This window comes from Rutilus rutilus (assembly GCF_951802725.1).
Source record: "Rutilus rutilus genome assembly, chromosome: 3".
Lineage (NCBI taxonomy): Eukaryota > Metazoa > Chordata > Actinopteri > Cypriniformes > Leuciscidae > Rutilus > Rutilus rutilus.
This window is the reverse complement of record NC_140211.1, coordinates 29,690,111-29,834,289: the sequence shown is the minus strand read 5'-3', so window position 1 is coordinate 29,834,289 and position 144,179 is coordinate 29,690,111. Positions and strand designations below refer to the sequence as shown.

At 38.2% G+C, this 144,179-nt stretch overlaps 8 protein-coding genes across 9 annotated transcripts in view; 5 read left to right on the top strand and 3 right to left on the bottom strand.

Moving 5' to 3' along the window:
* The window catches only part of neto2a (neuropilin (NRP) and tolloid (TLL)-like 2a), a 17,724-nt gene extending 210 nt beyond the window's left edge, over window positions 1-17,514 (top strand). The window contains exons 1-9 of the mRNA XM_084406121.1: window positions 1-168; window positions 5,718-5,774; window positions 6,158-6,292; window positions 7,684-7,932; window positions 9,075-9,122; window positions 9,384-9,511; window positions 10,153-10,381; window positions 13,575-13,688; window positions 14,679-17,514. The exon at window positions 1-168 is cut by the window's left edge and continues 210 nt beyond it. Coding sequence (XP_084262247.1) covers window positions 159-168; window positions 5,718-5,774; window positions 6,158-6,292; window positions 7,684-7,932; window positions 9,075-9,122; window positions 9,384-9,511; window positions 10,153-10,381; window positions 13,575-13,688; window positions 14,679-15,376 — 1,668 coding nt within the window. The 5' untranslated portion in view covers window positions 1-158 and the 3' untranslated portion in view covers window positions 15,377-17,514. The remainder of the gene's footprint in view (window positions 169-5,717; window positions 5,775-6,157; window positions 6,293-7,683; window positions 7,933-9,074; window positions 9,123-9,383; window positions 9,512-10,152; window positions 10,382-13,574; window positions 13,689-14,678) is intronic.
* A 6,628-nt stretch (window positions 17,515-24,142) lies between these two features.
* On the top strand, window positions 24,143-34,332 carry dnaja2a (DnaJ heat shock protein family (Hsp40) member A2a). Its single transcript, XM_084403674.1, has 9 exons — window positions 24,143-24,353; window positions 25,236-25,295; window positions 26,879-27,105; window positions 29,258-29,338; window positions 29,607-29,740; window positions 30,521-30,717; window positions 31,815-31,959; window positions 32,034-32,161; window positions 33,281-34,332. Exons 1-9 carry the CDS (start codon window positions 24,276-24,278, stop codon window positions 33,467-33,469), a joined length of 1,239 nt encoding a protein of 412 aa, XP_084259800.1. The 5' UTR covers window positions 24,143-24,275; the 3' UTR covers window positions 33,470-34,332.
* An 11,709-nt stretch (window positions 34,333-46,041) lies between these two features.
* On the bottom strand, window positions 46,042-59,275 carry gpt2 (glutamic pyruvate transaminase (alanine aminotransferase) 2). The gene is made up of 11 exons (XM_084404911.1): window positions 58,614-59,275; window positions 56,952-57,041; window positions 53,519-53,627; window positions 53,133-53,263; window positions 52,795-53,038; window positions 52,075-52,154; window positions 51,280-51,416; window positions 50,092-50,266; window positions 49,737-49,892; window positions 49,234-49,346; window positions 46,042-47,589 (listed from the first exon to the last, which is right to left on the bottom strand). Exons 1-11 carry the CDS (start codon window positions 58,920-58,922, stop codon window positions 47,490-47,492), a joined length of 1,644 nt encoding a protein of 547 aa, XP_084261037.1. The 5' UTR covers window positions 58,923-59,275; the 3' UTR covers window positions 46,042-47,489.
* A 2,802-nt stretch (window positions 59,276-62,077) lies between these two features.
* On the top strand, window positions 62,078-69,177 carry cUnh16orf87 (chromosome Un C16orf87 homolog). The gene is made up of 4 exons (XM_084406133.1): window positions 62,078-62,548; window positions 63,339-63,432; window positions 66,423-66,602; window positions 68,417-69,177. Exons 1-4 carry the CDS (start codon window positions 62,483-62,485, stop codon window positions 68,533-68,535), a joined length of 459 nt encoding a protein of 152 aa, XP_084262259.1. The 5' UTR covers window positions 62,078-62,482; the 3' UTR covers window positions 68,536-69,177.
* Window positions 69,178-81,157: 11,980 nt separating this feature from the next.
* Window positions 81,158-103,099, top strand: mylk3 (myosin light chain kinase 3). Of its 2 annotated transcripts, none has more exons than XM_084404862.1 (13): window positions 81,158-81,498; window positions 86,522-86,615; window positions 86,732-87,071; window positions 88,157-88,632; window positions 90,625-90,730; window positions 92,739-92,832; window positions 94,266-94,375; window positions 94,989-95,130; window positions 95,525-95,595; window positions 97,581-97,709; window positions 99,267-99,419; window positions 101,431-101,566; window positions 101,679-102,909. In XM_084404862.1, exons 1-13 carry the CDS (start codon window positions 81,418-81,420, stop codon window positions 101,754-101,756), a joined length of 2,010 nt encoding a protein of 669 aa, XP_084260988.1. In that variant the 5' UTR covers window positions 81,158-81,417; the 3' UTR covers window positions 101,757-102,909. The 2 variants fall into 2 exon arrangements, with proteins under 2 accessions (XP_084260988.1, XP_084260987.1); XM_084404861.1 differs by lacking the exon at window positions 81,158-81,498 and adding an exon at window positions 83,957-84,758 and having other exon boundaries at window positions 101,679-103,099.
* Window positions 102,627-107,598, bottom strand: orc6 (origin recognition complex, subunit 6). The gene is made up of 7 exons (XM_084404863.1): window positions 107,410-107,598; window positions 107,176-107,302; window positions 106,315-106,478; window positions 106,144-106,233; window positions 103,892-104,001; window positions 103,502-103,588; window positions 102,627-103,228 (listed from the first exon to the last, which is right to left on the bottom strand). Exons 1-7 carry the CDS (start codon window positions 107,472-107,474, stop codon window positions 103,098-103,100), a joined length of 774 nt encoding a protein of 257 aa, XP_084260989.1. The 5' UTR covers window positions 107,475-107,598; the 3' UTR covers window positions 102,627-103,097.
* Window positions 107,599-107,916: 318 nt separating this feature from the next.
* vps35 (VPS35 retromer complex component) lies at window positions 107,917-139,236 on the top strand. The gene is made up of 17 exons (XM_084404859.1): window positions 107,917-108,030; window positions 110,178-110,276; window positions 110,479-110,575; window positions 110,759-110,882; window positions 117,498-117,680; window positions 117,943-118,156; window positions 119,114-119,197; window positions 119,349-119,458; window positions 119,650-119,746; window positions 119,845-119,993; window positions 123,282-123,489; window positions 126,614-126,769; window positions 127,134-127,256; window positions 130,870-131,049; window positions 131,280-131,519; window positions 135,388-135,531; window positions 138,225-139,236. The coding sequence occupies exons 1-17, from the start codon at window positions 108,028-108,030 to the stop codon at window positions 138,402-138,404; spliced, it is 2,391 nt and encodes a 796-aa protein (XP_084260985.1). The 5' UTR covers window positions 107,917-108,027; the 3' UTR covers window positions 138,405-139,236.
* An 804-nt stretch (window positions 139,237-140,040) lies between these two features.
* Window positions 140,041-143,224, bottom strand: hrh3 (histamine receptor H3). The gene is made up of 3 exons (XM_084404860.1): window positions 142,772-143,224; window positions 142,516-142,682; window positions 140,041-141,235 (listed from the first exon to the last, which is right to left on the bottom strand). The coding sequence occupies exons 1-3, from the start codon at window positions 143,145-143,147 to the stop codon at window positions 140,321-140,323; spliced, it is 1,458 nt and encodes a 485-aa protein (XP_084260986.1). The 5' UTR covers window positions 143,148-143,224; the 3' UTR covers window positions 140,041-140,320.
* Window positions 143,225-144,179: the final 955 nt, after the last annotated feature.

The window sequence follows — 144,179 nt, the reverse complement described above, 5'->3', positions numbered from 1 at the left end:
TTCTTCGTAAGGAATAAGGTGGTGTCTTTACGTCGTGAGGAATGGGATTAACGAGATCGAAGAAAAGTTGGGGTTTGCAGGTCTAGTAAAATGGAGAGATAAAGCTCGCCTACAGAGCTCACGAAGGCAGACGCAGCGGTAATTCACAGCGAGTGGAAATGCACAGAGGTGAGTTTCAACAAACATTTATTTATTTATACCGTGTCTGACAACACAGCGCGATTTGGTCCTATACGGTTATTGCTACTGCAACAAATGCAGCTCAACATTTACAATACAGAGCCGCGTCTAACAAGTTTTTCAGGGATAACCATAAATCGCGTCGCCACCTACAGGTGTGCTTTTGTTTATTGGCAATATCTGTCCAAGAAAATCTGGCTAATCAATTCCTCTATGCGTTATTTGCTTCGTATTCATTTAACCATTTGTCAATTGTATGACAACTGAATTATTATTATTTATTTATTTATTTGTCATTGTTAGCCAGAAAAAAATTCATTTGCACGTTAAAAACTGTATATTTCCACAACAGAAGGCGAGTTCCATTAGATTACTGCAGCGTCTCGTGCGAGTTCGCCGCGTGCAGCGCGTGGCATTTGCAGAAGCGGCGCGAGAGTGCTGAAGTGACAGCTCCCGCGTGCCACAGCTGGAGCACGAGCTGCTGCTCACACTCATGACCCTCTCCACCGATGAGCGTGTCTGCGAGATTCAGCTAAATCTATATGGGGGAAAGTACTGAGATCCAACTCCCTATTTGCTAATTAAGTCAGACCACTGAAAAAAAAAACCGGGGTAATGCTTTGTTCATGCATTGTTCGTTCATGTACATTACAAATCAATATGTTAATATCGCAATAGCCTATACAAATCACTATCATTTATTTAGTAGTAGGCTATAAATAGTTAGTAGTAGGCTACAAGAACTCTTCAGAATAGCAAACTGTTACAAAATATAATTATTTTGGCAACATATTGTTCACTACTATTAGCATTTTCCAATCACAAGGCAATATGAACACTCACTGTCATAAAATGTGACCACGTCTTATTCACGAAGATGAAAAACAAGTGTTCAAAATACACCAATTATGTTTTATATCAATATGCAAAATGATGGCCAAATTTCACACTAACCTAAATTAATTTTCCCTCAACTGCTCTATTGAATTACAACCAAATAATTGTTGATTCTGCATGTGTTCTGTATACTGTTTTTGCTTTGGCCTATAGCGAGATGCGTCTGTGACAATTAATGCAACTGTTTATTTTATTATTATACTTTTTATTTTATTTTTTTTAAGTGTGGCCTTGGAGTAGGCTAAATCAAAATTACAAACTGAAGGAATAAAGTCAGCATTTGTAAAGAAATGGAAGAGAAATACAGTACTTGGCATAAATATGAGGGCATTTCTAGTCCTCCTGAGTGATATGCGGCGGGTAAATCTTTGACACCTGTCTTTAATTAACTTTGGAATTTAAATGACATTAATAGTTCATATGCTTAGTGGAAAATAGCTGAATCTGTTTGATCAGTGACAGCTAGAATGGAGTTATAATCGAGTGAGAATAAAGTTTTTCCCCCTTCGTGGAGAGATCTGTTTTGGTGTTTTTATGGACACACTGCTCAAATAGGATACAGGCCTCTTAACATTTTACCGCTTCGTCCCATGGGGCTCATCCCAGATGTGTGCTCATTTGAAACCAGACAGCACGCAAGACAATTCATGCAGAAAATCGGATCCTACGTGAGATGTGGAGCCACTATTGCCTTCCTCGTTTTGAGGACAAAACTCGGTTTAATTCAGCTCTAAAACTTTCATTATGCATGTTCTATCTTCACGTTGTGTGCTGTGTAAAAAGATCCCTGGTTGATCTCATAATGTACATCACATAACTTAAGTTCATCTTTCACGTGTGACTCTGAAATCTCTTAATATTTTCTTTTCTCCACTCACTGAAACATATGATTCTGAGCGGCGTGTTTTATCAGACGGAGATTGGCGTGTTTGACTTTTCTTAGCCAAATGTGCATTTTAATTTTTAGTTAGCAAATTAATCTGCGCTGATATCAGCTTTTTATTTTTCTTCATCCAAACACTTATATACATTTAAGCATATAACAAATATAATTGTATATAGGCTAGTATAATCACATTATAAATAATAACAGTGTTCCCTCCTATGATGATTCTGATGAATAATGCCGGTGTGCTGTTGCTATGGTTCCTTCCTTGTCAGGTCAAAATAGGCAGCCTGACTTTTGTAGTCACAGAAATGTTTGAAAACCCAGTTGAAACGATATTTGCATTAAAAAATGTGCTTTAAGCCCCCAATGGGGATCCCCTAATCCCTTATTTATTTACATATATATTCACAAATATTCACTGCCCGTCAAAAAAAATAATGTAGCTTGGCATTGCCAATACAAAAACAGTACTATAAGGTTATCCGGACCACATGTGATGACCTACCCCAACCCCGCCCCTAAACCTACCCGTCACTGGGGTTACGACCAACCAAGAGCGGTTGTGGTCAGGTGTGGTCCGGATAACCGTATAGTACCCAAAAACTGATGCACCTCTTGATGGAAATAACATTACAACATGTATTTCCATCAAGAGTTGCATCATTTTTTGGTCAAGATCTTGTAATGGCAATGCAAGAGTCAAGCACTCTGTAAAGTCTACTCCAGCACATTCTAAAGACATTCAATGAATTTAAGGCCTGAACTCAGAGGTGCCAATTCATGTGTGAAAAGAAGTATTCATGCTCCCTCCCAACCATTCTTTCACAGTTTGAGCCTGATAAATCTTGACATTGTCATCCTGGAATATGGCCATGATGTATTGGCTACATGGTTGTTTAAGAAATGAAAAGCTACACACTCCATCAATTAGGGTTAGAAGAACTGTTGCCAAAGATATAACATGCTAACATCATAATCACTGCAATAACGATCCAATCGTGATAAACATTTGCCTTTTAAATCCAACCAGCAACTTTTTATTCAGTAAAGTAGTAAAGTTTTCGTTCATTTCGAAGAATGTCGTATTTATCGTCGAGACGCATTTCAGAAAAGTAACCATTATAAAATGTTCTGTTTTTCCTTGTGAGGCCTAAATTACTGTAGTTTCTTCAATAGTTGTCAAAAATATCGATTTTCATATCGATACTAAAATATCTGAAACGTTCCAATACTCATTTCCCGCAGTATCAATATTCGATACACCAGTAGCTGCTGCGCTTTCACACTCTCTCTTCTCTCCGAGAGGGAGTTGACACACACCTGCCTCCACTCACTCACTCATCTCATTCGCTCCGGTTGAATAGTTTTGGTGTTACAGGGCATGAATAGCGGCATATTTTTACTCATTCCCGCAAGTGTCACGCTCGCACACAAAGTGCGCGCACATAAAGCCGCCTCTCAAACAGCTCACGACTATCAAATTGAGTTCTTTTTCACGGATTATTGCGCTCAGATACACACAAAATTATATCAAAGTGCCCATCTTGCCGAGTATTCTCGTAAGCACAGTCGGTTATGTCTTAAGTGAACGTAAACAGTTAAGAAAGAAAACGCATGTGAATCTGTATATTAGATCCTTGTGTTCACTCTTAAAGGGACAGCAGCCTAAAAAACTGCTCCCTTCTGTCATTAATGTTAATCAAACAACAAAAGACAGAGAAAATGACTTACTGCTCTGAATATCTTTTGTAGCTTTAATTGTAAGAATTAATCTGTATTAATTTTTTGCAATGAAGACTATACATTATTTTACATTTGATTATTCCATTTCTGTAGTTTTACCTAAATACTACTGTTAGACCCACCTGAAAAACCTGTTTATTTCATTTGTATCTTTGTTCTTTTGTATTTATTTTTGCTACTAGCCTACATGTAATTTATTTATTTGTCTTTTTTATAAATTCAGTTTGAATTAAGCTTCCTTGTGCTGTGTGTGAGCTATTGAAACAAAATAGTATAAACACAAATGCATTAAGTGAGCAAACATTTAGGTGACATAATTGTAATGGTTGGCTAACTGATCAATGTTTATATGTGAATAAAAGCCTAAAGTAAAATGTTCATTATATAAAGTGATTGTGTCTATTCAGAAAACTTGGATTAATCCACATGATTCTTATGGATTACTGTTACAATGTGTTGTGTACTTTTTTTAAGCATGAGAAATGGTTGGACAAAAACAATTATGAGATATCTATATGGCAGTTTTTCCCCATGGTATCGAATATCCAGATTTCTCAAGGTATCGTATCAAAGTTAGAAATTCCAGTATCGTGACAACACTACTTTTCAATGTAGGTTACTTTTCTGAAATGAGACGTATGCAGCCGGCAGATGCCACCTCCACTGGGAACAGTGTACCTGGTTATCATAGCCGCAAATTCCTTGTAGAGCAGTCGGTGTCGGGCAGTGCATTGACATAAGAAGGCCTCTGTCATTGGCTTTATTACTTAAACATCACACATCACATATATATCACACAAAAATATTTTTGGATTCAAATGTCTTGACGATCATCTAACGATACTGGGGCGCCAAAAGACAATTCTGATAATGCAACGTCTTTAAACCTCTCAAACAGACTGATCCCCTTAAGATGAATAACAGACAGTTATGGACAAAGACTTTCACAGACTTTGATGACGCATTTCCACAGTCATTATTAACATATAATGCTTTTTTTTTTTTTTTATATCATACATTTTTAGATTGCTGTAAATTTGTCATCTTCTTTCTGACTGCCATAATCAAATTTGCTATATTCTCCCATTCACTAGTATAGAAGTTTACCCATATATGACGACTTTCGCTCATGAGAAGAACCCTGGACATGTGAAAAGGGTCCATTTGATTTAATTTGCACACTTGCTGTTAAATGTGTAGCGGGATGAAAGCTGAGGCACGCCGCTCTTGACATAATGTGCTTGTGGCTGTCTTCAGCTGAATCTTTTCATACTGAATGAATGGCAAATGACTGGTCTGATGGGTTTTCCTACATGCTCAGTACGAATTCAGTGACCAACAACTATAAACACACACTTGTGACGGCTCATTGCTTTATTTTGCTGTCTAGATAATTAATTCTCACACAATCCAGAAGGAAATAAATTAATATTGCATCGTAATTAAATCAACAACAATGTAGCTGTGCATGATACTTTTCTCACTTTATTACAAATTTGCACCATCTGGCCTCATGTCGGAGATGGGCGTCAAGCGCAAGATGTTTTATGACATGACAAGGATCTTGAACGACTGATCAGTTTGCTAGATTTATTCCTGTCCTGATGCGAGGCTTGGAGAGTAATAGAGGAGTTTGGGGTGATCAATGTGCTCATGATCTGTGTGCCCACATCGCCCCTGGCCTTTGCCTCCGCAGTCCGCACAATGAATCAGTGCTGGCTTTGGACAGACGGTTTCAGACAGAGAGAGACAAGACTGGATCAGTCAGAAAAGATTTATAGATAATGCGCTGCTGTAGTTTTTAAGGTTCTCACCAACATCACATTTGTCTGAATCCGAGTTCACTTCAGGAGTCGAATTGCCGTTTTTGCAGTACTGATACAGTATTTCCCAGTGTTGTATACGGTTGATCTGAGCACAGTGTCAGATGAAGGACATAATTGTGGCTAAATGTGATGTCACATGCCCTACTTTTGTCTGCTAACATTTGACATGCTCTTGTTTCCAGCCTGGGTTCTCCTCATTGTAATAGAAGAGGGATTTGCCCTGGCGCAGAAAATTAAAGGTATTACTCACACATTATCACACTCATATCTGAATTGTCAACTGTGACAGTCCTATCTATTCTGTACACATATTTTGCACTGGGCTTGCAGAGGGTTCCTGTGCAGCTTATTTTGCTTTCAATTTCTCAGCAGTTTGTGGGTAAACTGGACCGTAAATGTAGAATGTTTAAACTTTACAAATGCAAAAGAAATGCTTCCCTTCAGTAAGCCCAGGGTTCTTTGTAAGCTTAAAATAAAAATGTCAAATCAGTATCTAATTATATGGTCAATGACTATTACTGTTAATGACAGTGAACTGTTACCATCTCTTCACTCTGATTCAGTTATTGCCAATCTTCGCTGTATTTTAGTTCCTTTTCCTTTTCCATATCTTTTCTCACAGAGAATGCGGGCGAATCTCTATCAAACGCTGAGCAGTGCGGCCAGTGGACCCGGAATATCAATGGAGGGCTGTTTACATCTCCTAACTATCCTAACTCCTATCCACCCAACAAGGAGTGTATATACATCCTAGAAGGTAACCTCCCTAAAAGCAAATGAAAGAAGTTTCTCCGGCTATTCTTCAGCTGTTAGATGTCAGACTGACAGGAGCTGTTAATGACAATGTGATTGATGTCTCCCTCAAGTTAACGATGTTTACTAATATAGGAGTGTTATATTTTGCCTCTAGGAACTTCTTCTCTTCTCTTTATGGTATATGCAACAGTTAATTATATTCTCTTAACAACATCATATCTGCTAGTGCATCTCAGTGTAACTATACAAGTGTGAATAACACAATTTTGTCCTGGCATAACAGCATTTCAAGCAGTGCAAGAGCGCCCCCTGTCGACGAAGCAAATATATATCTGACAGCATGTATTTATGTCTTTTTTATCTTTTTTATCTTTAAACCATAATTTTAAACGAGCTATTAGGCTATTGTGAGATCAGTGTAATGAGCATTTTATTTATTGAATTATTTTTATTTATTTTGTAGAATAAATTGACTTTTGACCTTTGCTGCTTACTGCCACTTCAGACCAACAAATAAGATAACTTAGCTAGAGTATGAACATTTTAACAAACACTTGAATGGGATGTAGAAAGAAATGTACATGGTTTAGTTTAGGTTTAATTAAGCTTCCACGGTAACCAATGGCCAAAATCATCCTAATTCACCCTAGTAACTTATTTAAGTAATAATCCTATGCATATTTATATGCCTTTACATGCAGAACAGAAAGACGTGGGGTTTTTTTTTCTTGATAAATGACTGTATTTTGTGCAGAGTCTGTGGCTTTAATGCAAGCTGCAGCAAATACAGCTGAACAAACCTAAATCAGCAGTGACATTGGTTATTTGTTTCAGAGACTGATATGATTATGGCTGTTGTGCCTCAAGCAGGTGACCTAAATTCAAATTTAGTTAGTGAATAGTGGTTGTTTCATTGTACTACATGTTTGCGCATTTATTGTACATCACAAATTTGAGATTACTGTGGACATTTCTGTATTCGTCTTAATAAATCAAAAATAATTCAAATGAAATGTGCATTGGAATGTAATGGTCTATCAAGATCTTTCAACAGGGTTATGAAAGAGAGTTTATCTTCAATTGTAGTAGACTGTCTGTTCATAATGTGGACACGGGATATATGTGACATCTGTATTGTTCATTTTGATAAATATTCCCTGTGTGTGTGTGTGTGTGTGTGTGTGTGTGTGTGTGTGTGTGTGTGTGTGTGTGTGTGTGTGTGTGTTTGACTGGCGTATTATTACATTTGAACAATGTAGTATTATTGTATTTCTCATTTTCAGGAATAGGCAATGGGTTCCTCCTGCACAGGTTACAGTGTCACATACTCTACAGTTTATATAACGAAATATAATGATTGCTCTTTCATTCTCGATTCCCTCTCTCCTGCAGCTCTCCCTCGGCAGAGAATTCAGCTGGCCTTTGACAAAACTTACTATATCGAGCCGTCCTTCGAGTGCCGCTTTGACCACATTGAGATAAGGGATGGTCCCTTTGGTTTCTCCCCTATTATTGATCGCTTCTGCGGGCCAAAGAGTCCAGGTCTGGTCACCTCCACGGGCCGCTTCATGTGGGTCAAATTCATCAGTGACGAGGAGCTCGAAGGCTTAGGCTTCCGTGTCAAATACACTTTTATAGCAGGTAACCCTGACGGTCACTGTGATTAAGGCATGTTCCTGGAACAAGCTTCTCTTGTTGATCCTGGAACAACATTCCTGTCAATAAACCCTAAACCTATCCCTACCCCTAAATCTACACCTACCCATCATTTATCCCTGAAATCAGAGGGAAATGATATGTGAATAAGAATGGTATAGAAGCCCCTAACCCTTGTTGTAAGCCTAAACTTGACATAAGTAAACCTGTAAACCTATCCCTCAAATCTGATGTTGATCCAGGAACATGTGAAAATCACGTTCACCAACCCGGACAGTGAAAGCAGGAAGTTTTGTATATTTGAGCTTGATAACCAAATTCATAAATGCATTCTGAATTTAAATAGATAGCCTTGATGCTCTGGACCTTGTAAAGAGTCCTTGCTTGTCTCTTCTTAGGCCTGTTTCACACTGCTTCATTGTTTATCTGTCTGGCGTACTTGATGTTTGTTCTACACGCAGTGATAAACACACAAACAGGACTTTGTATTCAGTAAATGCTGCACTTTGAGATGTAGATTAATTACCTTCAGGTATAAATGTGATCATCCTTCTCATGTAAATTAGATTTCTCAACAATCAAGCTTGTAATGCTTTTCAGTGGCCAACTTCTGATAAGTGTATTTACATTTACACTATTATACACAGTAAAAAGTGGAAACCTGCAATTGTTTCCTTAAGGAGCCATTTCTACCTCATCTAATCCTTTAGTGCAATTTAGGTTGATTCATTGATGTTAATTTTTGCTTGAATAAAATCTATTAATTTAAAAATTATATTTCATGTAGTATGTTTTCAGTGTAGGAAACATTAATGCAAGCTTGCTGTTGTCGCTGTTGTCTGTTATCCTTATACTTTGAATACAAATACTTCAACTTGATTCACTTTTAGGCATTAAAATTCTGGGCAAGATCCTTTTCAGATGCAGCAGATTTAAGAGCTTCAGATGTTCTGTGTGTTTAAGGTCAAATAAGAGAAACACTTAATGCTGCCTATTAGATCAAATGGCAGATCTTTGCACCGCAGCACCTTCGGCTCTCTTAAACTGGATTTTAGTGCACGTTTGGGGCATGGGGGATTTCCAGTGTGTGCAATCTGGGTAATGCGATATCTGCCTTATCATTTCAGACCCAGATTTTCATTTGCACGTTGGTGGATTGTTAAATCCAATTCCAGGTAAGTCCCTCAATATTTTCACCCCCCAGTTCAATTCCATCTGAAGTGCTTTCTATTCTCTGCGGCAGGCTATCTGCGACTGACATCCTCTCTCTGTTGGTCTTATGCTGCCTATCTTGTGTCTCTTGTCAGACTTTCCATTTCTGTTTTCTCCAAAGAAAAACTCTGTTTGCCTCCAATTTGCAGTCAATGCTTCTTTTTGCCTAATTTCTCTCTCCACTGTATTTCTTTGCTTCCAATTCCAACCTTTTCCTGCGGCAGATTGCCAGTTTGAGATCAGTGGTTCAGACGGAGTCATCCGCTCCAGTCAGGTGGACGAAGAGGATAAGATCAAAAATGGAGACGCGTTGGACTGCATCTGGACCATCCGTGCCCTTCCTCAGTCCAAGGTGACCCACTTGGCTCCTCCTTACTTCATCAAATCAGATGACCCTGCTCTTCTGCCACGGGCACCTTAAACCTGACGAGAGGCAGGAGGCCATCAGGCTCCCGACCCTTTTTCTGCTGAGAAAACTTTTCAAGGAGAGCTCAAATTAGCAATGCAGCAGCAGCAAGTATTAGTCCAATGATGCAGAAATGGCTGTAGAGCCGAATCAGCAAGTACTAGGAATAAGACTGAGGGAGAAAAACGGCATTAAGATGGCCCAGGGATTACACGCTTACCTGCGCTAAGCAGACCGGAACACTTAGCGGGCTAAAAAAACATCCCTGAAGAACTTGGCAGAAGAGTGAATGATTACAAAGCATAAAGATAAGTAATTAGAGTTGTGAGGAGAAACTCTTTTTGAGAATCTTTTTATGCCTGTGTCTTTGAGAAAGCATAGCCGGGAGCTTTTTTTGTTATTCTTGGTAAGCAAGCGGTCCCCATAGATCAGGTCAGTTCACTCTGTGTCAGGCTAAAATGCAGCAGTATTTTCCATTCTGCTCGAAATTCCTTTTTTTGCAAATCGCTGTATTCTTTCTTGTCCTGTTTGAGTCAGCATTTTGCAGAATCTAGCTGATGCACTTAAAGGTTGCTTCATCCCTGCAGATATACCTTCGCTTCCTTGAGTACCAGATGGAGCACTCAAACGAGTGCAAGAAGAACTTTGTGGCCGTGTATGATGGCAGCAGCGCCATTGAGAACCTGAAAGCCAAGTTCTGCAGCACGGTGGCCAATGACGTGATGCTGGATACTGGCGTGGGCGTCGTGCGCATGTGGGCCGATGAGAGCAGCAGACTCAGCCGTTTCCGCATGCTCTTCACCTCATTTGTGGATCGTGAGTATTGACGTTCTTGATGTTAACTCTTTCCCCCGCCAAACACGGAATTCTCTGGGGTTTTGAGTTTTTACTGTAATACGTTATAGGAGGCGCTATGACACATCTTCTGAAGAAGTACTGAATCTCCTGATCAAAGCACATGCGAAGAAGTTGCAGAAACAAGCGATATTATATGTAATCATATGCATATGAAAAATAATGCCATCACCAACATTAAACTGCATATAAATCAAAACATGAAGTGTTGAACCCAGGATTGTGCAAGCCTTAGGGGTGTTGATGAACTCGATTTACTCCTTTAATGTTTTGATCATTGTTCTGAATCCGATCCCAATTTTCGAGATTTTCTCCGCTTTTTGCTAAAAATTTTACTTTTTTTATGAAACTTACCCATATTCAAATGTTGATAAATAAAACAGATTTTTTGTTTGTTTGTTTGTTTAAAAGCAGATGGTCTGTTCTTTCTTTTGATAGATTGCATGTTCAGATATTCATACAACTAAATATTCTGGGGGCCATGAAATTTTTGTGAAAATGATCAAAAACGCTGGCAGGGAAAGAGTTAAATTTACTACAGGATGGACGTACAATATTGGTTACTAATACAGAATGACATAGACAAAGTGAGTTTCTAACAATATACAAATCATTAAAACTTAGTGAAGACTATTAATGGCCACTTGTACCATTGTAAAGAGAGAGTTATACATTTTTTGCCAATATTTCCTGTGCAAATCAGTGGCTTTCATGGTGCTAGAAAGTTAGTATGGATGGATTTGACCTGTGGAGAAGTCTGTGCCACGTCAGCTAGCAAAAAAAAAGAAAAAAAAAGTTAAAGCCAGCAGGCTGGGTAGAAACATCATTTATATTTCATTTTGTTATGTGCTTTAGGCAGAGTCTGCCTTTCCAGGATTGCAAGTCTTCTGCTAACCGCAGTATGAAAACAGCAAGAAAAACAAAGAGAGCAGGACAGTTCCCCAGATTATAATGTGCCAAATTTCATTATGATTTTAATGCCATTAACATACTATGAGAAAATGCTGCTGTACATCTCTATTTAACTGCTACACTACTGGGATTTAATCTCGTTAACTGTCAACACTCATAGTCTTCAACGTCTATATCCAGAGACATTCCACCTTTTAATCCAATATGAATTTATCATGCAGAAATGGAAATCAGCTTTTTTCAAGCATGTAAGTTCATCGGAAACATTGCTCGAAATGTCAGAATAAAGATGTTGAGTAATAGACTGAAATTCGCTATGATCCATGGGAACTGACTCTAACCTGTTTTGTCATTTAAAAATTGTCCATTTAAAAGTGTGAAGTTAATTAAAGTAATCTCTGTAGAAAGAAGTAATATCAAAAAGCCAATTACTCGCCCAACCTTTGCGCAGGAAATCAAATAACAGGGCTATAGTGTTGCACATTTCTCATGCTAATGGGTCAGTCATGATGGAAAATTGAAAGTTATCTGCTGCTGCTGAAAAGAAAGAAAACACTAAATGAAGCTTTACTTCATGAATTAGATGGTGGGTATGGGCGATATATCACATTTTTTCAACCTTTGCTTTTCAGGACAGTGACTGCTTAAAGGTTGTATGCAAATGACTGAAAATTACCATGGAGCAAACAGATATTTTTCCTCTAGTCTGTAATACTTTTAATAAATGCCAGAATAATCATAGGAATTAATTGCAGCATTCAATGTCAACTCCATCTGAATATTAATCTTGCTCAGTGCAAAAGCTGTGGCAGTGGCAAATGCAAATGATTTTCATCACAGTGTTTGTAGAACTGTTGAAAGCCTTGCAGCGCTGTGAATAGATTGACACAGCCAAGTTGTTTGGATTAGTTGGTTCATTTAATGCCTTCACTACCATCTTGGCAATGAGCAACACTTTTCCACTGCGCTTTTCAAAATATCCTACAAGCTCTGCACTACCGTAGATTTGTCCTATTACCATCAGAATACACACCAATTAGAGACACGTGCTCGAATTTGAGTTTGTGAGCCAGGCCAGGTGCCACAAATACATTATCAGTTCAAAAGTATGGGGTCAGTAAGATTTATTAATGTTTTTGAAAGAAGTCTCTTATGCTCACCAAGGCTGCATTTATTTGATCAAAAACACAGTAATAATATTGTGAAATATTATTACAATTTAAAATAACTGTTTTCTATTGTAATATATTTTAAAATGTCATTTATTCCTGTGATGGCAAAGCTTCTTTACGTCAGTCTCCTCTCCAGTGTCACATGATCCTTCAGAAATAATTCTATGCTTATTTGATGCTTTCTGGCTTTCCTGTAGCTCAAACAGTAGAGCGTTGGCGCTTGCAACGCCAAGGTCATGGGTTCGCTTCCCAGGGAAAGCCAGAACTGATAAGAATGTAAATGTGTACCTTAAAAAGCTTTGGATAAAGCGTCTGCCAAATGCATGAATGTAAATGTAAACGCTCAAGAAACATTTATTGTTATTATCAATGTTGAAACCAGCTGTGCTGCTTAGTATGTGTTATGTTTTGTGGAAACCGTGAACATTTTGGTACTGATTTTGGTCATTAGTGGCCATTGTTGAAAGGCAAGAGATGTCTTACAATTTTGGAAGCCTTTTAGTGGGAGCCTGGAACTGTTGCCAGTAAATGAAAGTTGCAACCTCTTCAATCCTGTGTCAGAAGCACTTAGTCACATTTTTCCCTCCCCACTCAAGCTGTAGCACTGCAGTTGCAATGAGGACACTAATGTAGTGCTTGGGTTTTTTGGCATAAAATGGAGGCCGAGGGATGAGGCTGTGCAGCTAGAAGAGAGCGACACGATGAGGAGATGAGTGTCAGGGTTTGCAGACACAGCCTGAAAGATTCATCCCCAGAGATCAGCACTCACCTTCAATTACAAGCTTATCTCCCCCTCCTTCTCTTTCCAATCTTTGTTACCCTCCGCTCTGACTAGCATGCTAAGCGTTCGTTCAGTCAAGAGCTTCATGGCAACTTGGCCAGATGGGCTTTGTGATGGCTGTTGGATTTGATTTATAGTGTTGTGCTCAACACCCGCTACACAGCCTGTGGCACAAGCATGAGGCGCACATTTCTGCAGACGGCCGCTGACGCCCTGCTATGAGAATAAAGAGCTGCTGTTTGCCTTGTTTTTAAGAGATTTCATCTTCTTTATCTGTTCTGTTTTTCAGCTCCCTGCTCCAGCAGCACCTTTTTCTGTCACAGCAACATGTGCATCAACAACTCACTGGTATGCAACGGCGTTCAGAACTGCGTCTACCCCTGGGATGAGAACCACTGCAAGGGTGAGCTACTGCACAAACACCAGCTCCTGCTCCCTCAGTCACCTACCGCCTGGAACGGGACCAATCTCCATTTAAAGTGCTGTTCTTCTCGAAACATAACCATTGTATTTTTATAACAATATTTAATGTGTTTTTTTATTATTACAATGTCCTTTGTTGCAACCTCTGTACTATTTTATATTTTTATACTATATATATATTATCCTTCAGAAATCATTATACTGATTTGATGCTCAAGAAACATTATCAGTGTTGAAAACAGTTGTGCCGGCTAATATTTTTGTGTAAACAGTGATGCATTTTTTAGGATTCTTTGATGAATAGAAAGTTCAAAAGAACAGCATTTATTCAAAATATTCTTTTAACAGTTTAAATATCTTTAGTGATAAATGCATCCCTGCTAAATACATGTCTTTTTTTTATCTTACTGACTCCAAACTTTTGAACTGTAGTGTCTTTAACTGCACATTTTCACAAAATTGAAAAGTAATTGATTCATTATACCAGGGGTGCCCAATCCTGCTGATCACTGTCCTGCACAGTTCAACTCCAACCCTAATCAAACACACCTGCCTTTAATTTCCAAGTGATCCTGAAGACCTTAATTGGCTGCTTCAGGTGTGTTTGATTAGGGTTGGAGATGAACTGTGCAGGAGCAGGATTGGGCACCCCTGCATTATACCATTTAAACCGATTCCTTCTGAGTCTTTTTGACCAATCAGTTGTTTGCAAATTGCTGGCTGTATGTTTGTTGTTGTGTACAACTAACAATAGACAATTATATTGTGGCATTTTCTTTGTCCACACATTCACTTTGGGCAGCAAACTTGGGTGAAATGCAATTTCTTCATTTCGAAAAACAATTCTGAATATGAGTCAACTTCTGCTGCTTGTAAATGTGCTATTTAAATAGATGTTGACTTGACTCTTTTATGTCTCTTTATAGTTTAAAGCTTATTTGACTAAAAACTCTTTTTATGTCCACCTCAGAGAGTAAGTCCAAGGGACTCTTTCACCAAATCACCAAGACACATGGCACGGTCATCGGCATCTCCGCTGGTGTGGTTCTGGTCTTGCTCATCATCTCCATCCTGGTGCAAATGAAGCAACCCCGTAAGAAGGTAGTGGCCCGTCGGCCGGCGGTCTTCAACAAAGGCGGCTTCCAAGAAGTCTTCGATCCCCCCAACTATGAGCTGTTCTCCCTCCGCGACAAGGAGCTGTCGACAGACCTGGCCGAGCTGTCGGATGAGCTGGACGGCTACCATAAGCTGCGGCGCTCCTCCACCATGTCCCGATGCATCCACGAGCACCACTGTGGTACGCAGGCCTCCTCGGGCGGCAGCATGAAGCAGAGTCGCACCACGCTCAGCTCAATGGAGCTCTCGTACCACAACGACTTCTCCAAGCCACCTCCCATGAAGACCTTCAATAGCAGCAACACCGGCACCTACAAGAAGAGCTGCTACGGCTACAAACAGACTCACGACTGCACCGAGCAGGTGATCGAGGACCGCGTGATGGAGGAGATCCCCTGTGAAATCTACGTGAGGGGTGGGAGCGTAGGAGGGGCTGCTGGCAGCATCGGAAGCGGCTGCGGGAGCATTACCATCCGTAACCATGGCAACGCTCGTCCCAACGCCACCACCGTGGTGGACCCGGGACAGCGCTCCATATCTATGGACTTCTGAGATGGCGAGGGAGAACGAGACCACCCTGACCGCCACCACCGACTTTGTCCTGCATTGCTGTTTTTAATGCACGGGCTCCAGTGCCGTATACAGACAAGCACGGAGAGAACGGACTGCACACGGACAGACAGATAAGAAGACATGTGGCTGGCTATTTTAATCTATGTAAATTTAAAACGGAAGATAAACAGTATGTAGGTTTTGTGTTGTTGCTTGACATTAACTCACATTTTGCATCATTTGATGCTGTGGATAACTCAAATTATGAACTCAAATGAAGATGACTGTCATTATTATGAACTGAAGTCATCTTGTGGTCAAAACAAATCCCTACTGTATCCTTAAGAGCCGTTCACACCAAGGGCTATAACGATAACGTTTTAATAAGCATCCTAATTCTACGAGAATAGTGAAGTCAACACCACAGCTTTAACGTTGATGACAAAGAGGAACCATATTTTTTGCTAATGAACAATAAAGCATTGACTGCCAATCAAGATCCACTCAAATTTAAAGAGCTCAAGCATGTAAAGCAGCAGATGACATAGCTGCATCACGTGCTTATAATAAACAGAACGTTATCGTCCGTTGGTGTGGATGCTAATAATGTTATCATTATAGGTATTGTTCACACCGTGCCTAAACCAGACAGGATAAGATGGGTTTTCTTCCACTGAAAACAAAAATGGCATGTGGCATCAGAACACATTTGATGTTTAATATGCAGCTGTGTGGACCAATGACGCTGCACTATGGGTGGAGCTACGCAACAAAGCAAGTGACAAAAAGAGAGATCAAGAAAAAAATGTGTGAACTAATCGAATTCTATTGAGAATTTACCGCTTTAAAACGCCATGGAGAAAGTCTAAAACAGCCACATACATTAGAAAGCTTTTTAAGCTACTCATGAGTCATGACCACCTTTACTAGAATTTATCACGTTTTGTTGTTGGCCTATTTATTATGGTAAATTTTGACTTGAAAAATTCACTATAGATTAATATTACAACTGTGGCATGTTGTAGCTATAGTTTCTAAATATGAAGGCGACTGTCTTTCATAACAAATGCTATAGATTAAGAAAAAAGAAAAAAATAGTCAAAATTGGCCTAAGCATGGTAATGAGGAGCCATCACTGGTCTTACCTGTTATTGTAACAAATGCTACGGTTAAACAATCACAAGAACTATGGAACATTTTCATTTGGTCAAGTTAGAATCAATGTGTAAAATGTGTTCTAATGATGACTGATAGCAAGAACCTGGCCTTCAAATATTCCAAGAGATGACAGATGAAATCATTAAGAGTCTGATGGACTGTTAAGGAGGAGGAAATAAACAATTTCAATAGAAGAAAAGAAAATGTTACGTAAAGTTAGTTTGACTTCCAATGGCACTTTTAATTAGAACATTCTGTCAAACTGCTAAGGTTCCTGGTGCTTAAATAATATAAAATACATCATATAGCCTATCCTACAAGTAATTGATAACTAGCCTATTATTTGATGTATCAACCAACTTTGCATGTGTGGATGATACCACAAAAAAAGCCCCAAAAAAATGTTCGAACCAAACCTGCGCCCTTGGTCTTGTCGCTAGTTGCTCTGCATGGTCATAGCTGCTTAGCACAACAACCAATGTTTACATGGAAGACAAATGATTCAGTGTTTGTTTTAGGCACGGTGGATGAGAGGAACAAGAACGACTACTATTACCACAGCATACACAAACACTGACCTGATTTATACATTTTGCCATTGGTTTTTAAGAGTTGCTTTTGAGCTTTTGTTTTAAGCAAATTCCCCGTGTGGACTTATCATTGTGTCTCAGTGGCCATTAAAGACCACAGCACATATGTTATATGTTCTTTAACCTGTAAACATACCATTTTTGGACGGTCGACCTATCCATTACAAGCTTCAGATAAAGTGTGGAAATTGTAAATGATGCTTACACCTTTTGTATAGAATTTTTTTGTTGTTAAATAAGTAAAAATAAGCAGGAATATATTTTCTAACCAATATATGTTGTATATCAAATTATACTGCGCTTCCATTTTAATCATAACATGAATAATTGTAAAGATGTTGATGTGAGAGATGTGCAGTTACATTTTAATAAAATTACACCACCTAACGTATCTTTGATTGATGTATGACGTGCAACAATAACTTTGCAACCACAAAAAAATTATTATCAATCATCCAGCATGCAGATTTCATCTTATTTCCCTTAGAGTCTACATTACTATCCTTCAGTCAGTCCAAGATCACCAGTAATAATATTTTATTATTGTCATCACTGAACGTGTCTAAATACTGAGAACATGCCTTTCATCTTCACTGTCATTTCATTTTCTGTTCACTTATTTTCCTTTAGTCCTCTGCCAGTGTCCATCTCCCTGATCTGTCATGTTGAATTAGACTGCAGGAGCACTCAAGGCCTCGTGCGTCTTGAAAAGGACAGACGCAGTGCAGGTCACAGCCTCCATGAGACCTCGAGGCCACGGCCACCCAAAGTGATTGTCACTGAGGTTGAAGTCAGTATGAATATTGAAAATGAAAAGTGTCCCCATTTGTTTTCGAGTTCTGGGTTTAATTGTGAATTATTCATATCGCGAAATTATCGGTTCACAGTGGTCAACACCCTTCTGGACTGAACTTAACTTATGCACACCAACCATGGCTTGGAGCACAATGACCATTTCATGAGACTTTGTGGTGCTTGGCTTGGAACAACATGAAAGTGAGTAAATAATATTATTTATTTATTCATTCATTCATTTTGGGTGAACTATTCCTTCAATCACTGATTTTCTAAAGTATAGTCCTGAAGACCGATCCACCAATCAGAGACATTGCTTTTACAACGCAAATAGGAATCATGACATAAGCTTCCACTACACATTGCCATAAATGACAAAATCAAGACAGTCTCAATACGCTTTGAAACCGCTCACATTTGGCCATGTACTTCAAGGCCTTGACCTTGGCATTGTTAACAGAGTCTTAGCGCCTATAGGCCTACTACTCTGAATATCTGACAGTAAACTTCAGATATATTTAGGCGATATCACACTGGCTTCGCAATGTCTGTGATCAGCTGTAGGTTGCGCTGTTACACTTGCAGTGAAAATAAACAGCAGGAAAATGTACAGCAAGATGTTGATAGCAACTTTTGAAATGTGATTTAAAAGAATTAGACTGTTAAAGGTGCACATTAAAGTCAGCATGATAGTCTTTTAGTAGATAGTCTTTTCATCGGATTTAATTAGATAGTTCGATCGTAGTTTTCTATTGCAGGTTATCCCGCCTTCACGCCAGTAAACACGTCATTAGAGGAGTAGAGATGTTGCAGCAAGGGGGAGGGAAAGTTATTTTGGACGTGGAACATGAATAAAAAAAGATTAAAACATTTTTTTTTAAAAGACTGAACACTGAAAAATCATTCATAATATTGAACTTTTAAGTGATTTGCCGTCCGAAAATTATTATTATTATTATTATTATTATTATTATTATTATTATTATTATTTATGCTTCATTTCACATTACATCCCAGCCTGAAAAATCCAGCCACGTTTCATTCCATATGAAAAATGTCCGGTCTAATCGTTTATTTGAAGTTCTGTAAAGCTTTTCAACACCAAGGGGGGCAGCTTATGAAGGGTCAAATCTCTTCTCTGAATCACTAGCCTCGATTAACTCCGTAACCATATTGACAGATAACGTTTTTGTATTCCTTTGTCCACCCAAATATACCCAGCAACCTTATTTTATCCACATTATTGATATACAGCAAAGAATATTTAAAAAATGAGAAGCAAGAGGTGTGTGCGTCTTACGTAGGTAGGCTATCTCCATGGGGTTACATAGTTGTCTAGTCTGGTTCTTGTACATCCAGCACTGGTCAATCAAATCTAATTTAAAATTCGGCAGTGGCTCGGCTGGCTCCTAAAGATAGCTTATTATTTGGATGGATTCATATAAGCACACAAACCAAATCACTTCGGTGTTTGTCTGCTACGGTCATTTGCTGCCATCACGTGGTGATTTAGGGTAAATTACATTTCATTCCGAGATTAACTGCGATGTAGGCCTATATAAAATATCAAATAGGTCTATGTCCTGATTAGCTGTGATTGTCTCGTCTCTGTAAACGTATTGTGTGTGGTTTGGACACGGTTAGGGGTAGGACAGTAGCCTAGCCTAGTGGGGGATGGATGGACTCGGAACACATGACTTCAGTTCATAATAATCATTATGACAGTCATCTTAATTTCAGCATAATTGACTACTTCCCCCCACTGTCTATGAAAAAGCCAAGTAGTGGTTTACTGTTAATAATGTTTTACTGTTTAAATTGAATTAAAAAACATATTAGAATATAATAGGCCTATTAAATATTTAAATATTGAAGGAGACATTTTTCTTTCCTTCTTTATTTCAGGGTGAACAGAGGACTCAATGCAGAGGGTACATGAAACAGAGTTTATTAGAATACTTTGGGGGAAAACTAACCTCCAAAGTGAAGTGACACACGTGAACAGATATATCGGAATATATGGGAACTCCAGAGCTCTCCGTACAGCCACTAGCGGACACACAGGCTTTGGAGATGTAATGATGAACCTGTGGGTTATCATGTGAACATCAGTTTACAGTGTTATTGTGTACATTGATTTATTGTTTATTATGTTATGATTAGGTGTATGGACAATGTCAATGTTTAGTGTTCAAACTGTGTTTTGTGGCAGAGTACAAGATATTTTATTTTGCATATGTTTATTGGTTAAGACATGACTTAGTATCTTGCCTGTCTAGACCAGTTTGGTAGGGAGTGGCCAGTAAAGCTCCCGAATTTACCAAGATGGTCCTCACTGCAGAACACGAAATCCAGGGGGAGGAGTTGGATCCCACCTTACATATATCTAAAACCTACCCATCTCCACCCCCTGATCCCTAAACCCACCCCTAAACCTACCAATCTCCACCCCTTAGATCTGGATCCAACTCCGCCCCCTGGATCTCGTGTACTGCAGTGAGGTGCTACTGGATTTACCGGCTTATTAGTGGTTATACCATGTACTAGGACAGAGAAGGATAGGAATGCTCTGAAATGGTGATGGTCTTATTTGAAGAGTGTATTGTTTACCTTTGATCAATGATATTATTTGTGATCATGTTTATCTGTTCAAATGTGATAGCACTGATATTGAACTAAATGTGTATTCGTTGTCATGGGTGTTAACCGACCCCTACTGATAGTATGATCCATTAGTGTTTTGCGGGAAGATTGCATAAACGAGTGAGGCTAGTTGAGCCACAGTCGGGCCAAAGGCCAGAGCTTGTGCAGCCAAAATGCTGTAAGTTGTGAGTTGTCATTGTCAGAGGCTTGTTCCTTGAGGCTAGATCTTATGCCTTGTTTGCTGCTTTCAGCATGTTTTATTTATGTTTTGTACAGTCTATTTTGAGTATTTTTGATGATTTGTTTTGTTTATTTTGAACTTTATTTGGAGCATGTGTGCAGAGCTGTCATAATAAATCCACTTGGACTTTAACGATTACCTACGTTGTACTCAACTTATTCCATCTTTTCCCGGGCCTGTCGGCAAAACAAATTCACGTTACAACTCAGGGTAACTGTATACAACCAGCCATCCGACTCCTGGCCGTTGCAGCTTTCCGACACAAGGCGGCAGTGGTTGTAACAGCATACCGACAGGAGACCACCCACAATGCAGCGGCTGCCCAACGGGACGGGGAACGGCGAGAGAACGACAAGCTGGGTCATTCCTCGTCTAAGCGTCATGGGCACAGCAGCAAACACTAAGACACAAATAACACACAGAACAGTTCCAAGAACACATGAGACGAAGCACGAATGACCTACTGAAAACAAGGGGCAGACACATCAGAGAATATAAGGGAAAAGGGAACAAGCGACAAGTGAGGGCAATCAGCTTGTGACCCGCACACACCCGTGCTGCAAAATTAGCGCTGATTGGTACTGATGACCTCTACTCCTTCGCCTCACATCAAGGAGCCGATGCACCGTATAAGCCGGCGATCCCTCGATCGAGTCTATGAGGAGGAGGGGCAGAGGTCTGGGGATGAATGAAGGGGGGAAAGAATGACGGGTTTGATTTTAGAGTCATGGCAATCTGGTGGATATTCTTAAACATGGGGGGTTAATTTGAGTCGAACCGATACTGGACTGAGCACCTTAGTAATGGAAAAATAGTCCAATAAATTTAGGTCCCAGTTTACTTGAGGGAAGTTTGAGAGGGATGTCCTGGGCAGATAACAGGAACTTCTGACCATACACGTAAAGTGGGGGTTTAGCACGGTGGCGGTCAGCCGACACCTTGTTCCTGTTACCAGTCCGAGTGAGGTCTTCTCTGGTGATCCTCCACATACGGTGGCATCTCCAGTTGGAGATGGAACAACGGCGTTGGATCCTTGGGAGGGGAATAACAATGGCTGGTAGCCTAAACAGCACTGGAAGGGAGACAAACCTTGTCGAACAGACAAGGAGGGAGTTATGCGCATACTCGACCATGGTTATTCTGGAACTCCAAGATGACGGTTCCACAGATGCCACACAGTGCAAAACCCTCTCCAGATCCTGGTTAGCACGCTCTGCCTGACCATCAGTTTGTGAGTAATACACTGAGGATAGACTTGCATTTGACGAGTGGACCAACTGAAGGATGCTAGTTTGGAACAATTTGGTCACAAACAACAGGCTCTCAGGGCCAGGGGAACCGTGACATTTTGCAGTGCGACACGGACTCTTGATTCCATCCCCCAAGTGACCACTGCCACCACCCTATCAGAAGGCAGAAGGGTCACAGGGAGGGTGGATCTAGCCTCAGCCTCAAAGATCCACGAAAACGCATCAGGCTTGCCATACTTGGACCCCGGGCAATAGGAGATGTTAAACCTGAAACGACCGAAAAACAGTGCCCAGTGAGCCTGTCGTGAATTTAGCCGTTTGGCGGTGCAGATGTAAGTTCGAAGTTTTTTCTGATCGGTCCAAACTATAAAAGGGACCTCAGTCAGCGCCCTCTAACCAGTGGTGCCACTTCTCCAGAGCCAACTTAACAGCCAGTAACTCCCTATTCCCGATGTGGTAATTCCATTCCGAAGGGGGTTAAATAATCAGAAAAGAAGGCGTACGAACTGGCGCACGAAGTAGCAAGGATGTTAGCCGAATCAAAGTGACTCTTTAGGCTTGTAAACGCAGCCTGAGCCTGTGGCGACCAACAGAAACGTTTTCAAGTGAAGGTGAGATCAGTCAGAGGAAGGACGACCTGGCTAAAATTCAGAATTAATCGGCTGTAAAAAATTGGTGAACACCAGAAATCGCTGGACCTCTCTACGACTATCTGGGGTGGGCCAATCAGCAAGCTTGGCGGGATACATTCAGATACCCTCAGGTGAAAGAATAAATCCCAGGAACGGAACCAACCATGCATAAAACTCGCACTTTACCACCCTGGCGAATAAGCGATTCTCAAGCAGTCATTGGAGCACTCGCCTGACGTGCTGGATATGGTCGCGCTCGTTCTAGGAGAGGATCAGGATGTCATTGAGGTAAACAAATACAAATCGGTCGACCATGTCTCTGAGCACATAACTGACAATTGCCTGGAATACTGGCGATGAGTTAGAAAGCCCAAATTCATGGTAAGCGTCCGATTCATTTACCTGGCTCGCCGGCTCCTCCTGCAACACAGAACAAGACATTCCAGGGGAAAACGCAGAACTCAAATGTTGTAATAAGCCAAATGAGCTCCATGCCAACACAGAATTAAGAGCCCAGTCAGTGTGAGAGCCAGGTGTGTCCCAAAACCACTGGAGTAGAAGGAGAGTGAATGAGGAGGAAGCGAATCTCCTCTGCATGATTGCCTGAGAGGGTGAGAGTGATAGACTTGGTGGAATGAGTAATGAGTAAAGACACAGACCGTTGGCAAGACGATGATGCCGCTCAATGACAGTCAGATCTGACAGTCAATCTCCTGATCTGCATGGGCTCCTCTTCAGGCAAGACGAGACGTTGAGAAGCGTGTGTGTGCGCACTGCGAACGCACTGTCCCCAGCTGCCCCTTGAATTTTTATAGCAAGATAAAAACACAACACAAATTCGCTGCATAGCCTGCTGGTTACAAGAGCAATCATGTAGGGATTATTTTGTACCAACAGAGGGGGCTGAAAGCAAATGTAGGTCATTTATTCTCAAATGAGCCTAAAATGCAAAATTAGGTATATCCATTCTAGAAAGCACACACATCAAAAAACATACAGTGAAAATAATATACAATAAGAAAATTATATAATATTAGAAGATATGTGTTAAATACAGTTTATTTATCATGTTCTCATTTTTGTTAAGTCATAATTTGTTTTGTACTTAGCAATAGCTATTTACTATTTTTCTTAGTGGGATTTTTATTGCATTTTATTAAGTTTTATATTAAGTTTTATAATAATAATAATAATGATCAATTATTTAAAAACATATATATATGGAAGCCACGACCATTAATAACAAAACCATACATGTCCCGAATCGATTTACATTTCAGAATCAATTTTCACACAAGCAGCAGCATATTTGGACAACATGGACCAGTGTAATAAACACGCAATGGTTTTAGCTGGATTGGATAAATGTAAAATTATTTTATTGCATTTCTTAAACAATATTCGTCAAAAGAAAGTTTCTTAATGTTAATATGAATGAGTGTGTAATAGTTATCGTTGTATCATGATGACATGTGCTAGTGCTGTGACTGTGAGAGGAGGCGCGTGTGGAGAGGTTAAAGTTGACGCTTCCGGCCGGTGTCTCTCTCCATCTCTCCGCTTCCCGCAGACAGTCCTTCACTCAGCAAAGCCATGTCCAACGTCGCCGATACCAAACTATACGACATTCTCGGGGTCTCCCCCTCGGCCTCCGAGAACGAACTGAAAAAGGTACGGATTTATGTGTCTTGTCTTTAATTTCGGTGCTCGTTCGCGCTGTTTCAGAGTGTGAAGTGTTGAGTGTGAATCAGGAAGAGAGAGAGATTAGCACTGAGCTAAAGCTCGTCGTGAGTTTGGCCTAGTGTCTATAGTTACCAGATCGTCGGACAAAACCGACGAGATGGAGTGGTGTTGTGGGTTTTAATCAAGCCAATCTGCCGTGTCTTTATATGTCCGTTTACTTGTGTATGTTTGAACTTAGCCGTGAACTTGAACATTAAACGCAGTCATTATGTAACGTTATATCGTCATGTAGCGGCTGAAAACACAGTTAGCATCAGATCACAGTGTGGCCGGTGTGTAGGCCTTGACTCTGGGCTTTTCCCTTTTCATGTGTGTCATAATGCCAAAGAGGTCACATGTACAACTAATTGCCTATGATGGTCCTGCGTTTATTTTATATTCGATGTCAATTTCAATTAGTCATGTTATGTTTTTGGCGAAGAGGGATTTCTGCACTGGCGCCAACCATACAGAGTCGATAAACAGACTTGAAGTTAATTATCTGTTCAATGACGAGTAGTTTCAGATCACTAGCTTATGTTGTTTTTGGATTATAATATTAATTTGCGCTGTTCAAGGCCAAGCGGCTTCATGTAAACGTGACGCACAAACTGAAACTCCGTAGGAGTCGTTCTCTAATCACATGCTAAAATCTTGTGAGCTAACGTTATATGCTAGGATATTCAGGCAGGAGTAACTTTACTCGTTCTACTTTTGCACATGTTCATTTTGTTGAGAGAATTTTTTTTTTTTTTTTTTTTTTTATGCGGCATGTTGTTTCGTTGATGCTTTCCGAAGTGAAACTAACCTTATGTTTCCAATATATTTCAGGCTTATCGGAAATTAGCAAAGGAATATCACCCTGACAAAAATCCAAATGCTGGAGACAAGGTAAGAATACTTGCATGATGATATTATTAATGACTTTTATTCAAATATAGTGCACATTCATATAAGACGACATGCAGAAATCTAAAACACTGTTAAATCGTGTTTGTATTTAAAATGTATTATTTGAATGTTTATCTTTGAAAAACAAATGGAAGTTATGTCTAATGAAACCTGAGTAGGGCTGCACGATTTGGGGAAAATATCATATTGCGATAATTGAGGTCAATATTGCGATAGCGATATGCGATATAATAAACAAATGGTTTCATGAGTCAACTTGCTTGGTTCTCAAGGAAAATAAATGCACACACAGATTAGTGATAATCAGCCTAAAGAAAAAAGTTTTTTAGTCAAGAGCAGTGAGTGTTTTTCTCTGTTCCCTTTGTTCTTTGATTAACTTTAGTGACAGATTTATTTATTTATTTTTTTTTTTTGCATTTTAACAAGAACAAAACATAATTTACATACAAGAGTACATATAACCATACATGTCAGGTTAAAGAAAAATAATAATAATAAAAAAGAAATTGAAAAAAAAAAGAAAAAAATAATAACTTTAGTCACAGATGTAATTAGTGGCTACTGTACTGTCCCTTTAAGACCAGCCGCTGTCAGAGACGCGGATCTCACACGCGCCTCATTCTTTCACGAGTTATCACAACTCTTCGTGTTCATCATAAGACTACTCTTATGTTATGAAGACACTCGACAAAAAGACATTTTTGCATAATTGTGTGTGTTATTGTTCGTTCAAGCTCGAAAGAGAACTGTATTCTGGCATGCTGTTTTGTGCGCACGCACGATATTAGCGCAAGTCTTTCTGTCTGTCACAGTCAGGACATTCACAGGCAGCGCGTTCATTTTGGCATACATGTGTGTTGTTCGTTCTACCGCGAAAGAGAACTTGATACTGGCGCGCGTCTATCTGTGTGTGTGTGTGTGTGTGTGTGTGTGTACATGTGTGTGTGTGTCAGGAGGACATTCACAGGCGGCTCGTTCTTTTATGTCTTATCGCGCATGAATGGTTTAAAAGCATTTGCATTAATAAGTGCGTTAACAGCGCTAATTTGTTTATTTAATATAAAATCGCACCATTTTGCGTCATATAATCGCGTAGGCTTGACATCGCGATTGCAATTGCGATACGATTAATCGTGCAGCACTAAACCTGAGTGTCTTTTGAAGAGACGTTAACGTTATAGCTTTATATGATGTAAATTAGCCTTTTGTTTACATCCATACATTGATCAGTGCACATACTAAAAGCACATGAAAAACTGTAAACAGATGCTCAAACGTGCTTGATTGAAAAATGAGAATATCTGCTTGGATGTGGATTTTTCTTTTTTACAATGTCATTATAACGTTTTTGGAGCATCAAAGTTTTGGCAGAATGGACTTTCAATGGAGGGCCACATATCTCAGGTTTCATTTCAAATGTCTTGTTTTGAAGATGTATGTCTTTTGGGTTTGGTTGAGTGAGTAAGCTTTTGGTGAGTAAACTTTAAATGGGCAAAGTACTTCACCCATTTAAAGTAGTAATAATGCCTTTATTCAAAGATTTAATCTTTTTTTCTTTTCAGTTCAAAGAGATTAGCTTTGCATATGAAGTACTGACTACCCCAGAGAAGAAGGAATTGTACGACCGTTATGGGGAACAGGGTCTGCGAGAAGGTGGCTGTGGAGGAAGTGGGATGGATGACATATTTTCCCATATTTTTGGCGGTGGTTTGTTTGGCTTCATGGGTGGACAGGGTCGGAGCAGGAACGGAGGGCGGCGGAGAGGAGAAGATATGGTCCACCCCCTGAAGTAAGTGAAATCACAAGGCTTTCACTTTATCTGTGTAAAAATGCTGCTCTCCTCGGTCCTTGATTGGTCACATTGACCTCTTTTCTGTTTCCTCCTCTCACTGTGGCCAAGCACATGTATAGTTAAGAAGCTTTAACCCCTTAAATCCGAACACCCCCTGCGAAAAAATCTAATAATCAAATTACTGAGCAACCACTGAATGGAATGACACAAAAGAGGTATAATTTTAAAGCTAAGAAACTCAACTTGCATGTTTTGACGTGCACATGTTCTTGTTCAAGAAATTACAGCAGCTGTTGCATTTCTATCCTACAGAAGTGACCAAATATTAAAGATTAAGTTGACATTTGAATTAAATTTTGTTTGGCCAATATTAAACAAGGATTTGATCTTGCTTTAGTGTAACCAGGCCGTTGGCGCTCTCTACGGATATGTTTTTACGTAATGTATTTAAGTTATGTTATTTTACATGATGTATTTTAACAGCGCTGTTCAGTAAATCCATATGATTACTTTGATACTTTATTTGAACAAATAATTCTTGCTTATTATATATTTAGGTAACACTTTACAATAAGTTTCATTAATGTATTAAACAACATGAACTAACAATGAACAATTTGTAACTGTATTTATTAATCTTTGTTAATGTTAGTTTCATTATTTGTTCATGGTAGTTCACATTACATTAATGTTAACAAATACAACCTTTGATTTTAAATAATGTATTAGTAAATGTTGAAGTTAATATTAACTAAGATTAATAAAATGCTGTAGAAGTATTGTTCATTCTTAGTATGTTAATAACTAAGGTAGTTAACTAATGCTAACTAATGAACCATATTGTAAAGTGTAACTATTTGTATTTTTAGTCATTTTAAAGGCTGTTGTTCACTTGGATCTATTACCACAGTTTATCTGATTAATCGATGGAATAATCAGTAGAATACCCGATTACTAAAAAATAACGATAGCTATAGCCCTAAACTTGAGTGAGTTTTTGTACGTGAAGCCCGCAAGACCCATATGTAAATAATAAACTGATGCTGTATTTGTCACGTTTTCGCTCATAACTTTATGAAACATTCCCCTAGACTGGGTAAACCCAGCCCGATCTGCCGGCGTTTTGATTTCGCCCTACAGCTCAGCCTGGAAACCTGTACGTTCTTCTATCCTGCTTCCGTTACAAATCTGCGTGGACAAATCACAAATTGGCTTATCCACCTGCCGCGTTATTGGCGGGTTCCAATCCAATTCCTTTTAACCTCTCGAGGATGCTCAATTGCTGCTTTAGTTTAGCAAACAAATCGCTCGAGTGGGTGTAAAAACCACTCACTTTCATGTTAAATTTTTTTTGCACAACCTGCAAAAATCGCTCTATGCCATTCCTGCTTCTGCAAACTGCTAATCAATGCTCCAAACCAACACGTTTGTTGACACGTTTCCTGCCTGGGAGTTTTCGCTGCAAAGTACGTCACCTGGATCGTTGGTTGAAGGAAATATTGGTTCTTGTGCAGTAGAAAATACAGAGCAGACTCCCCAGACTAATGTTCAGTCTTTTAAAGATTGAGCTTGGTCTGATGATAGCCAGACTAGCGTTCCCCAAGCGTTAATGTTGAGCCCTGTTCTTCATGTAAAGAATTTAAAAAATGCCCATTAGGAGGCGTCAAGGACTACACAAAAAGGCTACCACCAGTACCTTGGTTCCAAATGCTGTAACTTTTGATTACTTTATGCTATCACCATAAAATTTGATCCAGATGCAGCTCACATGTAGGAAAAAAAAAAAAGAATTTTCCTCCTACATTATTTCTTTCCTGATTTATTGCATGTCAAATAAAAAAGATGTAAAATTATAATGCATCTTTTTTTGTATTTTATCAGCAGTTTCTCAGCATGAGCATGTCCAAATGTAATATACATGTATATTTTCTAATCATTTAAAACTCTCTTTGCTATAGTTTTGGAGTTATGAGTCTTTACTTGTGTATGTCACTCAGAAAAAAAACAACTCTAAAAATGCCTTCAGGGCTTAAGGGGTTTAACATGTCCATAAGGTTTTTTGGGGGGTTTCCAATTTCAGTTTTTAGGCTGCTCTTGTAATATTCTGGATTCTGGAAGAGCTTTCTCACCCTTTTTTTTTTCCCCATAGGGTGTCACTTGAAGACTTGTACAATGGAAAAACAACCAAATTACAGCTGAGCAAGAATGTTCTTTGTAGCACTTGTAATGGGTGAGTAAGATTTTAACTTTATGGGTGTTTTCACGACAATTAGAGAGAAAAAGATTTGTAATGATGAGTGTCTCAGTTTCTCTTTGTCCCACCACACCCAGTCACTTCAGTAAATACCTATGTTTTATGAGTCTCATGAGTTATTGGATTTTTAAATCAGTCTGAGCTGTAAAGACCACAAAGGCTTTTAAAGAGTTTGAATCGTTCCCTTTACTTAATTAATGTGTTGAAGTGGTCATGAAACTGAGGCAGTTTTTTGTCTCCTCAGTCAAGGTGGGAAGTCTGGTGCGGTCCAGAAGTGCACAGCCTGCAGGGGGCGTGGTATGCGCATAATGATCAGACAGCTGGCTCCTGGCATGGTCCAACAGATGCAGTCAGTGTGCACTGACTGTAATGGTGAAGGTAAGGGACTAGAGTCTGAATCCACTCTGACCAGTAGTATTACTCAGCCAGCATGTTCATGTGGACTAGGGCTGCACGATATTGAAGAAAAATGTGATAATGCGATAATACTCATTAAATAATGCGATATGATAATGCTTAAAGTGTGTAAAATGAACTAATCTTTAAAATATATTTCAAATTATATAACCTACATATGTGTTTCACATTCTTTTTGTGATAAGAAAACATCCCTACAACTTCTGAAAGTGAACAGCAGTGTTTTACTGTAGTATAAGAAGTGTTATTTTAACATCAGTGTAAACCACAGGGTTTTGGGTTTCAGGTAGGCCTACATTAGGTTTAACAACAGAAACTGAATAATAACCAGACTCAAAACATTTAATGAATGAGTACTGTGCGTCCAACTGATTACTCTATTTTATTTTTTATTCTAAACTGTTTTAATTATTCTTTTCTTTTGATTGTTTTAATTTCTTCTCTGTAAAGCACTTTGAATTACCAATGTGTATGAAATGTGCTATATAAATAAACTTGCCTTGCCTAATCAAATGTAAAAATAAAACACCCATCATGCTTAGTTTTCACTGTATGAATTAAATGTATATACTGATTCTTATTAAAGCTACAAAAGTTATTCAGCCAAGAGCAGTGAGTGATTTTTCTTTGTCTTTTGTTCATGGCCCTAGTTATTGCAAGCTGTTGCAATATGCATATTTCCATATATTGTGCAGCCCTTATGTGGATGGAAGGTTTGCTCATGGTTTCTTTATGACCCAGGTGAGGTGATCAGTGAGAAAGACCGCTGCAAAAAGTGTGAGGGGAAGAAGGTGATTAAAGAAGTGAAGATTCTGGAGGTGCATGTGGATAAAGGTATGAAGCACGGACAGAAGATCACCTTCGGCGGTGAGGCTGACCAGGCACCTGGATTAGAACCTGGAGACATTGTCCTGGTCCTGCAGGAAAAGGAGCACGAGGTATTTCAATGATCTCTTTAAAGTTCATAAACTATTTTTATTTGATGGGGACAGTGCTCCTTAATGAACTGTAATATTCAGGTACAGAAATGTAATTAGTATAAAGTAAATTATAAAGTAATTAGGCCTAAATGTAAAATGACGCGAGTGTTCACTGTATAAATTAAATGTAGATTAATCTTTATTAAAGCTTTTTTGTTTTGATTAACATTAATGACATTGACAGCAGCAGGTGCTATAGTTATTCACTTGTGCACTATTTACTAGTTTACTAGTTTGTTTTTTTTGGTGGTTTTTTTTAGAGTTTGGGTGCTAAATAGGAAAAGGATCTACTGCCTGCAGTTGATTTTGATATTCTAGGTATTATCAACTGGCCAGAATTTTGAGATCGCAAAAGATGTGAAGGACTATGTATTAGAGCTCGCTCAAGTACTAAGGAGCTAAACTATTTAGGGCTTTATAAGTAAACGGTGAGATTTTAAAATGTACGTGATGTTTAATAGGGAGCCAATGCAGTGTGGACAGAAACAGGCTAATATGGTCATACTTCCTGTAAGAACCAGCTGCTGCCTTTTGGAATAGCTGTAGTTTGTTTAAGCAGCGTGCAGGGCAACCACCCAGTAGAGCATTACAATAGTCTAGCCTTGAGGTCATGAACGCATGAACTAACTTTTTTGCAAGATGGAGAAATGCCGTTCAGGCCAGTCAGTCACCTGTGTGTGGGATAGCAGAAAGAGGTGAACTACTTGACCTTTTTCCCCTGACAGAAAAGGGGTGGCTGGTAACTGTATGATGGTCTCGAAATGGCCTTAAACGATTACTAAATTACTTGCCGGTAACAATTACTACGTTGGAGTTTTTCCCTCTTTTGCATCTCCGCAAGTGTACATGACAGATTGTCAAGCAGATTGCAGTGACAGTGTGTCATGAACATGGTGCTTTACAGCTTTTTATCCACCCTCGCGTGCCTCAAGTGTTTACAGGTTCTGTCGCTGTGGCTGTGAAGAAAGAGATATGTCTGATTTTGACTAATATGGGATATCACTAAAGCATCAATTAGCATCAGATAGCTAAATCTTTTAAACCTCTTTCAACAGACGTACAGAAGAGAGGGCAACGACTTGCACATGACCCATAAGATCGGCCTTGTTGAAGCACTTTGTGGGTTCCATTTCACATTGAAACACTTAGATGGCAGACAGATTGTGGTGAAATACCCAGCTGGCAAAGTCATTGAGCCAGGTGAGTCCTCTGGAAATGAGTTTTGTACTGTCTGATTTGTTACGTTGTCTGAAAACTTTATTGTCCTTGTGCAGGTTCAGTCAGAGTTGTTAGAGGAGAGGGTATGCCACAGTACCGTAACCCCTTCGAGAAGGGTGACCTGTTCATCAAGTTTGACGTTCAGTTCCCAGACAACAATTGGTTAAGCCCAGAGAAGCTGACGGTAAGACCATTTTACAAGACATTTTATTGTTCAAAAGTTTTAGGTATTTATTTGTTTTTGGAAAGAAATTGAGCCAGGATGAATTAAATTGAACAAATTAAGCAGCACAAATGCTTTCAACATTGATAAGAAATGTTTTTGAGCAGCAAATCATCATATTAGAATGATTTCTAAAGGATCATGTGATAGCAAATTCAGCTTTGTATCACAGAAATAAATGATAATTTAAAGTATAATAAATTGAAAACCAATTATTTTAAATTGTAATATATATCACAATATTAAACAAAAAATTCTGTATTTTTTATCAAATAAATGCAGGCTTGATGAGCAGAAGAAAGTTCTTTCAAAAACATAAAAAATAGTACTGTTTCCAAACTTTTGACCTGTACTATACACACACACAGAAAAAAACAACTCTTAAATGTAATTTTGCCAATATTAAACGTTTATGCCCTGAAGGCATTTTTATTCAAATGTTTACTTAATTTGTAACATTTGGCCACTTTACAATAGCAATACTACAGCCACGACTGTAACGTCTTAAAGAATATGTGGATATGAAAACATGCAAACTCAGAGTGAGGGTTTAAACTTTTTTTGAAATCGCGATGAACAACAGTTCACATAATTATATTATAATACATATTTGGAAACATTGATGTATTCTCCTGTGTTAGCGTAGGTTTATAATCGATTTACCTTGAAAATCTGATGAAATGGCGCACATTGCGTGCGTACCCATATGAATGTTATAAGCAACCCAAACTCACAGCATAAGCAGTGACTTTGAGACGCTCTCTACGCATGTAAATGTTAACAGTTCATGTGAAGCAGAAGCGTTCTGTGTGATCGGGGCCTTAGTGAGCATAAGAAAAATAGATGTCTTTCAAAAACATTTAAATCTTACTGAACCCTAACTTTTGAAAATAGTGAGTGTATATACAGTAGTCAACATTTGAAGTGGATCAAAAGGTCATCAAAGTTGTCCTAAGAAAAGACCGGGTATTGTTGAAAATTCATGTTTCATTTTGATGAAAGGTTTTGATTCACTTCAAATGTTGACTACTGTACTTAGTGTGGTTTCTTACCCCTTATATTTCTCTCCTGTTTTTGCAGGAGTTAGAGGACTTGCTGCCTACACGGGCCGAAGCGCCAGTCATCTCTGGAGACTCAGAGGAGGTGGACCTGCAGGAGTTCGACATGAGCCAGAGCTCCTCTGGTGGTCACCGCCGTGAAGCATACAACGACAGCTCAGATGAAGAAGGAGGACATCACGGGCCTGGCGTGCAGTGTGCCCATCAGTAAACCCGACTGCAGCAAATATCTTGTCCGGCTCCAACAGTGGGGATTAAAAAAATGTTCTAGTTGCACAATAAACAGGTGTGTTTATAATCTGATTCGGGGCTGCCTTAAATGATGAGAATTTCGTACAGCCATTCCTGACCACCTGATTCCCTTGTAGTAAACGCACAGATGATCCCGCCTCTAGTAACCCTTTCTTGCCCCCTCCTCCTCTCCCTGCGGCCCTCTAGAGGCAACCCCACTTCAGAGAGAAAAGGGTAATTGATACGTACTCTGTGTGTACCTTGCATTTTTTGTTGTTGTTGTCATAGGTATTCACAAGTTTAAATCTAACCATAAAATGCAGTTTTGGCCCTGGACTTGAGACTTGTTGGAAAGCAGTGACCTAACGGAAGAGGAGTTGAGAAATCCTAAAAGAAAGGAAAAGAAATGCCTCCATGGGACTTATTCACCAATCCAATTTTTTTTTTTTAGGTTTGTTTGTATCTGTACGCAATTTTACCACTTTATTTTATTTGTAGATTTGTTCTTTTTCTTTTCCTTTCTTTGATATTTTAAGAATTGGAACAAGAGACTATAAAATGTATAAAATAAGTGATTGTCATTTAAGCTTTGTATCAGCTGCTGTCACAATTTGAGTGTGTTTTATGTTTTGAAATAGCTGAAATAAAATCAGTTGCTTATTGTCAGCTATCCAGGTGCATGTTGAACATTTTGGTCCCTTCACTGATTGAAACGTCTGTCAAGAGAAAGAGACATCATACACAATGAAATGAGTGGAGGAAAAAAGCACCTTTAGGCTTATATCTTCTGTGAAAAAGTTTGAGTTGTTGAATAAAATGTCTTTCAATATCTCCTCAAAATAATCAGTCTTTGCTTTATTTGGTGCTTGAATCATTACTTGGGATTGTTTGCAGTTGTTACTTTTGACACAGACTTTACAGTTAGCATGGCATTAATGGGGTCATGAATTGAGAAATCATATCTTTTGACATAAGAGGTCATTGTACTAAAAAAAATATCCTGGAAGTTTCAGAACTCAACTTCCTCGTTAGTCCAAAAAAAAAAAGATTTTACCGAAACCAAGGACTGTCGAGTCGAACTTGTTCAGACTTGCCTGATGCATGCGCAGAAAGTTTAATTCGGCAGCATCCAGTACCAAAGTTATACGAGTTTTGTTTATTTCCTTTCTAAAAGTTTTTTTCCTTGTGTGGTATTGCTGTGCGTTCATAACTATGTAAGTAAAAATATTTAATGTCATTTTAGATATTTTTCATAGTGTCAGAGCGTGATTCAGTTTATTTTACCTCAGAAATATTATCAATATACATAACGTTAGCTACAATCGAGCACAGCGCTCGCGCGTGTAGGAGTCATCCTGTCGTATTTTGTCAACGATGTTTATTCGTTCGGGAAAGGGAGTTGCTTGTCATATGTTGGTTAAAATATTTATCCGATGCCTTATCGGCATATTAGTAATGTGATAAAGAGCGCGCGGGAGTGCTAGAGCAGCGCACACACTTTTGTAATCTGACACCTCTTGTTAACGTTAGCAGCAGCGGCAGCCCGAGAGCCTATTGCAATAAGCTCTGGTTTGCTGTTACTTCATATAACTTTAACTTATCTGTGTATATTCGGTCATGTCATATTATCATTTATTTTTATCATTCTTATTTTGTTCTCTCACAGAAACCACTTTGATACATATATCCACACAAAACCTGCAATTGTATGACCTAATAAACGTTGAAGATGGACAAGTTAACTGGAGTAGCTGCAGTTCTTTTAGTTCAGTCGAATTAGGCCAGTTGAGTTCCAAGCATCCCACATCTCTCTATAAATTACAGAAACGTCTGTATGTCCGTCGGTCTGTCTGTCTGTGTGTGTGTGTGTCTGTTAACCGCATATCTCTCGAACCGTTAGTCCGATGGATTTCAAACTCGACAGGTGTCTTGCCACGGGCATGAGTAAGTGCAGTGCCAAGTTTGATGTTGTTTGGATGAGAAATGCAAAATATATCGTTAAATATATCATTTTTATAAGGTTGTGGTTTAAAAATAAACATTCTGACATTAGAGGGTTGTATCGGTCAAAGAAGCCCCAAGAAGGTTGTGGTTTAAAAATAAACATTCTGACATAAACACTCTCTGGCCCCGTCCACACTACTGCGTTTTCGTTTAAAAACGGAGACCTTTTGCTACGTTTGCACCTCCCGTCCACACTAAAACGGCAAAAACGGGGACCCAAAACGGAGAAGTTTAGAAACGCTGCCGACCCGTTTTTCGTTTTGAATCTCCGGAGGGCGTTTTAGTCTGGACGGGTCAAAACCATAGACTGTAAAAAATAGGTCAAAACGGAGGACTTTAGAAACGATGACGTAGGCTCACGCTCGGATCTATGATTGGGTGTCATCAGTCATGGCGTAGGCTATATCTTTTCTAGCAGCTGTTGTGCAAGTAAATTCTGCATTTTACAATGCTAACTGCCTACATGCGCCGGAGGCAAGCTATTATTCGAGCGATCTGTGATAATTCCCGGTAAAATAGTGACAATGTGACAATTCCCGTGTGCAACTGACAATTCCCGGTATCGACCGTGTACATGGAGCGTCGGTTTTGGGTTAACCCGGGAAGAACCAGCGCATGGTGGGATAATTTTATCAATGAAGTTGTGTTTACACCAGCTCGCGCATGCCCAGTGTTGGTGAATGGTCACGTGATCCGCGTTTTCAGTCGTTTTAATGTGGACGGAGATCAATTCTAATAATACGCAGCTAAAACGCTGGTGTGGACGGAGATCGTATTCGTTTTAATTCTCCGTTTCTAAACGAAAACGCAGTAGTGTGGACGGGCCTCTGCAGCTACACTGTTTACTTCTGAATATTATAGTTTGGTTCCAAAACGTGATAAATCCATTTTGATTAATTTGAGTAAAAATGTGTTTTCTTTACCAAGAAAGTGGCAAGATGAAAACCACTATTTTCTGTTTCAAACTTTCACATAGCATCTTTAGGTTATAATAACATAACAAATTCAAATCTTTTTTTCCCCAAAAATTCAATAATTTTCCCCAAAAAATGCAATAAATTCACGACACTTTTTTTTTTTTTTTTCAAAATGCAATTAATCCATTGAATCAATATAAAAGTTATTTTTTATCATATTGAAACTGTTGGAATCAGCCATCGCTAAGAAATATCTTCTGAACTTTTTTGACGGCGATCAGCTCACAAAAACTGATTTTGCACGGGCACTTTGCACTGCTCCCTGAATCGACGTGCTTATTCATTTGTGGATGTTAAGTGAATCTGTAAGTCAGCTATGCTGTTTACTTCTGAATATTATATTTCATTCAGGTGCGCTTAACATTATCGCTACTGTGTAATAGTAGCCTAGCCTATGCTATTCACCAACTAAACATATCCTATTCAATGCGTTCACAGTCTCTTTCACGGGCATCGATCATTTGTAGTAGCCTATGCACAAACTGTTTGCTCAAGCATAGCGTTTTCTCAGAGTTCACTTTGTGCTTTCTACCATGCACAAATAAAATTGTCACTGAACTTTTGCTGTGTAATTGTAACAATGAGCACTCAAACACACCAAACCAACAATTACTAAAAACACACTCAAAAACTGATTTTTCACGGGTATTTTGCACTAGTCTATCTATAAATTACAGGAACGTCTGTCTGTCTGTCTGTCTGTCTGTCTGTGTGTGTGTGTGTGTGTGTGTGTGTGTGTGTGTGTGTGTGTGTGTGTGTGTGTGTTAACCCCATATCTCTCGAACCGTTAGTCCGATGGATTTCAAACTCGACAGGTGTCTGGCTACGGGCACGAGTAAGTGCAGTGCCAAGTTTGACGTTGTTTGGATGAGAAATGCAAAAGATATTGTTAAATATATCATTTTTAGAAGGTTGTGGTTTAAAAATAAACATTCTGACATAATGGGTTGTGGTTTAAAAATAAACAATAAACACACTCTCTGGATGTTTAAAAATAAACAATAAACACACACTCTCTGGATGTTTAAAAATAAACAATAAACACACACTCTCTGGATGTTAACTGAATCTGTAAGTCACACTGTTTACTTCTTAATAATGTTTATTTAAAGCTACGCTGTTTACTTCTTTATTACTGTGTCATGCGCGCTGAAGTTAACGTTAGCCTGTAACTATATGATGTTTAATATGTTAAATAGTAGTAGTAGTTGTAGTAATAGGCTATGCAGGCTTAAACGAGGTTAATATTCTCTTACTGATCGAACGGCAAATCTCCATCAGCTCAGCTGCGTGGCGTGTCCGTTTTTATTTCGGCTCCCATGTGAACATGTTAGAGTTTGCGCACTGCCTGCGTGAGACGCTCGCATCTCAGACGCGGCTCGAGACAGATGCAGATATAAATGTAATTTAAAAAAATATGATCGATTTTCAAAATTTTGCACCTGTCAATAGGCCTACAGAACGAAATATTCTGTAGCCTATTTTGCCGTCAATGCCGATGTTGTCTTTGCTGCTATATATTTATGTTTAACATAAAGTATACCTTCCACAACTCTCTACCCATATGTCGAATATATCACCAATGAGGCTTATTAAATTACGGGAACGTCTTTCTGTCTGTGTGAGTGTGTGTTATTCGCATATCTCTCGAACCGTTAGTCCGATGGATTTCAAATTTGACAGGTGTCTTGCTACGGGCATGAGTAAGTGCAGTGCAAAGTTTTATGTTGTTTAGATTAGAAATGCAAAATATATTGTTAAATATATATCGATAAAAGAAGCACACACTGGCGCTGGCCACTCCCCCTCTCACACTGCACACTGCGTGAGCACAGCTGGCCACTCCCCCTCTCACACTGACACTGAGTGAGCACAGCTGGCCCCTCCCCTTCTCACACTGCACACTGAGCTCTCGAACCGTTAGTCCGATGGATTTCAAACTCGACAGGTGTCTCGCTACCGGCACGAGTAAGTGCAGTGCCAAGTTTGACGTTGTTTGGATGAGAAATGCAAAAGATATCGTTAAATATATCATTTTTAAAAGGTTGTGGTTTAAAAATAAACATTCTGACATTAGAGGGTTGTATCGGTCAAAGAAGCCCCAAGAAGGTTGTGGTTTAAAAATAAACATTCTGACATAAACACTCTGTCAGCTACACTGTTTACTTCTGAATATTATATTTTGGTTCCAGAACGTGATAAATCCATTTTGATTAGACAGACGTTTCTGTAATTTATAGATAGATTTGAGTAAAAATGTGTTTTCTTTACCAAGAAAGTGGCAAGATGAAAACCACTATTTTCTGTTTCAAACTTTCACATAGCATCTTTAGGTTATAATAACATAACCAATTCTAATCTTTTTTTCGCCAAAAATGCAATAATTTTCCCCCAAAAATGCAATAAATTCATGACACTTTTTTTTTTCAAAATGCAATTGATCCATTGAATCAATATAAAAGTAATTTTTTATCATATTGAAACTGTTGGAATCAGCCATCACTAAGAAATATCTTCTGAACTTTTTTGACGGTGATCAGCTCACAAAAACTGATTTTGCACGGGCACTTTGCACTGCTCCCTGAATCGACGCGCTTATTCATTTGTGGATGTTAACTGAATCTGTAAGTCAGCTATGCTGTTTACTTCTGAATATTATATTTTATTCAGGTGCGCTTAACGTTATCGCTGCTGTGTAATAGTAGCCTATGCTATTCACCAACTAAACATATCCTATTCAATGCGTTCACAGTCTCTTTCACGGCCATCATTTGTAGTAGCCTATTCCCAAACTGTTTGCTCAAGCATAGCATTTTCTCGGAGTTCACTGTGTGCTTTCTACTTTTTTAGTCTACTGTCTGTGTGTGTGTGTGTGTGTGTGTGTGTGTTATTCGCATATCTCTCGAACTGTTAGTCCGATGGATTTCAAACTCAACAGGTGTCTCGCTACGGGCACGAGTAAGTGCAGTGCCAAGTTTGACGTTATTTGGATGAGAAATGCAAAAGATATCGTTAAATATATCGGTAAAAGAAGCACTTAGAAGGTTGTGGTTTAAAAATAAACATTCTGAGATTAGAGGGTTGTATCGGTCAAAGAAGCCCCAAGAAGGTTGTGGTTTAAAAATAAACATTCTGATATAAACACTCTGTCAGCTACACTGTTTACTTCTGAATATTATATTTTATTCACAGCCATCATTTGTAGTAGCCTATTCACAAACTGTTTGCTCAAGCGCAGCATTTTTTCAGAGTTCACTGTGTAGCCTGCTCCCTGAAATCTGTATTGTAACAATGAGCACTCAAACACACCAAACCAACAATTACTAAAAACACACACAAAAACTGATTTTGCACGGGCACTTTGCACTGCTCCCTGAATCGTTGCGCTTATTCATTTGTGGATGTTAACTGAATCTGTAAGTCAGCTATGCTGTTTACTTCTGAATATTATATTTCATTCTGGTGTGCTTAACGTTATCGCTACTGTGTAATAGTAGCCTATGCTATTCACCAACTAAACATATCCTATTCAATGCGTTAACAGTCTCTTTCACGGGCACCAAACCAACAATTACTAAAAACACACACAAAAACTGATTTTGCACGGGCATTTTGCACTAGTCTCTCTATAAATTACAGAAACGTCTGTATGTCCGTCCGTCTGTCTGTATGTCTGTTATTCGCATATCTCTCGAACCGTTAGTCCGATGGATTTCAAACTCGACAGGTGTCTCACTACAGGCACGAGTAAGTGCAGTGCCAAGTTTGACGTTGTTTGGATGAGAAATGCAAAAGATATCGTTAAAAATAACAGTAAAAGAAGCACTTAGAAGGTTGTGGTTTAAAAATAAACATTCTGACATAAACACTCTGTCAGCTACACTGTTTACTTCTGAATATTATTGTTTGGTTCCAAAACGTGATAAATCCATTTAGATTCATTTGAGTAAAAATGTGTTTTCTTTACCAAGAAAGTGACAAGATGAAAACCACTATTTTCTGTTTCAAACTTTCACATAGCATCTTTAGGTTATAATCACATTTTTTTGTCAAAAAAACAAAAAATTCAAATCCAGATTTTGATTTTCAAAGATTTATTATAAAAACGGATTATTTTCCCCAAAAATGCAATAAATTCACGACACTTTTTATTTTTTTCAAAATGCAATTAATCCATTGAATCAATATAAAAGTTATTTTTTTATCATATTGAAACTGTTGAAATCAGCCATCGCTAAGAAATATCTCCTGAACTTTTTTGATGGCGATCAGCTCACAAAAACTGATTTTGCACGGGCATCAGCCTATTCACAAACTGTTTGCTCAAGCATAGCGTTTTCTCAGAGTTCACTTTGTGCTTTCTACCATGCACAAATAAAAATGTCACTGAACTTTTGCTGTGTAATTGTAACAATGAGCACTCAAACTCATCAAACCAACAATTAGGCTACTAAAAACACACTCAAAAACTGATTTTGCACGGGCATTTTGCACTAGTCTATCTATAAATTACAGAAACGTCTGTATGTATGTCTGTCTGTCTCTGTGTTATTCGCATATCTCTCGAACCGTTAGTCCGATGTATTTCAAACTCGACAGGTGTCTTGCTACGGGCACGAGTAAGTGCAGTGCCAAGTTTGGCGTTGTTTGGATGAGAAATGCAAAATATATCGTTAAAAAAGAAGCCCCAATAAGGTTGTGGTTTAAAAATAAACATTCTGATATAAACACTCTGTCAGCTACACTGTTTACTATTATATTTTATTCACAGCCATCATTTGTAGTAACCTAGCCTGCTCCCTGAATTCAATGCGTTCACAGTCTCTTTCACGGGCACCAAACCAACAATTACTATAAACACACACAAAAACTGATTTTGCACGGGCATTTTGCACTAGTTATATAAAACATATATATATAAAAAGGGCCTCATTGATTAATTTAGCCTGGGACCCCCACTCAGTGTTGGTTCGCCTCTGACGATATAAGTGCCAAGTTGTGGAATAACATCTTTGCATTGCCGTCCTTGTGATACGAAAGCTGCTGTTCTTTCCTTTGCTTCGGCATCTATGTGGTTAATACCTTGGGATACAGAAAAAAGGATTTTATGGATTTTATCAAAGACATTCACTGTAATCCTGAATAAAAGCTTCAACAAGCCAGATATTCTGTTTTGTCATCAGCAAGACATTACAACACGTTTCATTTGATCATTTGAACAGACACTGCAGATGACAATGTGAACGTTTAACTCAATTTTGAACTATGAATTAAAGAACGACATGTGACAGAATTCATAATTTACTCATTCATTCCGTTTACACCACGAAACACCGTAGGCTAAGTCGCCAAGGTGCATAATAAAGCGTAATAAGATTAAATGTTTCACATTGTTGGCAAATGTTTCAATTATGTAACGAGATATTTTTCAATAACAGAAGTTTTCAAAACAATTCTGCACGTGTAATGGCTAGGACGTTGAAAATTATTTGCAAAACTGTTACCCAATCATAACACTGGGCGTTACTTCCAAGCAGGGGCGATTCTAGGATTTTCATTTTAGGGGTGCTCAGCCCCCAATGAGGGTATGATTAAAAAATCTTTAGTTTATGGTCTAATGCTCATTATTAACTAGTTTCATTCATTCATCCAGTAACATGCATATGGCAGGGTTTTATAATCACTGAGGTCCCGGATGTGAGGTTTAGGGGGGTTCGGGGGCATGCTCCCCCGAGAAAATTTTGATTTCTCTGATCTACACATGTGCATTGTAAGATGTTTTGAAGGCCAAAAAAATTGGATAACAATAGCTTTAAAACCATGCGCGGGTAGCTGTTTTTTTCTCACCTCATCAGCATCACACTCTTTTTCTTTCTTGTTTTTATCTTGCTCTGTCTTTTCCCCTCCTAAAGCTGAGCTTTGACTGATATAGGCTTTTCATTTTTGTCTGTTAGTGAAGAAAGTAAACATAGGGTCAACTGATTTAGGAATCATTTTCTCAGACAAAGCTACCAGGAAAGCTAGGTAACTAAGTTTATTAAATTCATTCACAATATGTACACATTCATTATTGATCTAGGCCTAATATATGGCCGTAGACAGGGCTTTATAATCAAAGAGGTCATAAATTTGAGGTTGTTATGGGGTTAAAATATTTTATTTCTCTGATATGTGCATTTCAAGACGTTTGAAGGCCAAAAAAGGATAAGAAATAGATTTAAAACCTGCTCTCTCCTCATCTCCATCTGTCTTTATCTCTCAGTCTCATGATCTTGCCCTGTCTCTTCCCCTCCTAAAGCTGAACTTTTTTAATTCACTGAAGGCTACAAATTGTATTATATTAATTCTCAACATGTACACATGCATTATTAATCTTGTGCCTATGAAAACGGCTTTGTTAATGTTTCTTATCCCCTCACAATTACATAATTACACGTTATATAGGCCTATTTTCAGCTCAAAATGGCGAAATTAGACAAAAGTTTATTAGTTTTCTAATTATTTTTGTCATTCGTTCAACATGACCTAAAAAACTGTCAAATATAAAATGTTTAGTTTAGCTACTTACATCTTCTTAACTCGCACTTGACCGTAAAACTGAAGCGTCAATCGTGCTGTTAAAATTCGCGCTCAGCAGCTTCTGCGAACACGAACGTGTGTAGCCTACACTCTTAATCACAAATGTTTAGGGGGGCTAGGCAGAACTTAAAAAAGGGCCTAGTGACGCCTATGGTTCTCACTCTGCGTGTGTGTCGAGCTGGATGACGGTCGTGCTGAGCGGTGCAGGTACAGAGGAGAAAAGGAAGAAGAGAAGAGGATGACACCATTTGCTAAGCGGGGATGTTTTCATTTTCATCCATAACACATGCATTTTAAACCGCAAACTACGGAGTATGTTTTGGACATTATTATTTGACCTTGTCAAAGACGAATACATTTTTTAGAATAACAACATTTCTTACTCCAAGTTTTAGGGGTGCTGAGCTGCTTTTTAGGGGTGCTGAAGCACCCCTAAAAAGGGTCTAGCCTCGCCCATGCTTCCAAGTCTTGAAAACGAGAGCAAATGGAGCTTCCGTGTAGCTCCTCCTCTCTAGATCTCCAGCGAGGAGGAGCGAATGTAATTTGGGCCTAATGGGTGGAGCTAAAATATCCAACCACACCCTAACCCTACCCACAGCTCTATCCCTCCGCCCCCTTAGAGCTCCAGAGAGGAGGAGCTGGTCGTCATTTGACTCTGCAGTGACTGAGCACCACCAAAACGGGGTGTTCTACCGTGTCAAAAACAGGATAGAAAGTAGCTTATTACTTCTGAATTAGGTTTTTTTATGTAAAATTCTTTCAGAGAACATTATAAAAAGAAATGCATTTCATGACCCCTTTAAAACCACGTTTATTCAGCATAATGTAAATCTAAAGCTATATAAAATACAATTTAATGTATTTCACAGATTAAAAATGCACAATAGTGTTTACCATGTTGTTTACCAACCCGATATTATGAGCACTTCACCATTGGCGTTAATTTGTTCAAAAACGACTATGAAAGGTGTTTAAGATGGCAAAGCTTGTCAAAACAGACTCTTACTCTATTATCTGAAATGTGTTGTCCTACGTGTGCTCTACTGACAGGTCCACGTGCCAAATTATAAAGTAGAGACATTTAACCACTCCAGAAATTGTCACTTAGGTTCACAAACCATACATGGGTTACATCTGAACTGACAGTGAACCCAGAGCAGTTTAGGAAACACCTGTGACCCAGAACTACATGCAGAAATGATCTCGATTGCCCAGGAATGTCACGTGCTGCCTGTGGTCTCAAAACATCCCGCGGATTTAAAATGGCGTAATTGGCTGCAAACTGAACACCAGAGGGCAGTGCATCCTAACGTTACATCGTTGACTGCGATGGCATCGTCTGCAAGTGTAGTCTCTGCAGGTCGGAGTAATGGCTGTGCAGAAAGGCCTTTACAGTTGGTCGAAAAAGCTGTCTGTTCCACACAAAGGCGGGCTATAAACTTAAAAGCTATTTAGTCCAGTCATTTTATGAAAAAAGGTAGGACAAATTGTAACAGGACATATTGAGGATACAAACTCAATTGAGTTCTGAGTAAAAAAAAGCCCCAAAGAATCCCCTTATTAAGGAAAAGTTTCGAAAAAGACCCAAATGTAGCCTATTCATTGTTTTTTTCACGTGCATTGAGTAAACATTGCAAATGTATTACAAGTTTTTTAAAATAGTTTGTTAACATGGACAAACGGTGCATAATCTAATTACGTATGTGCTAATTTGCATAAATACCACAACAGATCTAAACATTGGGTATAGCCAGGTGTAAATGTCTTGTTGAAACTTGTTGACATATAACAGTAAAAGACTTAATGTTAGGGTCTGAATGGAACCCATTTAAGCTACCCATGAGCATTAATACATTGAGGCAGGAAGAAGTACTTTAAACCAGCCTTTATTAATTATTATTGCAGAGACTGTCCATGTTAACAAACAATAATTAAAAACTTGTAATACATTTTTGTTTTGTCTTGATGTAAGTAATCAACTCAGTCATTTTCATGGTGATATCTAAAGGTTAAACTTTTTACCCTATTCACGTGAGAAAAAGAATGAATAGGCTATATTTGGGTCTTTTTCAAAACTTTCCCCTAATGGGATTCTTCTGTTTTTTTCCTTACTCAGGACATATTGAGGATACAAAATCAGTTGAGTTTGCTTCTGTTGCAATTTGTCCAAGGTTGACCCCCATTTTGGTTTAAAATAACTGGACTAATTGGCCTACAGATTTCAAGGAAGTGATAAATCCAACATAGACAATAGGTGTGTACCTTTTTGTCATAATCCTTTCAGACCAAATCCCTTCTTTAACTGTAATGCGATAATGATCCACCGTAATAATATACTCAATATAAATACTCAAATACTCAAAAAAATTCAAATTATTACATGAAGGATACAAAAGTCTCTTTTGAGTCTGCCTATGATTGCACATGATAGCAAAAAATGTTATAGAAGCAGTAATTTCTACGATTTTACTTGTAATACAGCTGTGATTTACAATTGTATGTTTTTCTGTAGACTATTTTCACTAAAGGTGCATGTAAACTAAAAACATCGGTAACGCTTTAGTTTGGAGTCCAATTCTCAATATTAGCATGCATATTACTAGGATATTGCCTGTTTATTAGTACTTATAAAGCACATATTAATGCTTTATTCTGCATGACCTAGTTCTACATCCCTAATCCTACCCAATACCTAAACTTAACAACTACCTTACTAACTATTAATAAGCCGTAATTAGGAGTTTGATGAGAATTGGACCCTAATCTAAAGTGTGACCAAAACATCAGTGTTTTGCCTGAGAAGGACAATATGGTTCATCTTAAGCAATTTATCAAACACAATTTTATCCAATAAAACATTTGTTCATTTGTCAAGGAGAAACACCCATTTCTCCGACCTGGTGTACTTTTTTCATTTCATTTGTATGTTCTTGCGTTCTGACAGAACTGACATCTGAAAGCAGTGCTAAATGAGACAAAGATACTTAAGTGATTAACAGTCTCCATAACTTTAATATTCAATCGAAAATACTATATACAATGTTAAGGTTGGGCCAATTTCCAAAAATCTGTAAACAAAAAATACATAAGAAACAAACAAGCTTTTTAAAAAATTCAATATTACAAGCTATTAATGCATGTAGGAAAACTCATTTCATTAAAAGTTCACAGGCATGAGTAAAGGCACCTCATATGAAGTGATAAGTTCAAAGAAATGCAAGAGTGCATTAACAATATTCATTCACCGTTAATGGCTTTGATGTGAAAGATGAGATGTCAGAAAGGGAAAATTTCAACTGATAAGTCAACTTTGGCACTAATATCTCCTAATGGCTGGCATTTAGGTAATACAACAGACTATCTAAAATGAACTGGCCTGTACCAAGAAGCAGGTTCACCTGGCTCGTGAAGTTTTAGATCAGTTTGTGCCAACTCTGTGTTTAATGCAGCAGGTAAATGGTCGAATTCCTCGTGTTTCGTAATCTCGAAATCTTCAGCAGAAGATAGAAGTGAACACTGACTCTCTCATGAGAAATGAATCGTAGTCTCACTGTTTCAAAGCATGTGACTGGATGTTCGCTACTGATGTCACAATTTGCACATGATATGCAGTTATTCATGAACTCATGATCAGAGCAAGTTGATGATCAGCATTATGGTACAGGATTTTGTTTACTAGTTTAAAATAACTTGCAACGCAAAGAAAATAAAATACATCAGTAAACGATTACAAGCCAGATATGCTCCATGTTTTCACCCTAGTCACAATCTTCCACAGAAGCTTAACTTGTGACCAAGCTTGTAATTTTGTCAAATAAAATGTCAATGTACATTGCATGGCAATGAGTGCAACTAAAGATGAGGACAACAGAAACATCAGAAGAGTCCCTTCTTGTAAACTTTCCAGAAACACTACCTTCAGTGTCATTCATATCATTCATATAAGGTGCAACAAAACAATTTCAACTGAGTGCATCTCAATCTTGTCAAACCTCATAATTCAGTTCCAGGTTTGGAAAGTTGTTAATAAATTATATTTGTAACTGAATCTCATGTATGATAGAGGGTGTCTATTAACCCAACACCCTGCTGCAGAATTGATGAATTAAAAGCAAATTTAAAAGGGAAAATGATTGATAATCTTGCTGAATCCTATTTTCTTTAATGGGCTGTGAAAATTAAACATTCAAACATCATGTTACATGTCTGACTAAACCGCTAATAGTTCCCCAAAACTCATCCAGAAACCATTTCCCAAAATTATTAGTATTTGTAAACAAGGCTGTATTTCTTGAAACGTCATAAAATCATGTTTCAAATGAAAATAAAATCAAAATTTGATACTTAACACTACCTTTACAGTTTAAATGTGTAGTTAGTGTGTTAAGTAGTGCTGGAGCACTTATGTTTTCCAAATCAGGACACATCTCCTCTCTGTAGCTACTCCAGAGCAGAATACTCTTTCAGGAAACTGATGTGGAAATCTTGCACTTTGCCAAGAAGTACCTTTAGCTTCTCTGTGGATGGCAAGATTGTCATCCTGAAACAAATGCAAACATACCAAACATAAAGTGCAAACAAGTAAAAGTGTTACTGGCTTATAAATTATTAATAACACAGATGCCAGTAACTATACACAGAAAACAATATCACACAACACGTTATTTTGAGTATTAGGGGGAAAGTGAATAGTTTTCAATAGAGCGATGTTTGTATCCTAAGGTTTAAAAACCAAAGTTGAAGTAACAATAAAACATGACATGTGTTAGTGTAAAATCTGAATGGTGACTGATTTACATTCAAATCGTAGTGATACCTGATACATGGACATGCATAGCAACAAATTCAAAACTGCTTGCTTTTTAATTCATTTTTTGCAAGAAACAACTGGAATAGTTGCTAGTTTAGGGTTTGGGACTGTGCCATGAGCAAGACTGAATACCGTATTTTCTGGACTATAAGTCGCACTTTTTTTCATAGTTTGGCTGGTCCTGCGACTTATATTATCAAAATTAATTCATACTGACTGACATGAACCAAGAGAAAATGTTACGGTCTACAGCCGCAAGAGTACTCTATGCTGCTCCTGTGGCCTACCCCGGAAAAAATTAACTGAAAACAACTGAAAAACTGTTAACTGAAACATTAACCTAAAGACAACTGAGAAAGCCTGAACACAAACAAAATGCCCCCAAAAAGAAAAAAATCTCCTGTTTTCGGTGCTGATGCGGTGGTGACGTGTTCATGTAACATGTAAGGGTGGCGCTGCCAATAAAGCACCTAAAAGCTGTCACAAAGAACCGGCAAAAGTAATGATTATGAATATGTCAAATATAGCAAGGAGACATTTTAATTGTTTACTAATAAACAAGTGTTTTCTGTGTCAGTGTCGGCTGCAAAATGAAGTTGACGATGCTGACTCGCGATCTTCGCAGTAGTGAATGTGCCAGAGAGAAATGTGCACTTCATACGGATTACACAAGCAGCAGTCTGCTTTCTTTCGTTTTGAATTGTTCTGTTTAAAAGTAGACATTTCAAGCTTTCTATAGATGTCTCAGGTCTGTGAGACAAGTAGGCTAGCTTATACGCTGAGTTTCGGTTCATATATGAGACGAGCTCCAGTTCACGCGCCGGCGCCTCCGTGTCGTGATTATCTATTTTCTACTATATTTACTTCTTATTTATTAACTTTAATTTAATCTTATTTACAACCAGGCAATTGGTTGATGAAACATTGATTAAAATTAAGATACAATTAATACAAAATGAAATACTTTTTTTTTTTTTTTTTTGCTTTCTGTTTGAGGTCTCTGTGAAAGTTTTAAAGCAGTCTTTTAGTGCCGCTTTCAGAACGCTCACGTCCGTAACGGAGAACTGTCCCGTCCGTAACATTGTTTTTTTTTGTGAAATAAATTTCTAAATAAATACGACTTATATATATTTCTTTCCTCTTCATGACGCATTTTTTGACTGATGCGACTTATACTCCGGAGCGACTTATAGTCCGGAAAATACGATACTCGCATGACAGGTGAAAATAAACGAAACAAACAAACAGATGCACTGAGTGCCCATGACAAAAGTAACACATTTCAAATGGTGTACTTCCAGGGGGTCATGTCAAGAAATCACCTGATATCAGATCAAATGTTTGAATCTGTTTGAATAACAAGAGCAAGTTTACCTGAAATGATATGTTCCATCTTTCTGTCCAAAGCCACTACCAGGAACAACACAGATCCCCTTCTCCTCCAGCAACCTCAGGCAGTACAGCATGTCAGGCTGCATTCCTAGAGCCTGCCGAACCAAATCAGCCAGATTTGACACATACAGTCCCTCAGTGACAGCTCATACCTTTCATTTCTTCAAGTTTTCGAAATGCAGAACACAGGTTTCATCCGAGTATGATTCAGTAACAAAACGTAGCTCTTAAACATAATAATATTTATACAGTTGGATTTAGTTAACCATTCGAGTAAGATTACTGGGCAGACTATGCTGAACTAGTAATACTAGTTGCACCCTTCCTAATCAGATAACACACGGATCGCCATTACAATGGTGATGAAAGAAGTTTTAAGAGTTTGAACAATGTGCAGTGCCGTAGAAACTAACAGACACCTAGAATCATGGTTCTAATAATACTCCACCAGAGAGCTCAAGTTCTGCTAAAGTAGAAGCACTTGCCTTGGCTTCCTCCACTGCCTTAGGAGGGATAAAGATGCGAGGAAAGGCGTACATGGCCCCCTGGACGGGATTACACTTGATTCCTGGAACAGCATTCAGGATCTGCTCAGTTAGCTTAGCTTTTTCTGCTAAAGCACCCAGCACTGATGATTTCTCCTGATAGAGATCAGACACACACCATCACCCCCAGTCAAAACCAAACCTAGAAATTCTTTAGGACTGTTCATGTAATAAAAGATTACTGATGTGTAACATTTACATGTTTGCATACTTAAAACAACATAACAATGAAATTACTGTCTGTGTCAGCACACAATGTGCTTTACTTCACCAGACACTAGACTACACGACTGACCTGGTGGAACTGTTTGAACGAGGGCTCGTCTGGTTGTGGAGGGTTGACAATGACATCCATTGCAGCCTGGCCAGCCAGGGGGGGGCACAGTCGAACTGATAATAGCTTTACCAGCTGGGCCTTGACCTCAGGATCCATGTTGATCACCTCCATATATCCACCCCTGAAGCCACACCTGTGGAAGGACATGGACATGGTCACATGAGTTCTCTGAATTGACGGACAAGGCTGCCACATTTATTAGCCAAAACATAAATATCTGTAGTCATGTCAAAAAAAGAAGCTCACGCGGGTTGCCAGATTGAGGACACACAACAGGAACGAGTGCAATTGACAATGGAAGGTGAGGAGACTTACAACTTGTAAGTTGATGAGTTGATTTATTTATTTATGATGAGTTTGTATCACGTTTTAATATGCTCCGGTTCACAGAGATTTTTAGAAGGGTGCCGAGGCTTTTTAGGTCGGGCAGAATCTGCGATCTCTGACCTAGTTTGTTTGCTGGCTTCCATGACTGCAACACGCTGTGTTTTCCACTAACTGGCAAACCGGGGTGTCGAAATACTATTGGGTAAATTGTCAGTGGGCGGGATCACACAGACCAAAACAAAAACAGACATTCCGACACAGAACGCCCATTTCAAAGTAAAATAACTGGCTGTAGCATTGTTTTTCCAAGAAACGAGTATGTGTCGAAACTCAGCATGTTTCCAAAATATCTCCAAAAATATTATAGTATTTTTACGCTTTAGTACAGTCAAAAACTTATATACAGCATCTTTAATTCCAGTCAGCCAACATTTGGCATGAATAACTTTTAACTTGTTTTGAACAACCAGTCTCAGTTAGAGGAGACTTTTTAACAAAGTTTTAACAAAGATTACATTTAATGCAACAATGCCTCAGGCCAAGCCACTGGAAACTCTGCCTATAAACTCTACTAGTCCAAGCCTTCCTTACAAATACCAATAACTTGTCACTGAAGGTGGTAGATCTTTCCACATCGCATCTATTTAAAATTGCAAATTACAAAGCCAGACGATGTCTAAATATGTTTCAGGATACTGCGGTTATGTCATGTGAAAGTGTGTGAAGGGTCAGTGAAAGCCGATATTAAGGAGGCCATCTCGAATCTCGAATTAAGGCACATGCTGACCCCTGTGAAGGCACAAGGATAGGGACACTCACTCTCCCGTGTAGCCTTTGGAAGTGGAATGGAAGGAGGCGAGCTCCACACTGTTGAAGTATTCAGGACCCATCTCATATAGCACCTTCTTGAAGGAGTGGAACTGACAGTCAGGAGCGTACACATTGTCCTGATACACCTGCCAGCAACAGCACAAACCAACACTAAGAACACAATAGTCAAGGGCAAGTCAAAAGGCACACATACTTTCAAATTGTTTCACACTTAAATATACACTAATTTTCAAACTTTTGCAGTCTGTAAGATTTTTTTTTGTTTCTGAAATAAGTCTCTTATACTCATCAAGACAGTATTTATTTGATCAAAAACACAGTAAAAACAGCAAATTATTGTGAAATATAAATTACATTTATTTTATTTATTTTAATACATTTAAAAATGTAATTTATTCCAGTGATGGTCAAGCTGAATTTTCAGCAACATTACCCCAGTCTTCAGCATCACATGATCCTTCAGAAATCATTCTAATATGCTGATTTGCTGCTCAAGAAACTTTTCTTATTATTTCTACATTTTTGTGTAAACCATGATACATTTTTCAAGATTCTTTGATGAATAGAAGGTTAAAAAGAAAAGCATTTATTTAAAATATATAATTTTTGTAACATTATAAACTATTTAACTGTAATTTTTTATGAATTTAATGCACCTTGCTGAATTAAAGTTCTTTTTTTTAATCTTACTGATCCCAAACTTTTAAACGTTTAAACTTCTACTTCTAGCTTAACTAAAAGACTTTCCAATTCAAATGATGAAAGCAAAAGAGCACATCTTACCTCGTCTGACATAACAAAGAGATTCTCCTCATAAGCAAAGTGCAAGACTTCTTCAATGCATTTTTTACTCTGGACCTGACCTGTAAAGGGTAAAGCAAGATAAAGCAAGGGGGATCATGATAGAATTTAAAGAGATAGTTCCCCTAAATATAATTTGCATCAACATCAAACCTAGCATGATGCATCTTGAAGTGGCACATTTTAATAAAGAGTCATCAGATTTTGTCTAATCAGCTAAAGCTTGTGTGTGAAATCAGTAAATTGGTCACTCATTTATTATTTCCTATACAGTGAATGGCACAGGGTACAGGGAATAGGTTGTGTAAATATGCTTTCCATCAAAGCGAAACACCTGGTTTTGCATCAGCATGACTTGAAATACCACAGTACACATCACTCCAGACAGAGACAAGAATAGCGCAAGCTGGAGCAAATCACAATCACGTGTCCGAACCATCTGAATTCTACACAGAATATTCTATATTCTAGAGAACATATTCTATATTCCACATGCGAGTTTCAGTTTCTGTTCCTCTTAGAATAGAAGTCTTGGAATATTGCATCATATGTATGTAATATTAGATCTCATCAGCATCATCCCCAATCACAAGGGATCATGACTGGAAAAATAGCACATGTACTTCTTTCATGCTATTGGATCCAAACAGCCACAAGGGCATTGTTTCCTAGCACACAAGAATAGCTTTACAATTTACATACCAGTAGGATTGCCAGGGTTTATGATGCAAATGACTCGGGGTTGGCAGTGCTGTTTGGCAGCCTGATAGGCTCTGTAAAGTTCATTTATGTCCAGGGCCCAGCAGTTGTCCTCATCCAAGTAGTAGTTGACCTGTACTGCATCCATCTCTGAGATTGCAGCGGAGTAAAGTGGGTACTGAGGAATGGGAATCATCACACCTGTCCGAGAAGAGTCTTTCCCAGACACCAGCAGCCGCAGAATAGTCTTAAAAAAAAAAAGTTGGGGTTTGTTGGTATCGCATGCCAAGTAAGCACTCTAGGTCAAGTCTCTGATTGATTGTAAATATGCAATTAATTACCATAATGCCATCACTAGCTCCAGTGGTGAGGTAAATGTTTTCCCAGTTTGAAGGAACTCCATCTCTTTGCTCTATGAATGCGGCAATGTCTTTGCGGATGTACTCTATACCCTGGCTTGCACTATATGACCCTGCGACAGAAACGCATGCGTTAGCACAGTAGCTCTTAGGCTGCTACTGCAAAACAACACTGAATAGAACAGAGTGTTGCAATACAGGTCTATTGTTCCCCAGCTTCGTGAGAACTGCATGATCTGCAATAACAAAGCATCATGCATGCCTTCCACTCGCTACAGAGCCATGTTGTAAACAGTTCTATATTTTAACTTGATCTTAACTATTTGATTCAATGTCAAGGTCTTAACCAGTTTCAACAACCCACACACCGAGACTGTATCCTCCGCAGCCCTGCAGGATACGCCGTGCTCTCCATTTCGCATCCTCTGGGAAACTGGGGCTGTCCATCAGCTCAGGGAACGTGCAGAGAGCCACCACCTGCACAAATGAACAAATGCAGATAAAACACTCTGTTATTTGTCTGTAGTCAGTAAGTTGCGTGATGTTATATTGCCACTTTGAAAATGTATTGTGTTCAGGTGTAAGAGCAAATACAGGCAAAGTACAGCCGACGTATTTCCACTAAACTCTCAATGCTACGAGCAATATTTCTAACTGTCGATCACAAGAAATTAGTTTATAACAAAATGGTATAGTAGGCATAACATTTTAGTATATTATATTTAAACATAATGATTTAAAGGGATACTCCACTTTTTGTGGAAATAGGCTCATTTTACAACTCCCCCAGAGTTAAACAGTTGAGTTTTACCGTTTTCGAATCCATTCAGCCGAACTCCGGGTCTGGCGGTACCACTTTTAGCATAGCTTAGCATAGATCATTGAATTGGACAAGACCATTAGCATCTCTCTCAAAAAAATGACCAAAGAGTTTCGATATTTTTTCCTATTTAAAACTTGACTCTTCTGTAGTTACATCGTGTACTAAGACCGACGGAAAATGAAAAGTTGTGATTTTCTAGGCTGATATGGCTAGGAACAATACTCTCATTCCTGCGTAATAATCAAGAAACTTTGCTGCCGTACCATGAGTCCAGCAGGCGTAATGATATGATGCAGCGCCTGAAAATAGTCCCCAGCTCGGTAACTTCCAACGTGACCGGGACTAAGTTTGTCTAACCTATTAGACCTATTACGAGTGATATGATAGATCTATGCTAAGCTATGCTAAAAGTGGTACCGCCAGACCCGGAGTTCGGCTGAACGGATTCGAAAACGGTAAAACTTAACTGTTTAACTCTGGGGGAGTTGTAAAATGAGCCTATTTCCAAAAAAAGTGGAGTATCCCTTTAATGATTTCCAAAAGCTGTAAACATCTTTAGCGTAAAGGTGGATCGCATCAATATTGCTTTGTCCTGTTGTGGGACACGCCCTCAAGATTTAATTCTAACAATTTCCATACACTGCATTACACTGGAAGTTGTGGTGGCCACTGATGCTAAATGGAGAAGAGATGCTTGCAATCAATGATAATAATGATAATAAAATATTGAAAACAATTGATTGCAGCTGATTGGATGGGATTTCAGTTCTGATTCTGGCAATATTTCAATATGTATTGTGTTGCAAGGAGAGCATTTTGTTTCAATGATTATTCATTATTTATTCACATTCAATTGGTATATAGGAAAATGTGTTTGTGTGACTTTGTATGCACACTGAATGGGGATCAGAATTTTGAGCAGGAACTTTGTTGGCTGGTGGAATCCAGTCCCTCCCAAGTTTCCAAGCCATAATAACCCATTCAGGTCAGAGGCAGCTTCCCTTTGTCTCCCTTTTCTTCAATGTTGACATTAGCTTGAAAATCATATGACCACACTGACCAGAGACTATTGCCACGTCCCAATTCGCATACTATTCGTCCTAAATAGTATTCAAAATTAGAATTAGTACGTCCCAAATCTTAGTATGTTGAAGTGACTATTCCAAAGATACCCGGATGGTCTACTTTTCCCCTTTTTTAAATTAAATTGAATGTGGAGGATTTTAACTGACACAAAATGATTGACAGGGCAGTTTAAACGGTGAGAGAACTAATATGTTTCAAAGCTTGCCTACTATTCTGCTTCACACTCAAAAAGTATGTACTTATTCTTCACAAAAACAGTACATACTTTAAGAGCATAGTATAAGGGGGTGAATTGGGATGCAACATATGACTATCATGCTAGCATGAAAAGCTGTAGGGCTGCACAATATCGACATTATCGAAATATCGCAAATGTATATATCGCGACATGCATATCGCAATGGCTTGCAATAACTAGGGTCATGAACAAAAGACAAAGAGAAAATCACTCACTGCTCTTGGCTGAATAACTTTTGTAGCTTTAATAAGAATCAGTATATATTTAATATATACAGTATATACTATATATATGTATATATATTTAGTATATACACTTCTTATACTACAGTAAAACACTGCTGTTCACTTTCAGAAGTTGTAGGGATGTTTTCTTGTCACAAAAAGAATGGGAAACAGAAGAGTACATTTTAAATATATTTTAAAGATAATTTAGGTTTATTTCACACACTTTAAGCATTATCGTATCACATATCGAATATCGCATTATTTAACGAGTTATCGCATATCGCATTTTTCTTCAATATCGTGCAGCCCTAAAAAGCTGTGTCCTGTTGGTTCAAGCTGCAGTTCCAGGCCATCACAGAAGCTTTTGTTCAGCTCATAAAGAAAGGCTAGATCAACTCTGACTAAACTAGGCCAATAATAAGAGACTGTCTTCCACTGGAATGTACAGTGTGTTCCAAAACTGTGAGTGGTCAACAAAAGCTGCTTTTCTTTCAAGCTACTGGAATCAGACTCCTCATTAACCTGAATAAGCATGTTCATGCTTCAAAGATCTAAGATTTTAATCTTGTTTCTAAGGGTGCTTTCACACTAGCACTTCTGGTGCACACCCGGGTTCGATTGACGTAAGAGTTCAGTTCAGTTTAGTTGGATGACGTGAATGTTTTTTTCCCGAATCGCGAACCGTACCCGAGTCCACCTAAAAAGCTATGGTTCATGTGAACTCCAGTACAGTTCGCTGCTGATTTTAACGCAATCGTACTAAATTGCAGAAGTGAACCACTATTGAGGATGTAGGATTTGATAAAACTGTGTTTTTTTGTGTATGTCCTCACTCACTTTCCTGACAAGCGTGACTGACTCACTGCAAGCAGAGAGAATGTAGATCTAATTTCTACTCGCCTTCAGCAGAAATGGACTCCCGCATTCTTTAGAAAGTTTGCAGTACATTCGATGCAGAAATGCTGACGCTTTGAAAACAAAACATAAAAGTGAGGCGAGCAATGCTATGTATTTTGCCGGCTTCTCCTGCGCAGTCCTGACCAAGCAACAGGGGTAACAGCTGCTGCATTGATGCAAACGCACCACGGTTCAGACCTAAATAATATAATGTGAACACAATCAAGTGGGGGCAGGGGGAGAGGGGAGCAATCGAAATCGCATTCTGACCAGGCAATCAAACAAAGTGTGAAAGCACCCTAAGATACCAATAATACCAATACTGAAGAGTCGTGTAGTTGTAGACAGACGTAGTTTCAGAAGCATTAATGTTAATGCTTTAATGTTTTGCTACATGTTGGCACAGTCAACAGTTCAGAGGAATTAATTATGCAGGTTTTAATAGTTTGCTTAATTCAATGCCAAAACAATTTCATTAGAGATGAAGACTGTCTCTTTAAGACTAGAATAATGTGTGCATTTGTGGTTACCTGTCTAAGGAAGGTGATTGGTTGCTGTCCCATGGCATGTGCGTCACCGATGTTGGCTTTGATGACCTCAGAGAAGGGTTTCGTACCACCCTATAAGAGAGTAAGAGAGTAGGAGAGTAAGAGAGTAAGAGAGGAGCCCACTGTATGAACAATGCTTCTAAAACGCCTCAAGTCTTGCCTAGAATCCATGTTCCAAAGCACACACTAAACAGACCTGCCCTCACATGCACCAAACAGCTTTAGGGAAATGATCATGTCTACCAAACTGCAGTGAAAGCAGATGTTTGTCTGGACACGCATAATAAAGTTTGTTGTTGGAAAATAGATGTAAAGGCTATGCTACATTCACAGAAATCTGCAATATTGTGATTGTGAAATCAGGCTCAATATTATGACCATCTACAGACATAAATTATAATTTTCCTGTGACTTTCAATGTCTTGGATTTTACGTCACTGTAGTCCTCATTCTGTACCATCTAGTCACATGCTAAGGGCATGGCAAGTTCAACTGTCAATGAAGGACACGTTATGCCTCGTCAAAGGTCCAGAAAAGACACCTGTTCATGGGATATAAATATAGCTCTCTTCCGAAGTGCTCATCTGTCATTGCTGAGCATGCAAGCTCAAACTAACTTCTACATCATAGTAAAGAGCTACATAATATCACTGCTGAATGGTCAGCTTCACAGCAATCAGACCCTTTGTTTCATTGCTTTGATAATGGCACTGCAAGAAGGTCAGAAAGTGGACTGAACTTCCATTCCATTCAAAGCAACCGTCATGGACACAAGAAGAAAGGAAAGGCAACTTCAAGGCATGTAGGGCGGATCATTTTGTTACTTCCAACCACAGAGTACATTTGGTATGAAAAGAATTATCCCCCTAAGCCAAGGGGTGTCTTCAGATCAATTGAGAGACTAGTGCTATATTTTACATAGTATTATAAACTACAAATGAAAGTTCTGTCTGTTTTATTTACATGTGTGAATAATGAATATTTCAAGATAGCTGGTGTAAATGGCCAAGGCTGCATTTCTCAAAAGCATTGTGAGCTATATGATCGTAGAGACCATTGGTGGCAATGCTTCTACAATCTACTTGGGTTTTCTATGCTTTTGGGAAATGCAGCCCAGGTCATTTACACCAGCTATCTTGAAATCCAGAGCGGTTTCCGGTTTATTCCTTTGATGAAAACAATATTATTAAAGGCTATTAAATATTTAAAGGCTCTATTATATGAGGCGGAGTAATCTTAAAAAAACATAATCACTTCATATCAGTAGTCAGATTAGTAACCAATGAGAAACACAAATATATACTCGCATTAAAAAAAAATGTAGAAGTGAAAAAAGAAAAGTTTATTGAAAACGAAAATTGTTTAACTATTGTTAGCAACTTTCTTTTGGGTCTAACAGAACAATTTAGACTGTATTTTGCAATTGGTTACAATTGTGCAAAGAAATAAAACCTACTTTCACTAACTTTTTTTTAATTTTTTTATTTATTTTTTATTGGGGTATCCAAAACCCACAAACTGGGAATAATTGAGATAAAGTTAAATTATATATAATAGATAATAATCACATTTACAAACATGTAGCTCTCGGATGCTGTACTTGGGAGCATTAAGTGTAAAATGGGTATTTAAACATTTTCTCACCTCCTCCAAGCATCTCTCAATCTCTCCAGCTTTGATGACGATGGGTCCTCTCACGGCGTACTCCACAGCCTTCACCTGCGGGTTCAGTGTGTCCATAGTCAGGCTCTTCTCCCGCATCTTTCCGTCCAGGCGCCCTGCAGACACTTTAGCCTCGGCGGTGCTGAAGCGCATCTGACCATATTTCTCCACGGACGGACCTTGAGATTTGTGTCTCACCCCGGTAAGAGATGATGTTAGTGTCAATGGGGTAAACTGATCGAGAGCTCCGGCGATCAGTGACCGAGCTGCCAGTAACTGCAAGCGATACATGTCGGCAGATTGAGGAAGTCGAGTCTGTCCGGTGGCCCTTTCAAAAGCTCGAAACAAGGATGCGCGTGAAGGGACGCAACTTTAAAAGATACTGTAACCGTCGTTTTAACCGCCAGTTAGGACAATTACAGGGCAAAATTGACGAATAAAAAAACGAAATCACTTCAGAAAATGTATCTTCTGTACACGGCCGATAAGCATTCTCAAGTGCTTGACTGTTACGCTCAGAATCAGCTCATTCTCGCCTACTATCATCCACCCGCCAATCTTTATGCGCTCTCTTTCAGCGCGATCATGTTTCTGTTCGCCATGGGGGTTGTAGTTCTCACGCTGCTGCTTGATGCGCCTACTACACCATTCAAAGCTCAAAATAAAACTACAATATCCGGTGCTGTATGTTTTAGCGCTGCCGGTGGATGTGTATGAGGGGAGGAGACTTTCCGACTGTCACAGAGGGCCAAAATTTCATCAGAACACACACACACACACACACGAGAGCCGGCAATTTAAACCTGCCGTTTCAGATGACATGTGACATGTCTGGTCATTAAAAAAACAGTTTTCAGCTATCCTTTTAACGATTTTCTCAAACATTTGGGTAGACCATAGTTTTGGTAGCAAAAGGAGAATAAAGGTGAATAAGACCGACCTCAGATATTCTAATATTCCGACCAGTGTCAATAAACACGAAATGATCTTCTTGTTTACGTCTCTTGTATTTCATCACATTGAAATGGTGAGAGCAGAAGCTAAGCAAACTCACAATGTGTCATATTACACCAAACATATGGGGGTTGCTTGGGGTCAATCATTGTTTAGAATGAAAGAAAAACAGCAAGAATGTGTTCAAGAATATGTTATTTGACCCATAGATTTATTTAAGAAAAACATTTTACCTTAAGTGTTTCTTGTAGTGACAATTAAAGGGGTTAGGCCTATTACTCGATTAATAATTCCTTGAATAATCAGGACAGGAGTAATAGAGATCATATAATTACACAGAGACCAGTCACAATAATAGATAATAAATATAGCATCATACCCACGTAAGATGACTAGAATAAAGCTTGTTCATAAAATCATAGACACACTGTTTCGTTCATTTTTAACGTACTGTGAGTGCCTAAGTTAAGCATGGTATGGAGACTGCAATTGAATGTAATCTAAATGAAATGCTGCCATCTATTGGAAACAAGGCTGTATCTCAATAACAGCCTATATATAATGTTTGATTGTTTGTTAATCTAACACTTAAGCATTTTTAGAATATCTACCTCTCAATACCACAACATTTGTTTGTCGGGTTGCTTTTTATTATTTTTATTTATTTATTGAGTTATTTTTATAAGAGGCAAATATTTGGTGAAACTGAAGAGTGGTTTCACTTATAACGGCTGGCATGACAGTGAAATGTTTTAACATAACAAAAAGAAAAAAATCCAGTTAGTTCCCAAACAAGATTCTCTTTCAGTCACACTGAAAACGTCATTAACACTCTATGTACCAGTAGCCTACGTCATCTTGTGTGAGGTTAAAAGAGCAGTGTTGTGTTGAACAATGGCTTGTTTAGCATATGAAGAGGATATGGGGTTCCCACAGTGCAACCTACAAGTCTGCAGAGCCACACATAATATTATTTTAAGATTTTCCTTGACATTTCACTTGACAGGATGCAGCATTTTCAAATGACATGGACGAAATTCTACTTTTATGTTGTAATTTCAAAACACCAGGGTTGTGTTTCAAGCAGTGTGTATGATGTGCAGTGTTTGGGGAAATAATATGCCTGCTACTTGACTAAAAGAGTGATGAAGGAAATGGGTTCCACAAACCACAAAACAGGCTAGTAGAACTGTAAAAGCTGCAGATGCTGTAATGACATATTTGCATCGAATGAGGAAATGTTTTTGTCTTTTTCACGTTACTCAAGATTAGTATCATTATTAGCTTTTAAAATAAAAATCAGCTCGATAACCTATGATTATCTCTCACATATGTATCCAACTTATTGTGTTATAAACAAAAACATATTCCCGTTCATGCATTTCTATTTCATGCACACTTTTTCAGTAATGATTGATTGTATTTTGTGATGATGGGATAAATGTATTTTGCATTTTGATTGTATTTTGAAAATTATAGGATTGTGTCCGTTGTTGTCAAATAGCAGTGGGTGGGGTGGGGTTAAGAGGAGTTGGCAAAAACATTACAGCAGAAGCAGAAGACATGTAAGAAGTGTGATTGATATTAAAACATCTGATAATAACTTTGTTGAAGATATTGTGTCCGAGAAATTAAATCACCTGCTCAACTGGGGTCAGCCCTACGTTCCCACGGCCCTATGTTCCCACATTTCTAAGTTTTTTTTTATTTTTTTTTACGATTTGTCTAAACCCCAGTTACGGGTAGGTTTAGGGGTGGGGTCAGAGGTAGGCCATTTGTGGGAACATAGGGCTGTGGGAACAGGCATGATCCCGCTCAACTGAAGAAAAAAAAACTATTAAATGCTACAAAGTACATATCTTCACATCTTATTCATACCATGAAATGAGCCCTCATATCAGTGAAATGTAATGTTTTATAAAATGTACAGGATTTAAGATATTTCCAAGATACTCCTGCCAACTATATATAAAAAATGTATAGCTGGGATCAGTTTGCCAGGTTGTTGGGAATATTGTTCACAGAAATTGTTGTTGTTAAAGAGTAATCAGATCCTTTCACAATTATGCTAATCTTGCACAACGAGCAAGCGAGTAACCCACAAAAAGGAGACACTGATTATACAGCATACAGAAAATCATTAAGGTTGGTGTCTCAAACAAACTTGCAAATCAATGTGAGGGAACAATAGGTTAAACAATTTTAGGATAGTGTTTTTGAAATAGGGGAAAGTAATACAGATCTAATGCTCTCACACACTTCCATACATTGACAGTTGCAAACATAATACATGTTAAAGGCTACACATTCGTCACATGGTGCCATTCATTAAAATGTTTTATGTGAGTGTATTATAAACTATTATATTCATATTGATAGTTATAATCGCATATAAATCGTAATCGAACAGTTGTTTTCATCAAGTCATTGTATTAAAAAGTGATGGCAGTGGCTCAACCAGCATATCTATTTCACCAACATCAGCACGTATTGTTCTTGATCCACGTGACTGTCGTGCTGTAGTGCGCATGCTCCGAGGGTACCGCAGGCAGTAGCTGGACATATCTGGAAATACCTTGAATATTTAATAGTGCCATTCGCTCTCCGAAAGTTGCTTTTGTGACGAACAATACTACATTTTTGAGTGTGTTGTCAAAAAAGTGCCTAATCCGTCCATTGCTAGCTGTGGGTCACGTGAGCCGCCAGCCATGGACCGATCTTCGAATCTCTACAGGGCGCATGCGCAGTGTGTATAGTGCGGTTGATGGTTCATCGCACGGCTAGTGTGTGCCTGAGCTCCCGGGATCCCGATCAGCTGCACTTCTCTGTGTGCGTTAGTGCAGCTGGAAGTTTTGCTGTTCGGTCAAGGGATATTATTGAAGCTCTTCGTCATAAATATGTCTACAAACAAAGTGAAGAAAGTGAAGATGGCCACCAAATCATGCCCGGAGTGTGACCAACAGGTGAGGTGTTGTCTGAGAAAGAATAATACATTTTTGTGTTTTTGTTTAAGTTCTCATTCGCCGAATTGTTATGTTTAGTATGGTGTGTGCTTTAATGAGGCAAAGTTATTCATTAGATGTGTGTGAGTTACAAACAACGTTGCTACGTGATGTAAAATATGGTTTTCTCATTTTTGACCATTGTATTGAAGTGATATCATTGATATTATGTATATGATCACATAATTAGCGACTGAATTTTGTTTTCATTTTACTTTGGCCATGAAAACGTGTAAGGCTGTACAACAATTTCCTGCTTACTGGATTGAAACAATGAAATTTCATCGGTTTCATGCAGTGTGTTCGAGCCTCGTCACATATCACGAAGAACGCTAATCTCTGCGATTAAACTGTTTAGAAATGTGCATGATATGATCTGAAGACTTCAACCATTTGTAATTATGATGAGAGGATATATGGATAAATAACCAATGTTTATTTTGCCCTTGAACAAACAGAACTCCAGTCGTTGCAGAGATAAATTCATTAGACTGTATTTTGTGCCATTGTGTTTTGGCACATCAATTTAGCATAAAACTATAAGGTTGTTTCCTGTCTACTATAGTCAGTTTCAGTTTTCCTCAAAGGACACATCAATGTTGCCTTTATTAAGGCACACCATATTTATCCCTTTGTGAATGCTTAATATTGAAGTGCTCTTCTTCCTCCAGTGTTGTGAAATATTTAGACAGTCATTGTACATAAATGTAGTCTGTTCTTGCGTACACTGAGCTCTTTCTGTTTCTCTCAGATTCCTGTGGCTTGTAAATCCTGTCCTTGTGGCTACGTCTTCATCAGCCGAAAGCTGCTCAATGCCAAATTAAATGAGAGATCTCCAGTGATGGGTAAATTGTGCATCTTTAATGGGTTTTATACATATGAAAACTCCATATATCCACTACTATATTATGTTATTCTAAAGTATGTACAGTTAAATTATTTATCAAGTGGCCTTTAACCAGATGTGATGTAAATATTGATCTGAAAAGTGACTGCTATGGGAGGGACAAAGGAATGTAATTCCATATATTGATCAGCAAACTTTTCTTTCTCACTGAAAATCAACACTCATTTATTTCATCTCTTTAATATAATCTGTGCATATGTGTCTGCTATAGTTGGCCCATGTTTTCCGGCTATACTCATGAGTCAGGCTCATTTCAGTTTTTTTTTTTACTATTGGTATGTGTTGAACTCTGGGCTAGTGAATGGAATTAAATAACAGGCAAGTTTCCAGTCAGCAGGATGCGTTGAGAATACTGAAATGATTGGTGCAGTGTGGCTGTTTGCTTGAGTGAGTAGTGCTAAGAGGGATGGGGGAAGGGCAAACTAATTCCTGTCTGAAAAGCTTGTTCCTGCTGCCTCTCTCTCTCTCTCTCTCTCTCTCTCTCTCTCTCTCTCTCTCTCTCCACCTCTCCACCCCCTCCCGCCACTGTGTTATCTAGAAACTAGTCACAATATTCCAGTTGACTAATTTTTATGATACACCAACGGTCATTAAAAAAAAAATCTCCCAAAGATTATTATACAAAATGGCTTTTTTTAAAGTTAAACTGGAGTTTTGTTGGTATTTTAATGCTGTGAAATCACAAAGATGGCACTTTGTTAAAGTTAGCAATATAAGGGATAAGAGATCAGCTTGTGCATGTGACCACACGTGTGGTATTTTAATGCTTTTTTTTTGTAAACTTAATCTTGTGGTTTAAAATTATTTATTTTTTCATTCATTTGATGTTCTCTTTTTTTGGATGTAGTATTCAAACAGTAAAATCAGGTTTTAGGCCAGTCATGAGTATTTTTATTGTATAAGCTAGAAACCTACCTCTCATTGAAATCGGCAGATAGTCTCAAGCGTGCTGAAGTTTTATGATTTTTATTGTTCAAAGCCCAGCTGGCTCGTGCGGTGCGTTTTTTGGCGTTGCAGACTCAGCCTGTGATTGTTACATTGAGTTATGACTGGAATGATCTGCACAAATGTTCTTTGTTTGAATTTTTTTACAGTGGTGTGATGTATTTTTTCTGTACAAAAGTAGAGTCGCATAAGGAATTCATTTGTTAATATGTGAAGAGTGTGAGATCCAACTATGTTAAATGAAGAGTGTAGTCATAGTTTCTTCTAAGAGAAATGTCTTTTCTCTTGTAACATTAGGTTTCCATTTTAGCAGCAGGGCTTACTCATCCCTCTGCTGAGAATAATGTGCTCAATTTGAAATAGGACAGACTTTATTTAGATTGCTCTGCCTGTCCTTGCTTTGTTTGCTCCTTTTGTAAGGGGAATTGTAATTCAGATGAAATATTAAGTGAAAGACTACTATCTATGAGACAATACTATAGACTAGACTAGAGTATAAAATAAGAATATCTGATCACATTTACAGCCAATCTTTCCAGATATTTGACAATAATATTCTCATGCGATCATGCAACCCCGACTTCTTCTGGAAAAGTTACGCAGTGTTAATTAGCTGTAGAACAGACAGAGCTGCTCTTGTTAGTGCAGGTTATTGACAGTGCCTGGATTCCTGAGTTAATGTCATACAGCAGGCCTGGAAAGGGAGGGAGCAGGGACGGATCTTATCGCTGCGTTTAGAATCAAATGGCTGCCATGGAAATACTTGATTATATAAATATTTAAAATGTCTGTTGGTGACAGATTGTGTTGTCATAAGAGATACACAGAATTGAGTTAATTATTGTAAATAAATACATGTGACAAAATATTTTTGGAAAGCTGAAATGTACTTTGGTGTGACTTTGTCTAACAATGTTTCAAAACTGCATTTTGCTAATAGGTGTCTTATTATATTATACATGCAGTTTTCATTAACTCATATTTATTGAGAAACTACATGGAGTATATGTAGTCAAATGAATTTGTCACACCAAAATTAACAAGTGAACATAAAAAAAGGTGGTGAAAATATTATCAAGGAAATGCTGACAGAAAAGTCACAGCACCTAATATATACAATTCAATTGCACATTATTCATATACATCTAGACCAAAATAATATGTTGGTTTAAAAAAACAAAAACAGCTATCAGTAGCTGGGTTTCCACTCAATCTTTTTAGTTGAATTAGGTGTGTTTCCATCAAGTAGTTTGAGTGGATGGCAGTGGTATTGGTAACCTAGTAACCAACAGTAAATAAAACACCATCAGTGGAAACAGGCCGATTAGTCACATGGGTTTAATGTTCACTACATCAGAATTTATTCAGCAAATGCGTTTCCTTCTCCCATTATTTGCAATAACTCTTTTTCAAAAAACACCTCAAGTGAGCGGAATTTTTTTTTTTGCGAATTGAGGGATTCCCCCCCTATTTTCTATTTCTCCGGAAAATTTTCTTTGAGATCTTTAAAAAAAATATATATTAAGATTAAATATGTCTGGCCAAATTCTGTATATCTGTGTCACTGCTCTTAATTTATTATTATTATTATTCTGGTGTAGTCATTTTGAAAATTGTCAGCTCTCTTCACACGGGGTTGCTAGAGTCTGTTACTAATGATGTTTACTCGAAGACTAAAGAGCCCTATAAATAAACTACCTCAGAGAGACACAGGCCTACTTTCTTTAGTAACAAGCTCTTAATTCTCTGATTATAGCTCTGCATATGGTTGTGGTTTTCTACATTTGCTGATTTGCATGTGAAGTGACAGACCCCCTTTTTGGCTTTTAAGTCTGTCAATAATGGTTGGGGGATGGGTTTAAAGATCATGTGAGAGAAAGAGAGCTGCTGTTTGTGTAAAAACAGTTTATAATATGGTTTAGCTAGTTTGTGAATGTATCAACCCCCACTGTTTTATAATTTATCCTTTCGATTGTGTTTCAGACCAATTGGATGCCAAAAGACGACGAACAGAAAGAATCAGAAAAGAGAAAATAAATTTATCATCTACCAGTGATATGGAAAATAGGAGGCGATCCCGCTCCAACAGTCAGTCAGATCCAATCCGCAGAGGACGAGGCAGACCGAAAACTGTTGGGCTGAAGAAGCAGGAGGAAGAAAAAGGTAATGTGCTCCCACGTGTCTAGGGAAAAGTAAGAATTGTTGATTTATAATAACTATAAACATGGACTCTATTTTATGAGTGTTATTTTCCCCTTTAGTCTTTTACAGTGATGTCAGATACATTTTTCTCATAGACTTTTCTTTGAATATTTGCTGAAATATATTCTTGGAAATGGAATATATGCATATGCTCTTATGTGAAGTGCTTCGGTGACCAAAAAACATGCTTTTAAAAATGCTTTTGTCAAAGTTTTTTGAGTTATCCAAATGAAAGCATTCACAGTGAGTGTGCTGTGAAGGGCTCTTGTGAAAAATGTTTGAGTACAGTTTTCTTTCCTGCTTTTGTGAACACATTTTTCACTATCGATGTGACATTTATTTCCAATTCCTGTCACTGTTGCCGTTTTGAGTCTGCATTATTTCATAATCCAAAAAATGGGTTCTGCTCTCTGTTTTTTTTTTTTTCTTCTCCATCTCGTAATTTAAATGCTTCTTGCCTGTTGCGAGATTATTTTCATAAACGAAGACTAAACTATTGGTCAAAAAACATTTTCGTAAAACTGAAATAGAAATGATTAAATAAATGAAATACTAAAACTAAACAAAACTATCAACAGTTACTGAAAAACTATCTGAAATAAAATAATAATTAGCGAAAATAAATAATCGTGTTTGTAATTGGTAAGCTCTCATCCTGTGGTGGAAAATCTGACGTGTGACTGTTTAGGAAAATACCAGTAGATGGCGCTTCATGCACGTGAGCTGAGGCAGTAGGGCTGAGCGATTAAGTCCTAAGCGGCTATTCAGACAGAATGCTTTTGCGTTTAAAAACAAGACGTGGGCAATGGAATGGGTAATAATAATGCAAAGTTATGAGACACAAGTTAAACTTCCTATAACTTGAGCGCTGCATTTTTAGAATGCCATTCCATGCATGAGACGAACACGTCCGTCAAATGCATGTTTACATAGAAAAAACGATTATTATTATGCTACTAACCTTGGCCTGTTGGGTCAAACAGTAAATGAGTGGAACATTTTAGGAGCATTACAGATATCCTCAGAAATAAAAGATTTTGACTTATATTCTCACATCTGGAGTGACTGGCCAACAGGAGGTAAACAACAATACTGGCAGTGTGTGATGATGCTATTTGTGTCCTCAAGGTCCAGATACAGACCTACCTACCACCCCTCTCCCCAAGCTGACCTTCAGTCTAATCATGTCCCTCTCTGATTTCACGCTCCCCCCTAGAGATTTCTGCTTATTTTCATTTGCATTTAGAATAAAAGCCTCTCATTGGCGTGTCACCACTGATCTGTCTTCACTCCCTGCCACACCTAGCTGTAAACCAAATAGTGTCTCCTATTAAATAAAACCCTCTGTTGAGCAACCCCAAGTATGTTTTAGATAAAGCTTGTTTATTAAAATGACAACAGTAGACCATATCTCCATGGACACTAGGTCAAAAGAAATATTGAGGATTCAGGAGCCATCAGGGTTGGCATGTGGTTTCCAAGTGTACGGCTTTCATATTGTGGATTAATGATTTACACACATGGTTCTTTCTTTACTCTGTGCTGAATAAATCATTGCCGAGTTGGAAGCGTCTATGCGTTGTCAGCTCTTCCATGGAGAATCTTATGATTTTCACTTCCCTGCAAATCTGCTGTTTTTCATTTGGTTATGAAATAAATTACATTTGTATGAAGTTCTATCCTTGCTTTGTATCCTATACTAAATTGGAACAATTCCCTGTTGATAACAATAAAAAAAAAATTCTTCTGATGTTTTTTTTTCTTTCCTTTCACAGAAAAACAGGAAAAGGAGGTTGACATTTATGCCAACCTCTCAGATGAGAAGGCTTTTGTGTTCTCGGTGGCCTTGGCTGAGATTAACCGCAAAATTCTGGGCCAGAGACTCATCCTGTAACAAGCGTTGGAAACAATTGCAGCTGAAACTCAGGACTCTTACTACGTGGGTGTGCAGATGTCCCATATGTCTATGTAAAAGCGGTTGGGGGAACTCTGACCCGAAGAAGCTTAAACCCCTGCCTGTGTGGCCGAAGCTCAGTGGTGCTGCCGTGTATTGGTGGATTTCAGACACCTGCTCTCTGCATATGAGGGGGAAATGACTTATCCTCGACATGAGTGAGAACTGTAGTACTCATTAGCGGTGTAGGATTCTGTCTATTTTAATGACAATTTTATGGAATGTATTCAATGTTCCTATCAGTCGTTTCTTACATTTTTAAGCTGTTTTTTGGGGGACGGGGGGGGGGTTCACCAAAAGAACAATTTGTGCGCAAATTATGTCTGGCACCATTATTCAGACTTGTAAGCTGATCAATTCCATTATTTGTTTATTTAGGTGCCAGTGAGCAATATTATTTCACAAGTAACCTAGTGGGAGCTGAACCCAAGGAAATGGCGGATTAATGGTTATTTATTATGCCTCAACCACCTTAATTTAAGTGTATTTTATTTTCTCTTTTGTTATTGTTTGATAAATGGTAACAAAATTCATGTGTAATATTCACCCTGTATATGAATATATTAAAATTATTTGCATTTACACTTTGTTTTATTTTCAGGGGAAGTTAATTGCAACCATTCCTTCTCGTACGTCATGTTCCCCTCTTTAAGATGGATTTGGAGCAAGAAAAATGCCTATGGCAACTCTCAAAGAGAGCTCATATTTCAGCTGTTCAGCTAAAGCTCTACTCAAAACTGAACCATTTTGTTTCAGTTCTTTACAGGCAATTTTTAACCATGAACAAAGAACCAGACTCAATGCGTGAGGATTGTCCATGGATGCCCATGTTTCAAATCATAATGTTATAATTGGTATTTATCTAACATTATGATTTACTTGGAGAACATATTGTATTTATCTAGTTCCACAGGCAGTTCGGATTGTGTTAGCTTCCCTAGGAGAGCAGCTGCCATGGCTTCATCACCAAGCAACAAGCTCACCTCGGAGAATCCAGTGTGCTGTGGTTTCCACAGAAATGATGGATCACCAGCTCTATCTTCTCTTTTACATCCGTCACTGACTTGCCCACAGTAACCTTTGTGATTCTCAAAGGCCATATTAATGAATAATTCACAATGTAAAACATGCCTACTTAACAGTACTGTATACCTCTATAGTCAATATATTCTACCTTCCTTCAGCTGTTTGTGTGCAGTAAAATATTTTATACTGCTTCAACTCTACACAAGCAGTATTTTTTTAGTCAACATCTTACTTTTCCCTTGCGTTAAAGGGTTGCTAGGTGTGAGGCATTCTTAGTAAATGGAAAACATATACAAATGTTCCAGAATTAATTTCACAATGAGTTACAAGTTTGTGTATTTTCATGTTTACATTAATTAATGTTGGCTCTCAAACTGTGAATAATGGGGGGTTTAGCTTTGCCTGTTGAACAAGAAAAACAGGGTTGCAGATTTGTTACTGATGTGCCGTAGTAGCTCTCTGCATAAAAAGAAAGGAGAAACCATGAAAATGTGGCCAAAGCAGATCATATAAGAGTTAAAAAATTGCCTGAAAATGGATCCTATTTGCCATGTAATCACTGATTATACAGTGAGGTGTAACAATAAAAATGCAAATACTGAGCAGAAACTCTACAACTGTGTGGCCAAGAAAGTAAGAAGTGTCGAGATAAACGTTGCCTTTATCTTAATATACATGACACAAGAGTTGCACCAGGGGTTTCCACTTTATGAGTAGCCTCATTTGCATTTGGCTGCCACCTTCAGTCAAGATTAGTGTGACAGCTGTGAAAGCTTTTGTTCTTGAGCCATCACCTTTACAAAAACCAACATAATTCATTCACTTCATTTAACAAGTTTGTGGAGAACTCTAGTGGGGATTTTTCCTTGTGGCAATGTTTTCCTGCGTAAAACTGTTATCATATCTGTGCTTTTGTGGGTTTCAGTGACATCATGATGTGACAGGTGGTGTTTTTGGTCTGAATGGTTTTAAGGTCAAAGGCAGACGGCGTGTCTCTCTGTGGTGGAGGTGACAAGGGTCTGATATTGTTTGGCACTTTCTGAAGCTCCCTCTGGACAGGCTCAGTGTGAATTACAGTATCTGGCACTTTTCCTGGAGGTTAGGAATAAAACAGATTCCTGCTTTTATTTCTTAGGTTACAGGAAAAGGATTTTTTTTTAAGTAATAATAATGATGTGCACAGATAAATCACGTATAATATATAGCCTACTGCAAAATTCCATAAAAAAAATAAGAATTGTCCATTTGGATTTTCATGGTTACTTTAAACAACTGTTTAATCAAGCATAGCCCAAGCCTTAGATCATAACACACAAAGCTTGATGAAAGGAGAACCAGACCGCGACAAAAGCTGCTATATTTGTACATGAGACTGTCAAGGCTAAAGCCTAAGAATTTGCTTCACACATAAAACCTTTTCAAGCCTGTTGAAAGGGTAATAATGTTCATTCACTGTGGGAAAGCAAGGCTTTTTGATTAACATCATACAAAAGACATCAAGGAATGAACTGAAGTCGTCTGCTGTTTGTTAGTACATGTATTATTTAAGATACTATTTGCATAATACCCTCTTTCTGGAATCACTTTGTTCAGATGAGCCTTGAAAAACCATTTGGGTTGTTGATGGAAACATGGTTTCTTGCCCGAGGGTGTGGAATAAAACAGACCCCAGCCTTAATATCATGTAGCCTATATCAGATAGCTCAACGTCTGTTTTTCTGGCGTTTAGATTTTGTCTTTTTTCAGTTAGCTAGCTGTCTCTTTATGAACCACTAGATGGCAGCCAAACCATAATCCTCCACTAGCAATTAGTTTTCATACAATATTTACAGAACCCGTTGCTTCAGCTCTCAAATCAGATTTAGGAAGAAAACCAGCCAAAATCCAGTAGTAGCCTATAGTTTTACTGCTCTAAAACCATCATGACTTAAATGGATCCTCCACCCAAAAATGTAAATTCTCTCATCACATGGCACATGCTCACCCTCGTGCCGTCCCAGGTGTTTTTGAATTTCTTTCTTTAGATCAACACAAACTTTCTAGAAAAATAATCCATCTCTGTGAGTTCATATAATGCAAGTGTATCACTGTGTATGACAACCCAAGTTAACGCTTTAAAACCCACAAAAGGGCCACAGTTGATGGATCAATGTCAGCTGAAGTGAGAAGATAAGTGTGTGAGAGAAAAAGCAATTCACGCCCGCCCCAAAACAAAAAGAAAAAGGTAATTGCTTCAAGGACACAAATAAAGAATGTCAGGATCTGATTATTTCAACAAATGACAACTTGACAGCTCTACAATAAACCATGAGAAAACATGAGATCAAGTAGGCTATGTGAACTTTCAACAGAACACATTTTATAAAATTTTACATTTGTTTTATTTATTTCTAAAGAAGTCTAGTAGCCTATACATTGGTGCTTTAGCAGTAGGCTACTTCTGACCCAGTAATCACTTCTTTTTTTTACAATTCTGCAGCTGTTACCTGAATGGGATGAACTTTTAATTAATTTAGGTTACTTAAAGGGTTAGTTCACCCAAAAATGAAAATTCTGTCAGTAATTACTCACCCTCATGTTGTTCCAACCCCGTAAGACTTTCGTTCACCTTCGTAACACAAATTGACATATTTTTGATGAAATCTGAGAGCTGGCTCACTAGGCTAGTAGGTCATTTCATCTGCCAGCCCAGAAAAGTTAGTAAAGACATCGTTAAAAGGGTAACTAAACCCTAAAACAACTTTATTTTAGTTAATGATTTGTAAGACTGGGGCTTTATTAGTGCTGTTCATTAATTCGAGTGCATTTTTTGACTTTTGGGTATAAAGTGTTTTAAAGGTGCCCTAGAATTTATCTTGGCATAGTTAAATAACAAGAGTTCAATACATGGACATGACATACAGTGAGTCTCAAACACCATTGTTTTCTCCTTCTTATTTAAATCTCGTTTTTGAAAAACACCCCTGGAAAACAGGCGAATCTCCACATAACACCGACTGTGACGCAACAGTCGGGATCATTACGCCTCAAAAAATTTGCATATGTCAGCCCATGTTCAAGGCCAGGCGGAACTGCGCAGCCGAATCATCGTGCGAATAATTTTTCTTCGAGAGACATCATGGCTTGCAAACGAGCGAAGCATGGCAGTTGCTCGGTGTTTGGACAAATTTGAACACAAAGGTATTTTTTTAGTTCCTTCATCTGAGCCTCTGAAGAACCAGTGGGTTATGTGAATGTCTGATGTGTATGTTCAAGTTCAGACCGATAATCTTTCTCTCAAAGTCGTTCAATACTGTTTATGCATCAGTAAATCAAGCCAGTGATTAAACGATCAACTTCACGTCGTTTCTCTTAGTAGGATGAAAATAATCTTACTTAAACTGTGATTAATATACAGATAGCATCAAAGAACAATCCCTTTCCAGGCTGTCAATCACACAGCGCGAGTTTATCTGGACACTTGCCAAGACTCGTTATGAAATCAATGACGCTGTTACACTGCACAACGAAGCTCTTACTGTATGTACATCATGTTTGCATTAGTGAAATCATTAGTGAGAGTGCAGAAACTGCGTTGCAATGATAATGATATGGCTCTGACACTGAAGTCTCACAGCAGCCAATCACAGCAGTGGGCGTTTACACTGAAGTCTCACAGCAGACACGCCCCTTCAAACAGAGTGTTCAAATCAGAGGCTAAAATCAGGCTAGGAAAAATGCCTTTTATTTCTAAATTATAACAAATTTTGATCTAAAAAATATACTAACATTATAAGGGCACCCCAGGAAACATTCTAAAATAATACAATAATCCATGCAAGGGCACCTTTAATTCTACAAAAATATGGAGTAAAAACGTCTGAGTGCTGCCCTCTTCAGGTTGAACGGTGGCTACTGCAGTTGAATTTTCCTGTTGGAAGTTGTGGTGCCGCATGACATAAGCAGGTACCAGCTCACCACGGTGCCCTTGGCATATTCTCAGCCCCTGGTATAAAAACATCTTGTTCCGTCAAAACCACTGTATCGCCAGTCAGGACTGGAGTTGGAATTGCGGGTATTGAAAACGATCAGGGTATAGCGTATATTCGTCCCTCTGTCTCAAAAATGCCCACTTTTCCAGCATTTTTCCCAGCACAAAAAGTATTCTCGTCGCTTGATAAACTTATGGTATGGTATCCTTCAAACATATCTAAAATGCTAAAATGTGTATAAAACATATAGCTAATAAAGGCCTATATGATAAATATCTAATGTCTGAAATAATAGATAAGACAGACACACATACACGCATAAAAATAATAATCAAATGCTTCTGGACCATCAACTTCATCCTCATGTAGTAGTCCAGAGCGGGCAGCTGAGAGCAGCAGCAAGAAGAAAAGAAGACTTGGCATATGGCTTCACCTTTATCGGAGATCCATCGTGTCCTCTTCCTCTGTGTCTGGTATGTGGGGACAAATTGTCGGATGAAGCAATGGTTCCTAGCAAACTGAAACGGCATCTGACAAAAAAAAAAAAAAAAAAAAAAAAATCACAAATTACTATAGGCCTATAAGTATCAGTTGCCTGTGCACTGATGGGGCCGCTGCCATGACAGGGAAGGGCTTCATTAGCAGAGCCAGCGCAAAACCCACATGTGAAAACCACTCATTGCTTTTACATAGGGAGGCACGCAAAAACGTTCCCGAGGGAACTCTCTGGTGTACTGGACAGAGCAGTAGATATAGTTCATTTCATCAAGGCACGTCCACTGAAGAGCTGTATATTTTCGATTTAACGGGAGCGGAACATCAAAGCTCGTTAACATACGCCGTTCGATGGCTATCACGCGGCAAGGTTTTGGCACGACTCTAACTGAGGGAAGAGTTAAAAAAATTCTAAATATGCAGAGTTAATTACAGACGTGGAATGGTGTTCAAAACTTGTATATCTCGCCGATGTTTTTAAGCACCTTCATTAACTGAACACAAAAATGCAAGGCACAGGTGAAAAAAAACGACAAATTGAGAGGCTTCAGGTCCAAGCTCGCCCTCTGGCGTTCTTTTGTGGAACAGGACCAACTTGATATTGCTGCCCGTATCAGACGTGTTTGGCCAGATGGAAATATTACAGGTACTGTAATAACAGTACAGGTAAAAACAGGTGCAGGTACAAGCACTATGGATTTGGAGTGGAAGGTCCTGAATTTGCAGTATTTGTTCAACTGCTCAAACGAAAAGTGGATGGGGGTCACCTGTACCCATCCTTAAAGGGTTAGTTCACCCAAAAATGAAAATTCTGTCAGTAATTACTCCCCTCATGTTGTTCCAACCCCGTAAGACTTTAGTTCATCTTCGGAACACAAATTAAGATATTTTTGATGAAATCTGAGAGCTGTCTCACTTCTTCTAGGCTTCTATCGAAACTTGCAAACCCAGAAAGTTAGTAAAGACATCGTGAAAATAGTCCAAGTGACTATAGTGGCTCAACCATAATTCACATAGTGTAACAGCGCAGCGCTTCTGTGTTGTACGTCACACGCATCACACACATGACCAGCGTTGGCCAATAGTGAGCCAGACGCGCTGCGCTGTTACACTACGTGAATTCATTCAGGCCCACACAGACGAAAAAGAATAGTTGAATAAAGTCGTTATTTTTGTTGTTTTTTGCGCGCAAAAAGTATTCTCGTCACTTGATAAACTTATGGTTGAGCCACTGTAGTCACTTGGACTATTTTAACAATGTCTTTAATAACTTTTCTGGGCCGGCAAGTTTCGATCCCATAGAAGCCTATGGAGGAGTGAGACAGCTCTCAGATTTAATCAAAAATATCTTAATTTGTGACTCACAAAACCAGTCACATGTGTAATTTTTTTTTTACATTGAGATGTATACAGCATATGGAAGCTGAATAAATAAGCTTTCCATAGATGTGTGGTTTGTTAGGATAGGACAATATTTGGCCGAGATACAACTATTGTCATGATTCTGCCTTCTTGTCCTTGATTTTCGCTAGTCTTGAGGCAGGATCATGACAGACCCATGTTTTAACATAACCCCGCCCCCCCTTGTTATCCTCATTTTGTCATTATTGCTTTACCTGTGTCACCTGTTATGTTATCATTAGTCACCCTATTTAATCCCCTTGTGTTTGCTGTCCTGTGCTGGTTCATTATCATACCTTGTGAAACCTTGCGTATCCTGTCAAGAGTATTGTCTAGAGAAAGTTCTGATTCTGTATTTGCTGTTGGTTTATCATCTAGTTATCTGTCAAGTCTAGTTTAGTCACTCCTTGTCCTGTCCATGTTTTGCCCCCTTGTGGGTTTTGTTTTGTTTTCCCTGTTTTTTGTCCATAAATAAACTGTCAAGCATTCTGTCTGCGCTTGGGTTCATCCTCAAATTCATGACAACTATTTGAAAATCTGGAATCTGAGGGTGCAAAAAAATCGAAACATTGAGAAAATCGCCTTTAAATTTGTCCATTAATGTTCGCGATTGTGCTGCATTCACTCACAAAAATAAATGTTTTATATCTTTACAGTAGGAAATTTACAAAATATCTTCATGGAACATGATCTTTACTTAATATACTAATGATTTTTGGCATAAAAGAAAAATTGATAATTTTGACCCATACAATGTATTATTGGCTATTGCCACAAATATACCCGTGCGACATGTGACTGGTTTTGTGATCCAGGGTCACATTTGTGTTCCGAAGATGAACGAAAGCCTTACGGGGTTGGAACAACATGAGGGGGAGTGATTACTGACAGAATTTTTTTTGGGTGAAGTAACCCTTTCAAATAAGTCTTAGACTCATGTGATAGACGTTTCCCCCAACATGAACAGTTTACTGCGTGTTTTGATCACATTGCCTGTTACAAGCTGTTCTGTGGAGAGCTTGTTTTCAGCAGTGAACCGAATCAAATCCAGCAACAGAACAACCATGCTCACAGAAAGGCTAAACAGCCTCTCATTACTGATATTTGAATGAGAACTCACAGAGACACTGAACCCAGAAGACATAATTGATGCATTCAAGGCCAGGCCACTCTGTCTCGCCCTTTAAGCAGCGAACAGGCACTATTAAAGGTACTGTGTTATGACTATGTTGTTGGCAGGGGTGGGCAGTATTTCAGATACATGTATTTAAAATACGTATTTGAAATACAAAATACTATTTTGTATTTTGTATTTTAAAGACTTTGGAAAAAATCGAATGTAATTTGTATTTAAATACATTTAAGATGAGTATTTTTGTATTATCAAAATACAGTGAGGAAAATAAGTATTTGAACACCCTGCTATTTTGCAAGTTCTCCCACTTAGAAATCATGGAGGGGTCTGAAATTGTCATCGTAGGTGCATGTCCACTGTGAGAGACATAATCAAAAAAAAAAAAAATCCAGAAATCACAATGTATGATTTTTTAACTATTTATTTGTATGATACAGCTGCAAATAAGTATTTGAACACCTGAGAAAATCAATGTTAATATTTGGTACAGTAGCCTTTGTTTGCAATTACAGAGGTCAAACGTTTCCTGTAGTTTTTCACCAGGTTTGCACACACTGCAGGAGGGATTTTGGCCCACTCCTCCACACAGATCTTCTCTAGATCAGTCAGGTTTCTGGGCTGTCGCTGAGAAACACGGAGTTTGAGCTCCCTCCAAAGATTCTCTATTGGGTTTAGGTCTGGAGACTGGCTAGGCCCCGCCAGAACCTTGATATGCTTCTTACAGAGCCACTCCTTGGTTATCCTGGCTGTGTGCTTCGGGTCATTGTCATGTTGGAAGACCCAGCCTCGACCCATCTTCAATGCTCTAACTGAGGGAAGGAGGTTGTTCCCCAAAATCTCGCAATACATGGCCCCGGTCATCCTCTCCTTAATACAGTGCAGTCGCCCTGTCCCATGTGCAGAAAAACACCCCCAAAGCATGATGCTACCACCCCCATGCTTCACAGTAGGGATGGTGTTCTTGGGATGGTACTCATCATTCTTCTTCCTCCAAACACATTTAGTGGAATTATGACCAAAAAGTTCTATTTTGGTCTCATCTGACCACATGACTTTCTCCCATGACTCCTCTGGATCATCCAAATGGTCATTGGCAAACTTAAGACGGGCCTTGACATGTGCTGGTTTAAGCAGGGGAACCTTCCGTGCCATGCATGATTTCAAACCATGACGTCTTAGTGTATTACCAACAGTAACCTTGGAAACGGTGGTCCCAGCTCTTTTCAGGTCATTGACCAGCTCCTCCCGTGTAGTTCTGGGCTGATTTCTCACCTTTCTTAGGATCAATGAGACCCCACGAGGTGAGATCTTGCATGGAGCCCCAGTCCGAGGGAGATTGACAGTCATGTTTAGCTTCTTCCATTTTCGAATGATTGCTCCAACAGTGGACCTTTTTTCACCAAGTTGCTTGGCAATTTCCCCGTAGCCCTTTCCAGCCTTGTGGAGGTGTACAATTTTGTCTCTAGTGTCTTTGGACAGCTCTTTGGTCTTGGCCATGTTAGTAGTTGGATTCTTACTGATTGTATGGGGTGGACAGGTGTCTTTATGCAGCTAACGACCTCAAACAGGTGCATCTAATTTAGGATAATAAATGGAGTGGAGGTGGACATTTTAAAGGCAGATTAACAGGTCTTTGAGGGTCAGAATTCTAGCTGATAGACAGGTGTTCAAATACTTATTTGCAGCTGTATCATACAAATAAATAGTTAAAAAATCATATATTGTGATTTCTGGATTTTTTTTTTTAGATTTCGATTTTTTTTAATATAATTTATTTACAATTAGTTAACAATCAAGATTTTATTTTATTTTTTGTTAATATGTTAATATTAATTTATATTTATACATTACACTAAAAGTTGTATAAATCAACACGCTAATGAATTTGTGAATTAACATGATTAGCAATAAGCTAGATTTATAAGTTATATTAATTAATGAATTAGCCTAGACTAGTAAAAAACTGAATGCTGTTGTAAAGTTTCACCCTATTTTATATTACTTAAAATCTATTCAGAGGTTTTAAAGAACTTATTAATTGAAAGGAACATAAAAATAAATAAAATATTTGTTTATATACATAACTTGCCAAAAGCTCAGCATTCCTGTAGCTCAAATAGTAGCATGGTATCAACAATCCTTCTGGGAGGGAACAATCCTTCTGGGAGGGAATCGATGGAACTTTTTCTAAATTGTTTACATAGATGTGCCTATTTGTGAGGTAAGCAAATTTATCTGTGCTGTGTTTCTTCAGCTTTTAGTTTTATTGTAGCATACATACAATTATTTTTTTTAAAAGGGGTAAATAGTGTCAAATGAATTAGATAAACTTTCTGATTTTAATAAACTTATAGAAACAAATAAACTTTACATAAAATAAATATAAAATTACTTAGAAAGCATTGGACTGCCTGCAACAACAACAACAAAAAAACCTCAAAAGAGTTTGAAATTCCGTTTATGCTGTAGTATCAAAATTGAGATTTTGGTCATATCGCACCCATTCATATTCTTTGCTAGATAGCAGAAAAGGTTCCCACAGTTTTACACAGAAATAAGTATATAAATGGCTGCTATTTTGCATAAGTTTATTTGTAATTGCCAGAAAGAAAGAAAGAAAGAAAGAAAGAAAGAAAGGGCAGAGGTTAGGAATGAAAAGTCAGTAGGCCTATGTAGTTTCTTCATTCACTGTGACCTATACCTGCACTGATGGCCGATTTCACAGGTATTTTCAAAATACAAAATAATGTATTTAAATAAAAAAAATTCACACAGTATTTTGTATTTGTATTTAAATAAAATTTTCCACACAGTATTTTTTATTTTTATTTTAAATACATTTCCATGTATTTATGCCCATCTCTGGTTGTTGGCGATCTTGTGTGTAGATATTTTATATAGTTTTATGGTTATGTGGTGAGCCTGGGTATAGTTTTACACATTAGCCCAGTCTATTCTGTAACGTTAGTGATACGCAGTCAGGTTTTTTTGTATATATGGCACACCCAGTTTTTCTGATGCACAGTCTGTTTTCCGGTTAGGCTAGTGGTTCACACTGTCAATTTTTGGGATTGACAACCTCATTTATTTACAGGTGTGTGAGTCTCGAAATGTCCCGTTCACACAGCAACTTACAGCAGCGTCTCGAATAGCCTATACTGTCCGTGCAACGAGAGTGCCGTTCCAGTTGGCTAATCATAGCGGCAGTGACCAAGTATATCAAAGATGGCGACGTCCATAAAAATGAAAAGTCTTATCACATTTGACACGACAAGAGTGCAAATGAGCCGCGAGTTTATCCGTCAAATCTTCATTAACCGACAGAAGCTTCAATGTAAACACGCGCTAACCGGACCCTTTAATCGTTGGTCTCGCGCATGCGAGGCCTTTGTGTGTGACACAGACGGGAGCCGGTCCGGTGGAGAAAAGTAACTGGATCTAGAACCTTAAGATCCCTCCCTGTAAGTTACCTGAGCAAAACCAAACACAAAACCAGTGGCGGATTAAGACTCTTTAGTGCCCCTGGCCACTGACACCAGAGTCAGAACAAGCAGTGCTTGGTGTGGTGCATATATTGAGTCATTAAAATCCATGTCATATAATAGAGCACAGTGATGACAAAAGTGCGTGTGAGTCATGTTAGACGCCATACTTGATGCCACCTGTCCCATTACTAACAGGAACAACAGCCCCGTCAGCCGTCACAGAATCACATTATTGTTTTAACATTAAAGAGTTGTCAGTGCCATCTGGACCACCACCCACATAAATGAACAAATCATAGGATGAAGATATTGCTTCTAATCACGAGTTACATTTGGAGATTTTCAAAACATCCGTCACTGCAACAGTGAAGTAGTGAATTAAACCGCTGCACTTCTTGCCAGGATAGCTTTTTATTTACACATTTTTTAGAACCTTAAAACAACTTTAAAAGTGTATTAGCATCATATCAACCACTGTAATTGTGTTACATATAAACACTGACATGCACCGACATGCTCAGTCTTCCTGGTATTAGAGGCAGTAGTAGCCAGCCATGAAGAGAATCGTTTTCCGACCAGGCACAATGCCACCAATCAGAGATGGATTTTCTTCCATCAGCCTCCTGGGGCTTTACATATGCTTCTAAAACCAGAGCCGACAAAACAGCTTGCATGGTGGTCTTATGGTTTGCCCACTTGTAGTGTATAGCTCTGGGCTGTTTCAAACCCAGATGCATGAGCTCTCTCCTCTTGCTCCGACTCTTCAAGATTCCTTATTCGGAAGGACTTAGCCTAGCTACTCAATTCTCTGGGTGCGACTGACGCATTTGTCCCAAATTGGGTCAGTCCAAGAGATCAGATCCCTCACAAGTCAGCACATTGGACAGCATAACAGGAAACTGAAATTTGGTCTGACCCCCAGCATCCTCGTCATATCACCATCCTTCCAACCACCCATCTAATCCCGGCTGTGCTGGGATGAAGACTTCCCGTGGGGACCATCCCCCCCAAAAAAAAGACAAATCTGAAACCTATTAATAAAACAGAACACTCACATTTCCAGCATACTCACACTAATCTCAGGCAGCTGTTATCTCTAAGCAGGAAGTGCTTTCTGGGCTGCCGTGCTGACAGGGGCGTACCCAGTAAACGGGCTGAAAGTGATAAGATAGTTAGTGTTTGAGGGGTGATCTGTCTATTTTCCAGAATGTTACAGAACCCTGAGAGTCCAGCTCTGCGGAATATTCATTGCTTATGGTGGCCCACTTTGGCAATGTACTACACTGAGTCCTACTAAAGAGGGCAATGCATGATGGGGACCTCTCTGTACAGATCAACGCTTCTCAGTACAGGCGGCTTCAGTGTGTCGAACTATATACGCAAATTCACGGTAAGATCCTGAATTCAAGCAAAGGGAAGCAGAAAAATCAGTTTGTATAGAATATATCTTAAAAAATATTTGAAAATGTTTTAGTTGAAAATGTAATTATGTATATATATAAACCTATTTTTAATATGCAGTTGCTTTTGAGAGACTTTGCACTTTTACGTTATTAGGACATTGTCATTTACTAATAAACTGCTCTTTTTAGGAGCTAAATCAGTCTTTTAAAGCTGCCCTTATTTAAGTGACTGTTAATTTAAGACTCTCTCATGACAAAAAATTATTATAATAATTTTGTTTGCAGATGCATACCCCTTTTAATATAAATATGGTTTGTAATTCTGAGGAGGAGATAGAACTGTTAAACAAGTTCAGGGTTGCTATTACCACTCAAATGTGTGATTACTTTATTTGCTTACTTTGTTTAAAAGCTTCTTTCTTGAGACATTTTTTTTACTTTTCTTTTTTGTGGCAAATCATCTCAGCATTGTTGCAAATTGCTGCACATGTTTTTGACAACAGTGCCCTTTGGACTTCTGACAAATTGATCATTGTCTGTAACATTGATTACACAGCACAATCTCATCTCTTTTGTCAGCGCAAAGACGAAACAAGGAAAGGCAATTAGCTTTCGTGAGAGAGTGAAGAAGAGAAATAATTTATTTCGAGAAAGCATATTTAGTTTAGCCTATTAAAGAGATAACAACTGATTCAATTTTAATTAATCCCGACACTTCATAGCACTCAAAGTGAATTTGTATTGAAAGGTTTGAACCGTAATGGGATTTACATCAAATTTACACACCGTCCCCTTGAGTGCTCTTGTCAAAGACAGAAGTGGGATATGGACCCATCTGCTCTTTCAATATTTAACATTAAGGGACCCTGCCATGTCAAACATTTATGTGAGGGCACAGAAGGGACTGTAAAATGAGACTACAGTCCAAACATTCCCTTCAGAGAGGGCAAGGATATACTCCACTGTGTACAACAGCATCCATTAACAAAGCCACATCATTTCTATCAGGCTCATGATATACCACAAGTACAGCAGTTTAGCAGCAGACTTGCATTTCTCCTTTTAATGCACACTGTGTACTCGACTTGTTTGTGTGACATTTTAAATGAATATCAGAGATCAAAGAGGTTTTAATATATTAAGCAGTGTTAAAGTTATGTTTATCTCTGTCAAACAGATATTCTTTCCTAGTGATGTTCGCTATCTTACTGGCCCGAGTTATGTTGTGGACTGGAAATTGAGTTGCTTATGTTGTGCCAGCTTGTAATAACAGATACCCCCCTTCATCCCACCACCAACACTAGTCAGCATGGAGCCACATTCCTATGGCTGTCCTGACCGTGGCCTCCAGCTCTATTACATAATAAGGTTATACTATATTGTGAGTATTGTGTTTTGGCAGTCGAACACAGCAGAAAGCCATGTTCTTGCAGAAGGATTCAGACAAAAAGTCCTTGGCTTACACATTTAGAATTGGCATTAGAAACAGCACATCCAGAGAGTTCAAGGTTCCCTCCCAGAAGGATTGTTGATACCATGCTACTATTTGAGCTACAGGAATGCTGAGCTTTTGGCAAGTTATGTATATAAACAAATATTTTATTTATTTTTATGTTCCTTTCAATTAATAAGTTCTTTAAAACCTCTGAATAGATTTTAAGTAATATAAAATAGGGTGAAACTTTACAACAGCATTCAGTTTTTTACTAGTCTAGGCTAATTCATTAATTAATATAACTTATAAATCTAGCTTATTGCTAATCATGTTAATTCACAAATTCATTAGCGTGTTGATTTATACAACTTTTAGTGTAATGTATAAATATAAATTAATATTAACATATTAACAAAAAATAAAATAAAATCTTGATTGTTAACTAATTGTAAATAAATTATATTAAAAAAATTGCATGCACGCACTGATTGATGAACTTTGTCTTTAAATGATTTTATTTGTGTTCATGATTATGTTTGTTTTGTTATGTTTATCGCTTGTTGTAGCCTAATGATTCAGTATTCACCATGGTTTCATTCCAGATGAGGTGAGAGAGAGGCAGTTGTAGCATATCATTAATTCTCATACCCATGTCCACAGAGGTTTATTTTTACTTAAAATGTCAACCAATGTCACGTCACTTTCCAATGACGAGGGTGTTATAGGTGATATATAGTTGTGATAGGGTGGATCCAATGGTTGAATCTCAAAGGAAAATGGATTCTACTGAGTAGCAATGAATTAAAAAAGAAAACGTGATAAGAAAATGAAAGAGGGAGATTTCGTCTTTCTTTTCTCTACCTAATGACTGGCCATTTACAGAGGTCATTCCTTGCGTGCCCACCTGTCAGCAGCATCTGCTGAGGAGAATTTAAATGTTTTGGTGACGTCAAGAGAGCGCTGGAACTTTGGCAATCACCGAGGCCCACTATAGGTCATATAAAAGGCCTGTGGAGAGTGAGAGAGAGAGAGAAGGGGACGCAAAATAGAAGTGGAGAGATAAGATACCCAATGGAGGTGTTTATTTAAGTGGTGTCATGTCTCTGGCATGTACCAACAACAGGGTTGTCTGAGCTGTCTGTTTTGTGAGAGGCACACAATACCTTAGACAAGAGTAGAGACCAACGGGGGAACTGATCAGTGGGACTTCTTCTATTTCTGCATTTTCTCATTGCACTGAGTGTGACTGGGGCAGCCATGAGTAAACAGACTCTGGCCACTTGTATTGCCAAGATGTATGAAGGCAGCAGGCTGGAGAACTCTGGAACTCCGTCTGGGACAGTCAAGAAGCCGAGTCCAACTCTGATAGGTAGTCTGAGCAATGTGGAGGTCAAGTTAAACAACCTGGAGGGGAAGGTGGAACAGATTGAACTTACCCAGACAGAGGTGCTTCACAAGCTGACCTTATTGTGTCATGGGATGGAAGCACTAGAAAGGAGCCTTTTGCAGCACAAGCAGGGTGCTCAAGAATCAAACGGGATCAAAAATGGCCAGCGAGAGAGCAACAAGCTCCCTTTGCTGACTGAGGTCAGATCACTTTGTGGGGAAACTGTGGATCTGCTTCATAATCTCAAGCAGGAGAGTCAGCAGCAGAGAAAAAAGATCGAATGTATGGAAAGTTCTTTGTCCACTCTGGAGAAAGTAATAGGGTATGTGGGAGATGCTTTCCGTAACTCAAAAATAGTGGAGTTCATCCTCAGTGGAGTGGTGCCATGGAGAAGACAAGGCCTTCTGGACACTGTAGAGGAAGAGGTCAGTAAGATCCTGGTCATCCAAGATCTCTGCAGCAAAAAAATACAGAGGTTATCTGATATCCAGTATAACAGGAGATATAATGAGGTTAAGTCTGAGCTGTTTATTTTCCAAACTGTTTACAACAGATGGAGCTGTCGCTGAAAATGAGGACAAATTCAAAACAGCCTGCAATGTTAAACAATATCTAATGTGCAAGATATTGATGTTTGGATTGATGAAAAGAGCATAGTAAAGACTGAACATGCTGTATAGACCTCAATTTGTTCTAAGATTAGATCCTTTATGTATCATTAGAATGTACATTATGCACGTTATCATTTCATTTAGTTGCATTACACACACTGTAAAAAAAAAAAAAAGTTGAGAAAACTTAAAAGTTTAAGGCAACCAGCTGCAGGACATTTTTGAGTTTTCTCAACTTACGTGTTTGAGTAATCTCAACTTTTCTCAGCTTTTTTCATGTTAAATAGTTGAATAAACTTTAAAAACTGAATTTGTCATACAAATTCAATTTTGTAAGTTGGATTTTTTACAGTGCAGCGTTTCAGTGTGCAGCTGCACTGAAAAAAAAAAAGAAGGTTATTTTACCTTAAATTACATTAAATTGAAAAACATTACAAAATTAGTTGAATTATAACTTGAGTTAAAGCAATGTAAAAAATAGATGTTGTCATAACTTTATGTGTCATATAATTTTTACAGTGTGTCAGGTGGTCTTTAAAGCTCAAAAGATGACTAAATATAATTTAGAGTTGCATGACAAAGATAGAAATACCCCATAGTTCACAGTAATGCATTTACCCAATGGTCAAACTAGACAAAGCTAAAATCCCCTTTTCTTTCATAGATAGAAAGGAAAAAAGGGAAATGTCCCTGCAATCTTATCCACCATTTACTCTGTTGGCTGATCTATTCTTGCTAGCAAGCATGTTAAGTTTACAGCCAATCTAACCTTTTACCAAGGTTGCTATTTTATCTATGATGAGGCTGAACGGGCCTCGTGTTTCAAATTCCTAGACTGGATGTGTGACTGAGCTGATGGTGACTGAGTATAACCCAGTTTTGCAATAGCAAAACCACAGTTTAAAACCAAACCTTTATCATACGTAGGCTACTTTAAGTACAGTGTAAATGTGAATTTCTCTCAGAACAGCTTGTCAGATGACATATTCCATTTCTTTTTAACTGGAGTGGTTGTACATAGACATATGCCTAGTAGCCTATATTGTTAATTAAGGACTGCATCTCTTTTGTATCCAAGTAAAATTACAATAGTTGGCTTAGGCTAGAAAATGGAACCCTTCCACACTGTGTATAACAAGCAGACCTGTTGTCAAACAGTGTAATTATACCAAGCACTTCATGCAGCAAATGTCAAAAAGCACAAAATGGAATGTTTTGTGACAGATGTGGGTGAACATGAAGCTGCATAAGTGCCATTCTGTAAACTGGTTGACTATTATAATACTGCTCCACCATAATCAGCGTCATCATGTTTTCTTATAATTCAAACACCCACATAATGTTTAAAGATTACTCATTGAAGTGTCTTAACTTTGCCAAATTAAATCCATAAAAACATCCAATGCAATGTTTGAGGGAATATTTAATTGGCTCTCTAAGTTCTGCTCTGTTAATATGTTATTACAAAACGTACACTTCTTTTTCAGGACTTAGAAGAAAGCTGACAAAGTGAAATAAAAGTTCAAACCAATCAATACTGCATAAAAAAACAACAAAAGTATATCTTTTTTTCACAGAAAAACAAACCAGATGGCAACAGCTTTAAACCAAATGACAGTTACTGCCACCAGAGCACACAGACTTCAGAGGAGTTTAAAGAAGTGATTACAGGTATGAATAAAATTATGGACTAAATGTGTATTATTAAGTGACGGCTTGTGAGAAGTGATATGTCAGAGCCTTTTCCTGCATGCCATGTTTTAGCCTGACTCTGTGATTATCCACAGCTGAGCCTGAGCTGCAGAAGCCAGAGGTCACTGTTCCCACTGATCCCAGCAGCCTACCTTCTCCTGAAGCCCTTAGAGGAGCAAGTGAACCTCTGATACCTGTTAGTACAGGAGAAAGCTCCAAAGACTTACGAAAGGCCAAGGAAGTCACCGTGAAGAGCAGAGCGCCTGCGCAGGTCCAGACATTTGGTCCTGAAGTCCAGCTGGAGGCTGAGGATATTGACGTATATTGTGTACCCAAGCAAGAGACAGATAACTCAACCGCCACACAAGCTAATGCTGAATGTGTCACTGTGACAACAACTGAAGTGGAAAAAGATCTGTCTCTTCAGCAAGAGAGGTGACAAATTACAAATTGCTGCCATTTAAGCTGAATGGAATCGCTCAACGAAAAATGCTGTGAAAATTTGCGCATTTTCCTTCTGCATTGAATTTTAAAAGGGATGTTGTCAATGATATGTTGGTTTTTCTAAGACTGTAGCAGAAAGTGTCAAAAATGACTATAGGCTGAAAGGGAAACGGGTTATAACGGAAGATTATATATATATATAGCCTAACGGATCATTGGCCACCTTTGGAGATAATTACATAGCAGCTGATGCCAGTGAGGACGCCACTAATACTCTAATAGACTATTATACTTTTCTCCAACAGATAAGAACTACAGTATATAGAAGATTAGAGATTAGACACCTCACATATACAGAGTATTGTAATTAACCCTGCTAATGTGGCCAGAACAATAGTCAAAGAGGTTGCAATATAAAATAATACTTGTGAAAAATATAACATTTGAGCATTTTCAGTGAATATTACTAAATAACATCTCTGAACAGACCAGAAAATAAATATCACATCTAGAACAGCTCCTTCCTAAATCCAATAAGGCACAATCATACAGCCATGCCTTTCTCCTCTGTCGTAAGAGTTTTACAAGGCAGAGTGCTGATAATGCACCTGCAAGTGCCCTGTATTTTTAATGTGTTAGTTGTATGTTTTGTACTGAGGCACAAAAGACCCGCTGCCTGAAATAATAGGCTGTTGTGCATGCTGGAAAGTATAATTCATCAGACTAATGGCCAAGGTCTTGAGATTACACAATCGCAGTGGTGACTGAATGTATGCTGCCAGCCTGCCAGGCATTATGAGTTTTAGGCCATTTATTTTTATACAAAACATTCCAGTTAAGGACCTTGTTGTGTTATTGGGTTTGTTGGGCTGTTGTTCGTAGTAGCCTCTCACATGCAGCCACATAATATTTCATAGACAACACACTTATTATAAGGACACCTACATGCCTACTATGCTGCATTTGCTGATTCCCATTACATATTTTTAACTGATTGATTACATATATCAAGGTCTCACATACATGGTTATACCTTTGAAAAATGAACAAATGGTTGTTCTTTTGATTATTCACAGGGCTCATGAACAGGCAGATGTTTCACAGGATGGCGATGAGGCTTCACTCGAGTCGATAGAAACTCCCACACTGTTTGGACAACAAGTGGAAACGAAGGTTGAGGTTCCTCATAAACAGACAGAGGTTTCACAGGTTGGTGACGAGGCCCTTTTGAAACAACAGCTGGAGAAGAAGGTGGATGTTCCTCGCAAACCTCAACTCTGCACCAAAGAGCCTGTCAACAAGGATGCAGAGGTTAAGTCACAACATAAAGACACAGTAGAGATGGTAGCACCTGTGCCAAAACATGATGAGAGAAATTCAGGATCTAAACCAGCTATCAAGAAAAATGAAAATAAAACTGCTGAGAATATTTTGGAGTCTGACCCAATAAAGAACTGTGCAGCTCCTAGTCCACAAAACGCAACCCTTGTTGATGAAGAAAAAGAAAAATCAGCACCTCTGAGAAAAGCAGAGACACATCTACTGATCATCGGTGAGTGATTCATTCCTTGAAGTGAAAGTGTGTTAATATGCACTCACTAATTGCTAAGGATGGAAATCTTGAAATAAATATTTATGATTCCGGATCCTTAAAGTCACCATAAAAAAAAAAAAAAAAAAAAAAAAAGATAAATAATTTCCATGCACATCAATATTTTTTTTAATTTACATGCCCTCGTAATGTTTAATCAGCAACTTCTCTTCTATGATGACGTGTTCACTGCCGTGAGGTTGTCACGACCTGTCACTCATGTAGCTCGACTATAGCCTACACAAAAACCTGATTATCACTGATTATAACTGCGCATGTAAACGTACTTATTCCTTTGAAAATAAGTGAAATGTGTCTTTGTATTAGGGGAGTGCCCGAAGTCGATTACATTATTCGGAAAGGCACGAATAATGGCTTCAAAACAAATAGGCTAACGAATAACTGACACAAGTCACTCCTCGTGTTTACTGGATCACAGGTGAGCCAGGAGATAGCAGTTGCACCATGTTATAGACTAGGCCTACATAAACATCTAAAATCTCAATGCAATAATGAGTGTGTGTGAATGACGGAGAACAAACTTTATGAATGAAAGTCAAAGCCGCGTATACGAGTGCATCTCTCAGAAATCAGAGCTTGGCAAGAGTAACTAAAATACTACATCATACACATATTTGATATGTATATTTAAATGATTTAAGCCTTGTACACGAATGAATGAAATAGGCTAACAGCACAATCACAAATCAAACAGTGTGTTGCAGCAGTCTCTGCGCGTCTCCGTCTCTCAGAAAACAAACCAGCTCTCTATCAAGAGTGATTGCCTATCTGTAAGATAGCCTACTGAATTGTACACATGTTCTACTACTTGATATGACTATTTAAATGATACACGAATGAACGAATGAATGTAATAAGCACACGCAACCCGTGTTGGCACACACGCACAATTCCAGATCAAACAGTGCATTGCCGTCTCTGCGCGTCTCCATCTCCCAGAAACCAAATTTGTAGCCCATAATCAACTAAGATGCATATACATTTTCTACTAGGCTACTTTGTAGCCTATGATATGATAAACTAGGCTACATTATATTTCTCTGTCTCATTATTTCCTGGAGACGGCATTTACGCTACCCATGCAGTAGCCTAAACAATTACCGTCTTTCAACGTTGAAATATGGTTGAAAATAAGTTGGTCTGCCTTGGACTGGTTTACGACGTGATTTCAACTAAGTAGTTTCGGCCAGACTGTTTGACTACGTGTTTTCAACTGATCATCTAAGATACCACATGTTTTCAACGTATAATCTAAGACAGGATAAGTCACATGCTAAAATAATGGAGAAAAACAAACTACCAAACCATGTTCATTATTATCTCAAATAAATTGAAAGAGTTTTACATATTCCATCAAGACGTTGAAAAGTCGTAATTAGACGTTGAAGATTTACGTCTATTCAACGTCTAATAGACGACTTTTTGCTAGCTGGGAAGTATATTCTTTATAATTCGGGAACACCCCTACTATGAATGATTTACTAAAATAATCATCTCATGAGTCATTCATTTTGGGAGTCAGATTACACTGCAATGTGGTTTTGATTCACTAAAAATAACCGTCTCATAAGAGTAATTAGTTCGGGAGTTGGACTAAACTGGTTGAACTGTATGTGCTGGTTGCACTTTTTTGATTCACTAAAAACAGCTGGCTACAATATGCTGTAAAACTGGCTAAGAAATAAGAACCGATACTTGGTTCCCAACCCTACACTGGAAAAGGCATTGACAGCAATGTATGCATGTCATGAGCAGTCATGCATGTTATCTGAGCAAATTTGTTTTAGAAGATGAGCAAACAGTGGACATCATGTGACAGAAATGATCAGTTAGGCTTTAAACTTAAATTTAAAATCAAATCCATAATTTGTAATTAGAACTATACAGCTTGTAGTGTTCAATAAAACCAGCATACTGATATTTGTTTTCTAGATGACAGTCCACCTCTTCCAGCTCCATTTGAGCATCGCATCGTCAGTGCCAAGCAGGTTCCCATGAACTCATATTACGCAGTCAACCCCAATGATGTGCTGGGCGGGTGAGTCCATGTGCTAATGGATAAACACATTAGTTTACCCCAAAATAAAAATTCTGTCATCATTTAGGCTATTTGTGTTGTTTCAAACCTGTATGACTTGCTTTCTTCTGTGGAACATAAAAGAAGATATTTTGAAGAATGTTAGAACCAAACTTTTACGCTCCACAAAAGACAAAATATTATACAGGTTTGGATCGGCATGAGGGTGAGTAAATGATGACAGAATTTTCGTATTTTGTTGAATTATCAAAACCATTTAATAGTACTTGCTTAATTTAACCTGTGTGTAATCAAGTCAAGTTATGTCAAGTCACCTTTATTTTTATAACGCTTTATACAATACAGATAGTTTCATAGCAGCTTTACAGTGATCAACAAGAAAATAATGATTTGATGCAAACTGAATTCAATTCTGCTGTTAAGAAGTTCTAAAAAGACTGCCATTCTTCATTTGAAAACACTGTTGATTCAGTTTGGTTTAATAACTGTGTAAATTCGATTAATTATGTCATTATCCAGCTCAGTTCAGTTAATATTAGATACGGATACGGAACAGATATGGCTGACTATGATAACCTCTGGATAAGAATGAGACAGACTAATGTTAGCATAGACATCATTCCTCTTACAATGTAATAAGTACATCGGATGTTGTGGGAAGTGTTCCCGGTTTCAGTTGACCTAATTAATGCAGCCTACCAATCCTTTAAGGGATTTGAATCATAGAAATTCATCTCGAACAGTGCTAGGAAAACTATTCCAAAGGATCTACCGCCTGCAGTTGATTTTGATATTCTGTTGATCTTTGATATATCGACTGGCCAGAATTTTGAGATTGCAATAGACGTGAAGGACTATAATGTGTTAGAGCTTTCTCAAGTACTGAGGAGTTAAACAATTCAGGGCTTTATAAGTAATCAACAAGATTTTAAAATGTATGAGATGGGAGCCAATGCAGTGTTGACGGAAACAGGCTAATATGGTTTTAAAGTAGTTTTTTTTTAAAGTAAAGTTTTTTTATTAAGCGCGCAGGGCAACCACCCAGTAGAGCATTACAATAATCTAGCCTTGAGGTCATGACAGCATTTACTAACTTTTCGGCTTTTGTCATTAAGAGCATATGTCATAATTTAGAGATATTTTTAAGATGGAAAAATAAGGTTTTGTAAATGCTAGAAAGTAGAAACGTGGCTTTGAAATGAAATACTGCTATCAAAGAGCACACCCAGGTTCCCAACTGATGACGAATACTAAATAAAGCATCCATCACGTGTTAGAGAGTATTCCAGGTTATTATGTGCAGACTTTATTAGTCCAATCTCTTTTTTTTCTTTTTTTTTTAAATTTTGTTGTAGGAAATTACTAGTCATCCAATTTTTTGTATGCATTCAGTTTGTTTTGTGAATTGGTATATTTTGTCAGGCCGCAAAGAAATATAGAGCTGAGTATCATCATAACAGTGAAAACTAAAATATTTTGATAATACTTAAATATCTGATATTGGCTAACATTTATTCTTGGCACTATCTGTATATTGTTTCTTCCCAGTTATATCTGACATGCTGACATTAGTGCAGCAGATTAGGTTGTGGGGAGTAGCTGGGGGGCTGGGGACTTTTTCTCCAGGACCGGTAGATGGAACATATAGCATGAGTTGAATGACTGGTACACGCAGACAAGGGCTCATTTGCACCCCCTCTCCACTCTTGTTCCACATACGCCACAAATAAGTAAGCACTGGCTTGTTTTTGACTCATCATCGGCAGAGTTTATTTTGGGCAGCTGTTGAGCTGGTCTGTTTGCATTGGTATTATTTTCAGCCACAGCAGCAGCCATCTTGACATAAACACGCAATCTCACCCCATGGAAACACAGCTCCAAGTAAATAGGCAGCCCAGTAAGTGCAGAGTGAGAAGAACAGCAGCAGAGAGTGATATAACTTTCACAAAGGTTGAAGTGATGTCCATAATCCATTAAATGAAATCTGTGTTTACGTGTGTTATTGCAGAGGCCGTTTTGGACAGGTACACAAGTGTGCAGAGTTGTCGTCTGGTCTTATGCTTGCTGCTAAAATTATAAAGGTCCGGGGAATGAAAGAGAGGGTGAGTACAAAGCATTTATAAGCATTAGCATCTCAAACATGTTTACCCCCCTTGCTCTCTCTTTCTCTCCCCTCCCACTCCAATCTGTCCATCACTCTGTTCCTGTTAGGATGCTTTATGAGAACATTTCCTTGACAACTGCTGACAGTTCTGCACATGAGCATATGAACAAATACGCACACATTCACACACAGACACTTGCCCTCCCGCAAATAACATAATAACACACATAGTCCCTCAAGGATATGGAAGCGCATGTTGTTTCTAGTATCTGCATTAAAAACAAAACATACTTTCAAGTAGAAAAGAACACAATATTTATATGGTGAACATCATTTCACCAAGTGCAACATGTTCCTTCAGCATCTGTGTTGATCCTGAAACAACATTCAGATTTGAGGGATAAGTTTAAAGTTTATGTGAAGTTCAGGCTTACAACAAGGGTCAGGTGCTTTTACATTAGTGTTATTCACCTATCACTTCCCTCTGATTTTAAGGATAACTTATGGGTAGGTTTAGGATTAGGGGTAGGGATAGGATTAGGACAAAATTTTGGGACAAGAATGTTGTTCCAGGATCAGTAAAATATGTTGATCCAGGAACATGTCTTACTTGGCAACGAAAGATTTACATTTCACATTACACTGTATATATATATATATATATACGGTGTAATGTGAATTATAAATCTTTTCTTTGCACAGAATAACATGTGCTACTTTTATCTGTTCCCTTCATCCTCCATGCTTCAACAAGTGCTGATAATTACATATAATGATGGCACTTCTGTCATAAGCAGCACTTGCCCTCAATGCAATGCCATTCCCTGCCCTATGATCTGTCTGTTGCCACCATTAGAGAGTAATCAGACAGGAATGGACAAATGCAGATAATTTTCACTCTCTCATGTTTTAATTTCTGCCACTCGACACAAATGTCAAAGGAGTAAAAGAATTCAACACACAATCACATACAGTGTACATACACTCTAAGCTTCATTTGCATTTCGAAATGCTCCTTCTTAGTGGCAACATGATGTGCGGTTCCTGCGGCATGTGCCGTCTGCTCCAATGTATGCCGGAGAGAGACAGAGAAGGGATATGGGATAATTGAATGCTTTTTGTGGGTCAGAGAATGGAGGACAGGAAGAGAGTAACTAGGGCAGACAATTACAGGGTTGGCAAAGGCTGTCAAGCCCCCATTCCGAAATGCTTGTTTTTGCTATACCCAATTCAGTCATTCACTTCAAGCTATTTAACTGTGCAATTTAATTTCTGAAAAAGCTTCTCTCTTACTAATGACCTAATTTTTAACACTGCTGTTATTATCCTTTGGAGAGTAATAACAACACAATTTCAAAACCTTAAAATATAGGCTTTAGAAAGCTGTTGCAGATTAAAATGCATTTACATTTATTTGTGCTTTCATTCCAGGATGAAGTGAAAAATGAGATTGGAGTTATGAACCAGTTAAACCATGTGAATCTGATTCAGCTGTATGATGCTTTCGAGTCTCGGACTAACCTCACACTCATTATGGAATAGTAAGTAAACCACAGAGAGATCTTAGTTCAAATTAGAATGATTGTTTCCAAGTACTAGAAAGGTTAGATTAAATAGCTCGAATTCTAAAAATAAACAAGTTCTGCAAAAAAAGAATATATTTAATTGCTATTGTTCTAAATTATAATTGTAACTGTTCATTCAGGCTGATTAGTGGCTTTGGACAGTATTCATCAGGCCTCATTTGCAAAGCAAATTTTCTCTCCTGGCCTGGTCCTCACATTCTGTCACAAGAACATAGACCTCCCACACATGCCACTTTGGTGTGTGTGTCATCTTCATGTCTTGTCCACAAATTAAATTAACTTTTTTTTTATGGTATTGAATTTACAAAAAAGCTTTTAACTGTATGATATAGCGGCGAATATTCATATTTGTAATACAAGACATAACTGTAAATTATGACGATTTTTGGAAGATGGATATTGTTATATGAAGGTACCACAACAAGGACCGAGTATCAAAATTCTGTTTTGTTTTAGCATTTAAAACTACTGGCACCCACATGGCTTAAGCCACTTAATTTCAATATGCATGTCCAAATAGACTGAACTAAAAGAGAGGAGTTAATTTGTGATGGTTTGTTTATTTCAGTGTGGAAGGTGGTGAATTGTTTGACCGAATCATTGATGAGAATTACCAGCTGACGGAGATGGATGCCATTGTGTTTACCAGGCAGATTTGTGAGGGGGTTCAGTACCTTCACCAGCAGTACATTCTCCATTTAGATCTTAAGGTAAACTCCACACACCGCACTGAATGTTATAATGTGATACTAAAGGGATTAGCAGTGCATATAGTGTCGGGTATCTCTATGGAAAAACCCACCAGTGAATCACCCACGTATGTCAACATCAGCAGTCTGAATGTTGCACATTTGAATTAGCACACTGCCAGTGGGCTTGTGCCTTGTGTTGTTGTTAGCATGTTGTGTATTGGAATATGGAATGCATACAATGTTATAGGATGTTGTACCCCTATACCCCGGCCATAACAATACATTTGAATCCTGTATTTAGTTTTAAATACTTTTTTTATGTTGTTATTGTCTTAGAATTAATAATCAGTTTAAATGTATTTTAAATCTCTCTTATTTCTTTCTAATATACATTTTTTTTTCTGCAATATAGCCAGAAAATATCTTATGTGTGAACACCACAGGCAATCAGATCAAGATCATTGACTTTGGACTCGCCAGAAAGTAAGTAAGCAGACCTCATTAAATTATCTTGTTATTAAATAGTAGACTTATTGACATCTCATATTTTTTAAGTCTACAAAAGAAGCACTTTTCTCAGTCTTGGGTAATTATGTCCCTAATTTCACACATAAAACAAAGGATGTGTTTATAGCTGGCATCATGTCTTCTGATTCACACCACTGTGCTGTCACCATGACTACAGTCACATTCCTTCATGTGTGATCATTTTTGAGAGCTTTGTTTAATCCAAAGTGACTTGGAAATGAGGAAGACTACAACAAAAGCAATGCATACAACTGAGAAGTGGCACAATACAAAGTACCAGAATTGCTCAAAGAATTACAAAAGAAAAGAACAGAGTGAGAAAAGTACAGAGTCAGGTCCTCACAGGGGAGTTGTGTGTTTTCTGAAAGTGGAGAGGGATTCATTTTGGTGGAGTTGGGAAGATTATTATTGGGTACATTGAATGTGATTTTAAAACTCTTATATGCACCTCACAAATATGCAGATGTGTGTGGAGGTAGAGGTACAGATCCAGTGACTATTTTGATACGTTGAGTTGAGGAATGCATGTGGCCTGCAACTGGGATCATTGGGATCGACAGAGTGCAAAAACGCATAACTGAACGGTCTTTGTTTTGTGGTCTTTGATGCTCAGCTAATTTAAGTCAAAAAGTACTTATAGATTCTTAGCTGACCAGGGGCCTCATTTATAAAGCTTGCGTACGCACAAAACGGGGCTGAAAACATGCGTACGCCAGTTCCTGCGCAAAAGGTGGGATTTATGAAGAAAAACTTGACGTGAAAATATGCGCACCTACACGCAAACTCTGACCCATGCGTACGCACATTTTGGAGACGGAGCAGTTTGGCGACACCGATGGTGAGTTGGAGTTAAATGTCTTTTTGGTCACTTTTAGAATTTAGAATTAAAATTAAACATAATACAGAAAGATAATACAAATATAATTTCCCTCACCAAGCCTGTCACTTGAAGCAAATATCCATTCCTTCTTATGTCCGCGCCAGCGAGCGCGTTGGGCCGTTTAGTGAAACTGACGCAGTTTAAATAAATAAAATAATGATTTAAACTATGTTTTACTTCTGATATAAACATTTAGATTAAATATGCCATTCAAATTATGGAGTTAAACACTTAAACATGAAATCATACTGAAAAGTTACAACATTTTTTTATATTCAATTCAATCAATAGAAATATTTGTTGTGGATGCGATTGTTTTTGAACACTTTTCCTGTGGCGTGCTGTGTTTTAATGTTTTAACCACAGAGATAATTGCTTATCATGATAATACCAGATTGTCTGAGAAAATAGTTTCGTGCAAATAATGCCCAAGGCCTATCTGTTTCCATAAAAAATATAAATCAATTAAAAATACAATTCGGCAAGTGGAAAAGATTGAGAAAAACTTTCTCTGAAATGTATTTTACACTATTTGATTTATGTAGGCTATTCAAAAACAAGGCAAGGATAACTACTTGATTTGTATTAATGTAATGTTTCTTGTACCGTTTATATCATTTGCATATGATTATTCATCCACGTGATAACGTTTAAGTTATCACGTGGATGAATAATCATATGCAAATGATATGTAGATGAGGATCTGCATAGTAAAACTAGGCGTTGTAAGCTCCATATATGGTTATTTCGGGGTGGAGACGCATGTACGCACAATCTTCCGCTGACTGGGATTTATAAAGTGAATTCTGCGCAGGTTCTGGCGTACGCACGGTTTTAGAAGTCTGAATATTTTTTTGCGTACGCCATTTTTGGCTTTTGTGCGTACGTACACTTTTAGTAAGGTTCCTACGCACAGTTTTATAAATGAGGCCCCTGGTGTTTTCACTGGCAAGGTTTTGTTGAATCAGGTTTGGTTGTGAGTTAGTGAGTTTGGGTTTGGTTTTTCATATGGGTATGATACAGGATCCAAAAACAAAAATGTGTTTGTCCCTCCCACCAGGTATAGACCCAGAGAAAAGCTGAAGGTCAACTTTGGAACCCCAGAGTTCCTGGCACCAGAAGTTGTCAACTATGACTTTGTGTCATTTCCTACAGACATGTGGAGTGTTGGTGTCATCACATACATGCTGTGAGTACGCAACTAGGCAGTAAGGCAGATCTACAAATTTTAATAGAACTTCCAAATTTGAACAGAATCTGTACAATTGCCATTAAAGAGTCAGAATCGACATTCATAAAGTATGAATTATTATTTGATGATTTATGCATTATAGAAGTTTCACTTTCTTCATACTCTGAATTGCACAGTGGCGTAGACTCTTGAGTGAAATATCAGAGAGATCAAAAGCCAAATGCAAATGGAACGCATATGAAAGCTTTAGAGGGTTCTTCTAAGAGCCCTCATCATTCAATAGAGCCCTGATAAAAGGGCACCAGTGCCGTACAGCTCAGAAAGCATGTTACTAATGCTGCTCTGATGCTGTCAAAAAACAAACATACATACAAACAAACAAAATCCTGTACACACAAACAAACACAATGTCCCATCATGTCTGATCCTGTGCACTCATCACTCTGGTCTACATGAGCAGTGCTGCTGTACTGGCCATAGATGACCCACTGCTCTGGCTAATAGTGGTCAAGCCTCAATGAATGAATCAATTACTTGACAGCTGTTGGTGGAGATTTAGGGATTGCCCATCCAGAGAATATGTGTTTAACCTACTTCACACTTCTCTAAGAACTGAACATCCAGAAGTCTCCATGTATGTATTGTATTAAAGGAATAGTTCATTTCAAAATGAAAATTCTGTCATCATTTACTCACCCTCAAGTTGTTTCAAATCTGTAATTCTTTCTTCTGCTAAACACATAAGAAGATATTTTGAAGAATGTCGGTAACCAAACAGTTGATAGACCCCATTGACTTCCATAGTATTTTTTTTACATCAACAGGGTACATCAACTGTCTGGTTACCGACATTCTTCAAAATATCTTCTTATGTGTTTAGCAGAAGAAAGAAATTCATACAGGTTTGAAACAACTTGAGGGTGAGTAAATGATGACAGAATTTTCATTTTGAAGTGAACTATTCCTTAAACTTAATTATGGCTTTTTATTTAACAGCTGTCATTACTGTTTTTGTCCTCATTTTAAAGTGTTTAGATACCGGTTTCGCATTAAGGTTGCATATTCATTTATATGTAGATTTATATATTTTGTAATTTAATTAAAAATATATCTTTTTATTTTCATATTTGTTCACTAACGCTTTACAACAAGGTTTAGTATGTTTAGTATGAACATTAATTCATGCATTAAGTATCAATTGTTAACTGTTCATAATTCATAATAAATGAACTAATTTATACAACTTGAAATGTTGAAAATGTATTAGAATATATAGAAATGACATTCACTTCACCATTCACCATTTATTCATTAAATGGAAGATTTTAACCAAAGCATACTAATGAGCAAAAATACAAATACAATTGATTAATCGTGAGAAGACAACAATATTTGCAGTGCTCCAATATGAACATTTTAAAAGTAGAGCAGAATGGTACAGAGGTGTAAATGCACCTTTTTAGTTCCTCATTTTTTTAGGTCAAAACTAAGGGTTAACAGATTTTCTGGGTTATTCACACTCCCTGTGATTTCTTTTCTTCTTCTTTTTTTCAGTTTGAGTGGCCTTTCTCCATTCATGGGTGACAATGACACAGAAACAATGAACAACATTCTGCACGCCAAATGGGAATTTGACGCAGAGGCATTTGAAAATGTGTCAGAAGAAGCTAAAGACTTCATTTCCAGTCTCCTTGTGCCTGCTAAATGGTATTCATCTATCAATATTCCGCTTATGGAAAACCTTAGAATATAGCCTGGATGCCAGCCGAACTTTTGAGTTCACAATATTTGAGGTCGGGAAGTTCGGTCTGGACAGAGCAGGTTAGAAAATATCGATAGCGCATTAATTTTAAAAGAGGAACAGACAACCGCGATCAAGGCATTTGTCGATCGGAAAGATGAATGAAGAACATACGTCACTTACTCCGTTGCTCTGATTGGTTGTAGGTCTATCCAATTAGAAAGAGGTATTTTCTTTCCTGGTTCGGTTGAAAACACGCTCCTTCATCACAGCCCAATGGAGCAGTATCAGAGTCATATTCTGACTAGAATCTGAGTATGACGACGTCAGGCTACTTAGAATATACCGCAAGTCAAGTTTTCTATCCCACATAATTCTATATAGCCTCTCTTCTATTATTTCTCCTCCTTTCTGGTCTCTTTTCTTGTGGATTTAAGAGCCTCACTTTTCTCTTCCATCTCTCAGTCATTGTCCTGTACTGCAGGTTCCCTTAATGCAGTGGTTCTCAATTCCAGTCCTCGGGACCCCTTGCTCTGCACATTTTGTATGTCTCCCTTATTTAACACACCTGAACCAGATCATCAGCTCATTAGGAGAGACTCCATGAACTGAACTGAGTGTGTCAGATAAGAGAGACATACAAAATGTGCAGAGCAAGGGGTCCCGAGGACTGGAATTGAGAACCACTGCCTTAATGCATCCTGACATCAAAACTGAAACCTCTGAAAATGCAGTGCTGTACACCAAAAATGGCCACAAATAACATATAATTGGCCGGTGATGTAACATGGCCTGGAGCAGTTTAGAGCATTTGAAGCTCACCCTCACATTGGTCTGTCTTAGCTAACCTCTCCCACACAAGGGGTGTAATGCTCAGCTGGCATGGCATGAGATAATAGCAGGCTGGCACAACAGGTTGCCATGAGAGGGCGCATTGTCTTTTGCCCACCATCTTACCACAGTCTACGCAGTAAAAGAGATGATTCAGTGCACTTTGACAAGGTGCATTTAGACACAGCATGACACCCACCCTGGCCTTCCTCCCTTCTCTTTATCTGTGGTGACAATGTTGTCTAATAACCTCATCACAGCCCCCCCACACACGCCATGTGATTCATCTCACCCTTGAACATTCATGCTTTCAGACGACTAGTGGATTAATTGCATGATGACAATGTAGTATAATCAGTTGGATTGTCTTTCTTACTGGTAAAAATGCACTTGCGCACAATTCTCAAATCTTACGCTGTCTTTCGGGGAGGTCGACTTATTTAATTAAGAACATTCCGTTCAGTAATTTTCAGGGTGCCATCTATTCCTCTCACTCAAAATTGTCTGCCTTTTGTCTCCGTTAGCCAGATGTTAGCATGTTTAGCCACACATTTGCACAGTTAGCCAAACCTTACCACAGGTTCCGTTCCAATACCCCCACTTGCGCAAAGTTCAGTGCCCTATCATTAAAACTTTATTTTAAAGTGCAAAGTATTGAAAATCAAAATTAGTAAATAATGCTCTGTAAAAAAAAAAAAGAACATGCTTTTTTACAAGTGTGTCACATCAAGTAATCAAAAGTTCTACACACACTTGCAGTCTTTACGCCGACTTGAAAACTTGGAAATATTGCAGATAAATGAGTGGTCAAGTAAAAAGATTGCAAGTGTGAGTATTGGGATGGGAAAGGCCAGCAGCTGTTAGTACAGTTAGTCAAACTATAGTTTCATATAAACTTTAAATATATATTATATATAAATGTGTAATAAAGTGACCTTAGGCCTACTAATGTTTGTTGACATCTCTTATAAATTGTAAGTGCTCAATCAATGATCAAAACAAATCTCTGTCTAAGGCTATATGATTCATAGTCATTACACAGAAGGGCCTGAATTGTATTCTGCATCTTATGGAACTGTTTTTTCTTTGTGTGCCAGATGTTTTTAAGACCTTAATGTTTCTGTGTTTGCGTGGTTTCTATGGCAGCAGCCGTCTGAGCGCATCAGGATGCATGAAGCATAGCTGGTTAAATAACCTGGAGGACAAAGCCAAGATGTACAAAGTTCGGCTCAAGTCACAACTGAGGCTTCAGCGTTACCTTGCTGCTCACCATCAGTGGAAGGTATGGAATCATTAGTCAGCGCATTTTCGATTTTTAAATGGATTTATACGGTGTTCGCATACCAGCACAACACATGATCCTGCTCTTATGTTAACTCTTTTTGTTTTTACAGAAACATTTCTACGCGGTCGCTGCAGCAAACAGGTTGAAGAGGTTTCAGCAGAGCAGATCAGTTAATGTGCCAAATTAGTTATTAACCTGGAGGACATTGTCAGTAGCTTGAGAGGACATCACAGTATCACACACTGGAAAATGAACATGTCTCAAGTTGTAGAATGATTTGAAATGGCTTTGTAGAAAGTGTTTAATATGCTCTTGCCTTGTTTATAGCCAGTGTAATAGTATCTTGTTAAAAAGTGTCTTTTTATGTACCTTGTTTGAAACACTGTTGCATTTAATTTCCACTTCATCGTGCTTTCACACCAGGAGTGTACGGCATGGATGGCAGGGTGTGCTTTTGAACCACATGAAAAAGCTGTTGTCCCTTCTGTGAAGGTGTTTTTCTTGGGCACTACTGCCTTATCCTAGTATTTGAAAGAAAGTGTTTTTGGTTCTCAACTCATGGTTTCAGTATTTTATATTAGTAAAAAAAAAAAAAACCCTAGCATGAAGATTTGATGTAGAAACACTGTGGTCATCCTAAATGTTTTGTTTAGCACATTGATTAGATCCGGAAACAAAATCTGAATAAGAGACTAAACTGGCATGGTCTGTTTTTATTTTTCAGAATTCTCATTTTATTTTCGCTGGTTGTTCAAGAACATTTGAATGTTAATATTGTGACTTGAAACTGCTTTCTATGAATTTATTGCATTTGTACACATTTCTATGGTAATAGCATAACCACAAATACATGCACAAAAGTGGTTTTGCTCTTGTCATAGCGACTGTGCACTGAAGTTAGCACAGAATTATAGGGCAGATCTGTTTTCTCTATCATAGTTCATAGAGTGTGCTTGTATAGAAATCATTTTTTAACAATATTGTGACAAATAGCCTCTGTAGAAAATTAGTGTTTAATCAAGACATTAAAAAACATGAGAAACCAAGAAAATTAAACTGTCTTGAATACACATTTTATTCACATCAAAATCAAAGCAGATGTGCCATGTATTATTGAAACAAATTGATAAATCACATCTAGATGATATTGAATGCATTGTACACCTCCAATGAGATTTTAAGGTGATTCAAACCAATATCACAGAACACTGAGAAATTAAGTCATATTGTCACCAGACATAATCATCCAAACCATGTCAGACTAAACAACACAAATTCAACAATTGGAAAGTCTTTGCACAATATCTAAAATAGTAACTATCTTTGACCTGGCAAATGGCAATAAAATAAAACAGAGATAAAAAGAGCCTCAATTCCTCTGGAAATGTCTGTATGTGGATGAAACAGTTTCACACAAGAAGCCAGAGGGGGGCAGGCAACTTCTCTTGGTAGAGTATTAAATCCAACTCAAAAGTTCCTGTTGACATTATGCAGAGCCATAATTAAATAAATGGGAAACTTAAAACCTTCAAGAATCTACAGCCTTTGCTTTTAATGCATTTTCAAGGATTTTTCTTTTCCACTCCTCATAAATTTGTGTCTCTTCCTCCTCTGTCTTTTCAACTCGCTCTTGCTTAGGAGATGTTGCAATCTTCCCATCTGGAAAAAACACACAAAAAACAAAAAAACAAAGACAATCACATTTATCATCAAACATGAAAGATAAGTTCTGTCTTTTATTAGATATTACATCTAGAAGTATTCATTATTAGTCTTATTGCTCTAAGAAAATGATTTTATTTCCACATGTTGAAGACATGCTTAAGAACAGAAAAGGTTACATTGATAATCATTCACTGCACATAATGGCAGCTGATGGGTAGAAATCATTTGCCATTATTAGTTATTGTGACAAGCGGGTGGATTTCTTACCATCTTCTGCCGTTTCTAGCATTTCAGTGAGCGACTTCTGCCTCTTTTGACCAGTTTTGACTGGTTTCTCCACAGATGAAGCCTCTTCTAAGGGTACAGAGAGATATTAGAGTGAGTCAGTCTGCTTAATTTCACAATATGTACATGCTGATCTTTGTTCAACTACACAAAAAATACACATCGTCTAATTGTGGTATGCCAGTCGCCACGGAAACTAACGCAATGTCTGTTTCTTCATGACAAATCTCTTTGAAGTAATATTTTTCTTTTATAATTTAAACCAAGATTAAAAGTTGTGCATCTTCAATCAATGTCTTTGAGCATCTATTCGCTTTAATTAGGCAATGCGTCATTTTCTAAAAAGCTTTTGTTAGAAGGAGTCACACTTACTGCAGATCTCCTGTCCACATTTCTGGAACTGTGTGCACAGCCGATCAAAGATGCCCTTCTTTGCTCCAGATGAAGAGGCTAATTTCCTGTCAGTTTTGATTTTCATGCACCTTCAAACAGGAAGGACAGAACCAATTTATTTTTCCATTTTCAATAATTAAATGTAAATCAGGTGCAGTTTAGATTTAGAGATTTCTGTGACATGTTGACATGCATAAAATCCTTTTAACACCATCTGGGAGCTTGAGTTTATTATTGTACAGTAACAGATTTTGGTTGGATAGCAATAACCCGACAGTCACACAGTCTCAGTATGGCTGGATTCCTTATGTGAGCACTCACTTTCATAGAGTCTAATATGTAGATAACCTAGCTCTAAGGACAAGGAACAAACATGTGATGGCCAATCCAAGATTTGACCTTTCCAAATGTAAATTTAGCTCCAAATTAATCTGTATGAAATTCACTTCTCATACCCTCATTCAGTGGTGTAACGAGCCAACACCGGGCCCTTATGCAGGATTACTTCAGGTCGACTCTGCACCATCCTTTTGTTTTTTTTGTTGCGAGATCTGATCTGTTATCCAGATACAGAAGCCACTTGATGTAGACAGGTGTATGTCCTGATTGGCTTATGATCCGATCTGCTTGATCAGATCACGGTGATCGCATGTTAATGCCAAGTGTAAACGCAGCCTAAGAGATGAGATGACTGACAAAATCAGGAGTAGCCTACGCGCACCACAAAAAAAACCTGGTGACGGCACACCATAACACATTGTTACTCACTGCTATGACTACACTTTTGTGTCTGTAATTTGACGACGACTCCATCTCGATATTGTCTGTCTCAAGTTCAACGTTTTTACTGTTTTGCACGCAATACGTATGTTCACTTACCATATCCGGGATTTGAATTGTGACCCGGGGATTCCCCAGTCCCAATTTGTAACAAATTACACCAAAATCCATCATTGTTCATTTCAAACATGTATTTAATGATCAGTAAAATATGTTGTTGTCATTATTTATTCAAATAAATTCGCGATAAAGTAAAATGCGATCAGACTAAAAATTGTAAAATGCGATAGGGGGCCCCGGCTGTCAATCAATATCTTCCAGTCACGCGGGCCCCTGATTGGTCCGGGCCCATAAGCAACCGCGTACCCTGCTTACCGATAGTTACGCCTGTGCCCTCATTTTAAAGTACTTATGGCCTCACTGTACTTTGACCACACAGTGAAGAGCTTAATCAGGTTTTCAAGAGACAGTGGAGCTCCCATCTAGAGCCCTGCGCGGGACTGTTTTCTTCATCCTGCTCCCGCCCGCGCCCGCCGAATTTCTGACCATTACCGCCCGCTCCCGCAACGTATGTGTTACACTCCCGCCCGCTCCCGCAATATGTATGTCCACTCCCGCCCGCTCCCGCAATATGTAACGTTATGTCCACTCCCGCCCGCACCCGCAAAACTCTGAGAATTTATTCCCGCACAATAATAGAGATGCGTTGATTTTGTGTCTTCTCCCGTCCCGCAGGAAAAAACACGTATTTGTATTGCTATTATTAAAGAGATTCATGGGGTTGTTTGTTTCGTTTCCTTGACCGGCATGTATTCTGGACACATACACACAGGACAAATGGAGGAAATCGAGTGTATGCTGTTTTTGGATGGTTTTGTTTTTGTTTTTGCTGTTTTTTATTCAGGATACTCCGTCTGGCGCGTGCAATGATGATGCAGTGAATAGTAATGATTCTCTCTGACCAATCAGCAGTCTGCCGTGTTTTCACGTCACATTTTAGTATCGCCTCAGCTCGCTCAGAACCTCGCCGGAGGTGGTACGAAAAAAAGTACCTGGAAGCAGGTACAGGTACAACTTTAACACAGTGGAAAACCAAACAAAGGCGAGGTGAGTCGAGCCGAGCCGAGCTGGTACTGTGTAGTGGAAAAGCGGCATTATTGACATCTCCATCATGTCGCTAGACTACCTCCCGATCCCGCAGTGTTTTTTTTTAGCCGCCCATTCCCGCCCACAGCAAAGTTCAAACCGCCCGCTCCCGCGAGATTTGCGTTGGGTCCTGCGGGACCCGGCGGGACTCAATCCCAATGCAGCCCTCTACTCCCATCAATATTTATATCTAATGTGAGTGTCAAACACCTAATCATCCATCAACAAGTATTTTTGAACCATCCATTATTTGACTCAGTGATGATGTGTAATTACAGCAGATTTCAGGGCTTCAAAATACTCACTTGCATGCTGCATATAGAGCTGCTGTGGTAAAGAGAGACTTAGACAGGTCAAGGTCTTGTTGCTGAGCTGCGGGTAAACTGGTCTCATACCTTAAACAAATACATGCAGTTTAAATCAAGTCATTCAGAATCAAGTCAAGCTGATTGCACTGATGCAATGTGAAGTCTCACCGTTCAAGGATCTGAGAGGCCACTTTAACTGCTTCTAAACACCCATACTGCACTGCAAGATCTCTGAGACCCAGGCTTGACTGCAGGCCCAGCATGCACTCCATTGACTTCAAATTGCTGGAGTAAACCTTAGGACTCAGGCCGGATAGTTTGACGGCATACTCCTATCCGGCAGAATTTTGAAAGAATATTATTTTTGTACATTTATTGCAAGAAAGAATGTTTACGTATATAATACATGTTAGATATGTACAGCATACTGCGTAAACCATTCAATGTTTATTGTGCAAAATTACTATACATTTTTACAAAATTACGACTACACCTAATTTTTTTTTTAAGTTATACAGTGGATGAGCAATTCTTAATATTACATGAGCCGTGACGCATGAAGAAAACAGAATATTTCTAAATTATGCAAAAAGTGTTTAAATATTATTTGTGTGCATTTAAGATTGAACAATTGTAGCAAAATAGTCTTGACAAGACGAAGGAATAGGCCAATTCTTTAAGATAATGATTATCATTAACAATAATTATAATTGTCATGCACAAAGCTACTTTACTACACATGACTTGAGACGGAATGACACTGGTGGTAATTTTAATGACTTTCAGGGGGAAAGAGATATATAAAAAAAGAGAGACAATTTTCCTATTATGCATACATGGCCACTATTGGACAGCGTTAGTAAATATTAAAGTTAATAGACAAATAAATGTGTGAGAATGCGAAAAAATACTCACGCATATGCATATTAGATAACAACATACTTAAGTGTGCATGTATGCATGTCTGTACATCATATGTGTATGCTTGTGTTACACATCACAACACACATTAAGGGAAAAGGATCTTGCCTTGTCTACAGGAAATTTCATTGAAGTCGCTGCCAACTCAAGGCAAATAAGGGCCTTACTGGTGGCTGTCACAGAACCCAGTCCAACACATTTCACTTGGGATAATCGCATGTACTCTTCTGCTTGGCTGAAAATGAATCCGAATTAGTTCTGTTGTTATACTGACATGTTCACTTCTGACTGAACCAATGTCTTCCCAAAACAAGCGAGTGGCTAATATATTGCAACACTTACCTCAATACTTTAACAGCTGTTATACCGATCTTCGAAGCAAGCTTACTAAACAACTCTTTATCCATTTGTAAAGTTGTTCGATCCTCTCACCACCTCAACACAGCAGAATCCTTCACCACACTTCGCAAAGAGACAGGCTGATTTCGCGGGAAAACAAACACGTGTCACACTAGAAATAAACGTTCTAACCGGCCATTGGTGGATCAAGAAAATGGGCGTGGAAAGCGTCGTTCGGGTAAAACATTGATACAATTTAACTAGTTTTAATTAATCGACAAATGATACCATATATGTCTAAAAGAAGTATAAAATAAAATGTTCTATATTAAATACAAATTTAACGTTGTTCTGAGAAACTTTTTCTTAACACATTTCCTTCAGTTGAGTAATGACACGACCCAGCTATTGATTTTTATAGTAAATAAATGTATTTTATTTCTTAATGTTGTTTCTGCGGAGCTTTAGAGATGAATAATACGGCTCTCAGTCTCAGGGCTTGTTGTGTTGTGTGCGGGCAGTGCTCGTCATCATGAGGCGGAACAGCAGGAGCAGCAGTCACATGACACGACACACTCACAGGGGGGTCATCCAGTGTTTCCTCTAACATATCTGATAATCATGGTAAGATATTAGGATCATCGTATGCATAGACTGTCTGTTGGATTCTTTGTATGTTCCGTTATGTTGTTTATAGCTGTCATAGTGTCAGAGAGGCACTGATATCTCTTGACTGGCTGTTTTGCGTCTGTGAAGATAGCCGTTAGCATTAGCGATTGAGATGCGGAGGCCTACATACACCTAATTATTCTCGTTTATTTCTTCTGTCTTGTTTTATTCTTCCAGCGATTTAACATTCTCCCTGCAGGTGTAGTGAACTTGCAGCCATCATGGTTTGCTGTCATTACAATCCACAGGTTTTCAACAAAATAGGCTAATTTGAACTGCTAATCCACTAGCATTAGCCTTGTTACTTCATTACAGTTATGTTTATATAGGCATTTTTGCTTTTTTATTTTATTGTAATCAGATATCTAAGATACGTTTATATACAGCTTTTTTTCTTGCATGCGCATTACATATAGTTGAATAATAGTTATGGTTTTAGTGTGCATAACATAAGCTTCAGTTTATGCTATTTGGTCACGGTTTCATTCATTCAGTTCGAACCAGATCATAATATCTTATGCTTACTGGTAATCATAACTCTTTTAAAATTGCTCTTCATGTCAAGTGTAACTGTTTGTTACTGTCACTAACGATGGGTCGTTTGGGCTTAAAAGGAAATGGAGAGATGGCCGTAGATTGTTGATTCCCAGCCCGCAGGCCACTGACACTTCAGTTATGCGGTTATTTATGCACTGGCAATCTCATTTACAGACATTTATTAGACACATTAACATATTAATATAGCGTCACTGTTTCAATTCTTGAAGTTATACAGTTTCTTTCTGAACTTTTATTAGCAAAAATGTGCCATATGACAATTGAGCTGTATTAGGCATGCCAATTAAAACAGTAACAGCAATGTTCTGCATATGATTATGCTGTTATAATTCACATACTACATTTTTAAACCTTATTTTTCATTTCAATTAATTTACAATTATGCACTTTTTTGTGACTGTGGTTTTGTGACTATTTCTAGAATATTTGTACCTTGAAAAATACATTTGTTGTCATGCCGCGGGACAAATTAATTGAAATATACAAGGCTAGAATGTGATCACCTAAATGACCTGCTACAGCACTTGAAATTAAACTTTAGAACGACATGCAAGACATTGAAGAAAGACATGCATAATGTTACAAAATATTTCTATTTCAATTAAATGCTGTTTTGAACTTTGTATCTTTCAAAGAATTTTGAAAAAAAATGTATCACGGTTTCCACTAAAATATTAAGCAGCACAACCGGTGTCAACATTGGTAATAATAAGAAATGTTGGTCACACTTATATTAATAATTTGATACAATGATCTTATTGTGTACATTTTGACATCGTACTTAAATCAAATAAAAAATACCTTCATGTAATTATAGCTGTAAAAATGTCTGTAATTACATCTATAATTACACTGTTAACCCACCCTTAAACCTTACCCGTATCCCGCAGGAAACAGGTTCTGGAATACAACATGAACACAATAAGTACACTGTACCAATTTATTTTTAAATGCAAGTACATAAAAGTTAAAGACACCTAATATAAAGTGTGACCGACATGATCATTGAGCACCAAATCAACATAATGGAATGATTTCTGAAGGATCATGTGACACTGAAAATTCAGCTCTGCCATCACAGAAATGAATTGCATTTTAAAATAGAAAATAGTTATTTTAAATTGTAATAATATTTCCTTCTGAACATAAATGTAAATGTAATGGTTATGTAAATATAGTATACCATCTAAAGTTTAGATGCGCTTAACTGAATTTGTTTTTCGTGATCTTAAAACACTTTTGATCTGAACGTTCCAATGCTTGAAAGTAGTTTTGAAAGCAAACATTTTTTCTTAAATAGATGAGCTGGACGACTACTGCTTTTTAAAACAAAACAAAAAAATACTGGGTGCACCTATTAAAGTTAATAATGAGATATTCTAAGATGTAGACAGTGGTAGTAATTTTGTATCCAAGCTTTTGACTGGAGAGACGTACAAATGTTGCTAAAATTTTGAGGTTTTGCCAAAACCTATTTTGAATCATTTAAAGGTAGGAGACATCACATCCTAGTTTGATTGTTTGACTGCACTTGTTTATTCCAGCCGACCACACAGCAGTCACCCCAGGATGAGCAGGAGAAGCTGTTGGATGAAGCTGTGCAGGCAGTCAAGGTTCAGTCATTTCAAATGAAGCGCTGTCTGGTGAGTTAAGTACATGCAAGATTAATTTACAACACGCTGCTAACCTGCATCCCAAGGCCATAGCAGTGTGATGTCTCTTGGTTTGAACAAATTGGAAAATAAAACATGATTTTATTTATAGGCAGCTTAAGGTGTTTCTCATGGCAGTTTGAAAGCTTCGCCCTTAATCTCTGTTTATGAGCATTTATATTCCTTCATCCAGGACAAGAACAAGCTGATGGATGCACTGAAACATGCCTCAAATATGTTGGGGGAGTTGAGGACTTCTATGCTTTCTCCCAAGAGCTACTACGAACTCTGTATGTTTTTTCATTGCATTATGTTCTTAATTCGAACAGAACACATTTGCACCCTTGAGTTTACCAGTAAGAATGTGTTAAAGAAGTGTTAAAGAACGGTGTTCTGTTTTGTAATTTCTTTTTAACAGCTGCTATACACTATATGTTATCTATCAAGGTTTCATTTGATTATTGTGCTTGTAGACATGGCCATCTCAGATGAGCTGCATTACCTGGAGGTCTATTTGACAGATGAGTTCGCCAAAGGCCGCAAGGTGGCTGACCTCTATGAGCTTGTTCAATATGCAGGGAACATCATCCCTAGACTGTGAGTATATTAGTAAATCTCCCCAGTTAGTGCAACTGTAAAACATTTTCAAGATTTTGCCATTTTAGTCACATTGTAACAATGTAACTAAAATAAAATTGCCAATAGAGCAATCTGAATCCATTTGGTGATCTTAATGAGATCAAGAAATTATTAAGAATTGAATGAGTACACTTTGCTGTTCAATATTTGCCGCTCATTCAATTTTCTCCCGCATGTTCTCCCTTGTTCTCTCTTTCCCACACTCGCTCCTTTTTAGCTTGCCCAATTGTACCACCAGCTGTTTATCAGTGCCTTCACTTGTTGAGTTAGTAGCAAGTCAATACTTAATCTAACATCTTGACTCCCTTCATTCGTTCTTTCTTAATAGCACAGAAAGCTTAAAGGAACCGTATGTAAGAAATGTATTTCAATTAATCATAAAATGGCCCTGATATGTCACTAGACATTAAAGGTGCCCTTGCATGGAATATTTTATTATTTTAGAATCTTTCCTAGGGTGTCCTTATAATGTTAGTATGTGTTTTAGATCAAAATTTGTTATAATTTAGAAATAAAAGGCATTTTTCCTAGCCTGATTTTAGCCTGATTTTTGAACACTCTGTTTGAAGGGGCGTGTCTGTGTGAGACTTCAGTGTAAACGCCCACTGCTGTAATTGGCTGCTGTGAGACTTCAGTGTAAGCCCGTTGATCAAGTGAATGAAGATCTTATCATTGCAACGCAGTTTCTGCACTCTCACTAATGATTTCACCAATGCAAACATGATGTACGTACAGTAAGAGCTTCGTTGTGCAGTGTAACAGCGTCATTGATTTCATAACGAGTTTTGGCAAGTGTCCAGATAAACTCGCGCTGTGTGATTGACAGCCTGGAAAGGGATTGTTCTTTGATGCTATCTGTATATTAATCACAGTTTAAGTAAGATTATTTTCATCCTACTAAGAGAAACGACGTGAAGTTGATCGTTTAGTCACTGGCTTGATTTACTGATGCATAAACAGTATTGAACGACTTTGAGAGAAAGATTATCTGTCTGAACTTGAACAATTACACATCAGACATTCACATAACCCACTGGTTCTTCAGAGGCTCAGATGAAGGAACTAAAAAAATACCTTTGTGTTCAAATTTGTCCAAACACCGAGCAACTGCCATGCTTCGCTCGTTTGCAAGCCATGATGTCTCTCGAAGAAAAATGATTCGGACGATGATTCGGCTGTGCAGTTCCGCCTGGCCTTGAACATGGGCTGGCATATCCAAATTTTTGGAGGCGTACATATTAATGATCCCGACTGTTGCGTCACAGTCGGTGTTATGTGGAGATTCGCCTGTTTTTCAGAGGTGTTTTTCAAAAACGAGATTTAAATAAGAAGGAGAAAACAATGGTGTTTGAGACTCACTGTATGTCATGTCCATGTACTGAACTCTTGTTATTTAACTATGCCAAGATAAATTCAATTTCAAATTCTAGGGCACCTTTAAGAAATCATGTTCATTTCAAATACTTATATCACTGACAACAGTAGTCCGGCCAGGATATTGTCATTTAAAAGTGAAGTTGCAGCCCTCAACTGATGTTGATGTTGTCATGTTGTGTTTTGGCCTGATGCCCCACCCTCCACCTATCTACCAATCACGAAGTCAGTAGGGTTTCGGCATCCGGGTTGCCAGCTCTGCTCTAGTTACCACAGCTGCAGCTACAAACGTGTCGGATAAAAAATGTCTAACGTTACGAAACCTAAAAGACCTCGTTATGAATCCGAAATACGCAAAACATCTCTCATGAAGCATAAACATAATTAACAGGAAAAAAAACGTACTGTGTAGGACTCGTCACTTGCCATTGGAAGCTCCTTGTAGCAGCCTACGTTCCTGCTGGATCCTGCAGCCTATCTGGCAACCTCGGGTCAGGGGGGAGGGGGAGGGGATACACCGCTCTACAGTAATTTGAAAGTGATTGCAGTACCAGTTTTGGCCACAATCTTACATACGGTTCCTTTAAAGATTAGATTTGCATGGGATGCTGATTCATTCAGTGTAAAGGAAGGGACAATTACTCATAATGTTATAGTATTATAATATTTTAGTCACCATTATAACATATTTCCAAAAGCTACTAATTTTTACTGAAAAGTTTAAACTGAGGACAGACTGTAAATGAATGAGTGATATTGATATTTGTGCTAATGACAAGTGCAGTTAATAATGTAATAAATGTTCATGAGTGTGTAAATATTGTATTGCATGATCTTGCCGTGTGGTCCTGTAGTTTAAAGACTCCACGTGACGTGGGATTGCTTACATTGCGCCTGCCTCTTGTCTTGTAAGACATCATGTAATTGGGGAAACCCATTAATGATGCGCTCAGCTCAATCAGTCTTAGATTTAATCTAGTTTTAAAAAATAGGATTTAGTGTTGATGATGGTACTGAAATGTCTAACTTTGATACAATTCCTTGAAAAATATAGATATTTGATACTATTTTAGAAAGATAACATAATTTACTTTTGATCAGTCTTTTCTTATGAATATTATTTTATTCAATTGAATCTCTGTTGTCTTAGATTCCTCAGGCTCTGAGGTGGATTATTTAATAATAATAAATTACTAATATATTATAATTATTTCTAAGACAAAAATGGATTACTATTGTAATACAGCTGCACTGGAGCAGTACATTTAGCTTTGTTTGAATGTGAGCATGTGGATGGGAGAGAGAAAAATAAGATGAGGATGCGACTGAGAGCACAGATGGAAAGCTCCTTCATTGACTGTTTATCTTTAATGAGGAAGTATGTGCTGAAACAGATTGGTGGAGTGCATCTGTTTGAAGAAAAAACTAAAACCTTCAGAGAAAGGCCTATTTTAAACCGCATAGACAAAAAATGCTTAAGCAAAAGCAACCAGTGTTCATTCTGACAGTAAATTTTGATTTAGTTTTGGCATCTGAATTGTTTTAGTTTTAGTCGGCTTGATATCTTACGATTTTATTAGATTAAATCTAGATTAGATCAGCCAGTAAATAAGAAACAAAACAAATAAACACTATAGAACAGAACTCTACCTGCTTTAAGCTTGTCATGTAGGTCTAACAGTAGTATTTAGGTAAGAAATACTACCTACAGAAATGTATTAATTTCTTGTGTAAATTGGTAAAACACGTGCAAATGCATGATCAACTTTTTGTCCTGGGCCATAGTGCAGTCCTCATCGTCAAGCCCTGTATTAGATTGTCGTTCCACACAGTTTACAAATGGTCTTGCTTTCCTTTAAATCAAATGTGAAATGTATCCATATGTCTGTTCTTCTCTTTTTTGTAAATGTTTTATAAGACATGCAGCAAGTGTATGCTATTAACCCACCGGGTAGATCACTATGTTGCATTCATATATGTGCACCTAACCTCCCTACAGGGTCAAAAATGTAGGAGCACCTTAATTTAAGATAAATGTTTTTTTTATTATTATTTGATTACATCACATGAGTAAATCATATTTTTAAATATATTCAAACAGAAAACAGTTATTTTAAATTGTAATAATATTTCACAATATTGCTGTTAAACAAATGCATCCTTGGTGAGCATAAGAGACTTATTTTGAAAACATAAAAAATCTTACCGATCCCAAAATTTTGAATGGCAGTGTATACATTACACACACATATTACATATTATGTAAACAAAGACTTTTATGTTAGATGCGATTAATCGATTTGACAGCACTAGTTATAATCAATGAAGTTGTCTACACTACACAATGGATTTACATCATGTCTACACTTTGTTTGTTTTATTGAGAGGATTCGCTATCGTGCAGAACTCAGCACTGGACAAAAACTCCTGCATTTTGAGCGATGAGTTGATTCTGACTAATATAAACACCTCTGATTGGCCATTGCGTTCAAGAAATCTGGTGTTCCTTAATATTTGTGTTTCAGTCGCACGCAGTAATTTTCAGTTGCACGGTAGAGCCCTGCTCTCTAAAACACAAAGATTCATTCTGATTGAATCTCTTCCTATCTGCCCTCCCTAACATTTTCGTCTCATTCTTATTTGCTGATGAAAAAGTCAATAGATTTTGTTATTTTTTTTATCAAAAACTAGTTTTAGTTATCGTCTCGGTTTTGTGAAAAAATGTAATTGACGAAAACTGACATATTATACGTCACCAAACTTAGCCAACAGTTTCTACCAAATAACAACTCCGAGTTTATACAGTTAACTTTTTTTTTATACAGAAAAGTGATTGCTGGGTTGCTCCACTGAGTGTGTCTTTTAATAACTGTCATCAGGAGTTGGCCATCATTGGTATATAGGCAGCATAGGTCGCTGACACTCACGTACAGTGAAATGTGCACTCCAGTTCTGACTCAACTGCGGCCTTTTCATGGCATTGTGCCCGCTATCAGTTCTGCCCACACCTCTCATTAAAGGAATTGTGATCTAGTTGATAACTTATTATTAAGCAGCATTCAGTGCTTCTCTGCCTCCTCTTATTTCACTTTGCTATCTTTCTATATGGACTGCACTATTGAAGTGGTCTCTCTCTCTTAAATTAAAGTCTCTTAGCCTGCTGGATCTTTTCAAAAAAGTCAAGCTAGGTAACAGAAATGGTCTGAAATGTTTATAGGGTCTTGAATTCATTGATGAAGGACAGAAGACTCTTCTGTAAAGACAGATGCCTTCTGCCAGGTTAAAGGAGAACTCCGGTAAATTTTAACATTGAGCTCATTTTTTTGTACATTTGGAGTGCTGTCAGTACAGAGAACAACGACAAAAATCGGTGTTGCCTACACTGTGTTATCCTCTTTTTAAAATTTGCACCCTGTTGACTTCAATGGGGCAAGTTTTAAACCTGCTTTTAGCCTCTTAACATCCTTGATGTGTCATTACAAGTGCCCAGCCATGTGAGTGATTCCTTCGGAGTGATCACGGGTGAATCTGACTGCAGTAGATGTGAAAGATATTAATAAAAATGATGTTTATTCAGCCAGCGCACATACCTGTATTTACATCCTGTTTTCGGTCGAAGTCCACAGTAATCGATTGTCGAGTTCACGCGCATAGGTTTAGTATTTATGATCACGCGCGTGAACTCGACAATCGACTACAGTGGACTTCGACCGAAAACAGGATGTAAATACAGGTATGTGCGCTGGCTGAATAAACATCATTTTTATTAATATCTTTCACATCTACTGCAGTCAGATTCACCCGCGTTCACTCCGAAGGAATCACTCACATGACCTGTGCACTTGTAATGACACATCAAGGATGTTAAGAGGCTAAAAGCAGGTTTAAAACTTGCCCCATTGAAGTCAACAGGGTGCAAATTTTAAAAAGAGGATAACACAGTGTAGGCAACACCGATTTTTGTCGTTGTTCTCTGTACTGACAGCACTCCAAATGTACAAAAAAATGAGCTCAATGTTAAAATTGACCGGAGTTCACCTTTAACTAGGCCTTGAGATAAATGGGCAGAGCTAAATGTATGTAAATTACATCATGCCATCAGTGGCACTTTGTCATTGTCATTCAGAGCTTGTTTTTGTCAAGTGGGCATGAGAATCAATAATCAACTTTTGAGCGTGTGCCATTTCACGGTAAATGCTCTGATTCAGATTCTGTTTTTCTGGTGCTATAGACCAGGATTGGGGGTCCAACTTACAGTGTAGCCCATCCAAATGGTTCAATGGGTGTTTTTAATTGTTGTCTGCAGTTTTACAGCTGTGTGAGCTGATGGGGATAATCAAACATTCTCTGCTAATCTGACATTCATTCTGGTGGAATCAGTTCATTCTGAAAGGTCTGAAAATCAGCAAATCGGTTCAGCCTAAATAGCTCACCCTCTGAAATGTAGCATGGGAAAGCCTGATTAATAGGCTAATTTAATAGGTTTGCTCATATAAATGAACAGATTAAAAAAGCGATTCATTAAATATAGCTTTTTTTTTTTGTTAATTTGTATTGTTACATGTTAATTTATATATAATTCAATATTATTCTTCTGTGAAGGAATTTAACAAAAACCTCTATGTAAGAACCATAATTAAGTATCATTTTATTTGCCTTTTTTGTATTTTATATCCTGCATTGAACGTTTTTAACGGACCTTGCAACAGCTGCGGTTTGTTAATGGCTAAAATCAGCCTTCTGAGACTATTGAAAGCCATCAAAAGGAAATCCTAAAAATGTATCAGGATTTAAAAAGGAAACCTTTCCCTGCCCTAATCACCATTAATTCAGTTCATCTGAATGTAATGATGTGGTAGTAACTTATTTTTTTTTAATTTGTATTAAATTAATTTGTATTTCCTCTAAACATGCTGGTACTTTTACAAACGTACTACATCCAAATGGTAATTACTCTGCACAGACAGAATTCAAAGACCAAAGTATAGCTAAATAAATCATGCTTAAATCATCTGAATTCAGTCAGACCCTCAAAAACAGGCAGATGTCTTATTTCATTTTACATCGCTTGTGTTGCAAAAGACTGTTCTGATAAATGCTGCATATAGTACTGTTGTTTATTTTTTTATCTACTTTTTATAGTCAGTGATTCATATTGGCCATTAACTTATTGTCCAATCCCTCTGTCTTACTTCCCAGGTACCTGTTGATAACTGTTGGAGTGGTGTACGTTCGTTCTTTCCCACAATCCCGCAAAGACATACTGAAGGATCTGGTGGAAATGTGTCGTGGAGTGCAGCATCCACTCCGGGGCTTGTTCCTCAGGAACTACCTGTTGCAGTGCACGCGCAACATCTTGCCTGATGATGGAGAGCAGGCTGAGTACGACACTCCGTATCTAATGGCTGTGATTGCACCTCAAGTACCCCTGAGTGTTGTGACTCCCACTGAGCAATTTAAATGATACCGTAGTATAATCCCACGTGCAATATTACAATTTAATCCATTGCTAGGAAAGGCTTATTTTCCCACAATCAGTGCTTACGGAGCACTTAGACAGCTTTTGACAAAATGAATCACTAGAAAATCTCATTATCTGCTAAGGATTGAATGACTAACCAATGTGGTTTCCTGTTTGATTTAGGGAAGAGATGACCGGAGACATTAATGACTCCATTGACTTTGTCCTGCTAAATTTTGCCGAGATGAATAAACTGTGGGTGCGGATGCAGCATCAGGGACACAGTAGGGACCGAGAAAAGAGAGAGAAGGAGAGGCAAGAGCTGCGTATCCTTGTAGGGACTAATCTGGTCCGACTGAGCCAGCTGGAAGGCGTCAATGTGGAAAAGTACAAACAGGTGTGTTTCATTTTCAGTCCTCCAGTGCAGATTAATGATCTTTCTACAAAAAACCCATAGGGCTCTTTTAAAGGTTTAAACCGGTGTATCAAAATTAAATTTAATCTTGATTACCTGTTTATTTGTGGCAAACACTGGGAACCTCAAGCTAGCACTTTGCATAATCACTGGGGAAAAGAGCCAATGATGGCATGACAACTGCATAAGAGTTTACAGCATCTTTTGAAAGCTGTTTGTTAAAGCACTCGATGTTCACGTTCATGAATTAACAATGTGATGGACTCAATTTGGTCTCATTTGATTTTTAAATTCAAGCACCCATACATATGCATCACACTGTGTGTGCAAAGCAGCTTGTTAGATGTACTTAAAGCTATTTAATCAGAGGTAAAAGAACATTTTTAGCTAAATTAATGCAGTGCTGTGCACAAGACCAAACAATAGCAAACCCAAACTTTGAATACTAGTGTATGGCAGGGCCGTTTCTGTCTTCGGGAGCGAGATTTATAAGACCCCCTGAAGCACGTGGTGGGTTTAGTGGGGGGTAATTGAGGATGAGTGAGGGAAAGTCACGTGAGAAGAGGCAATGCCTCCATCGCTCTATGATTGGATATGATGAGTTTGTGCGATAAATCCCGCCTCTCGAATGAACAAAATGCTGACTTTTAATGGGAAGACTAATTCAAACGTAAACAACTCAGCCATTTTGATATCACCACTTTGTCACATCTAAATTAATCTTGAAATGGACTGAAAACGTGATGACTGTAGGGGTTTTTAGTGAGCAATCAGCTTGGTGAAATTAAAGCTTAAAAATGTACATAAAAAAATGCAATATTGCTGTATACTGTAGGCAGAATTTTGTAGACTTGTGCTGTGATTTGCAGTTATCTTGTTTGCAAAAGAATTTGGCAGCACTAACTTGGCATACAGTAAATATGTGTCGCCTCCACTCAGATCGTGCTGTCTGGGATCTTGGAGCAGGTGGTGAACTGTAGAGACCCTCTAGCACAGGAATACCTCATGGAGTGCATCATACAGGTACAGAAATACCACACAATCACTCATCATCATGTTGTACTTGACTGAGGGAGTCTGTCTTTGAACATGCTCTCCTTGGTTTCAAGTAGTAGGTGCAGGCATGTCAAATTTAATGCACTCACAATTTTGTCTGCACTTTATTTTTCTGCAGGTTTTTCCAGATGAGTTCCACCTGCAGACATTGAACCCTTTCCTTCGCTCCTGTGCCGAGCTGCACCAAAACGTGAACGTCAAGAACATCATCATTGCTCTTATTGACAGGTGGCTTGTTGTTCCACTCATTCACTGTTAAGCTCTGACAGATGCCTATTATTGACATACATGATCTGTTCTTTCAAGTAAATGCCATTTTATTTGTTATACAATGCAAAGAAATTCATACATTTTAGCATGGCTAAACTTTACAAACACGATTTGAGCCCTCCTTATTTTATTGTTGCCTCATCCCACAGGTTGGCCTTGTTTGCTCACAGAGAAGATGGGCCTGGAATCCCTGCTGAAATAAAGCTGTTTGATATCTTCTCACAGCAAGTGGCAACTGTCATACAGGTATGCTTTGGCTTTATTAAAATATTGAGTCATTTATTAAAATCACTAGCTCAAATATAAATGTTTAATGTTGCCATCTTTAATTTTTTCCCCATCAGTCTCGTCAGGACATGCCATCTGAAGATGTTGTTTCACTCCAAGTGTCTCTCATCAATCTGGCCATGAAGTGCTATCCTGAGCGTGTGGACTATGTGGATAAAGTGTTGGAAAGTACTGTGGAGATTTTCAACAAACTCAACCTGGAACAGTGAGTATTAGTTACACTGTTTTTCTCACACCATTTGGCAGATCAGCACATGGTCCAAGTAACACCCACTCTCTTTACCACAGCTAGTGTGTTGCTGGATGATTGTAGTGCTCGATTTCTGTATTTAGTCCCATTTTGCATCTAAGGAACTTACTTGGGGACATGCCTATAAGACCTAATTATGCTGATCCTTTATTTATATTTCAGTTGTTGCTTCCCTGCACATAGTCACTGTGTTGGTGGTAATAAATGAATAAATATATGCAAGGAAGATAGGACCAATTGAAAATATTGCAATGTCATTTTTGGTTACTGTTTTTATCTAGATTACATTTTGACCATTTGACCAAAGGCTGAAAGCTTGATTTTATCAATACTAACATCATTATAATAATAATAATATCAATCATAAAATAAATCCATTGTATTCTAGTGGATTTCCAAAGGATAAATAATTATTCACCCATTTTCTCTTGCGTTAGTGAAAGAACAGTCTGTGTTAGTGTTGCACGATATACCGGCACTAGAATGGTATTGCGATACCCTGCTATTAAAAATTGTACGGTTTCACATTTTATCAGTACCGGTACTTGACAGCATTCTTAATAAGAGCCGTAATTCATAATTTGTGTCAATGTGTGTGCAGAGCGCTGCTTCCATTCCCTGCAGGGAGTATAATATACATGCGCAGCGCATGAGAAAATAAAGCGTGGGCTGTGTTTGAGTTATCAATAAGCCTCGAAAAAGAGCTCAAAGCGCTACTTGCACTGCCAGGCTCAGACCTGAAGCGTGTGCACAGAAAGCTGTCTTTCAGACACTGATATCGCGAATTCAGTTCTCTTTCATGGATTATTGTGCTTGACTGGAGAAAAATATATTAAAATGCAAGTCCTGGCGAGTATCAGCGCAAAAACCAGTCGGGTATGTCTTAAGTGAACGTAAACAGTTAAGAAAGAAATCAGGTGTGTTCCAATGTGTTTGATCCGTGCGTCAGCTCTTAAAGTGACAGCAGCCTAATAAACCTCACCCAATGCTTTACTGAATAACTTTTAATCTATTTATTAAGAATCTGTGTAAATTAATTTATAGAGTGAAGACAATGCAGTGCTTTTTTAAACATTTATTTAATTTCTTTCTGCTACTGTTAAGTGGTGCAGGTATGACATCACTTCGCAGGCCAACCAGCAGTTAGCATCACACTGATTCCCTTAAACACCCAATAGGATTTCCCCATAGGTTTTTGGATTATCGCAAAAAACAAGCTCTGTGATCAACAAAAGTTAAGATTACACATTTTGTCCATCAAGATTATTATCACAGATGAACACAACTTTTATGAATTTTGAAGCCTAAATGCAGTCGCCAGAAGTAAAAAACTAAAGGAAGGCTATAAACGAAATACACCACGGTCCCACAACTTCAGCGTCACCTACACTAAGCTTCCAACAACTCTCTCGGTTTTTATCTAAAAAACATTTTCCCAGAATGTTTGAGTTAGAATAGTTTATAAGAGCACGTTATAAGCATAACAATGCTGTAAAAGCGGAGTTCACCTGTTCGGCATGATGGCATTTAATGTCGCTAACAGCCTTAGTAGTCCCATTTAGCCACTTGTTAGCAACCGCCTTTTTTAGACTCATAACAGATTAACTCTTTCCCTGCCAAGGTTTTTTTTTTTTTTTTTTTTTTGCCTGCCTCTGCCAGCGTTTTTGACCATTTTCACAATTTAAATTTTTTTTTTTTATGAATATCTGAACATACTGAACATACAAAAGAAAGAACAGACCCTCTGATTTTAAACGAAAAAAATCTTTTATTCTAGATTCATGCATTCTTTTTTTTTTTTTTTTTTCAACACTTTATCAATGTAAGTTTCATAAATAAAGCAACATTTTGAGCAAAACCATGAAAAAAATCATGTTTTTGTCACAAAAAGACTACATCCAGATCAGATTCAGAAAGAATCTTCAAATGATTGAAAGAAAGATAAGATAGTTCATCAACACCCCTAATGCTTCACAGTCCTATAGCTCGTCCTGGGTCGAGATTTCATTCAGTAACATAAGGCAGTTTTGATTTATATGCTGTTTATTGTTGATGATCGCGTTATTTTACAGAGATTCAGTACTCGTTCACGAGATGTGTAATAGTGCCCCCTAACAGTGAAAACATGGAAAGCCGGAAATTTCCGTCAATGGCGGGGAAAGAGTAAAAAAATAAAAAAATAAGTGGGGTAATACTGATGTATTTTATGTCGTAGAATAAAACGTGAAAGTATCTTGAGCTTGTTCATCACAGACCTTATTTCAGCCATTTAACCAAAAACCCCATTGACTTCGAGACGATGGAACCGGAAGTGCTAACATGCTAACTCGCTAACTCGTTTCTGCGTTTTGGCCTACAAATTTGCGTCACCCCTGCACCACTCGATACATCTACTGTAGCCTACCTGAAAAAATTAAAGCAGTTTATTTCATTTGTATTTTTCTTAAATGTATTTGTCATATTGACTGTAATTTGCATCACAATAGATAACAAATATTGAATAGGGTCTGTGCACTGTTTTTCAGGCAGAAATAATTGCAGATGTTTAATATTAGGGTTTTTGAAGAATATTAGAATACAGTAACACAGTATTATAGTGAGCACTTCAGGTTTTTTTCCTAAAATATCATGGATAGCAGTTAAAGCACCTTGATCAAAGAACATGCAGATATTACATTTAAATGTCGCTATAAAATGTTTCTTTGCTGTCTTTGTAATATATTAAAAATAACTTGGGCAAATGCTTTTTTTTTTTTTTTTTTTGACGTCCAAAATCTTATCAGATACCCAGCAATTTTGAGGGTGGATGGGAAGCCACGTAGACATGATGACTCACTGTTTGCAATCCCAGCACAGGTCAATCATGCTAAAGGCTGGTATTTGTGACAAGCTGCCACTTCAGCAGATATCTTTGATATGTTGTGGTAATAATGTTCCACATTTGTAATGTCATTCCTGAAATCTTACTAATTAAGTTTTGTAAATGCTGGATTTATTTATAAGGATGAATTGTTTCGCCCTCTTCAACATTTTGGTGTCATTTTGGCACATACCGGTAGCTATACTATGTTGCCTTGGTTATACAAAGGCCTAGCTATGTGTTTTGTTTTTTGTTTTTTTGTTTTTAACAAACCACCTGCCTTTCAAAATACAGATGACCACAGTTGTAAAGTCAATCGTTACTACATCATTGTACCTGCTTCTGTGAGTTAATATTTGATGTCTTCGCGTCTTTCTGTGCAGCATTGCCACCAGCAGCGCGGTGTCTAAAGAGCTGACCAGGCTCCTAAAGATCCCCGTGGACACGTACAACAACATCCTCACTGTACTCCAGCTCAAGCACTTCCCACCTCTCTTCGAGTACTTCGATTATGAGTCACGCAAAAGCATGAGCTGCTACGTGCTGAGCAACATTCTGGACTACAACACCACCATAGTGGCCCAAGATCAGGTTTATATCACATTCAATACTTTTGGCAGTTGTGGTTGTTGGCTGTCAAGCTGATGTTTTTGCATGTTTCAAACAAAGTCCCTGTACAGTGGTAATAGAAAGTTTGTGAGCCCTGCTAAGAATGTTTTTTATCTTTACCCACTGTAAAGTACATCGACTTGCACTGCCGCACAGACGTTTGGGGTCTGTAAGATTTGTAAAAGAAGTCTCATGCTCACCAAGACTGCATTTACTTGATCAAAAACACAGTAAAAACATTAATATTGTGAAATTTTATTACAATTTTATTTTTATATTTTATTTTAATATCTTTTTTTAATGTAATATATTCCTGTGATACAAAGCTGAATTTTCAGCAGCCATTACTCCAGTCTTCAGTGCAATGATCCTTCAGAAATCATTATGCTGATTTGCTGCTCAAGAAACATTTTGTATTATTATCAATGTTGAAAACTGCAGTAGTTGTGCTGCTCATTATTTTAGTGGAAACCATGATTCATGGTTTTCAGGATACTTTGATGAATAGAATTTTTATTTTTTTTAAACAGCAGCTTATTTGAAAATAGACATAGTTTGTAACATTGTAAATGTCTTTACTGTCACTTTTGGTCAATTTAATGCATTCTTGATGAATACAAATAATCATTTATTGGGGAAAAAAACTTACTGACCCCAAAGTTTTGAACAGTAGTGAACATTTCTATTGGGTTAATGTTGTGTTTAGTTTTTGCCAAATTTAACTCTTCTCATTTAAACCAAAAATAAGTATTTTGGACTCATTTGTCCATAAAACAATTTTCTAATTGTCTTTTGGCTCATCCACATTGTCTTTGCCAAACATTAGGCAGGCAGCAGTGTTCCTTTTGGACAGCAGTGGCGTCCTTCCATGCACTGCACCCTGTTCTTGTTCAGTGTTTGTCTGATGTTGGACTCATGAACACTAACCTTACCAAGCGAGAGTGGCCTGTCGATCCTCAGATGATATCCAGATGAATAGATAATATTAACCTCCTTGAGTATTATGTGTCTTGATTTTGATTTTTGTTAGAGTAACAATGGTTACAGTTACTCGAATTTTCATCTATTTACACTTCTAGTGCACCCAACTTTTTTACAAATAGCTTCGACCTTGTAATGTTTAATCCAAATATAACGACCTGGTGGTGAAAACGACATGCTTCACTCTGGTGACATATGCAGGACTCCTCCAATCATTCAGTCCGCTTAAATACTTACCGCAATCTATACTTTTGAGTGCAACGACCACATTTCAAAATCCAATCAACAACTGATGCATAGAACCAGGTCCCCTCCCTAAAATGTTTTTCTTTTCGATACTCTGTTACACTCAGATGCGTGTCACAATATGGAAGAAAAGATCTGTCGCTACTTCTGTTTCTTCGCAACTATAAAACTTTTCCAGCTTGGGAAGCATTAATAAGATCAGAAATACAAATGACCAAGCCATGGCTGACCTCACAACTGTATGGTGCAGACCAGAGTTTGATAGAGAAGATCAAGGTTTATGTGTTTTCAATAGGGCAGGGCTGCTAAGCTCACATCTGATTTTATTAGATTTAGGAAACATGCTAAGTTCATGTATTTGTTTCTCTGAAAAACAATGCTACAGCCAGTTAATTTACTTTGAAATGTGCGTTCTGTGTCGGAATGTCTGTTTTTGTTTTTGGTCTGTATGATCCTGCCCACTGACAATTTACCCAATAAGTTGCCAGTTGCCGGAAGACTTGCCAGTATTGCAGCCATGGAAGCCAGCAAACAAACTAGGTCAGAGATCGCAGATTCTACCTGACCTAAAAAGCCTTGGCACCTTTCTAAAAATCTCTATGAATCGGAGCATATTAAAACACGGATAAATCAACTCATCAGCTAACGTCTCCTCGACTTCAGTTGTCAATTGCGCTCGCTCCTGCTGCTTGTCCTCAATCTGGGCGTCGAGTCTGAGCAGGAGGGGGCAGGGGAAACAACCCTCTCCAATATTATGAATTTGAACTGCAGTGCCCATTTCAATCCGCTAGCTGTCAATCTTACCTTTAAATTAACAGATGATACTTTATTATATACTTCTCCAACAAAGATATTTACTCTTGGGTCTTTTTAGTCAATAAATAAGTGGAAAGGATCTTCTGATAGAAAGTTTTAATGTTGGTCAAATTTATGCAGATAAACAGGAAATTCTTAAGGGTTCGCAAACTTGCTAATGTTTGTATGTTCTTTTTGAGAATATGAATATGTAACCGATATTTGAGTCAGTTGCTCCTCTAATAGTAAGTGACTGACAGGTTCAGGTGGTTTATTCTCGGTTTCCTCATTTGTTATTACGCTGTGCACCGTGGGTTTAAAGCACTGGAGAGGTTTTTGATTGCTTTTGGCTTTAAATGCCTTTTCATTCTAGCCCAGGGGTTTTCTCCGCCTGCCTTTCTCTACCTTTTCAAAGGTGCTTTGTTTATTCTCCCTATAATCTGTGACTCCTGAGGGAAAGGTCAGCTATGACTCAGACAGGTCTGACCATAGTACCGAGGTAGTAATATATTGATATTCCTGTGTTGGAGAATGTTGGAGCTGCTCTGCCGTTTTCTGAGGTCTGTGCCAAAAAAGCACCATATTTTCACCCACTTGTTTGCTGAGCAGTTGAAAAGAGAGCATGGGTTCGCATGGCTTCAAATGGTTATGTAGTCAGTTTTTAGAAACAGACTTAGAACTCAAAATTGCACAAAATACAAAACAAAATGACTGAATGAAGCCAAGCTGTGATTGAATTATCCAGGTCTGTTCAAAATTGAGAGTGGTATGACTTCAGTCAGATTATAGCATTTACATGACATTTAAAAAAAAAAGACAAATTATTCCTTTAGTCTGACTTAAATCAAACTTAAAGTGCACTAAGTGTTTGCACTTTACAGGGTCAGTAGCTTACTTCTCTTTGCACATTAAGATGGAGAGAAGAAAGTATTTTAAAAATCGAAAAAAACAAACTCTCCAAAGACTTGCTTAAATTGTATAACCTCAATTCAGATCTCTCTCCAAATTCCCAAGTCACTTTTGGTGTATTTTAGAGCCACCCTTTGTTTTTTTCAGGCGTAATCTCATGGCTCTTTCCTTGCAGGTTGATGCAATCCTGAGCCTGGTGTCTACGCTGATCCAGGACCAGCCAGATCAGCCTGCTGAGGATCCTGACCCAGAGGACTTTGCAGAGGAACAGAGTTTAGTGGGCCGCTTCATTCATCTGCTGCATTCAGACGACCCTGACCAGCAGTATCTGGTACGCAGTCTTTCCTCTTTTACTCACTCCTTTCATCATATGACAGAGAAGGGCATTGTTAGACTGTATTCAAAGAAACTATAAAAATGCACTGCTGTCAAGTACTCCTTATTTGTGGAAAAAGTACTGCATGTTTCTTTGATCATTTCCCCAGTGCTGGATCCTAACGAGATATAATCCCCTTGATGGAACATCATAAGCAAATGAATGACAATGTCATGATTGTTTGACATCAGCCAGAACTAGTCTAATTAGCTCCCAGTGAAAGTGGTTTCATTCTGCATTCAATCAGTTGATGAGATCATCTTGCTGCTTAATGAATTATTTAAATCGATTCATCTACTCTCTTTCGTGCCTCCCACAGATTTTAAACACTGCCAGGAAACACTTTGGCGCTGGGGGGAACCAGAGAATTCGACACACTCTTCCCCCACTGGTGTTCGCTGCTTATCATCTGGCCTTCCGTTACAAAGAAAACTCCTCCTCGGTATGTCCCACATTCAACCACGGAACATCCCACTCTGCCATGACATTACCTAAACCAAAGTGCTTGCTTTTGTCTACATGGCAACCTTAAAGGCAGTGTCCTAACTGAATAGGAACTTCATAAAAGCATGATTTAAGAAACTCCTAATTGGCAGCAACTCTGTTGGCGGTCATATACACATGTGACAATAGTGCTCCAGTAGAGCAGGGGTTTTCAAACTTTTTGATGCTCAGGACCCCCATGATGATCCCCTTAATAAAATATAATGGCAGCTATATATTCTCTTGAATCAAGACACATTTATACTGTGTATAACAATATTAACCGTGATAAGAACACAAGAAGTTTATTGTATTGTATTATAACAATACACAAGCAACTTTTTCAGGTTTTGTTTTTATGTAATAGAATAAAGTGAATGTACTGTGATTCAATCGAATGAAATGGCTATGATTGATGTCATGATTTCTGACCAGAACAAAACTTGGTAAAAAAAAATTGGTAACTTTTATTAATTAGGTATTACAGTACGTTAAAATACTGAAGCATAAATGAAGCAAAATACCCAAGCATACTCTAGTTTGAAATATTTTAGTGTTAGCTTGTAGTGCATTGAGGCCCGATATACTCACGGCGAAGTTCTTTTTTGCTCTTTGTTTTGGGGTAAAATGTTTGAAATATGTGAGCAGCATTATAATGTTAGCGAACATCCCGACGCCACCCATACTACTGAGAGCGGTGCTTAGATGAATATGTAAATATTATGTGCTGCTCGCTTTTCTTTTATTAAGATAAACACGCAACAAAAATGACAGCAATGATGAAATAGTGAAGAAAGCATTTGATCATAGCAACAAGAATATGTTTGCACAAACTCTGCTATTTGGCACTCCAGTAAAGTTATGTCACGTTTATTTATATACCGCTTTATACAATAGATTGTTTTAAAGCAAGCAGCTTTACTTACCGTCTTAAACATGAAAAAATAGTGTCAATCTCTCTTTCACTTTTTCAACAATTAAGAAATTAAGAATTACAACTTCATTTTCTACTATACAGCGGCTCTCTAGTATGTTTATGTTTTTAGTTGCGGACGCCCGACCTTGAGGGACTGAGCAGAAGAAATTAGCCAGAGAAGATTTCCATGTCAAAGAAGGCGGAGCCTCAGAGCACACCTATTACGCAATCGCCACGGACCAATTCCTGAGAGAACTTTTCCGGAAAGTTTGCTTTGGCAAGCTGTTTCGAACTCCCGAAACGAACACAAAACTAACTTCGTTTTGGCCTGATTTTGTTCAAAATAATGTCACACCAGTTCGTTCTTCGATTTCGCTTGAAATGTATTGGGGCCTTTACTCTAACTGTGCGTTCACACCGCCGCCGACTTGAGCTTCCAAAGTTACCGGAAGTCATTCATTTTCAATGGAAGCTGGCTTCTCTCAGCTGCAAGGAGCGTCAAATCCATCGGCGTCGCGTTTTGGGCGTTTTGAGCGTCAATCTGAAAGTTCAGAGAACCTCAACTTTATGGTAATGATCTATGACGCGGTTCAGCGGTTCAGCGGCAAGCAGCGGCAAAACGCCAGCAACCAATCAGAATATAGACGTCCTTCGCGCTGGCTGATTCCGGAGAAACATACGATGTAAACTTTCGTTCCTACCAAAACATTAGTTCCGAGAAAATGGAGGAGAAACTGATAATCGCTGTTGCTGGGTTTCCTATCATTTATGACGAAATTTATGACGTTATTTTCATATAGGGACCAGTTACAAAAGAGAGAGAGCCCCGGCCGCGCGCGCGCACTCACTCACCTTAACCGTCTTCAAACAACACGTCTTGCTCGCTCTCCCTCGCGCATATTAATCAAAATAATTTTTTCCCGACCAAATGTGACCAAAACGGTTATAAAAATGCTGTCATTATAAAGGTTTCTAGTGTCAATGTATTGCTTGTTTTTTTTCCTGTTTACATTTCATGGTGTGACACAGACTTCAGAGCGGCCAAAGCGTCAACAAGCGTCAACAAGCTTCTCCGTACTTTTTGACAAGCGTCCTTGACAGGGCGGCCAGAGCTTCTTTGCAGCTCAAGTCGGCGGCGGTGTGAACGTACAGTAATAGAAAATAATTAATAGTTAACTTTAGATTAGATAGGAATTTTTGTATCAATATGATTCAGAATTAAACATTTCGTTTCTCAGTTTTTAGTTTATTTTTATATTCAGGTCGGCAGCTCACTAGATTTGGTAACAAAGCCACTGTGTTTTTTCCTTCAGTTTAATCTCCTATAAATTAAATGCTTTAATCCACATGGCAGGTCAGACATGGCTGTATGTTAGCCAAAAGGTTTTCAGCCTATCTGTTGTGTGCAGGGACTAATGAAATACTAATTATCATTAAATTAATTAAAGCTGCAGTCCGTAACTTTTTTGGGTCAAAAATAATTTCGTCAAATAATCCAAATAATCCAAAATAATAATAAGTACATAACCAGCCAGTGTTCAAAACTATCAGCTTGCCTTAGCTTGATTCAAAACGGTAAGCTCGTAATAATGTTTTTAATTCCAGTGGTACTGGTGGATATTCGTGGGAAATTCAAGCATGTCGTCGTTACGTCACATCTGTACACATAAAGAAGGAGTCTCGGCTAGTAGGCTATATTGCGTGTGAGGATGTTGGAGGTGGAGATTTATAGCATTTTCTCACAGCACTTGATATAATTAAACTTATCAATTTGATGGCGGATCCAGAAAGGTTCAAACGACAATCACTATTGACAACTGGAGATTCACCCGTTGTAAAATGCAAAAGACTTCGGACTTCGGAGTAGCTACAGAAAAAAAGAGACTGCAACCGGCCCATGCGAAAACAAGGATAAATATCGGAAGGGCATTAAATGTATTCACGCAATGCTGATGTTGTTAACATTAACAACTTGAGAACAAAGTATAATTTGCATGGTTTGACGTGATAAGCGATTGTTAGATTTAATCAGCCCGATTTACTGCAATGCTTTTTTCCCTTAGTTGGTCAGAACAACAGTGGATGTTACTTACTTGTTCAGATGACATCTTATGTTGGTCATACTTCCAAAAAGTAGAATCTGTGATTGCGAATGACATTATCCACACCGGCGCGGTGACTGACAGCTGCACATTCTCCTCAAAACATTGGATTCATCCGCGCTGTGCCGTGCCGAGGCACAACCCACGTAAAGTTGATAATTCTGCGAATAACTGCAATTGCAGATTTCGAACAGAGACAAAAAGAAGAAAAACTACGGACTGCAGCTTTAACTGTAACTTAATTGACTAATTTATGGGGACTGACAAGGAGAGAAATCTTAAAGTCAATTAAGAAACATGAAAAATGTTTTCTTTTTCTATCCAAAAAACTTAAGACAATACAGTTGAATTGCCTTTAAATGAAAGCCTTTAAAGCACTGCATTTGGCATCCATAGTGTGAAATTGAAAGTGCACCTTTCCTTTCTCATGGAAGTATGGTTACACAAGCCTCATCTGTCATATTTTCACACTTAATTAAATGCACTTGCATTTGAATCACAGTTCATAATAGAAGAGATTTTTTTATATACATGTCAATCTTTCTCTTCTACAGGATGATAAATGGGAAAAGAAATGTCAGAAGATTTTCTCATTCGCCCATCAGACCATCAGCGCTCTGATCAAAGCAGAGCTGGCAGAATTACCCCTGAGGCTCTTCCTCCAGGGGGCTCTGGCGGCTGGAGAGATCGGCTTCGAGAACCACGAAACCGTTGCCTATGAGTTCATGTCTCAGGTAGAGAAGCATTTTGATTAAATGCCTAATAGGTCACTATCAAGATGGTTAACATGCATAGATTCTTTATCCTTCCCTCTCATGTTCATTACTATTCATAATGATACGGTAATACCCTGAGAGCAAGACTAGATTTAAAAAATAATGATTGCTTTTCACTGACTGATTCTCACACCTCAAAATATAAATTCTAGAAAAGTGACTTAATTTTTGCGTGTGTGTGTCCCAAGGCGTTCTCTCTGTATGAAGACGAGATCAGTGACTCAAAGGCTCAGCTGGCCGCCATCACCCTGATCATTGGCACGTTTGAGCGCTCGCGGTGCTTCAGCGAAGAGAACCACGAGCCCCTGCGTACCCAGTGCGCTCTGGCTGCCTCCAAACTGCTGAAGAAACCCGACCAGTGCCGTGCAGTCAGCATTTGTGCCCACCTTTTCTGGTCAGGACGCAACACTGACAAAGGTGGAGAAGAGGTTGGTCCATGTCTTCCACAGTTTATAGGGCCACTGAAATCTGGTGTTCAGAAAATTGAATTTCTAATATTAGTAATTCTTTTGTGACTGTGAATTTTACTGCCCTTAAGTTGGTAATTGGATTGCAGGTTATGTAAGTCTCATTGAATAGTCTTGAACAAAGTCATGATGAAAGAGGTTATTCTTACATAATATGGCAAGCCGTTTTAACATTTAATCCTTAAAACCTACTAGTATCTATTTTCATGCTACTAGTACTTATTTTTTTAGATACTAGTATCTTTTCCATTAAAAGAACTAGTACTTATTCATTAGCTACTAGTGCTTATTCTTTAGGTACTAGTGCCTATTCTTTTGGTACTAGTACCTTTTTAAAGATACTAGTACTTACTCATTAGTTACTAGTATTTATTATTAGATACTAGTACTTATTAATTAGATACTAGTACCTATTAAATAGATACTAGTACTTATTCATTAGATACTAGTGCTTATTTCAATAGTGACTAGTAACTATTATTTTGTTACTAGTAACAAATTTTTTTTTTTGCCATTGACTTCTATGGGGATCTGTCATTTAGATATCAACTATTCAGTTCTGACTAGTATGTATTCCAACTGTGACTAGTACATATTTATTAGATACTAGAAGTTATTTATTAGGTACTAGTACTTATTTTTTAGATACTAGTACCTATTGAATAAGTACTAGTATATATTTAATAGGTACTAGTATCTAATGACTTAGTACTAGTATTTATTGAATAAATACTCGTTTTTTGAATAAATACTAGTATTTATTGAATAAATACTAGTATCTGTTAGTACCTAATAAATAACTTCTAGTATCTAATAAATACGTACTACGATACCGATACCTTGATTTCGATACCGGTTCCTGATCGATACTTTTTTCGATACCAATTTTATGAAATCCATTTTAACAAGATTACATAACACATTACCTCAGAAAAACTTTGGTTTTATTTTTTCAGTTTGACTCATGCTCCTTAGTCAGTGCACAAAGGAACAAAAAAAGCACAAAGGAACAAAATATTCCTTATACATATACATAAGGTACAAAATATTTTTTTTATAAAGAGCTCATGCTCACCAAAGCTGAATTTATTTCATCAAAAATACAGTAAAACTTGTAATATTGTGGAATAGTATTACAATTTAAAATCTTATTTGAATATATTTCAAAATGTAATTTATTCCTGTGTTGTCAAAGCTGAAATATGAAAACAGTTTTTGGAAGGTCATTTTTGATCACTTTAATGCATGCTTACTGAAAAAGAATTCTGACCAACACGTTTTTGAACGGCAGTGTAGGCCTACATTGTAGGTCATTATTGCAACATAAACACAGTCAGAGTGATCAACAAGGTATCTCTTCATTTACCAGTCGAAGACGCAGCAACTTTCTGCTCTTATGTTTACTCCGTGCACTGTCAAGGGCTTCATCATATCTGTCGCGGTACCGTCTTTGCAGCCATTATTTTACCACAAATACTGCATCGCGCGCTGTTGGCATCGAGCCTGGAGAAATGTAGCCACACTTTTGATCGACTTTTCCACATCTTTAGGGTATTGTGAGTGTGTGTGCTTGCGTGTCATTGAGTATGTGCGCGAGTTTGTGTGTGTGTGCTCGCGTCCATAGGCTCGCGTCTCATGAGAATGTGCGTGGACAGTTTGTGTGCGCGCGCGCGTCTCATAAGAGTATGTGCGGAGAGTTCCGCGCGTCTCGTGTGTGTAGAGTTTGCGTGTATGTGCGTGAGCGAATTTAGGCGTGTCGTTGTGCATTTCATATGTATTTGTTTGAGCACTGACGTTGACGAGTTAACCCCTTAGGTATCGAAATCTGGTACCGAAAAACAAGTCATTTTTCGATACTCGATAGTATCGAGGCAATTCGGTCGGTACCTAAAAAGTATCGAACTCGGTACCCAGCCCTACTTGCCATATACATAACCTGTTAGATTTGAGTCTGTCAGAATGATCATGTCTTGATGCTTCTCAATGGGTGTCATTTTCAGTTTTTAAGTGTCTTTCTGTGTGATCTCAGTAAGTTATTGTGGGTGTTTTGACAATGAACCGTGTTATTTTAGGTATGAAAATGAGAGTGTAAGTAGGATTGGATATTTGGGTATTTGCTGTCATTTCTGAAGCTTAAAGCTTTTCTAGAAGGTTTTTTCATTTAAGACTCTGTAGGTGGAAGATGTTCTTCTGAGTCATTTGTACTGAGATGATAATTAAGGGTAAATTGCTCACAACTGTAAATGAATCTGCCAGGGATTTCAGTGAAACTCAGTGATTCATTTTAGAAGCAGCATTTTGTGTAGGCTGTACACAGTTGGTTCAGAATCTGCCTGTGCATCTTGACCCCTCATATATAAGTGTGAATTTTTCTGCATTTCTCTCTGGCTCCATTCGCGCAGTACTCACAGCTCACTCTCAAAATTCAGTTGTAGCTCCTGGAAATGTAAGGTTGTCTGTTCAGTTATAGAGTATTGTCATTCTTGTTAATACCCAAACTGTGTGTGTTTGAATGTTCACCGTATTTATTCAACCTGGTTTCATGAGGAAATGTTCAGAAAATACGAATTAAGACCAGCTGGCCAAAATAGGGGGGGAAAAGTAGGTGGTTGGTGATTCATGCTTATATGTGACTAGCTCCTGCATTGCACCAGTGTGCCATTTTGCTGTGCAGTGTTGTGGCTATGATGTGATCATTCAGCTTCATACTTTGCACTATTTATTCTCCATTTAAAGTGCCTATTATGCTATTTAAAGGTTCCTAATTTTGTTCTGGAGGTCTCTTCATTTTCTCATAATATACATTGCAGCATCACCTCTTTTCTCAGTGTCAGACACGGTTCGTTCAAAGATTCAAGGCTTGTTTGACTTGAGAGCAATTCAAAAGTATAAGGAGCTATCTACTTTCTATTTGCCCTCGCGGTACTTTGGTGTCATTCACCGATCGGTCTGTGCAGCGCCGGTTCACGTCGAACAAGCCTTATGTCTCTCTAAACCCCTCCTTTCAGAGAACCTACTCTGCTCTGATTGGTCAGATGGCCCTGTTTGTTGTGATTGGTTTAAGTCTCAGCTACAACTACAGTGTTTGAGAGCTGGTCAAAGTAGACGTTGTTCGTGGGCAGCCAATGAAGATCATAGGCTGGTATTATGCAGATCTGTTACAAACTTAGATAGGTTTGTGCAGCAAGTAAGACTGGAGTTACTGACAACTTGTTTTATTAGTTAAAGAAAGAACCGATTCTGAACTGCCTGAGTGTAAGGAAATGCAGCATCAAGTATATTTTACTTTGTAGAGAGGTAAAAAAGTTAAGACTGAATCTGACTTTTAGTGTTTTTTTTGTGATGTTCTTTTCACATCCAGTGTTAAAAATTAAAGCATCATTTGTATGACCTTTCACCTCCCCTTGACTCACTCTGGTGTATATTATGACTGTATTACATAAGCAGGTTGTCAAGTGTATAATTTCAGAGTTTAATGTATAGTGAATTATATAACTGACATTCTCGCAGCGCTCAATAATAATACATCAGCCCCCTTGAAATGACACTTAGTGCAGGGGGCCTGTTGTAGCAGTGCTTATTTTCTTCTAGTATAGATCAATAGAGAATGTTGTTGTGACTCATACATGCATGTGGAGAGATAGGATCATGCTGTTTTTCTTCTCTCGGCTCCACAGCATGTTGTTGGGAGGTATGTGTTACCCCTAACAACAGCGCTTCCCAATCCAATTTGTACCCCCATACGCTGAAGCATGGTGCCTTTGCCAAGATAAAATGGAATAATTTGAGGCTGAACTGAAATCTTTTTTCTTTTTTTTTCTGTTGTCAGATCCGTGATGGGCGGAGGGTGATGGAATGCTTAAAGAAGGCTCTGAAAATCGCTAACCAGTGCATGGACCCGTCCTTGCAAGTTCAGCTCTTCATCGAGATCCTCAACAGATACATCTGCTTCTATGAGCGAGAGAATGATGCGGTATGACCAGAGATGCCTTTTCACATTTGATCATTCATGCCTTTGTTTTTCTTATTTGCTTTCTTTTACCTCTTAATACTTGCTCTCTTTAAACCTGTTGCCTTTGGTCTGTCTCTCCGTCTCTCACTTATTTGCAATTTCCCTCTCCGTGCTCCACATTTTTGTCTGGAGCAAGCAGTGCTAGATTATACCTAACTCTCACTCATCTGAGAGGAATCATCTGTATCAGTGTTCAATTTGGGGAAATTGAGTCAGGACTTGCCGGAGCACATCGTGGGCACAGGGCGGCAAGGGCTAAGAGGAAGCACAAACAAACACACATGCAGTTAAAGTCAAGGTGTGCCTATCAGACAGCAGACTTATTACAGAGGTCGCTCTTGACATCTGAGCTTCATCCAAGGACAAGGGCCTCTTTAAATGTGGAAATAAATGGGAGAGTCGAAACAAAAAAAATTCCCATGCTGAATTTCATTGACACATTTACCTGTCAATGTTTGTTCTGTAACAATTAATGTGTATAATGGAGAACAGCGTTGGGAATTTGAATTTGAATTTATTTATTTTGAAAGGGACAATGCACATTAATTAACATGAGCACTCAAGTCCATCATGTAAATGTGCCAGATTTAGCCATACAGGCTATTTTTCATCTGTAGTCCCTGGCAGGTTGATGATAAAATCCACAAGTCCATAAAACATAAAAACACATTCCAACAAACATAACCATAATCAAAGCATATTAATACAAAAACAGAATGACTTTAAATATAAGGAGACAAGAACAAGCCACTACTCCAAATTATGAAAACATGATTGATTATCCAATAACCACTGTTTTATGGATGCAGAAAAAGAAGTAAAAGATGTAATATTTCTTAATTTTGTAGGTATAGTATTCCAGGAATGTGCAGCTCTATAAGAAAAATCTGACTGCCCAAAAGCACTCCTTCTATGTGGTATTATACAATCCCCTCTAGTAGTGGCTCTAGTAGATGAGTTAGGTCTATGATTTTGTCTAATAAACTCATTAAGTGGAGGTGGGGGCCATACCATGCAAAATTGTATACACAAGTAAAATATCCGCAAATTAAATAATATTTTCCCAATTAAAAGAATCATATTTAGTTACAATTTTACAATGATGATATAAATTAGACCTTTTATCCAATATTTATATATATTTATCCAAAGCCTGCTTATAGAGTCTTTCTACTGATTGTAATGTAGTCCCCCCTGTCTGCGTCCAACTAAGGCAATAATTAATATTTGAAAAGATCATGGCATTAACATATAACTTTGAAGCCTTAGTGGTTAAATTATTTCTAATGTGTCTAAAATTGACCAGATTAAATTATATTTTATTCCCAACTTTATTTAATTTAATTTATTTTTTTATTTGATTTATTAGACAGTAACAAAAATAAATGCATAACAAAAAGTCATCACAGTGACATTATACATTAATCAGAACTGTCGAGGATAACACGCTTGTGTGATAATGTAAAAAACAGCATCAGAAATCAAATGCTGCCTATAAATCCGTAGATGTAGACACCGAAGTTATTTTTGTGTGTATATGTGTCTCTGGCTGTGTGAATTTACCTGTGATTCTCGTCTGGGTAAATTGCTCGCAGTGCTTACAGTAATTGCTTTAGTGCTTGGCAGTTTTTGCACCATGTCTGCATTGAGAGCAAGATCGCTCACATTTATAGAAACAAGAAATGCATGGCCATTGTAATCAACAGAACTGTCTATACTTCAAAATCTGTAGGAAACACTGGAGAAGTTGGTTAATATCCTCCAGTTTTCTATAGATCTATCTATACACTTCCGTCAGTAAGATTTTTGAAAGAAGTCTCATTATGCTCACCAAGGCTGCATTTATTTTTCTGCATCATTACTCCAGGCTTCAGTGTCACGTGATCCTTCTATTATGCTGATTTGCTTCTCAAGAAACATTTATTGTATTCATCAGTTGAAAACAGTTGTGCTGCGTATTATTTTTGTGGAAACTGTGATCGATAGTCATTTTGAAAAGAACCGCGTTTATTTTTAAAATAGAAATCTTTCAAAAAAGATTAAAATCTTACTGACCCCAAATATCTTTCACAACACATTGTTGTCTTCATTTCGATAATGACGTCGCTGAAAATAATTATAACTTGCAGTTTAGTGAGCCGGATGTTGATTCAGTGACCACTTTGATGAATTCAATTTGTCAGACTGAATCGAACCAGTAACTGCTCTTAACCTTCATTAAAAGAACCGATTCCCAAGAGTCATTCGTTAGACGTCAGACTGCACTGGTCTCGCTGCGTGTTTTTAAATCGATATAAATAGAACCAACTCAAAAGGCTAATTTGTTCATTTGTTGAATTGGACTACACTGGTTGCATTGTATATTGGTTTTTCTTGCAGCCCATGAGGACAACTCAACAGAAAGACAATTCTTGTCATTGTTTCATGGTACACATCAACCCATGTGGTACTAACATATCTTGCCTCATTAATTCCACACAATGTTTTTTAGAAAGATATGTGATGATAATCAGTAACCATAGTCTAATCACAGGAATATCACGATCTTACACTGTTACTAAGAAAAGCTCTCCACGCTGTCTTCATTACTTTCGGTCTCCAGATCAGCCTGGATTTACATTTTCTGTTTGTTTGTGTGCCTGTTTGTCTTACAGGTGACGGTCCAAGTCCTGAATCAGCTGATCCAGAAGATCCGTGAGGATCTCCCAAACCTGGAGGCCAGCGAGGAGACGGAGCAGATTAACAAACACTTCCACAATACACTGGAGCACCTGCGTCTGCAGAGAGAGTCGCCTGAGTCCGAAGGACCTGCTTACGAAGGGCTGGTGCTGTAGGAGCCTCACACATCTACATTTATATTTGTGTACACATGCATAGAGAGATATATGTATATGCCCACATGTGCACACCAGGGTATTCCAGCCAGGGGAAAAACAAAGCCAAACCCACCTGCCTCTCTACCCATTCCTCTTTCTGTATGTTGTTTTTGTCTTCTGCCTGTCTGTCTTATTCTCTCTCCCTCCTTCCTCTTCCTCTTTCTCATTTCGTGAGGAGTTTTCTTGTGAATTCCTTAGAGAACAGTGTATGCATTGCACTCCTACTCTGCGCTTCCTTCAGACTACCATTCCCTCTTGATACTATTGTTGCCATACAAATGAGCAAGAATAAAAACTATACATTTTAAGAGAGAGTGAAAAAAAAAAAATAATAATTTAGTGTTGCTCCACCACTTCCTTGCCCCGCTGGCCAAACAGGAGAAAAAAGGCAGGGCTTTGAGCCATGCATTGTTACGGTCTTTGTTTAGAGGACCTACACTTGATTCTACTTCGTTTTTTCAGCATTAATGTTTTAAACGCCATGCTGAATTGAAGACATTTGTGTAACTAATGAATAGTCTCGTTTCTCACCCTTTTACTTTACGGCAGACTCTTTGGTGGAGTGGGACAGTGTGTTGACTAATACGTGGAATGGGTGAACGTGTATAGACGAGTAGCTGTGGCTGTGAATCGAAACAATGTCAGAAGCCTTCTCTCGCATCTTGTCTACTTTTTTGAATTATGATTCCCTCTCCCTTCATATATTGTATGTATAATCTAATTGTAAATCAGTTACAACAAAATATCATTGATTTCATGGCATTTGCACAAATAAAAAATATTAACCCCACAGGCCTGTAGAAGTACTATTTCATAAGTCACTATAACAACGGAAGTAGATCCAGATGTTTTCTCTTTCGTATTTTGACGTATCAGAGTATAACAGATTTTTTTTTTTTTAAAGAATGTAGGATGTAGACTTTATTCTACCCAACTGTTGTTGGGTTTTGAAGTGTGGATGTTGCACTCAAAAATGAATGAAGCTTCCAATCGATTGTGGAAAGGCTGGGTTCAAGCAGACTAAATGATTAGGTAAGTCCGGGATGCGTCACCAGAGAAGTCTATCGATTTAACTGGAAAATCCAGTTATGACATTTTGATTAAACATTAGACGGTCAAAAAAAAAAAAACATTTTAAAATGAAATAATCCAATAATAGATTAAAATATTCACAAGAGATCTATAACATGCATTTAGAAAATATACATTTTAATTTCATGCTTTCTTCAGCTGTTCCTTTTATTGTTAATAAGCATACCTTGGAGCCAGATTTTGCAGTGAATGCAAGTATTAATAGTATTGTCTATTGGTTTCTCACTCAGTTTAAAGGGAGAATCTCAATGCATTGTACATCTTACTAGATTTATTCAAGTGTTCAGATTTTGCTATAAGCCCTGACATAATCCATAATTAGTTGGTTACTTAGATATGATTATAGGAATTATAGGTCATGCAGTTGCTAGGGGAACTACAGACTTCGCCAGCAATCCCTTTACATCCGTCATGTACAATCAGTATACAATTATGGATAGGCTGGTCTATATCCGACCATATCAGACCGTGGTTTCAAGAGGTACATCACTCCATTATGTTTGTAACATCACCAGTAGTTTATTTTGAAATGGGATTTTTATTTATTTATCACATACAAAGGCAAACATGGCACTGCACTGGACACTTTCAGACATTTATACATAAAACAATTCATTATTGAATTTCATAGAAAATTAGATAAAGTAGATAAAAGGTCTTTGTCTTTTTATTCACAATGTACATGAAAATGTTGTGCTACTGTTTATTACTGCTAGATACAAGCACATTGAGCAGGGTAGGGGGTGGACTAGCCCCATTTGTAAACAGTCATCCTCATAAATTTAATACTTCTGGTCAATGTTCTGAGGTTGTATTTTTATCTTGCTCGGACATAGTAATTTGCTGAAGGCTCTTTTAAAGCTGCTGTGGCACAGAGGATACAGGATTGGATTGATGGATGAGTTTATCCACAGCAGCCAGAACGAGATCTCATAAAGGTAGTGCTGGACGCACTGACCGTGACATGCTGCCCGAATGATCATCAACAGTGTGTAGGGTGCCCAACAGAGTCCAAAAACACAAACTATTACAGCCAAAGACTTCGCCACCTTCTTATCTCTAGATAGGCGAAAGCGGCTGGCTAGACTGGCAACCATATCAGGGCGATGTCTGTGTGATCCAGCTGAATGATCCACATAATGAAACTGTGCCTCACTGGATGGCAGGAGCCGGTCTCCGACCTGCATAGGAGACAAGTCTGCAATAGCGCTGTCTCTTCGTTTAGTCTGTCTGCCATTGGCGAACTCGGCGGCGGACACCTTTGCAGTAGAAGCTAACCGACAGCACTGTGACTTCGAGGACACATTTGCGGCCCCACTTTCCTCTACAGGCCTCACAAAAAACACACGCTGTACATCGCCGGCTCTGAGCGGCCTCATTTTGAGGCTCCTAAGCCGCATGTGAGTCGGCTGTTCTTCTCTCACTGCGCATCTGTTGCGGATGTTGATGTAAATGCTGAGGTTGAAATAAGTGACACTTATGAAAGGGGTAAAGAACTCGACAGTTGAGGCAGTCATCAGAAAATACCAGTTGAAGTAAAATTCGGCATAGCACTCTCCATCTGGCACTACGCTTTCTCCTGCGATGTGTTCCCAACTGATAATAGCCGGACCATAAAGAAGGAACGCTGCCAGCCACACGCAGAGCATCTTCAAGACAGCCTCTCTGGTGATCCCCTTCTGGCAATGGTAACTCACCTGAAATACAGATTTATAACTGAATTAATATGAATTACACGTAGGGCTAGACAGACAGAGCGAACGAAAGAACAGCGGATGGGCAGACAGATGGATAGATAGGTGATAGGTTGCCAGATTAAATAATTAAACATTATGATTAAACGGATGTCTCAGTGCATTCATCTCTAAAGCAGATGCAATTGGTTTCATGCTTTTGTGCGCTGCTGCATGCTGGGATATAAATAAATGTTGACAGATGATTGACAAGTGTAAAAGTGTGCATGGCATTTGTAGATCAGCACTCACTGTGCCTGTCCAAATATTTATGCATGTATGTGATGTAAAAACGTATTCGTGTTGGATTGATTCATCTTTATGTGAACAGCTAACTCCTGAATGGAACTGTCTATATAGAAATGTTCACAGTGATACTTGTTTTATGCGGAAAACATATAATCTGAAATTCTTCATTTTTAGCATTACCATGTTTTTTTTGTTTTTTTATTGTCAAGGCATTAAAACGTATCATTAGGCAATTATTTTGTAATATTGTGGTCTGTGTAGCTATTTATAATTGACTTGTTAAGCTGATTTATCTATGTTCAAAGACAAAGTGTTTTTCCACATTAAAAGTGCATTTAACTCTTCCACAGGAATATGTCATACACGTTTGGCACGACATGCGGGAGAGGATATTATGACAGAATTTTCATTTTTCGGTGAGCTATGGAAGCTTGTTTCCGCCACAGAATAAAAGTTAAAAAAGTAATTTATCTCGCAATTCTGAGGGGAATAAAAAGTCGCAATTATCTTTTAAAATGTTTTATTCTGTGGCGGAAACAAGCTTCCACAGATATCCTTGTGAATCATCCATGTGTTATTGCTGTGTTCATCTCTGAAAACCAACATTTATTTTGTTGTCATTTCTTATCAGTGGTGGTTCAGACGCGTTAGTTTGAATTACCATTCTCCAAAACCGATTTCAACTAATTAGGAGCGCTCAAATGTCATAGTCTAATTGTAGCTACACAGTCCGTGCACTCATAAAGTAGCCTTGCCTACAGCCAACCAAATAGGGTTTAAAAAAAATGTTTAGTTCTTCAAAGAACCTTTTAGTGAACAGTTCTTAAAAGAACTTGTGTGTGTGTGTGTCTGTGTGTGTGTGTAGAACATTTTAATAATCTAAAGAACCTTTTTCTACCATAAATGACCTTTTCTGCAATTGAAAGACATAGGCATAGATGGAACTATGTCCACTTGTTTTCAAATGTAAGCGTGTGTGTTTGCGATACACTTACCGCTTTAGTGACGGACTGAAACCTGTCGAAACTGATGAGCACGATGTTGAAGACTGAGGCGGTACACAACATATAATCCACTACCAGCCACAGTTTACACAGACCTCTGCCCAGCCTCCACTCACCCGTCAGGACATAGGGAATATACACGGGGATGCAAAACCCGCCTGAAAATCCATTAAAACACAGACATTTCAACACACTGCAGAGTTAAAACGAAAACTGACATGCAAAAACCTTCATCACTATCACTCACCGACAAGAAAGTCCGCTACGGCCAAATTTAAAAAGAAAAAGTTGCCTTGTGTGCGTAAACTTTTCTCAACCACAAAAGCTAAAATGACAAGCGCGTTCCCGAGAACCGTGGCGAACACCAGCAGTGTCATGAGAACTGTCAGGAATATTGAGGTGGATGGAGTAAACTGGCCATACTGTGCGCGCCGGTTATCAAATGTGTCCAAGTCGCCGAGAGTCGCGTTTTCCCTCTCCAGCCCCGACCAGTTGGACGACTGTGGATTTCCTGATTTCCACATGAATGAAACGGCTGTAGGTATCCCGGGAGAGTGAGCCACGGACAATAAAGACTGCATGGTGTTGCCGCCGTTTTCCTCCGTCAACAAGCGATTATGCATGACAGTCGGCGCTTAAAAGATGCCGCTCCATCCGCGCGCCTGACAGTGACTGAACTGCTCATTCACAGTTCGGCGAGACGAAAGGCACGGGCGGTCGGGTTTTTATACCGATAGGGCACCGTGCGTTCATTGGCTGCTTATTTAACGCTGCTCGGTCTGATGTCGATGCCTCATCCAGGATTACTTAACGCCAGGTTCACACATAGCCTACTCCGTTTGCAGTGCGTATGGTACATGCGTCTTGGATTACGTATGCGATGCAGGAGCAGCACGCGCTTATTGTGCTTTCACATAGGCTATATGATATTCCGCGTTTGCAATGCGCAACTGAACCGCGGCTGTCACCACAACATGTCTTCATTCTTTTTATTTCCAATCCAAAAGTTGTTACTGAAAATGTTTTGTCAGGATTGCTCAGGCTATTGCGATTCTCTTTGTAGTAGTTATACAATCTTTCATAGAGACCTATTCACGTTTAAACACACTAAATAACAACGTAGCCTATTGTTCAATGCCTTACTATAAGTTGCTCAAGCAGTGTCAAAACATTTAAACGTATACTTTTGTTATGTTAAAGGGATACTCCACTTTTTTGGGAAATAGGCTCATTTTACAACTCCCCCAGAGTTAAACAGTTGAGTTTTACCGTTTTCGAATCCATTCAGCCGATCTCCGGGTCTGGCGGTACCACTTTTAGCATAGCTTAGCATAGATCATTGAATCGGACAAGACCGTTAGCATCTCTCTCAAAAAAATGACCAAAGAGTTTCGATATTTTTCCTATTTAAAACTTGACTCTTCTGTAGTTACATCGTGTATAAGACCGACAGAAAATGTAAAGTTGAGATTTTCTAGGCTGATATGGCTAGGAACTATACTCTAATTCCTGCGTAATAATCAAGAAACTTTGCTGCCATACCATGAGTCCAGCAGGCGTAATGATAGGTAATGCTGGGTACACACCAAAAGATTTTTTACATCTTATAAGATTTTCAAAATGTGATAGACCACAAACATGAGGACAAAAAAAAT

Excerpts from the sequence above, each read along its gene's own strand:
- dnaja2a (XM_084403674.1), top strand. The coding sequence starts at position 24,276 with ATGTCCAACGTCGCCGATACCAAACTATACGACATTCTCGGGGTCTCC. Across the intron at positions 24,354-25,235 it reads CCGAGAACGAACTGAAAAAG|GCTTATCGGAAATTAGCAAA; the intron begins GTACGGATTTAT and ends AATATATTTCAG. Across the intron at positions 30,718-31,814 it reads TGCAGGAAAAGGAGCACGAG|ACGTACAGAAGAGAGGGCAA; the intron begins GTATTTCAATGA and ends CTCTTTCAACAG.
- gpt2 (XM_084404911.1), bottom strand. The coding sequence starts at position 58,922 with ATGTATCGCTTGCAGTTACTGGCAGCTCGGTCACTGATCGCCGGAGCT. Across the intron at positions 57,042-58,613 it reads TTGAGAGATGCTTGGAGGAG|GGTGGTACGAAACCCTTCTC; the intron begins GTGAGAAAATGT and ends ACTCTCTTATAG. Across the intron at positions 49,893-50,091 it reads CGTTCAAACAGTTCCACCAG|GAGAAATCATCAGTGCTGGG; the intron begins GTCAGTCGTGTA and ends GATCTCTATCAG.
- cUnh16orf87 (XM_084406133.1), top strand. The coding sequence starts at position 62,483 with ATGTCTACAAACAAAGTGAAGAAAGTGAAGATGGCCACCAAATCATGC. Across the intron at positions 63,433-66,422 it reads TGAGAGATCTCCAGTGATGG|ACCAATTGGATGCCAAAAGA; the intron begins GTAAATTGTGCA and ends ATTGTGTTTCAG. Across the intron at positions 66,603-68,416 it reads GAAGCAGGAGGAAGAAAAAG|AAAAACAGGAAAAGGAGGTT; the intron begins GTAATGTGCTCC and ends TTCCTTTCACAG.
- mylk3 (XM_084404861.1), top strand. The coding sequence starts at position 84,204 with ATGAGTAAACAGACTCTGGCCACTTGTATTGCCAAGATGTATGAAGGC. Across the intron at positions 90,731-92,738 it reads CCCAATGATGTGCTGGGCGG|AGGCCGTTTTGGACAGGTAC; the intron begins GTGAGTCCATGT and ends GTGTTATTGCAG. Across the intron at positions 97,710-99,266 it reads GGTGTCATCACATACATGCT|TTTGAGTGGCCTTTCTCCAT; the intron begins GTGAGTACGCAA and ends TCTTTTTTTCAG.
- orc6 (XM_084404863.1), bottom strand. The coding sequence starts at position 107,474 with ATGGATAAAGAGTTGTTTAGTAAGCTTGCTTCGAAGATCGGTATAACA. Across the intron at positions 107,303-107,409 it reads ACAGCTGTTAAAGTATTGAG|CCAAGCAGAAGAGTACATGC; the intron begins GTAAGTGTTGCA and ends ATTCATTTTCAG. Across the intron at positions 106,479-107,175 it reads TGAAATTTCCTGTAGACAAG|GAGTATGCCGTCAAACTATC; the intron begins GCAAGATCCTTT and ends TCTGCCGGATAG.
- vps35 (XM_084404859.1), top strand. Across the intron at positions 119,747-119,844 it reads AAGTGGCAACTGTCATACAG|TCTCGTCAGGACATGCCATC; the intron begins GTATGCTTTGGC and ends TTTCCCCATCAG. Across the intron at positions 123,490-126,613 it reads CCATAGTGGCCCAAGATCAG|GTTGATGCAATCCTGAGCCT; the intron begins GTTTATATCACA and ends CTTTCCTTGCAG.
- hrh3 (XM_084404860.1), bottom strand. The coding sequence starts at position 143,147 with ATGCATAATCGCTTGTTGACGGAGGAAAACGGCGGCAACACCATGCAG. Across the intron at positions 142,683-142,771 it reads CGTAGCGGACTTTCTTGTCG|GCGGGTTTTGCATCCCCGTG; the intron begins GTGAGTGATAGT and ends ATGGATTTTCAG. Across the intron at positions 141,236-142,515 it reads TTCAGTCCGTCACTAAAGCG|GTGAGTTACCATTGCCAGAA; the intron begins GTAAGTGTATCG and ends TCTGTATTTCAG.